The sequence below is a fragment of the Strongylocentrotus purpuratus genome, unplaced genomic scaffold, assembly GCF_000002235.5.
Source record: "Strongylocentrotus purpuratus isolate Spur 01 unplaced genomic scaffold, Spur_5.0 spur5_scaffold_19, whole genome shotgun sequence".
In the NCBI taxonomy this organism is placed as follows: Eukaryota; Metazoa; Echinodermata; class Echinoidea; order Camarodonta; family Strongylocentrotidae; genus Strongylocentrotus; species Strongylocentrotus purpuratus.
Window position 1 is genome coordinate 12,769,225 of NW_022145604.1, and position 116,997 is coordinate 12,886,221.

Below are 116,997 nucleotides of genomic sequence, written 5' to 3' on the forward strand. Positions count from 1 at the left end.
GTTGTTCCTTGACAACCTGAGAGGCTTGCTCTACATTGCAAAAAGTAAAGTTTGTAGACTGGATTCCAAGTATTATATTTCAATCATCATAATAACAGATGAAAATTCCGTAACGCAAGATTGCGCACAATACGCCCTCCAGTTTTTCGCATCTCATTATATGGAGAATGTGGAAGTGAAACGCGCCCATCGCACCCCCCGAACTTCCGTGCTCAAGCAGGTGACCAGCGCAACCCACGACCAAAGACCCATCCACGTAAAGCTGTTACGCTTCACCGATTGCGAGTCGATCCAGAAGAAGAGCCCGACATTATCAAATGTTCGAATCAGCGGCGTAAAGGTTGGAATCAACGAGGATGTTCACCCAGATACGAGAAATGATCACAAACGGCTGATGACCAAACTCCAAAGTCAGTCAGGCAATTAAGAGATGAAAATAAGTTTGCGTTTATCCCCCACTCCGTCCCGAGAGTGATTAAATATAAGGATGGCCCCGAAGATGCCCCGGGACCCCTAAAAACGCTTCGACCTTCAGATCTGAAAGATGGCAAAGAGGACACAGAAGAATTATAACATGCTGAAACAATAATTTGACGAAAAATATGAACTCATCAATCGTCAACTGAATTAGTATTTACTTTGTTAGAAAGAGAATGGAGTAGAGACGCCGAGAATAGTCGAAATCTAAAGTAGTTTTTGACTGTTTTTGACTATTTCTGTTTCATTTCTAGTCACATATAGCTACGATTGATGTACTTATGTCTATTTAAGGTCTACTATGCTTGTATATTAAAAGTTCCTCCATTTTTACTCTGTCAAATCAAATGACAGCAGAAGGACAATCCAAACAGGAAGGGATTATTCATTGTTTAGATGTTTACTTAGAATTTGTGTACTGTTTTATCTTTCTGTTCTTTAACTTTTTTCTTTTCACTTCTTTTTAACTTAATTTTTCTATATTCTATCTTAAAAATTAAGCAATTCTCAACTTATATTATACTGTCCTACTTTAAATCATCAAACACAGTATATGTTCATATGGAACTCACTGGTATAGGCCCACTAGTCATTGTTATACCAATACATGAATTCGAATATGATAAGTGACTCTATAGATATTAAGGTCGGGTCGATCAATGTACGAGGGCTTGGCAACCATTTAAAGAGACACTGTGTATTTAATTGGATACGGAATTCTGATCACCATGTGGTATTTTTTACAGGAATCTCATTCTGTTTCAGCTGTAAAAAAGAGATGGTGTCAGGAGTGGGGCTACAAAATAATATTCAGTCATGGTCGTTCAGATAGTGCAGGGGTTTGCATGTTTTTTAAACCTTCGGCGAATTTCGATTTTTTTTTTTTTTTTTTTTTTTTTTTTTTTTTTTTTTTTTTTTTTTTTAAATACGCACACAGATAGTAATGGTCGTATTCTTTTAGTTATAGTGAAGATTAATGATAGTGCGGTTACGCTTGTAAATTTTTACGGTCCAAATAGTAACGAGGGTATCTTTTTTTCGGAGTTACACGAATTGTTGTGTAATTATGGTGAAGAGCCATATATATTAGGGGGAAATTGTAATACTATTTTGAATCCAAAGCTGGATAAATTTCCAAGATTGATTCAAAACCACCTTAATTGTTATAATGCCATTCAAAATATTATATATGAATTTGAATTAGTTGATGTATGGAGGCATCTTCACCCTGCAGCATTAAAATACACTTGGATGTCTCACGATTGAAAAAGTGGAAGTCGTTTAGATTACTTCCCGATATCCCAGAGTTTGATTCAGTCAGTTAAAATAAAGTGAAATAACTTTTGGTTATAAGAGAGACCATTTATTTGTATGCCTTCATTTGACAAAATCTGTTAAAAGAAAGGTCCAGGATTTTGGAAACTCAACACCGCATTATTGGCAGACGCAGGTGTTGTTGACTCAATAAGAGATGAAATCAAAATAGTTTTGACTGAAAAGGCAGGTTCGAGCTTTAGCAAAATATGGGAATTTATGAAATTTAGAGTTCATTGTAAGTTTATCGAAAGTTCCGAAAAGAACAAAAAGAAAAGCAGAATGCGATTAGAAGAGTTAGAGAAAGAGATAAATAGGTTAACCAACAATGAAGAATGTTGTAATAATGAAACTTTACGTAGTGATTTATGTGACAAGAAAAATGAATATGAACATTTACATGATGAAATTGTTCGTGGTATTATTGTTAGAACTAAAGCTAAATAGGTTTCAGAAGATGAACGTAATACCAAATAGGTTTCAGAAGATGAACGTAATACCAAATATTTTTTTAATTTAGAAAAAAGGAATTTTTATCAAAAATGCATTTCCAGGCTTCAAACGGCATATGGACCTATAACAGATTTTTAAGATATTCTCGAAGAGGAAAGGTTGTTTTAATCATTATCTATATGCATCTAGTGATAAACAAGATTTTTATTGTGAATTCATTAAAAAAAAAGTTGTTTTACCTAATCTGGATATCAAAGACGACGATTTTTATTTTTAGGTGAACTCATTTTTATTATTATTCTAAACTAGTTATTATTAATTTTTATTATTTCAGAGAAAGAGAGCTATGAAACTATTACAACATTTAAAAATGAAAAGTCACCGGGATCAGATGTACTTCCCATAGAGTTTTATAAAACTTTCTGGTATGACATCAAAGACTTGTTATGTTCCGTTTACAATTCCTCTTTGCTTGATAACATTCTTCCTTTATCTACGCGAACAAGTATTATTGCTTTGTTGCCAAAAAGGGTAAAGATTTATTACTTCTCAAAAATTGGCGACCAATATCACTTCTTAACAGTGATTATAAGATTTTATCAAACATTCTCTCATTGCAAATGAAAAAGGTTGTAGGGCTCTTGATAGTAATGACAAATATGGTTTTATTAAAGGACGTTTTATTGGAGAGAACATACGATTATTTATTGATATACAAAGCAGTTGTAAACTAGAAAATATTGACGGTTTAGCTTTGAGTATTGACTTTGAAAAAGCTTTTGATATGATTGACTGGGATTTTATGTATGACGCTCTTCATGTATTTGGATTTGATCAGTATTTTATTAATTGGGTGAAATCACTGTATACAAATATACAAGGACGATTTATTAATAATGGATTCACGTCAGATTCTTTTGAGATAAAGCGTGGTGTGCGACAGGGATGTCCTTTGTCTCCATATCTTTTTATTATGGCAGTTGAAGTACTTGGCTGTTTCGTGAGACAAAATAAAGATATTCGTGGGTTAAAATTATTAATGAGGAGGTGAAGATTAGTCAATATGCAGATGACACGGTTATTTTTCTTGAACTTGATGAATTCGTAGATGCGTTAAAGTCTTAAATGATTTCAAAGAAGCTTCTGGTTTGAAAACTAATTTTGAAAAATTTAATATGATTAGACTAGGAAATTGTAAAGTTACTATGGCTATGTGTCAAGACATTTCTTTTATTTGGCCTTCAGATTATTTCACATAGTTAGGTATCAAAATTCCTTTGAATGGTAATTTGAGTTTTTATAATCTTAATTTCAAATCAAAATTTGAGGAAATTAAGACAACGTTGAATATATGGAATCATAGGTCTTTAACCTTGTATGGAAAAGTGACCATTATTAAATTTCTAGTTATACCAAAATTGATTTATTTACTTTGTGCTCTTCCTGATCCCCCTTTATTATTCTTTTCTGAACTTCAGAGAATACTCTTTAAATTTGTATTGAGTAATAAGAAGGATAGAATTAGACGCTCTTTGCTTTACAATGAATATAAAGAAGGAGGCCTTAAAATGCCTCATTCATTATCTTTTAACCGTGCAATGAAAGTTACTTGGATAAAGAGATACTTTGATGAAGAAAACAAAAGTAAATGGAAAATGTTTTTTTGCACATTCTCTGAGACGTATGGGAGGTGATATTTTTTTAGCGGTAATCTCCGCTCGGATCATTTAATGTTCAATAAATACGCAGATCCTTTCTGGAATGAAATATTGATTGCATGGAGTCACTACAAGTACTACAATCTTATGTCTTTCGATCAAATCCAAAGCCAAATGAATTTTCTGTCAGGTTCATTCATATTATATTATTCAGTTCTTTCCGCATTACCTAGTAGTTGAAAAGTATTCTAAAAAGGGAAGTTTTAAAAAAGAAGGTTCTTCTCTAAATTGTGTTGATACTTTATAAAACGAATTTCGTAAAACTAAACAGATATCAAAACTTACGAACAATATTTTCTCAAACAACTTTTCAGCAAATATCTCAGAAACAAATCAACAGGATAAATGGCAAAGGGATCTACAAAATAATTTAAACGATTCACTCATTTGGAAATTCCATTGTGAATTACTTTATAGGTCATCCATAGATAATAAAATGAGAAATTTTCAATTTAAAATTATTCATAGAAAAATTGCCACACAAAGTTTTCTTTAAAAGATAGGTATAGGTACTTCTTCAATGTGTACTTTCTGTGAAAATCATGAACAAACGTTGTCTCATTTTTTTGTAAATTGTGAAAAAGTACGATTTTTCTGGAATGTTATATTTGTATAGTTAAAAGAAAAGAACGTACGAAATGTTTTGTTCACAGATGAAGAATATTTGTTTGGTACTCTCATACTCAATAATTTTTATTTCGTCAATACAGTTATTAATTTTGCTAAATATTTTATATTCACTTGTAAAATGTAAAACGTTATTACACTATTTCCTTCTTTTCAACGAGCTCTCAAACATTTAGAAAATATGGAACGTATAATTGCTTTCAAGAAAAATCGTCTCGATCTTCATAATAAGAAATGGCAGATTTTTTGTTTACTTTTTTTATTTTTTTATTGCTGATGAGTTAACTATTACACTAATTTTTTATCATACATATTCTATGTCTATACGAACATGTTATTATAACTATTATTATTATCGTGTACTATTATTATCATGAATGAGATTTGTCTTCAATAAATACTTTGAAGACAAAATAAAGTTTAGAACGACAGAGAGGAGGAATATTTGTTCATGTATAGTAGTATTATCATGAATAATGAACGAATCGTCTTTTTCTTGAATGTTTTTTTTCAAGAAGTTTGATGTTTATGCTATATATCGTTTACTTTGATATGACCATGATAGATTCGTGTGACAACGTACGCATGCGTCCATCTTTCTCCTGTGAGCATAACGACCGCCAAAACGACATCAATTGGTCCAGCTTTTCAGCCGATGCTGTTTTTCGAAAGTACGCTGTAAACGTTATGAAATCAGCTAGTCTGTCCCCTAGCTCCGACTCCTCATCAAATAGATCCGTGAGATCCAACGTTATATCCAGCTTCCTTGTACTAACAGTATATCCTTTTTGCTCGGACACCTTGCGTATTTCTTCAATAAGTGATTTTCCGGTAATGCGGAAACTTGACGGGAGCCATCCAATCTGGAGGAAGGTTTCTTTTATCAGTTTGCATTCTGAAATAGAACGGATACACGTCAAGAAAACAAAACTGGAACGCGATCTCAAATATATATATTAAAAAAAAAACGATTGAGGCATTCAATTGAGAAAATTATAACGAAATCGAAAACATTTTCGAGAAAGTAATTGTAGGGAAAATCAATATATCCTACTGTATATCCCAGGTAAAACATGTTTGGTCTATACGTCATCCTCATGATTGGACTTTTGCGAAAGTTCTTGTAATCATCATCTTCTTGATACAGCATAACCGTTTTATTTTATGGTTGAACCAACGATATGAACTTCTTTCTTTTTTTTTTCTTTTTTTTTTTTTGGGGGGGGGGGGGGCTTTTCACTTCTTGTTGGAAAATGTAACCGTTCGTTCCTTTAGGGGAATGGAAAGAAAAACTAATACAAATTTGATAAGGATTGCTAATTCGATGATCGATTTGGCAATTGTCACACTAGGTATTTTCGTTTGGTGTGTTGCATGGGCACGATACCTTCATTATTTCTCTTTCGTATTGATTCGTTAAACGAAGGAGCCTACCTGACAATACAATGATCATGATGCCATTGTCTTTTAGCATTGACATCAGCCTGGTGAAGGTCGTCTCAATGTCACCTGTATGATACATCGAATTTATAGCACTGATTAGGTTGTACTTGCATTTCGCCAAAGGACTTTCAGAAAAGAACTGCGAGAGAGGACCAGTGAACCACCGAGAATCATGATTGGATTTATCATCTGAACTCCATGCAGCTGCGTTGGTTTTGAATGCTTCGAATAAGCTTTGATTTGGCTCTACAGCTACATTTCTTATTGACGTGAAGTGAGATCCAAGCCTCTTTAGAAAGTGAAGTTCATGATGGCCTGTAAAGGATGGGTGAAATTACGAAGAGCACTCATACCACATTTTTGCAGAAGAAAAGGGAATATAAACCAGTCAATGTTAATTGGATACGACATAGACTTTATGTCTGTTTTATATTTTCCTTCACATCCATCGCATATTATTAAAGTGACTCGGTAACATTGTTGAAGGTTGATGAAAAAAAATTGCTTAATTTTGTATAAAATGTACTATATTCCTTCTACTTTACTAACCCTCTGACATGCAAAAAATCCTGAACAAATTCTCAAACCACAAAGATATCTATGGTTTTCTTTGAAGGCGTCGATGTGAGGCATCCTCTAGCAGTGATTAACAGTAAATTCTCCCAACCATTTTTGAATTTTCCCTACCGTTTTTCCATGACAAAAATACATAAAACAGGCTATAAAAATCTGTCAACACTAAACTGCCTGGAATGGAATGTAGAGCCATTTTATTGCTTTGTGACGATTTACATTCAACCAAAATGTAATTAAATTGTCCTTGTCTTGATGATGAACAGGCTTTGACAAGTAGCAGAATGGAAGTAGAATAATATAGTTGGGAGAATTAAGGAATCGATCAGATCAGTTTTCCCCATTTGTACTATATGAATAATGATCCGTTTTCACTCAAATTTTCAGATTATCTTTAATTGTACATCAAGCATTGAAGTCACTTCCTTAGCACCACTATCTCTCATCTGAACAATGTTACAAAGTCCCTTTAATGGAACAGAAAAAGGACAAAGGCAAATGAAAAAGGGGAATGTACCTTCACCCACACCAACACCAAGAAGATTAAATTGATCGTCTGCTGGAAATGCGTCGATCATCATCTTCATCACGTTGTCGTCAAAATATTGAGACACTTCTTTGAGAACAACATCTTTCGAGGCGATTCGAGAGAAACCATTGCAATAAACATCTTGATATCGATCCTGATTATCAAACAGAATGGTTAAACCAGACATGATATATTAAGGCCTACAAATGTTTCCGCTGCTGAGGCGAGGGTATGTATGTTGATTTCTTTAGGTTTCCACTTTGAGGAATTCGATCCCGTTTCCTTTGAAGCTCTGATGACTAATAACTAGACGAGTAATTAGCTCGTGTAAACTTCACTAGTGTACAGATCAGTGGCGTACCCAGGATTTTTTCAAGGGGGGGGGGGGGGGGGTTAAAATCGGGCCCAAAATTTCCGCAACGACTCAGGAAAAGTTGAAAATCGCGCCGGCCAAAAAGTCGCTCACTGGGGGGGGGGGGGGGGTTAGCGGACACTTTTGTTTTTGGGGGGGGATCCAAAAAAAATCACACCGACTAAGCCAGCCGAAAAGTCGCTCAGTGGGGGGGGGGGGGTGGGGGGGGGGGGTAAGAGGACACTTTTTTCTGGTCTCGAAATTTGAAAATTTGACATTTTGTTCCGTTGGGGGAGGGGGTAAGGTCATCTTTTTTAGGTCAGCCATTGGCATAATTTTTTTTTTTTTTTAATTAAAAAAAAAATCAAAAGGGGGGGGGTTTCACAAAATCATACACAAAACATACACATAAAAAAAACACAAGGGGGGGGGGTTAACCCCAACCCCCCTGCGTACGCGCCTGATACAGATAATCAGACTTTGCCCGAGTGATGAAAATGACTTTCCCATGGTGGAGGACTAATACACCCCTTTTTCTGTTATTGTGTATAGTGCTTTTTTAGCTTTGCAAAACGTGAGTAAATCAGACTGGATGGTGTTTGCATTGAGTATAATTAATAAGGTCTGAAAGTGTCATAAAAATTTAGAATTATTTACTATCTTAAAAAATTGAAAATAAATGATGTTTTTGAAGCGAAATTTTAACTTAAAGCCCCACTGTCCTAATTGTAGCTACTTGCTCCCTCTATAGAGAAAACTTCCCCAATCGGTGCCTGTTGGTCCCCCATGATCCTCTATTTATTATGTTATTTCAGAGCTGAGTTGATGAGATAGCCACCTGTCAGTGACCTCGCTGTGTGGTCTAATCCCTCCTAGCCATACTAGTACTGACGGTCTTTAAGTAGCCAGAGATCGATCGTCGACGTTTGAAACAGTATTTAGTCTAGCGTCCTCATAACTATGTTCGCCATGGAACATTGGTGGTTTGTGTGCTTAGTAGAAGTCATTAGCGCGTAGATAAAAGCTGCCTTTCTCTGGCATTATACGCTATTTTCTGGTAAAAATATTAACCGGATAAATTCAGTATAACTAATAGTAACACGCTGAATGTCTTTTAGCAATGACATCAGCCTGGTGAAGGTCGTCTCAAGGTCACTGTATGATACATCAAATGTATAGAACTGATTAGGTTGTACTCACTGGCGTAGTTGGGGGGGGGGGTCGCCAGCCCCCCTTCTCCCCAATACAATTAAACCATGACTTATTATCAGTTCCATACAAGTGATTTATAAATGTTCGTGATATCACATGATTTTCAACAAAATGCGCGTTTTTTCATTCCTGTTGCAAACTGACACATTCCCAAATAGCCAGGAAGAGCATATAAATATAGTCACGAATGGGCCTTAGTGGCCACTAACACTAACAGTAACACTGTTAGAAAATTCCTTTCCAGAAGCTAATGCGACAAGCATTGCCGGGAGAAAACATGCTACCCACCACTTGGGTTGTGCATGCACAGATTTGCGAACGAACGTTCCATATAGGTACATTTATTCATTTATTTATTTATTTATTTCACATATTTATACAGTGGGTAGGAGAAAGCAATTTTACGTCATAGTAAATGTTACTATTTTAACTTATTAATTTTATACATGTCTGTAAGGGACCCCACTGGAAATAATCTCTCTTTCGCGGGTTATCCTGTTCAAGCTTACTAATTTTTGATCTGTTATTATTGTATATTGTTGTATGTTGGAAGCTTGTCAAATAAAAATCAAGTGCCTAAAAATGCGTCTAATGTGGTTCTAAAATTGCAAATGCTTCCTACTCCAGACCCACCCCCGCTGTGGAGTCAAGCTCAAGGAAGCTCAAGGAGTATGGGCATCAGTGGCGGACCATGACCCCCTCCCAGAGTAGGAAGCATTTGCAAGTTTAGAACCACATAAGACGCATTTTCAGGCACTTACCGGAGTCAACTAATATGACGTAATTATTGCTTTCTCCTACCCGCTCCAAGAGTAGGGATCTTTGGCAATTTGAGAACCACATTTGGCTCATTAATGTCCATCGGCACTTTCTGGAGAAAAAACCAAGGCCTTCTGATTGGTTAGAAGTTAGAGAAAAGTGATCTGTCACGTCGTGAGACGTTGAATATGCTTCGTTGCTGCACCATGCACAAAGGCGGTGGTCGGTACTTCACCAGTATACTTGCAAAACTTATCTCGAATGTATGAACTGTGTTATTATCAGGGGCGTCGCTAGACCTTTTCAGTGGTGGGGGGAGGGGGCGTAGAGCCACCAATTACCGACAAATGAATTAATGCCAACGTCCCAATGTCTACAAATTTAACCCCAGGGCCAGAACTTATAGTTATCTTTCAGTTTTTCCCCTCCCATGCGAAGCGCGGAAGTTTTGACTCTTCATCAAATTATTAGAGAAAGCAGACGATTCGTTGTACCGTTCTCAACTCCGTTCTTAATCCTTGTCTGAATTCAGTTGCTTTGATGTTTTCCTCAATTATTAGAGAAAGCAGACGATTCGTTGTATCGTGTCTTTTCTTTTCCTTTTCTTTTTTTCTTTTCTTTCCCTTTCACTCTCATTTCCCCCTTACCCTTTCTTCATTCAGCGGCGCAATTCTACCAAAAATATCCTGATAGGCACCTTCCTCAAGGACCCCATTTAGCGACGACCCTGGTTTTTCTCCCATTATTCTTTATTTAAAAAATGCAATTCCTCATGCTCTCGCACCTCTCTTCTATCGTTGTTTAATTCTCTTTCAGTTTTTTCCTTTCTCTCTTTCCCCCCTTTTCCCATCTCTTTTTTGGGGTTCTTCTTGTGCTTTTTTTTTTTTTTTTTTTTTTGCGGGGGGGGGGGGGGCTACACGCCTGGCATGAGAGACCTCATAATTATCATGCACACTGCATAACTGTGTGCCCCCCCCCCTCCCGCCCCTTTCCCGGTAAAAAAAAAACCTTCTGGTAATATCGTTCCCCTTTCTTTCTTTTCCCTTCTCATTATTCTCCTTTTCCCCCTTCTCTCTCCTCCGTCTTTTCCCATTTCTTCCTTTCCCACCTTTTCTCTCCTCTCGCTTCTCTTTCTTCCTTTCCTCCTTCTTGTTCTCATCTCCCCTTCATCTCTTCTCCCTCTTTTCTTCTTCTTTCTTTCTTCCCTATTCTTTCTTTTTTCCTCCTTTTACTCTGTTTCTCCCTTTTTCTTTTTCCCCCTTCCCCTTCCTCCTTTTTTCTACCGGGGGCATTTGCCCCCTGTGCCCCCCCCCCCTGAATCCGCCACTGATACATTTCATGTCTTTCCCCGTCCTTTATCCTTCTCCCTCCTGTATTTCATCCCTCTTCCCACCTCCCTCTTCGATCCTTTCTTCCTAATTTGTTCTTTATAAAAAAAAAAGTAGACGTTCAATTTTCTTCTTTTCTTTCTTCGTTTGTGCATGCGTAAAGAAATGAATTGTTCAATACTCATCCCTTAGTAGTATATATCATGGTTTCATACATATTCCATTTTACTCTCCGATTAGTAAACTACATTCATTTATTAAAGGTAATGCAAAGTTTGAGGACATTTTGAAAATTGGATGGATAGTATTTTTTTACAAATGTAATATATTAGGATCCTGCTGTGGATGTATTATAAGCACTAGAAAACTAGAAATTGAATGATACAAAATTTACAGGTGCTCCCGGTAGATTTAAAATAGCGCTTAAGGCCATTCCATGGTAGCTTGCGAGTTGCGACCATGAAAATCTCACTTTTATGCAGTTCTGATATATAGTTTCCAAACGGGAATATCAAATCGGTCGATTGTATAGTCAAGACACATTAATTGTTTTAAAGCTAAAGTAATATAAGTCTTGAGAGGGAGCTATATAATAAGAGGTTATTAATTGTTTACAATTTCATCACTTTAGACTCGATTTCAACCGCGACAATTAACGATCATTGAATATTGTAAAATCGCATATGCTTCCGATATGTTCATTTGAACCATTTTGTTGTACGCCTTTATGTTTGAACCAAATTCACGACCCCATACCGAAACGTTGTATTACCTTTAATTATTTTATTGTGTTTCTTGTTATATATTGATTTAATTCTTTAAAACGCCTGATCCGCAAGACTGCATGAAAGTAGTTTTATTTAATTTTCTATCTGTTTCAATTTTGATTATTTCAATTTAGACGATTTAAATTTCTATTCCTTAAATTCGATTATAAACGACTGATGTGGAAGACTAGTCAAGGCATCCTTTCGACAAAAGCCCCATCATCTGGTAGAGGCCCACTTGTTTCGAAAGAGTGCGTTTTCCGAAAGGGTGCCTTGTTAAAACCATGTACTTCGCATTCTTTCGAGACAAATATATCCCAGCTAGCTCTATTGAATGGATATTTCGTTTCAGCAACACATACATGTAGTCATCAATGCTATGTGTTTTGACGTGCATTACAGGGTTTTCAGAACTTGCAAGACTCTTCAGTCAATTTGAAGGCGGCAGACGTAGACTTAATAGGGACTTTTAGAATGAGTGGACGAGAACACGACGAACGCCAACTGACCATGCGTGTCAACGTACTCAACTGCCCATGTTGACTACAATTAGAAATCTTTAGATTGCACTCAACGATATACATGCATGTAGGAAGTATATAAACATGACAGACAAAGAAAGAGGACAAAATATACAGTTCCTCATTCTACTCTCAATAATAGGCCATTTTCGTAATGTAACCAAATTTAATGCATAGGTCTTTGTGAAGTGCCTCAATACAAATTATTGAATTCACCTGATAGGAATAATAGTATTTCAATAGTCAGAATGCAACTGCATATATTAAGTGTTGCTAGGTAGGTCAAGCCATAATGTTTGTCCAACCTAGCTGGCAACAACTATAATGTATGCAGTTAGGATTCTGTCTATTGAAATACTATTATTCCTATCAGGTGAAAGAAATAGTTTGTATTGAGGCACTTCACAAAGACCTGTGCATTAAATTTGGTTACATAACGAAAATGGCCTATTGCTACGTGGTAGAACATCCCTTCACTGTTATCAGGGCATGTCACCTCCCTGCTGTTATTATGTAAAAATGTGTAGAATAGGTGAACATGCATGTGACACCTGTTCTTCACATTTTTACATAATAGCAGGGAAGGGATGTTCCTTTGTCTACCTGAGGAACCAGGGCATGTCCCTGGAGGAACTGTATATTTTTTATGCGCACGCGGCATATACTAGTACCGTACTAGATTGAGGAAAATCAATGTTGACGCATTCTCGATCGCCGACTGAGACGGTGTGACGCATGCGCAGTGCCTTAAAATGACGTCACACGTTGCAGTCAAGGCTGTCAACGTGCAATTCTAAAAGTCCCTAGACTAATCAGAAGAAGAACAAAAACAAGTATCTTTCTAGCTCTTTCTCTCCATCTTGTGCGAGTGCGTACGCGGGTGCATAGGGTGCTATTAAATGCAGACCACTTTGTGCTGTTTTATTGAAACCGATGAGGGGCATTGAATAGTGTCCATCGAATTCGAGATTGAACATGGCTCGTCGCATAGCGGTGGTCGGTGCTGGAGCTTCGGGCCTCCCCTCCATTAAAACATGTCTCGACGAAGGGTTACAACCTGTATGCTACGAGCGTACGTCCCACTTGGGTAAGTCAAGGAACTGTTCAATTCCAGCACACATAGAATCTAGGAGCATCCCTATCCTGTCTGTGTAGTAAAGTAAAAGATGTGCTTTTGATTCTAAACATTTCAAACACCACTATACAAAACTCAACTGATTTCACTAAAAATCGGTACTTTAGTGACAATTGATGACACCTAAATAGCAGTAAAATACATTTTTTCAACTTACTGATGTTAAAAAGAATAATTTAAAAATTCAAATTGTAAGTTTAGTGTCAAATTTGCCGATCAGCCCAAGTCGGTCCTATTGTGTGCAGTCTATGAAATATTGTGCGGTGTGTATATTTGTGTAGGTCTAATATTAATAATACCTGCCTCACAGCAAGTATGAGTTGCTAAAGGTCAATACGCATTAGCATTGACTCGCGATGCTTTGCTGGAGTGCAATTCCAGGGAGCTCCGAACTCTTTGGATAATAGAGATGGATCTTCTTCTTCTTCTTCTTCAAAATTAGGCACTTATTATAAAGGAGGATTAGGGGCAATTGTCAGAAGGAAAATGGCACTAATAAGGAAGGATAAGGGGCACGCGTCAAAATAACGGGCAATTATAAGAATAAAAAAGAGGCACTTGTCAAAATATAAGGGACACCTCTCAGAATTGAAAAAGGGCAATTATAAGAGGCGAATAAGCTGTACTTCTTGTACCTGAAAAGGGGCACTCACCTGAGATGAATAGGGGCACTTGAGAGAATAAAAAGGGGCACTTATTAAAAAAACGATATTTGGCACTTGTTGTAGGAAAAGGGGCAACTATGAGATTTTAATAAAGGTATTTATAAGACGTAGGAGTAGGAGCATTTGTGAGAAGGTAAAAGGGCAATTACTAGAACAAAAAAGTAGGGGGCACTTATTACTAGAACGAAAAAGCAGGGGGCACGTGTCAAAATAAAAAAAGGAAACACTTATTAGAGGTGAGAAGGGGCACTCATCAAGGATAAATAAATGGCACTTATCTGAAGACGAAGGGGCACTTACTACAAAAGAAAAGGGCACCTGTTAAAGTAAAATGGGAACCTCTCAGATTTAAATAGGGCAATTATCAGAGGTAAAGGGACTCTCATCAGAGTTGGATAGAGGCACTTATAAGAATGTGGAACGGGCACCTACTTGAAATAATTTGAAGGGGGGGGGCTTATCGGAAGTAAAAGGGGGCATCTTTCCTATGAAAAAAGGGGCACTTTTTGGCCTGACTATAATTAAGGAATTTGTCATTTTCCAACAAACGCAAACAAAAATCATGTCGTTTCAGCAATATTTGTATATAGAATTATAAATAAACCATGTTTGAATTTTATTTGGGAAGGGAAACTGCCCCCAAAGCCCCCCCCCCCCCCCCCCCCCCCCCCCATTAGTACGCCAGTGATCATCAGCATTATCATCAATGGCAGTTGTTTTGTAGTAGATGTAGTAGTGGTCTCACGCTGATCCTTATTATCTAGCTGGTGAGCATTATTATGAGTTCGCTGCTAACGCCATCTTCTGCGACTCAAATCAAGTGTGTAGGGAATGTCAGGAACAAGACAGATTCTGGACTATATACCCCTTTCAAACTGACCTCAAACGGCCACTATGAATGCTACAGAAGAGAAATAGCAGATGAAAAGAAGAGAAATATGCGATTAAAATCTCATTCTATTGGTGTGACACCGATGAAACAGCCACTGTGAATTCGTTCTGGAGAAAACAGTGATTAAAATACCGGTAAATATAGTAACCAGCTGTGTTTCTTGACTTTTTGTTGAACATGCTGCATGCTAGCTAGATGGGCGCAGGCTTAATAATTACGTAATAATTCTTCACTTCCGGGAAGGAAATTCAATCGGTATTTTATCGGTGTGACTCCGATAGAAGCCAGTTTGAAAGCAGTATAGATGCTGCAGACTCCTAATAGATACCTTGAAATAGTCCAAGAGACCCTATTTCTTCTGCCATGTAAAAACATGGCGTCAATGCATGCATACCGTTCTAATGCCATTGCAGCTCTAGTTAATATTTTCCGTTTCTGTTTTCTCTCTCACCTTGATCAGGTGGTTTATGGTATTATTCTGATGATGATCCTCGATCTGATCCGCACGGACCTGCAGCTATCTACTACGGTCTTCATTCCAACGTATCCAAGGAAATGATGGCTTACTCAGACTTTCCAATGAAGAAGTCTCTACCGCCTTTCCCAAGGGTAGTCTTTTAGTGATTTATTCCACTGCTCACGTACAGTAGTTAACATCTAAGTTATAACTTTGTACATTTGATGTTTTTTGTTTCTGTCAGAACTCAAGAATTAGGGCCTTTGTTGAATACTTATAGATGTAAGCTTTGATATGTCACATTCTCAAGACTCATAAATTGGGACAAATACATTTTTCACATACCTCAAAAATTACAAAGCTTGGTAAGGGTGTGAATAATTTAGTTGTTAACTGGATATCTTAAAGCCCCACCGCACTAGTTTGGGCAGGAGGGATTAGACCTCCCTGCATGGTCACTGACAGGTGGTTATCTCATCAAATCAGCTCTCAATTAACATAAGAAAAAAGGGGACCATGGGGGATCAATGCATGGTCAACGACAAGGCAATGTTTGCTATATAGAGGGCTCAAGTAGCTACAAGTCGTGCAGTGGGGCTTTAACCCCATTTACCGCTTGAGCTTCGTCTACGTAATGGCCTGCGGCATAAATTTAGCAGGAAAATATTAGTTCTAGTCAAGCGGTCACATTGCGAAAGAAGTTGTCTAGAACTTAGAAGCGTTTGCGGAGATTTTGTTTTAGGCCTACATGTATATAACAATTGGTGTGTATCGTGTGGCTTGAGAATCAGCATAATAAAAAATGGGCCCAAATTTGATGGAGGTCATATGCACTGGGCACCGAACTAGCTATATGGGACTACACACACACATGTTGCATGAAAAGATCGGTCCAAACTATTCAGCGGTTTCTCGTCTTATTTTTAATACAAGGGTGTTTGAAAACTGAAAAGCAATCGTTTTTCATGGGAACCTTTTTTTAAACACCTTTATATTCATTTTTATTTGAGGGCCTTTGTATATTTGTACAACTTCAAGTGACGCCCCCCTAAAACATGTGCCCTTCCCTTCTCCCCGTTACGCAACGGCATGCAAAGAAAAGCTGTGACAAGAATACTAAGAATGGTGATTATTTTTTTTTATACTAATCCATCTCTTACATATTGTACATTCCAAACATTGTTTAGAATAATTATATTGCACATAACCCTCGGGTTATAATGATTACCGTAAGGATCAGTGTGATACAGATGCAACTGACATCATTACCTCAATATACATAACAAGTTTAAATCTTACCTAAATTTAGTTTTTTTATTACTCCTAAGGCAAGTGACATACAAGAGTATTACGAGCGGTATGCCAATCACTTCGATCTTCTCAAGCATATCCACTTCAATGTCGAAGTCGTGTCCATCGACCAGGCCGATGACTACAATAACACCGGTCAGTGGAAGGTAACAGTCCGCCCAATCTCTGGCGAGATAAGAAGCGAGGTGTTCGACGCTGTGATGGTGTGCACTGGCCTGTATCCTGCTGGTTACATGCCCGACTATCCTGGGTTAGATTCCTTCAAAGGAAAGATCATGCACAGCCGTCAAGTCAAACGAGGGTCTTGCTTCACAGACAAGAGGGTGCTTGTTGTAGGTAATTGTGAAAGGACGCAGATATTATTTGTTTACGCGGCCCAATAATTCAATAACCCATCAGTGCGACGTCATTACGGAAAGACGCCCAAGTGGCCGATAGTTCAATGTTTATGTGATCTCATTAGGCTACGCTAAGGACGTCGAATAATCCTCCAATGACCCAGATCCATGGCACCTCACCTGTTGCCTGAGGTTCTACGACCCTTTAATTCAATGGCCCAATGGTCGGTGCCTACAAATAGAGAAGAGATAATTACCTCACCATGTTCATATTGAAATCTATAAAGATTGACTGTAAAAAATTAGCCAAGAATAAACCCTAAACCGAAGTTGAAAACTGTTTCAGGTAATCTTAATTGGATTGTTGATACCCTTAATTATATGTTTTTGATTATGACTTTCAAGTTTTTAACCTTATTAACCTGATACTGTATTTGCCGGCGTTAAGGCTGCATCGCCGTATAGGCCGCACCCCCGATTTTGACATTTTTTGCTTTATTCATGCACACAGGTTCAGGGACCTCAGGAGGAGACATTTCCACCATTGTCAGTCATCATGCAAGTCAGGTAAGTGTGCGTGTGTGTAATTGGGATTTAACAGACATTTACGCCTGGGACTGATCTACAACCACACAAAGGCCTCCCACCTTCAGGGGCAGATTCGTCATCCCTTATTGTATCCCCCGGCAGTATGCCGGTGGGGTACAGCAGCGTTATACGCCGCCGCGTCATATTTTTGTCTGCGCTCTAACTGCCACATTCCTTGACAGATATTTTTCAAATTTTGTATGGAGGTGTATCGTGGTATAATCTCAACACCTATAACTTTTGGTGATGCTTCCCCCAGTGTTACGAAATATCATGAAGTGCCTCAAAAAAGTAAAAATCTTTGAGTGACCAGTTTTACCATACTCATTTTTCCCAATAGACTGTATAGTGTCATAAAAACCGTCTGGAAAGCGAATTCTGAAATTTAACATTCCAATCATAGATATCTTGATAATCAAACATGCGATCGGCTTGTAAAAGTCATGGGATTCCCGACGGATCTACAGGTTTATAATTATGATTGCAAAATGAGCTAAATCAAGAATTTTGTTTAGAATCTGAGGCAAAGATATAATTATTAAGCCTATATAATTAACCCTTTAAACACAGACATGAAATTATCTAGAGTGTTTAAAAATCAGTTTCATTTATACTTGACAAACCTGAACTCCTACAGGGTGTTCCTAAATGCTCCCAAAACAAGAACCCCTATACCAAATCTGTTAATCTTGATATCCTTATTTTTCATGTGAAAAGATTCTTCTTCTGAAATTAACAGTGAAATTGATTCCCTCATTTTTGGAAGTTTACTAGTCTGTTTAAGGGCCACCATAGGCACTGAGTAGGATACAGTAATTCTAGGGCTAGCAAGCATCCTCTCTCATCTCATCTCATCTGTCCCGTAGTCTGGCTGACCGTTGGGGCACCACTGTAAATTTTACGAACAGCTTCCTCCATTCCTCGCAGTTCTCAGCTTTCCGCCGTATGATGTTCCAGTCAAGGCCAATCCATTCTTTGATGTTGTCTTCCCATCGTTTCTTCTGTCTGCCTCTTCGTCTTCCTCCCTGTACTGTTTCCTGTAGGATAGTCTTGGCCAGTCCAGATGATCATGTGACGTGCCTGTACCACTTCAGTTTGCGTCTTTTTACTGAAATCAGGAGGTCTTCATACGGCCCGATGCCGTTTTCAATTTTGGTTTTCACTACCTCATTGGTTATATGGTTATGTGATTTCTGTACGAGATACCGAGTCTTCTCCAGTGTCTGCTGTTATGGTCCACGTTTCACATGCATACAAAATATGGACATGACCAGGGAGCGCATCAGTCTGATCTTGGAGCTGATGGCGATGTTTTTGTCTGTCCAGATGACTTTTAGTTTGGTCACTGCAGCTGTGGTCTGGGCTATCCTGGAGAGTACTTCAAGCTTGGATACCTCATCCGATACTACAGCTCCCAGATATTTAAAGCTACGGTCTGTCTCCAGTTTCTTGCCATTTACGGTAATGTCGGTGCTAATGCCATTGGTGTTATTTGTCATCAACCAGGTCTTTTCTGCACTGATCTGCATGCCATATGATGTGGAGGTCTTTTCAAGGTGATTTACCAAGTTGACTAGCTCTTGATCTTGTCCAGCTAGGCCGTCAATGTCGTCAGCAAAACACAAGTTTGTAATTATCTTGCCTCCGATGCTGACTGTTCCTTCATGGGTTTTAAGTGCGTCATCCATTATTCTCTCTAGAAAGATGTTGAAGAGAGTGGGGGAGAGTAGACATCCTTGACGTACTCCGATTGTGTTCGGAACCATTCTCCTATGTTGTTGTCAAGGTAGACTGCACTGGTTGCCTTGTCGTAGAGGCATTCTATCGTTCTGATCAGGTTGGCGTTGATGTTATACAGCCTCATGGTTGCCCATAAAGCTGCATGCCAAACTCTGTCGAAGGCCTTCTTGAAGTCCACAAAGACGTGGTAAAGGTTTTGCTGGTGTTGCAGGTACTTCTCACAGAGTATTGTAAGATTTAGAATTTGCTCAGTTGTGCTCCTTCCTGCTCTGAAACCTGTCTGTTCTTCTTTGATGATCTCCTCAGCTTGTGGCTTCAGTCTATTCAGGAGGATTCTTAGCATGACCTTACTTGGATGACTGATCAGGCTGATGGTACGGTAGTTTTGGCATAGTTGTAGGTTGCCCTTCTTGGGGAGAGTGATGATCAGGGACTGAGTCCAAGGTGATGGCCACTCTCCTGTCTGCCAGATCTTGTTGCAGATGATGAGTAACATATCTATCATGGCCTCTCCTCCTGCCTGGACCAGCTCCGATGAAATGTTGTCCACTCCTGCCGACTTGCCTTTCTTCAGAGATTTTACTGTGGCTTCAACTTCTTCCCGCAGGATAAGGTAGCTGTCATTGTTGGTGGAGGGACATCTAGCACCTTGGGATCTCTTAATATTGTGTGTGTATATAATTCGGAACAATACTCTGTCCGCCTCTTTCGAATATCTTGTTCTTCTGTGAGACATTTCCCTGTTTTGTCTTCGATGATAGTAGTTCTCCCTTGTTTTGAGCATGTCAGTTCTTTCACAAGCTGGTAGGCTTTCTTGCTGTTATTTTTTGCAGGTTTTCCTGAGGATCGCTATATACTGGGCAGTAGAAAAATTAGGAATATTTCAAGTGATTTTAATGTTTTTGTAGATACACCATGGATTTTATTCTAAGAGAAGCAACTCTGAAGGGTTTTTTGTTTTCATTCGATTGCCAGGTATACCTGAGCTTGCGACGAAGAGCATGGTTTATTCCACTATTTTTCCTCGAACAGAGATGGAAGGCTTGGATTCCCCCACGACTCCTTAACATTTATGCACATCTGATGTTTTTTCTTTTTATTTGATTTCCAGGTATACCTGAGCATGCGGAAAGGAGCGTGGTGTATTCCACGATTCTTTTACAACAATCAATTCGTCCAGGATTTCCTCGAACAGAGATGGAAGACTTGGATTCCCCCACGACTCTTTAAGAACTGGCTGTTAAACAAGCTGAACTACCACATGAATGGGGAGATGCTGGGTATACAGCACTTCAAACCCCCATTCTCTGTCCATGCAATGGTCGGTGAAGACCTGCCTGCTAGTATCATGGAAGGAAGAGTGAGAATCAGGAGTGGGATAGAAAGATTTGAAGGTTCGAGTGTCCATTTTGTAGATGGTGCGGTGATTGAAGACATTGACTGTGTCATCTTTGGCACAGGCTACAGGCTCAAGTTCCCTTTCTTCAAGGAGGAAGTCATACCAGGTGGGTTGGTTCAAATAATCAGATGTATTTTGCTTTAGGGGCATGAATGTCTTGCTTCCCAAACTCCTGTCCTCATGTTACCTTACTTCCTATGTCATGTTTCCCAAACTCCTGATGCCATGTTTCCCAAGCTCACGATGTCTGTCGTATTTCCCAAACTCCCGATGTCTGTCGTGTTTCCAAAACTCCTGATGTATTATTTTAGATAGATACGATAAGATAGAGCTGTTTCAGTACATGTTTCCAACTTAATTTCTTGTGCTTCTTCTTCTTTTAGATGGATACGATAAGATAGAGCTGTATCAGTACATGTTTCCAACTAAATTTTGCCACCCCACCCTATCCTTTGTGGGGATCTGTCTTCCCTACACCATGGGTGTCAACGGACTCTCTGAGATGCAGGCAAGGTACATCACAAAGGTCATCAAAGGAGAGGTCAAGCTACCTAGCCTCACGGACATGCAACAGGAGGTTATAACCAGAAAGGACCTGAACTACAAACAATTTCAAGATCACTGCCCATTCATAGTAAGTTCTGTCTGTGGTTTTTTGTTAAAACTCAACTAGCAACGATTAATAAAGATTTGTAAGCGCAGAGCAAGATTCAAATCCTGGAGGTTATAACAGGAGGTTATAACCAGAAAGGACCTGAACTACAAACAATTTTCAGATTACACCTCATGCATAGTAAGTCTGTCTGTGATTTTTTGTTTTAACTGAACAAGCAACGACTAATAATAATTTGTAAGCACAAAGCAAGATACGAACTCGGGACTTCTGGTATGATCAGGAGTCAAGAGCCTTCGCCAATTTACCATATAGTGCTCCACTAATGCACTGAAGAAGTTGAGCCTGTGAGAAGAGTCTTCATTCTTGTCATCTTTTCTTTGTACACCTCCACATATAGGTAGTGACGGATTCATTATGTTTTGGGGTTGTCCGTTCGTCAATTACTGCGATATATTTAGAACGATTTTTTTTTAGAACTCCAAAATGTTGCGCCAGTTCGCGCCATTACACGGCCATTTGATTCCAAAATTCACCCTGTTGGCGCCATTCGCGCCAATAGACGGCTACTTTGCGCCACTTGGTGATTAGTTTGTGCCAAAGGTCGCCAAATTGGTTTGAACTTGCCGCCGCTTGGCGCTACTTGCCGACTATATAAATACCGGCCATCGGCTACCTGGTTCAGACCCTCCTCAACTGCTGTATGAACAACATCTCTACTAAATATTTACAATTTTGATATGTCTGAGGCTTTTGATAATGTTGGAGTGATGATGCTGCTACATCAGAAGATGATGATGATGATGAGCAGTGGCGCAAACAAGGTGTAACTTGGCGCCAAGTGGCGCCATGTGGCGCCATTGCATTCCAGTGGATAGGCGCATTGTTTGGGCCCAGTGGCGTACGCAGGATTCTTTCAGGGGGGGGGGGGGGGTTTAAAATTGGGCCCAAAATTTTGCAACGACTCAGGAAAATTTGAAAATCGTGCCGGCCAAAAAGTCGCTCAGTGGGGGGGGGGGGGGGGGGGGGGGGGTAAGCGGACACTTTTTTTTTTTTTTTTTTTTTTTTTGGAGTCCAAAAAAAATTGCATTATCTCAAGAACCAATTGATGGATTCCTGCCAAACTTTGGTCATGTATGTATCTTGCAAAGCCGAATGAATTGAGTAGATTTTGGGGTCACGGATCAAAGGTCAAAGGTCACAGGTCACAGTGCTCATTATGTATTCAAAAATAAATCGTGATCGCATTATCCCAAGAACCAATTGATGAATTCCAGCCAAAGTTAGGTCATGTATGTATCTTGCAGAGCCAATGAATTGATCAGATTTTGGAGTCATTAGGTCAAAGGTCACAGGGCTCATTATGTATGCATAAATAGCTGGTGATCACATCATTAGAACCGATGGACAGATTACCATCAAACGCAGGACATGTATGTATCTTGCTGAGCCAATTAACTGATTAGATCGGGGTCATAAGGTCAAAGGTCTTGGGGCTCATCATATATGCAAAAATAGCTTGTGATCGCATTATTATTAGAACCGATGGACGAATTACCATCAAACTCAAGACATGTATGTATCTTAATTGCAAAGCCAATAAACTGATTAGATTTTAGGATCATGAGGTCAAAGATGAAAGGGTCTTACATGTAGGCCTATATGAAAAATAGCTTGTAATCACGATATTCTGAGAACCTGTTAATGGATTACAATTAAACTTGAATTTGAAAAATTGCTTTTGTTTGTTTGTTTGTGAAATCGCTCTGGCGGAGGCATCATTTTCGACTGCACGCAGTCGAAGTTCCATCTAGTTTTAAAAGAAATTTGTTAAACATTAAATAGGAATCTACCAAAGATGGGTATACCTTTATTATATATGCACTGTATATGCCTCAGTTCAAACGGGCCCAAATTACACAGATATACCTCATATTTGTTCTCGTTTGCCATTGAAATACCAACCCTTCTTTTTATTTCCGCTCTTCACAAAAGATACAACCATTACTTTGTTATTTTCCTCAGCTCAACCCAACCGCATACCGTGATCAGCTAGCCAAAGCGATCGGGGCGCTACCAAGTTTGACAAAGCTTCTCTTCACCGATCCTGTACTAGCTTACTACTTCTACTTCACACCGGCCTACCCACCCTCGCACAGGTTAGTTGGTCCCGGGGCCACGCCCGGTGCGAGACAGGCTCTTATTGACGGCAAAGAGAACCAGGTACATGGTATTACATTGACGTCAGTGCGTAAAGATGCGAGGGAAGGTTTACAAGCGTTTAAAGAAAGTCAGAGGTCCTTCATCAAGATCTATGTCACTATTGGCGCCATTTTGTCTCTACTTGTGTACATGTTTCTCCGCTAAAGAAGTGCCTGTATCATTACGAAAAGCTCTGGTTAAAACTATACCCCACCACTATAACACAGGAACCAATGTAAACCAGGTGGGGTATAGCTACCCCAATTTCGCCTCTCTCGTTTTGACAGAGCCACTAATACCCCACCACTATAACACAGGAACCTATGTAAGCCAGGTGGGGTATAGCTATACCCCAATTTTGATTCTCTCGTTTAAACTTGGACAGAGCCTTGCAGTTCTGTGTGAGAGATGGCAGCTGTACTCTTCATCATCTTACGTAATAGTGTAAACAAACTCTTACTGGGGCTCTGCCTGAAAGGAGATGAGAAGTAGGAAATATATATTTTACTTGTTTTAAGATATTTTCCTGTCCAAAAGTCATTTATAATTAAGATGAAGACCATAATGAAAGTTCAAACGAAGCAAAATGACCAAGAATTGGGGATATAACAACAAATTTAATTGTGAAAATTAGCACTCTTTCTCCCTTCCTCTCTCCCTCTATCATGCTTATATCTCTCCCTCCCTCTATCACCTGGCAAAGGTCTTGGCAGGGGGGTTACATTGTCTAGCGTTTACTTTAGGCTTAGCTCTAGGAGTAGTGAAAGTCAAATGGGGGTTTCAATTTTAAACAACGAGTTTTTGTCATATGATTGAAGAGAAATGTGAAAATTTTGGTACGGTGTCAAGGAGACGCATGCAGTCAAATGATATGTCACATACCTTACGCTGAAGATGTAGAACAAAGTTTGTGATTATATTTTTGTACTCTTATTCCTAATTCATACTCTTATTCATACTCTTATTCCTAATGTTGGTAAAATCATGGTTTTAAATTGAGAAAGTAGAATATATCCAAATTATACCAAGATATGAAAGCTTCTGCTGCATTTTCAACATATTAGAACTTGCCTTTATTTCATTGCTCCACAGTACAATATTACTTTGATACATCATTACATTCCGCCCAGATCTTTTAGCCCTCAAAATTCCGGATTTATTGTTCTTCGTAAGCCCAATACTAAATAGAGGGAAAGAATCTTGCTCATGTAGGGCATTTGCTGTTGAATGCTCTCCTTGGAATAGCAGATCGGTTGAAGTGTTTAAAATAATCTTGATAAACGTAACTTTGTATTTTGGAATATTATAAACTGTCATGTCATTTTGTATGTTCTATTTTTAATACTTATTTTTCTTTGTTTATGATGTAGCTGCTTTTATGGGATCATTTCTTTGTTTTGTTCTTGAGTCCGCCATGAGCATTTGATTTCAAGTAGATTAGGCACCTTATAAAAAAAAATAATAATCTCATTTATTATTATTTATCATTATTATGCAGTCTTGAGGTCTTGTATATGCATAAGGTAGATGTGTGTGTATGTGTGTGCATGCGCGTGGGTTGTGTGTGTGGGTTTTACACAGAATCCCCCAGTCTTGGGACCCATAACATCCTTTTTTATCTTTTTTTTTTTAATGCAGAGTTTGTTTATTTTTATAAAGTCAAAACATATTTTTTCATTTCATTTCATTTTATTCCATTCGTCATATAAAAACATACATAATTATAACATTGATATTTACAGATAAATAAAGAACATACAAATAACATAACGAAAGATAAAACACAATATGTGTAATAATATTTAATACATGTTTTATATGTTTATGGTTTGTACAAGTCATGAGGATCTATACATTCTAAAGCTAATTAATAGAAGGCTCATTACACATGTTTTTCACCTCATCTGTCTTGACATATTCCTCTTACTTAAAGGTAAAGACCAGTATTGGAAACGCCCCAATTTCAAAAAATGAAATGGAAGCTCTCATTACCAATCATGTGAAAGAATATGTTTTGACTAATACATGATCATAAAAAATTTGCCGGGAAACCGCCTACTAATTCATATATTTGGTAAATTTGTTTCTCTGTGGTCTCTCATGGTCTGTGAGAGATATAGGGTAGTCCCATATACATCTTTCTGTGTATAGTGCTTGTAACTTTACGAAGAATGGGCCAAATTTCTTATCATTTTGATGATTCCAGAACCTTGCAGATGCTAAATGCCAGATGATCAACCTTTTCTGATCGATTCCACAACGTTTCTTTCACAATGCAATCGCATGACCATTACTGGTCTTTACCTTTAACCTTCCTTTCTTTTTCCTTCATTCTTTTCTCACTTTTTGTTAATTCTTGCTCCTTACTCCTATTCCTCATTCATCCCTTCTTCCTTTCCATACTCATTGAATTTTGATATAGAGTTTTAATATGATATTTTTATATATATTATGTCATAGTCCTAAGACTATTTTGCTTTTAACTTGTAAATACATGTACTTTTCAATTGGATTCAACTAATATCGAGAGTTTATTACAAATTGTTTTGATATGAGCCTGCCATGACATTGTATAATAAATTTGAATTCCTACAAATGTCAATGAATTACAATGCTGTACAACATTTCCATTAATTTTTACTTCAATATAGGGCCTACCTCAATTATCAAAATGTATTAATGCATTACATTTTAATGGACATTTTTTTTTTACTCTTGTATGTTTTAAGTTGTAAATTCAATATGTTTCAGCCTTATGGCTGCTATTTTGAATGTTTCTAATAATAAGCCGCAATAAACCCTCTCAAAACACTACGCCCCGTGAAGCATTTGGACGTTTGTTATAGAACTTAAAGAGACTGAAACTTTTGGTCTCGTGAAGGTCTTGCTTGAATAGTTCTTTGAAGGACCAGTAGGCTGAATTTTTAGACAACCTGGAGATCTCAAGTAAATGCATGTTCTTATGGTATATGTATGCATTGTGCTCTGGGCTGACAGAACTTGGATAAGAAAAAACACTGGACACTTAAAATGGTGTCTGATATATATATATATATATATATATACATCATTCTGAATTTCTTTTACTGTTGTATCTTCCCATTATGCTGTATCGTGATATATCCAATTTCGTTGTTTGTTCTTTTCATATGTGCATGGGCGAGTGAAAGCTATTTTGTATTTGTACCATATGTTACTAGCGACATCTTAGATTTTAGCAATGTATACATGTATGATGAATGTATAATTTACAAGCTCCTACTGATGCTTGACTCAGATGACATAATAAAGAAAATTATATTTTAATATCAATTTATAATTATGATACCATAATACTTAGTAATGTGTGGGACACCAAGGCCCGTATTCTATTAACTTCTAAGACATTTCTCTTAGGTCTGAGAAAATGCCTCGGGTTGCCTCAATTTTGATTATCTTGTGAAATATATACTCATTGTTGAAGGTATGTATTGAATTGATTCTGTATTAGGAGAAGTGCATATTTTTTATATAAACACTGCAAGTATATTATGGTTTTAGGAACTATATATAAGTTACAAGGAAAGTGGTTATCATTAAATGTTACAAGTCATTGATAGTGAAAATACATAGCTGTTATTTGATATAATCGAAATATTAATAAAAGCATTTAAAAGATAAACTTCATAAAAATCCAATAGTTTCGTTAATGTATTGAGTGCATGTATTCATTTAAAGATTTAATAAAGTTTAGGTACATTTCCCAATTAAAGAAGAAATTGGAATTACAAAAATGATAGATCTAATTACTTCTGAGTGATAAGCTTTGGTTGATAATTTCCCAAACATGCCGAAGCAGATCAAACTAAGAAAAAAAAGTTGATGATTTGGATGAACAGTTAAAATATTTGGGCTCTGTTGGAAGATGATCAATCCATGATGATGATGGTGATGATGAAATACAAAATGGGGAGAGAGAGAAGAGATGCAGAGAAAAATGTGTGTTTATACAGTGTGAAGTGCCAGGATTGATAGTTAAGAGGGGGGTGCATGAGGCTTTAAAAATTAAAAAAAAAAGAGAGCGGAGGGGGGACAAATAGAATATGTTTGAGAAGATGCCCTCCTCTAGCCACTAACCCAGTCCTCTGCTCATAAACTTTTAATGCAGATTTTCTTTTTAAATTATTTTTTTAAACTTGATGAATTATTCTTGAAACTGATGGTTGGGATATCTTCATGGTATCCCCTTCAGTAGTTTGAAAACACCCAGTCGCGTAAAAGTGAAAGGCTGCACGAACTTTATCAATGGGCTGAATGGCATGGTTTCTATTCGCCCTTGGTGCGATGTCATCATGGATCATTCCTGTAATTTCTATTATTCCTTCCCTATCGAATCTGTACCTCCTTATAAGTTCAACATCGTTGGGTATCGTTGTACGTAGATTGATTGATTGATTGATTTTTATTCGACAAGCTTCCAACATACAACAATATACAATAATAACAGATCAAAAATAAGTCAGCTTGAACAGGATAACCCACGAAAGCTCGAGAGCTTATTTCCAGTGGGGTCCCTTACAGACATGTATTTAATTAATAAGTTAAAATAGTAATATTTACAGACAGATAAGAAAATTAAAAGAACTACTTATTATAGATAATAATAATAACAACATTAAACTGATGATAGAAATGATATTAAGTACAAGAAGAAAAAGAAGAAGGAGAAGGAAGAAAAAGAGGAGAAGGAAGAAGAGAAAATAAAGATGAATTTGTAGAATTTCTATAACGTACGAAAACATAAGTATATACAATATGAAAAAGTATGAACCGACAGAAGAATAAAAATTTCAATCATATAACATGTCATTCACTTCTCTTCTCTGACTGTCAAGTATTAGGTATTCCTTTAATTTCCTCTTAAAATGATCATAATTTCCTATTTCTTTTACACCATTGGGAAGGGAATTCCAATGTTTTATGGCATTGTAATAATACGAATTTCCAATACTACCTACTCTTTCTGGTAAGTTAAAGTTGAATCGGCTATTTCTTGTATTATAATCATGTACGTCAGTAACAAGATCGAAGTTGGATCGAATATAATGATTCGACCTAGTATGATATATTTTATGCACGTGATGCAATACGAGTTGTTTTGATCTTTGGTCGACTTCAAGAAAACCAGCTTTAGAAAGTTCGCTGTAGCCAACATGAGTTCTTGAACCAGAACAGTTGATAAATCTCACCATTTTGTTGTTCTGTATAATCTTCAACTTCTTTTGATCTGACTTGTTTATGTTACTATACCATGCAGGGTTAGCATAGTCAAATAAACATTGAATAAGAGCAAAACAGAGTGTACGTCTTGCTTTTAAATCCATACAACTTTGATATCTGTACAACAATTTCAGACGAGAATTTGCTTTTTTTACAACTGATTCTACTAAAGATAAAAATGAAATTGCGCCAGCCAACTCAATGCCTAAATACTTCACAGACTCCTTTCTCTTGATTGCTTGATTATTGCGTGTAACTTTGAATTCAAATGACTTTTTAGAACTACTTTTAGAACAAAATAAAATGCTTTCTGTTTTCAAGTGTAAAGAAAGCTTATTATCAGTCATCCAATCGACACACGTAGACAGCTGTTCACTGAGCTTTTCCTCAATTAGGATCAGGATTTGAATAGAGTAGTACGCTGTCATCTGCGTACAATAATAGTTTGAAGTCTTTTATACAAAATACACATCATTTATATAACTTGAAAATAGAATTGGGCCTAAAATGCTTCCCTGAGGAACACCGCATGTTATAGGCATTAGTTTGGAACGAATATCATGAATGGCCACTACTTGGTGTCGATTAGATAAGTAGGATCTGAAACAATCTAAACTTGCCTTATCAAAATCCATTAGTTGTAACTTCTTCAATAAGACGCAATGATTAACTGTATCAAAAGCTTTTTGCAGATCAAGGAGCACCATACCAACAAAGCGCCCTTGGGAAGTTTCTATATCTCCTCAAATAATCAGTCAAATGAATTAAACATGTTTCAGTCGAATAATCATGTCGAAAACCAGATTGAAATTCATAAATTATATCATTTTCTTTGAAGTATCTTTCAATTTAAACACAGACCGATTTTTCTAGAATCTTTGATGCTACGCTTAAAACACTAATAGGTCTATAGTTGCTAACATCAGTGTTATCTTTCTTTTTATAAAGTGGAGTCACTTTTGCTATTTTCATATCCTCTGGAAAAGTACTCGTCAAGATAGATAGGTTCATTAAGTAACTTAGAGGCTTAAATAAAACCTTCGCACCATCTTTTAGAAATTTAGCTGGAATCAAGTCTAACCCAGTACTTTTTGATACATTCAACTTACGTAACTCTTTGAAAACAAATTGTTCACTGATTGGTAATAACTCGAAGCTGTTTTCACGTACACCTTTTCTTTCGTAAAACTCACGAATACAATCATTGCCTGCGCTGAAAAAGTCTTTGGAAGGGGGAGTCTAATTTGGCAGCCACATTTGTGAAATGAGAATTGAATTCATCAGCGATGGCCATCTTATCATGACATAATTCCCCATCAATTTTAATGACAGATTCTTGTTCTTTTCGCTTCTTACTTTCAATCCTAAGCTTTTTAGATTCTGCCAAAGTTTTTTCGAATCTTGTTTATTTTCTTCTATCTTGTTTTGTAAGTAATCGAGTTAAGCCTTTTTCACCTCTCTTTGCTGGATCATATTTCTTAATACTCTGTATCTTTTATAGAGCGTCTCATCTTTTGCTCTTTTCCTCAATTTTTTGTATACTATATTTCTCTCTTGAATTAGGGAAAGAATATCTTTAGTCACCCAAGTTTCTGATCTTTGTTTTATTCTTATCCGTTTCAGTGGCGCTATCATATTCAAATTTGAGATAAAAACATGTTGAAATATTGACCATGCCTCATTTACATCTGTACAGTCAGTTATTCGTGACCAATCAACAACAGATAGTTGAAGATTGAAAGACTCTTCTGTATATTTTTTCATGGATCTGATATCATTAGTACTGTGATGACCTATAGCCAGTCTAATATTTTAAACTTAAACTTAGGGTAAAATTCTTAATTTCTGTGCGCATTAGAATACTCCTGTCTATTTAAGAATTTTGACTTGGACAAAATCTAAGATTTTATACCTAAACTCTGAAAAATCGGCTAAGACAAAGTCTTAAGTTAAGAAAATACCCTTAAGCAAATATCTTATATAGAATACGATTTTTGGCTAAGATTTTTTCTACTCCAAAATTTAAGAAAAAGTACATGCTTAAGAAGTTTGTTGAATACGGGCCCTAAAGTTGAGAAAGATAAACATCAAAGAAGGAACGCCGCACCGTGGCGAAGAAAATTTTACAAGAAGAGCGCCATCTGAAAGCCAACAACAACAACACTCACTTTCCTATCGTTCAAACCAAACGGATTTTGGGTGCAGAGTGCGGTGCACTAACCTAGGCTAGGCGAAATACCAAAAGGACACCAGTTTTTCACCATCGTAATATTACAAGGTAATCATGTTTATCATTCTTTTGACACTTTTCTTTGTATCTTTAAAATACAACATGGATCTAGATCTAAATAACGTAGCACAACGGTGACAGCACTGGTAGTGGTACAGTGCGATCAGAGCGCAGTCACCGCTTGCGAATTGCGCCAGGCGGGCTCGGCTCAGGGCTGGCCGATAACCTCAAGCCGCCGCGGCCGCGGCGCGGCACTCAATTTGCATTTCAAATTCCAGCGCTTTGTAGTTTGGAGACATGGGGAAATATAATATCGACTCATATAATATCTGTCAGATATTATCTAAGTTGTTATCATAATCGCCTTTATGGCTTTCATTTTTTAGTTAGACCTAGATCTAGGCTAGACAGAAATAATCGTCTGATATGGGTCATTTCTTTAATAAAAGTAAACTGACATTTGTCATGTTTGTTGACATTCCCCAATATTGGAGGTCTAGTGGAGCCAGACGTAGTCACAGTGGAACAACCGACGATATAGAGAGACAGAAGCTTTTGGTCTAGATCTAGGCCTACTTGAGTCTCCTTTTTCCCTTCAGAATATTGTTAAACGATTATCGTAGATCGCAGTAGGCGACTCAATACAAAATTACAATCGATACTATGACTGAGGTCCAATCAATGTCCAATTCCAACTTCAACTTCAAGACAGAAAAGTTCCAGACCAGAGTCACCAGACACATTCAAGAGCATGCGCATTGAGCGCTGTACATACAGTGAGTGATTTCAAGTTCGGTGTTGAAACTTGAAAGCTGGTGTTGGTGTTGTGAGAACACCAACAACAGCCGATTCCACCAGCCACAACACCGAACTTGAAATCAGGCTGGTGTTGGGATCGACCTCAGCCTCAGGCAATATGACGTATTTCCGCTAGTCTGTGTTGAGAGTTGGTGTTGAATGTCGTCTGCTGAACCGAGTATCGTGGTTGGTGTTGACGATTTACGTATTATTTTCCCATTCACCAACACCAGCTCCTAGGGATTGGGAAATTCATGATTTCAAGTTCGGTGTTGGTGTTGCAGTATACCGCAGCTAACTATGCGGACATCTGGCACGAATCTCACGATCATGCCAAGGTAAAATTCAATTGTACAGTCAAAACAGCTGTAAATCCTGGGAGCTACATAGACTCTATGTATTTCAAGAGAAATGATATTTTATCTATTGATGTTTTAATATGACTTTACATTTGATATTCGACATGGTGTTATTTATTGGAATTTCTGAATGGATGAGATCTATGCTTTTATCGCAAGGCTTTTCGCCTGTAGAGTAGGACGTCACTCGGCTTTGAGGCTGGTGTTGAGCTATCGATAACGCGCACATGTGATCGGTATCGTCCTTCTAAACTGACTGTCGGTGTTGGAACTTGGTTCAGCTGCCTTTCCAAGCTCTCAACACCAACACCGAACAACGTACTTGAAATCACTCAGTGAGTTTACGCGCTCCTATCGGCCGATCCGATCGATCCGCTCGAATGGCTTCAAATTTGAGTGAGAGAGGACCTACGTAACTTAAGCGCAACTTAAGTTCACTGGCAATGTCAAGACGTAATATTACGTCACGCCGAGGAGATTTTGACATGTCATGCTTTAAACATGTGACGCACTTCACACATAACTGACGCACACATGAAATTGTACACACCAATTGTGCACCTTGAATATGACGAAAATGAGAATTGTTCAAACTGAAAAAATTGTTACGTAAGACTTAAATTTAAAGGGATAGTTGGTTCTGTTGCAGAGGGCGCTACACAAAAATTATTTTTTTGTGAGATAATGAAAAACTGAGTGTCAAATTTGAAAGAACATACAATTTAAATGACAAAATCATCTTTGGTTGATCAAATTCGGTTCAGAGACGGCTGAAAAATCCATAAATATAACGATTTCTAATACTTGTGTACCACCACAAATATTAGATACTTTGAAAAAGCCATTGAAAAAACGAAATAGCGCCTTTTACGTTGTATTTCAGCCAATGCCAATGTTGGATTTTTTGTTGACATTTTCGTGTTGGTTATATTACAATTTAAATGACAAAATCATCTTTGGTTGATCAAATTCGGTTCAGAGACGGCTGAAAAATCCATAAATTTATATAACAATTTCTAATACTTGTGTACCACCACAAATATTAGATACTTTGAAAAAGCCATTGAAAAAACGAAATAGCGCCTTTTACGTTGTATTTCAGCCAATGCCAATGTTGGATTTTTTGTTGGCATTTTCGTGTTGGTTATATATTACGCACAACCAGCCGGCCCATGTATTGTTATTTTTAATTAAATAATTAAGTAACAGTCACCGTATTTTGAAAACAGAACTCAACTATCCCTTTAATTGAAATAGTCTATTTAACCTTGTAAGGATGCTGAAAAATCACAACAAATACAGGGTTGACTGAAATATCATAATTTGGGTATCGGATCAACAGAAAAATCACAAGCTTTTTCCTCGCACCTCGGATAGGACGTTAAATGGAGGCCCCGTGTAGAGAAGAATTTGGGCGACGTTCCCGGTTTTTAGTTTTTTGGGGGCGGTCGCTGTTTTGAGGGGGAAAAGGTGTTTTTTAAAAAGATATCCGACAGCCCGATCCTGGTTCTAGCACCTAAGGGCAATACAATTTTGTTCAGGCCCTACAGTGTACATTACATACCGTACTAAACTTATTTAATACAGTAAAGCACTTTGTACAAATGTTTGTTCTGGTATTGTAGGCCTACTCCATGTAAACTTCATGCACAAACAAGCATGTAGGCTTTTAGTACCATACTCAGTTTCATAATGTATTCCAAATTTATACAAGTTTACTAGATAATAGTTTGCTGCTTTATAAAGCAGCAGACTATTACCTTCATCTGTTTTACTAGAGTCAGAATGCGATAAACATACATTATTTATGCCTACATGTACATGTAGGTACAATTGTAGGTTTGTAGGACAGAAATTTTGGCTTTCCAAGTTTCCCTAGTGTACATGTACCTAACAAAACATAATGTATGCAATTTGCATTCTGACTATTGAAGTTCAATTTTTCGTAACAAATGAATGAAATATTCATACATGTACATGTAACTAGGAACTTTACAAAGGCGTGTAGATTACATTTGGGAACATTAAAGAGAAGATTGAGTTCTGGGAAGAGGTGAAAAATAATTTGTGAGCGTTATCATTCTTATAATGCAAGTGTGGAAGAACATCAGATAAGACATGTTCCCTGAAAAGCATGGCTCTTCAAATGCCTTCATATTCTAAATATGTCATGTACATGTAACATCGTATAACTCCAGGGTAGGATTTTTACGCCACGTGTTTGTGTAGTCCCATATACATCTTTCTGTGTACAGTGTTTGTAACTTTACCAAGACTTGATGATTCCAGAACGCTGCAATACACACAAATTCTTTTATGCTACATGTAGATGATCAACCTTTTCTGGTCGATTCCACACCGTTTCTTTCACAATGCAATCGCATGACCAGAACTCATCTTCATCTTTAAATGAAAATGGCCTCTTAAAAATGCTTTGTTTGGTAGGTAGTACGATAAGACACCACTCTGAGGTTGCATTTCTAGGAGATAATGAAGTATGAACAGATGGCGTATATACAGTATGCAAGATGGTATTACTAATTCACACCTTCAGCCGTTCCCAGAGCTGCCGCATCCGTCACATATACTGTTATATACGACGCATGCTGCATCCTCAGTTAGGTGGGACACCAATCGATAAGTTCATGATAATACCGGTAGGCATTAGCATTGTGCACTGATCCAATAACACCACTGCACTATCTATCCGGCTTTCTATTCGGTCAGCGGTGTTCTGAGAAGCAAAGCCTTTGTTTTGCTTCTATTGTCAACACAGTGTCTGCAGGTTCCAAGTTCCTTTGGAAACTCAAAACCGCAACCGCCCACTCACTGTATGTGCGATGTAGGGTGTTCAGATTTGCTTTGTAATTTAACAAAAGTAACAAAACACTAAGTTCTTTCATATTTGCATGGAACATGAGAGATTTGTGGAGCACACAATGTAAGATAAGGAAAGGTACACTTTATATGTGGGTTACATACATGTACTTATATCCCATTAGCAACTAAACTGCCTGAAACAGCCCTTCCGTTTTCAATGCGCTATAGTATCCTTCTATTTACGTAATCCTTACGATGTCTACAGTAGGATTCTGCATACAAAAATGTTTCATATTGTTCAGAACAAGGTCAAAATGAGAGCAATATTGCAACATCTTCCACTTAGTAATACAAAACCTCTAGTTACTAATGGGATATACATTTACATGTATATATTTATGTATTTTTCTTTTTGGATTGCCAATAATATGTATTCCTAAATTGTAAACACAGGGATATAACCCTAGTTACACATTCCTACCCGCAAATTTTAGTCCTCTACCTGGACTATTCCATATAAATATGAGATTCATATGCTAATTCTATAATTATTTATATTGAATACAACTGTTCATATCCACATTTAATTGTAATATACTGTACAATGTATATCATTTGAGTATCATGGCCCCCTCTTCTTGTTAATTTGCCAATATTTCACAACTCATGTTTATTTTAGCTCAGTTGTCTACTCAAGCTTTTGCTTATAACGGCGACCTTTTGCTTTCTTTCTTAATACACGCAATGGCCCAATGTATAAGTTTACTCTTACTCATGTATTATACATTTGTTTCTATATTTTGTATATTGTTTGCATACCTTATGTTTTATATAATTATCCATATTTGTTGTATAACTGATTTGTTTGATTGCAGAAAATAAAGTCTTTGAAATATTCAGTTTTATTAACTACACTGTAAATGTACAGGGGTACATGTACATGTACATTGTAGATGAAGTTTAGGAATGGGATATTGGTACCACGCATGTTTTCATTTAAAAACACATTAGGTGAGAAGTTGAGAACCATGGGTAGAAGAAGTGTGGGGGCAGTGCGAATGTCCCTCAGTTTGAAGGTGAAAACTCAATGCCATACTTCAGGTATTGTTGCCACTACTACATGTACATGTATACACTGTTTATCTTTTGTGAGCAGTTACCAGAAATTCATGCATCCTTTATTTTTGAAGCTCTTTTTGTTTAGTAGACCTAAAAATGAAAAACTCTGTTTACATGGATAGTACATGCAGGTGCTTACACATACAATGCTGATGATTGCAACAATCACCTTTACATTGTGTCCATTGTGTTTCTCAACAATGCTGTGTTGAAGAGATACTAGAGATGTGTAGCTGTGCATTCACAGGCATGGCCTTGACTTCTATACATGTAGTTGTATGCAAGATAAAGCCGGAACATTTTTTGTCATTGATTGTTTGTATGCTACATTTACACTATTGTACCAGTGTAGTCAAATGCTAGTTTTCAATCAGTAACTGCAGTGTAAAGATGTATCTATTAATAGAATTTTGAACTATTCTGAAATTAATTCAGCAGATCTCTGAATATAAGGTGTATGAAGGTGAAACGTACAATGTATGTACATTTTTTACTCATGAAGATTCAGTAAGCACAGTGTCCAAAACACTTCTCTGTTTAATTGCTGGAGCTCTTTTACATACATGTAGACCAGTTTTGGAAACTCCCCCCCCCCCCCCCCTCTCAAAAATGAAATGGAAGCTCTTATAATTACCAATCTTGTGAAAGAATATGTTTCAACTAATACGTGATGAAACAAATTTTGCCAGGAAACCACCTACTAATTGATATATTTGGTAAATTATTATATCTATCCGGACTAGATAAATATATCGCACACGTGTCGCATAGTCCCATATACATCTTTCTGTGTACAGTGCTTGTAACTTTACCAAGACTGGGCCAAATTTCTAATCATTTTGATGATTCCAGAACCTTGCAGTACACACCAATACTTGCTAGATAATCAACCTTTTCAGATCGATTCCACAACGTTTCTTTCACAATGCAATTGCATGCCCAGAACTGGTCTTTACCTTTAAGATTTCCTGCCAAAACGTGCACCCAATTTCTTTTGCAGTCAACGCGAAACAAGCTGGCAGTTTCTTTGAAAGTCAATGTTAAACACACAAGTAAACAATTTTTATGTACATGTATTCATTTTATTGATGAAGAATTGGAGATACACTGTTGCTCCAAATCTATTGCTTGAAGAAGCAAGTATTGTGTGTGATTTCAATTAATAAGCACAGATTAAAGTTGTACATGAGCAATTTTTTTTATTAGAGATTGCAGACAATGGTCTTAATTCCAACTCGATAACATGACTATGATTTCATTTTCCACTTCAGTTCAGATCAATTAACTGACTTTGCATTGCTTGGATCAGTGTATATCCTGTGTGAATTCAATCAGGCACATATCGATATGCTCCTACTACCAGTATATTATTAAAAGGCAAAACTAAAAAATTGTTAGAACTATATAAATCGAATCATTACTATCAAGATTATGATGATGACAACAGGCCTTAAATTTCAATATTTTTAGGGCAAGACCACTTTTCTGTAGGGCACATTCCTATACAGCACAAATAGGAAGAATTGGAAAGGGCACAACAATTCTCCAAGGCCAATGAGAGGGGAATTGAGGCCAATCAAAGGGGCATCCAAGGCCATAGCCATGGATTAATTTAAGCCCTGATGACAATGATGATGAGGATGATGACAATGATGATGAGGATGACGACAATGATGATGATGACGATGATGATGGTGATAATTATTATCACTTATATTATTAGTAGTGGTCATTGGTCATTGTCCAATATGCTTTAGAATTGAACAGGATTAGACACTTGTTCCCAGCATCAAATTTTGTGGTGAAACCTGTCGTTATTAATGTCAGCGACAGAGATTCAGACAATCGACTATCATGATTCACTTTTATTAGCCTGTGGCCGATTGGAACCATATACATGTAGGCCTGTTTTCATCAGCTCGAGATTGCCAAATATCCTGCCATTTGAACTATCCTGATCGCAATTTATCCAAATGTTGTGTTTTCATCAGCCTGAAGTTGCAATTAGCGGGATATGTGGTTGAGATAATCATCCCAAGATATGTTGGGCTAGTTTGCAAACTATCCCGCTATTTGCCGGTGCGTCTTCACCAGCCCAAAGACTCGCACTATGCACAAATGGTGAGCAAAATATCTTGAGCTACTTTCTCGAGCTCGAGTTTCAAGTTTCGAGGTCCAGTCTCGAGCTGATGAAGACGCGATTTGTAACTTCGGGATTATTTCCCAAATCAGAAATGCAGGCTATTTGGCAATCTCGAGCTGATGAAGTCAGGCCTTATGAGGACCTTGCTGCTCCAAACAATAGAGGGCTTCGAGATGGAAAGGAAAAAAATCCACATACTCAAAGTCATCAGAGGAAAAATGCAATCATGATACATTGAATATGGTTTAGAAACATTTTAAAGATCTCGTCTTGAACGGAATTACTATGAATTCATAAGTTATGATAAACAAAGTTAAAAAAACAATGTTGAGCGAGAATTCTCCCAATTCACACTAACTTGTTATGTGTGAACAGGCCTATTGTCAGAGTGGTTAGGAGGAATATTTTGCCAAGCATAATTTGTTATGAACTCTTCCATTCACCTGTAATAGTTATTAAATTATAGTTGTTGCTGGATCTGGTCATCTCAACTGCAAGTCAGCATTTAAAGTAAATATTTTGACTCAATCCATGCAATTGCATACTCCCTTAAATCTGTTAAATGTAAATGATCAACCTATTACTTAACTCTGTGTTGAGAGGTTTAAAAGACACAAGCACTTTCCGGATGAGTTTTAAGCTTTTAATAATGTTTGTCGTCACTTTGTCAGTTAAAACCCAACTCGCCCTGTTCTCTCTCAGTTTCACAATGTTTAGGAATTTGCAACATGTACATGTACACACAAGTATGATAATGAATTCTACATTTAAGCACTGTATCAGATATATCATGAACATCTTTTAAAGCGATCAGTCTTCAATGAAGGGTACAACCAAAGTACAAAGTAGGTAAACATCCATCTCTGTGGTAATGCTTACGCAAATGGCACAGCGATTAGTGACATTTCTCTCCCAGACCTCCTTCCGCTCTGTGTTAAGATTTCCTGCCAAAACGTATACCCAATTTCTTCTGCAGTCAACGCAAAACAAGCCAGCAGTTTCTTTGAAAGTCAATGTTTAACGCACTTGTAAACAATTTTTCTTACATATATTTGTTTCATGGATAAAGAATTGGAGATTCACTGTACTGACAAAGTTGCTCCAAATCTGTTAGAATTTCCAGAATCTAGATCATATTATTAGCACTTAATTTGAGCATGTTCTGATATAAAATTTCCAAACGGGAAAAGCAAATCGGTCGATTGTACTTCTGTATCTGTAGTCAAGAAACATTGTTTTAAAGCTAAAGTAATATCAGTCTTGAGAGGGAGCTCAGCTATATAACATAAAGAGTAAATTATTTACAATTTTATCACTTAGACTCGATTTATTAATTTATCAGGAGCACCGATAAATTTGGTATTTTACCGTAATTTCTCGAAATTCTTAGCGTATTAGAGCCCAATTTTGTCAAAGTTGCTCATTTTAACACTAGATTTCACAATGGTAAATTTTAAATTTCATAATCCAATCCTGTTGAAATATTACCAAAACTTTGTATTACCTTTAAAGATACTATGTCCCTTTTGCAGCCAACATCAAATTCTGTAGAACTTTTCAGGAATTATGAATATGTCATGTACATGTACAGTATGTCCTATCTTAAATTTAAATGTTAGCAGTGCCCTAATATTCACATTATGCAAGGAAACCCGTTTACTTGCTAGACTTCACTGTCAGACACTATTGAGTGACTGACTGGCTTTTTCATCTTTGGTAATAACATACCCTGTACATGTACATAAAATGAGCTGTAAAGGGTACATGAGCAACTGTCTACATCAATAACCCACTTCTTGTAATGGCCAAAATTAAATTGATTGAATCTTTGTGCAGCATAAAATGTACGACCATTCAGTACATACTCACTACTTTATACTGGCTCTATAGCTCGACAACTAATAGTCATTATTTTCCCACTTAAAGACATTTTCAAGCCCCCCTTTTTTTAGGGAAGTTCTAAATTAGTATTGTCTTTCAAATGCCGTTGGAATTTAACCTTTTCATTTGTTTGGCCTGCAAATGGGACATAGTACCTTTAAGGGGTGCAATGTTTACCACTGGATAGGGCTTACATTGTACATTGCAATGTTACCACTTCCTGAACCAATATTTGCAGGTAGGATTTCCTGGAATGTTTCCTGTTTAAACTCATTAAGGATCGGGATTACAGTACAAGAACATTTTAGTGGAACACTGTAAATTATCTCCTTCAGTGAACTTGAAGCACGCTCTGTATGTGTGTGGCATACAAGTACATGTGTACATGTGCATGACAGTGTAGCTCTGACAGAATTGTTTAAATAGATCTACATGTACATGTACATTTGTGGGTCGACATATTGTACACTTGTATGCAGGGGCGTACGCAGGATTTCTTTGAAGGGGGGGGGGGGGGGGGGGGGAAGGGTTTAAAATTTGAAAATCGCGCCAAAAATTTTGCAATGACTCAGTCCTCCAAAAAACACACATAAACAAATTTGAGGGGGGGGGGGGGGGAGGTTCGACCCCCCCCCCCCCCCCCCCCCCTGCGTAGGCACCTGCTTGTATGAAGGTTTCAGGATACTTTTTTTTCCTTCATATAATGTAAACAAATCAAAACGGATGTGTAGTTCTACAATGTTATAATGAATTTTAATCATGCTCCACTTGACATCCTCTTAGGGAAAAAATAATGCTCTACTGTTCAGTTCAGTACACACTGCCAATTCACGCTTTTTTTGTTAATGTACATGTTTTGCCTATTATGCATGTCGGTTTGCATGGCTAGAGTTCAAATTTCTTTGTTCTTGAAATAGGTAGAAGCCAAAATTGTCATTTTTATGAATTAATCATGGTATGAGCGAATAAAGCATACATGCCCTGAGTTTGACCGATGAGCTCCAGACTAGAAGAAGCAGGTGCAACCGTTAGTCTGAAATTGAGACCCTTGGGTCATTATTGAAATGATTTAAACAAAACCAACAACAATAACAAAAAAATGATGATGATGATGATAATAATAATAATAATAATAGCAGGTTCTTACATAGCACTCTTGTCTTTAATCCATTCTTTTCGAGAACAGCATTGATCAAAATGCACAACGTACATAATATATGTACCGGTATCTGCTGGATAATGGATGTTCGTATTTCATAATTGTTTAATGTGTGAAGGCTTTTCTACTGAATATTCATGTAGGCTGACAGTAAATCAAAACCTTCACAACTATAAATGTGATTAAAGATGAAGTTGAGTTGTGGTCAAGCGATTGCATTATGAAAGAAACGATGTAACATATACAGTAAGTATTGGTTTATAGTTTTATACTGCAAGAAATTTAGCCCAGTATTGGTAAAGTGACAAGCACTGTACACAGAAAGATGTACCGTTACAGTATAAATGGGACTACAGTCACTACACAACCATGTGGCATAAAAATCGGGTCTCATTTTAAAGCTGATTTACTTGTCATATATTTAGAATATCAAGGCATTTGAAGAGCCATGCTTTTCAGGGAATATTTTTTCTCTGATGCTCTTCCACACTTGCATATACATGTAAATAGCAATGATAACGCTCACAAATTATTGTTCACCTCTTCCCAGAACTCAACCTTCTCTTCAGTTTAATCACAGAAATTACACATACATACAAGCCGATAAGTGTTCTACATAACTATAAGGCCTGTTTTCATCAGCTCGAGTTTGCCAAATAACCCGCTATTTTACCTATGGCAATCACAAATTAACCAGTTAATTTGCGTCCTCATCAGCCCGCAGTTGCAATTAGCAGGATATTTGGTCAGGCAAATATCCAGAGAAAGCTTGGTCTTCTTTCCAAAATATCCCGCTATTTGTGAAGATGCACTTTTGAGCGTCAGGAATCAGGATAATATCCCAAGTCTGAAAATAGCGGGTTATTTGGCAAACTCGAGCTGATGAGGACAGGCCTATAATGAACATCGCAGACTGTGTCCTTGCCAATGGCACATCCCATTATCAGGAATCCGTGCTCCATGTTTGATTAATACAACACATTCTAGACTTTGTAAACATAATCACCTATAGATTGGATAATGTTTTGTTGAAGGTAAACAGTGACTAATTTTTTGTTCCCACATGCTCCACCCTTTAAAGGTACTATGTCCCATTTGCAGGCCCAAAAAATGAAAAAGTTAAATTCCAACTGCGTTTGAAAGATAATACTAATTTAGAACTTCCCTAAAAAAGGTGGGGCTTGAAAATGTCTTCAAGTGGGAAAATAACGACTATTAGTTGTCAAATCGACTTTAGGGCTATAGAGCCCAAAAGTAATAGTCTTGATTTTCAGACAATTCTACCGAATGGTCATACTTTTTATGCTGCGCAAAGATTCAATCAGTTTAATCTTGGCCATCACAAGAAGTAGGTTATTGCTGTAAACAAATGCTCATGTACCCTTTGCAACTCTTTTCATGTATGTTATTACCAAAGAAAAAAAAAGCCAGTCAGTCATTCAATAGTGTCTGACAGTGAAGTCTAGCAAGTAAACGGGTTTCCTTGCATAATTTGAATATGAGGACACTGCTTACGTTTAAATTTCACAGATAGGACATACATGACATATTCATAATTCCTGCAAAGTTCTACTGCATTTGAGGTTGGCTGCAAAAGGGACATAGTACCTTTAATGTGCAATTACCTGTAGTTGTGGTGAAATGGCTGGGTCACCGAATCCAATACCAATTTATAATACAGTTAGCAATTGAATAATAATCCTTGTTAAAATGTCATGGTTTCTTTTTGGGTGTGTGTGTTTTGTAACTCAAATATGAATATTATTCAGAGGTCTAAGCTGAGTTCCATTTCGATGTTTAGAGCTGGTGTTAGTGTTTATCAAACACTAACACCAGCCCTAAACACCCAATTTGAAATCAACCACTATGAGAAAACTTGATATTTAAATGTACACATGTGCATGTGCATACACATGTAGCTACTGCCAATATTGTCCAATTCTTGCCAAAGTTTTCCCAAAGATTATTTGATTAAACAGCTGTTTGAAAGTTGGCCGAGTCAGAAAACCTGTCAGAAAATTATATGCTATTTTGTTAGGGTAAGGGTGTGAGAGGGGGTTCTATCATCTTCTTTTCTCATCCTTTCCCTGTTCCTCCCTTTCCTTGTCTCTCTTGTTGTCTTTTCCCTGTCCTTTTGCCTTTCTCCTCTCTCATTTGATAGAAGGGGGAGGGGGCACATGCCCTGTGCCCCCTATAGCCACAAGTGTAGCTACATGTACAGGATTGGCATGAGTGTGCCACTTGCTGGCATGCTGCTAGGCCTGCTGGCTGCTGTGTGGCATGCTACTTTGACGGCTGCCTTGCTGCAAGGCTCGGCCGGTGCCTGCTTGACTGACTGCTCCTGCATAATTCAGGTGTACATATCATGGGCTACCAGTCATGTGATCTGCCCTTGTCCGTTCCTCGGTGACGGGTCGTGATGATAATGTCTCTATCTCCTTCAGTGGCTCTCAATTGGCAACAATCTATTCCCGTCCTTTACGTGCTACTACTGTAGTTGAACCCCATTGTCACACGCAAATGATTTACAAAATGTATTACAAAGAGACTGTTTCAGAAAATCTCTTTAAATGAATAATTAATTTGTTTCACACAGTTAGCACCTTTGTCATTGTGTATTGCGCGTCAGTGAGCAGTTGCTATGGAAACAAAGGTTTCATTTTGTCCTCCCCCTCCCCCTCCCTCTCCCTCTCCACCTCTCCACCCCCTCCCCCTTCCACATCCCCTTATAAAACCAAATTTACAGAAATGTCAATTGATGAGACTCTCCTTAAAATACATAATGCAGATGATTAATTTCTTGTTTACCACAGGCATTCTAATTGCTCTCAGTATTGCTAATTCCTTGAGAGTTCAGCCATAACTCTGACAGCGTATCGGGTGTGTTCGGTGGAGAGAAGGGGTCAGTCGGAAGCTAACACACTTTTCAATCTAGGTAAGTGGAGTGTGTATTCTAGCAGCGTTGTTGGAATTCAGCGCAGCATTCCCGAGATTCCACGGAATCGAAAAGCGAATGTTTCCTCGACTCCGCCAAATTGGAGTGTATTTTCAGCTGGGAGTGGGGTTGGTTTGATAGGTTCACAAGGCATAAGTGATCAATAGAAGGAGGCAGTGCCATTGATTAGGAGAGTTTGGCCAACCCTGTATAAGTACATGTAGGTCACAATATGGCGAATACTGCATTGCGTTGGGCAAGCATAAAACAAGAGAATAGACACTATGTCGTGACTAACTGAAACCAAAATTGGCCAAACTCTGTGTATAAATGGCCCTGGAAGTAGTACAGTGTTTTAAAGCATAACAAGCTTGGTTATATTGATACTGTAGCTATAGAACTTCATACTTAATAATACACAGTTGTATTGCTTGTAGTGCATGTCCCCCTATTGTAGCACCATATTTTGACCAACTGAAACCAAATTGGCCAAACTCTCTGTATAAATGGCTCTGGAAGTAGTACAGTGTTATAAACATACAGTAATATGTAGCTATAGAACTTCAAACTTAATGCACAGTTGTATTGCTTGTAGTGCATGTCCCCGTATCGTAGACACCTACATGTATATTGTGACCAATTGAAACCAAAATTGGCCAAACTCTGTGTATAGAAGATGGCTCTGAAAGTAGTACAGTGTTTTAAAGCATACAAGCTTGGTTATATTGATACTGTAGCTACATGTATTGTACATGTATTGGAACTTCATACAAATAATACACAGTTGTATTGCGTGTAGTACCTGGCCCCCTATGGTAATATTCATGAGCTCCCACATGCAGTCAGAGCATAATATGAGGATAAATAGAGTTTGTGAATTGAACCGGTGTAAAATAGTGCGCTGACCCTGTTGCTTTCACACTCATAGTACTATTTACACTACCATGGAGAGGACAGATACATTGAAAGGGGGTGTAGCATGGCAAATACTGGTTAACGCTATCTACGATTTCTTTCGGACAACTGCACGTAAACGAAAGGACTTGATTAACGGTCAGCACGCGCTAGCGTTCGCGAAACAGACCGAAGTTCTCCTCACGCTTTGGTTTCATGTATTTTTCCAAATAGCAGGATATTTTGCAAACTAGCCCAAGATATCTTGGGAGGGTTATTTGGCAATCTCGAGCTCATGAAGACAGGCCTAAGGTGCAGAAATGTTTGAATTTTAAGTACAAATGATCTGCTGTATTTGCTCGAACTAGCTCTGTCCATCTCTCCTCCAAGAACAAACTTTAGAATATTTTCTTTTTCACCGATCTTTTACTGTAAGTGGGAACTCGTCTATCGAGATGATAATAGAATGAACCATGTGATTCTAACCGCCCACACCACGCCGTCTTCTATTATAGTGAAATAGTAGAATCGAGCTCCGAGTGAAATCAGGTTTTTGTATTGGTCCGCACCGTCCGCTAGCTATGACTTCCACTCGGGGGAGGGGTTAGTTCAAATAGACCACCGATATAAAATAAAGTCAAAGAATAAAAGCGCTGGGACACGATGTAATATTTAAGGTGTCATATATGTTTATTTACCAATCACTGACCTGTATCAACTATTCTTCTAACAGTATTTATTATCAAACAATGTAATGAAAATAGTATCAATAATCCATAAGATCCCTGTCTTATCTTCAACATATATCAATATCAAAATACACCTTAAGCTAAAATATACTTTAAAAGCCTTAACTTGTTGATCTAAATAAATGGGACATTAAGGGTTGGGAAGAGGGAGGTTAGTTAGAAATTGTTAGTACTGTGGCCACTTACATACAGCGCGGTAAATTTATGTGAAACTAGGGCATCGTTTATGCACCCTTCAATGATACCAATCATTTAATGCGCGTTGATAAATCAAAATAAATAATAGTGTCCGCAGTCTATTGGACATTGTTTATGAAAGAAATGATCAATTGATAGATCAACCAACAAAATAATGACAAAGTCTTAAACTTTAAATCAAACCAATCGGGTTTGGTTGGCATAGTGAGACATGCTCCAGCCATGTTTAGACAATAAATCAACAAAGTACAATATAGAGCTAAATATCATGTTATTCAGAGGAATAGCAATTTATAAAAATTAAAACAACTTCATTCTCCCAAGTTTTTTTGTTGTCATTAACTATAACATAACAAGCCCTATCTCCCATTAGTGAATTCAGGTTGTATCTTATATGTAGGCACAATTTCTGATCCAAAAAAGAAGGCTAACTGTTCTCTTACTATGGGAAAAAGATGACTTTATCGGAATCATCGATATCAACATCACGCTCACAACAATCTCAACTGGTGAAAACAAAACAAACACAAACTTCAAAAGCAGCATCATCAGCAGTCCATACAACATCATACAATTGTATTTATTCCCAACAATTGGTTGGACAATTTGACTTTGATAATATGTTAACCGATTGACGAGAACATCTTTTTGACTGCCTCGGTGGACAGTCCTCCTCTTCAACAGAGGCGGTCTCTTGCTCGTCACCTGAAGGGACAGGAGAGGGGTCAACTTCTATAGGGGCATTATTTCTTACATTATCCTCAGTCGCAATATCATCTGTATTTGCAGAAGTAACAGAATCATCATCTCTAATTTCAGAACCTGTGCAATCTGGAATTGACTGGCCTAATTGAAATTAAAAATCAGCACTATTGTCCAGTACACTTGACTCTGAAAGATAAGCCTATCCGGTGGGCGCTAGCACCTTTGTGACCGTCTCGGAGGACAGTCATCGTCTTCAATTGAGGCGGCCTCTTGCTGCTCACATGGACGGGTAGGGGACGGAGTAACACTACCTTTCACTTCATCGTCATTATCACTGTTTTCAACATCATTAACAAAAACAACATCAACAAATATATCACCACACAGTCTTCATTATTTAGTTCAGGTTGCTAAATAATACCTAAACTCGGGATCAAGTCATCTCCCTTATCATTTTGCCATGGGACAGTCCTTGCAATTACTTCATAATCTATGATGGGGCCTGGGTTAGTTATTTCCAACTTTTTAACAAAATTTTTTTAAAAATCTAAATCCAAACATTTTCTCACATTTAACAGTTGTATATGCTGAAGTAAAAAAAATGGCAAATTAAATATATTCTCTATCAAATTTTCCCTTATCCAACATCTCTACCAAAATTCATATCTAACAATTTTTCACAATAAAAATACTTTTAGTTTTACTCTCAAAAGATATAATTCCTGGAAAGAAAATGTTCTATATATCCAATTGAATTAAATTTGTGATATCAGTTTTGATACACAATTTTTCACAACAAGAATACTTTTAGTTTTACTCTCAAAAGATATAATTCCTGGAAAGAAAATGTTCTATATCCCATTGAATTAAATGTGTGATATCAGTTTTGATATACAATTTTTCACAACAAGAATGCTTTTAGTTTTACTCTCAAAAGATATAATTCCTGGAAAGAAAATGTTCTACATGTATATCCCATTGAATTAAATGTGTGATATCAGCAACTAGCAGGCTAGAAATTTAAGCACAAAAGGCAAAGCAAAAGTGGACCACTTTAAAACATCCGATCAGACTTCCAACTACACATAAACAAAATATAGGACTGGACGCTCCTACAAAGGTAGCATCTCAATATTTTCCTCGAGAAAATGCTAACAAAACTATTTAAAAAAAAACTCATCCATGCGCAACATTATCTTTCTTTTAGACTAACCGCAACATGATGATCTCTGATACTAAACTACTTTAAAACAGCCTACTCCTACCTTATCTGCATCATGCCTATTTGCGACTTATTTCGTTGCAGAAACTAAAGCCAGCAATGAGCTCTTGATAAGGGGAATACGTGGAAGTTCTTTGAACTCCACCCTAGCTGGAACTTAAATGCTACATCTATTTTAATGAAAATCTTCTCGCACATCTTTATTTGGTCCACTATTCTAAGCCTTCTTATACGTTCTGTCTCAATACCTACGGTTACCTCGATCACAACAATACCCGAAATCTCTAATTTGGTAGTAGCAAACTATCATGTGTTCACTAAAAATACTTATTCCTACCAACTTAAAATATGAATAAGTCGGAGCGAGTGCCCTCCTGAACTCCTCAAAACATAACTAATTTGCGCAACTTCTAACAATTGGTCCTTCTCCCTGACACAATTAAAAATCCCTGATCTTTGAAAATACTATGATGAATTACTCGGGTTTAAATAAAGCTTACACGTCACTAACAGAAAGGAAAGAAAGAATTATATCATTGTAATTTAAAACTTTTGGAATTGCCATAATGTTACTACAACATATTTTAATTACCTTAGATAAATCAAAAGCAAAAAAAAGGGGATAGTCAGTGCAGTAATCATGGATCAACAGAATCTAGCCGAATGAGGACAGTTTAGATCTTGATTTTTGCTCTGCTTTGAAATACAGAACTTTTTATATTCTTCAACGTATACATCTCAACTATTGTGTCATCTTTTTCTTTTTCATCTTCACCTCCACACTCACACAACTGACAACAAAGTCTATTGACCGGAGGCATGCCAAACATATTCACGAAAACCAACACAAAAAGGAAAAGGCAACTTATTCTGCTCATGGCTACGACCTACGTAAACCTGATTGCTATGAGAAAATTATTTGCAATAAATCAGGATAAAACCAAATGATATATCATTAATTTCCGAACCAATCAACTATTCCTCTGCACACATGAAATATAATAACACAAATCAAATAATAACAATTAGGGAATATTATCCAAACTTCATGCCCAAGCGTTGAACTTGACCAGGAAAATCATACCAGTCTTTCTGGAAACATGTAATTATTATTATTAAAAAAAAAGTTTCTTATGAATTTGGAGAGCTTTTAAAATCGTGCTGATAACGCGAAAATAAGGTTGTGAGTTCCGTTATTGCACGTAAAGCAAGGGTACTACTAGCGAAAGCACAGTGAGCATTACCGGTGCTCTCGCCGGTTAAAGAATCTTTACCAAAGTTTAAGTGGGACACTTCCCCAATCTTTTCTAAAAATTCTCTGAGACTGCCCTCAGTAGTTGAAGGACTCAATCCCTTCACCAGAATAACACAATCTCCCTTAATAGAAGCCATTGTTTAAAGAAGTAAGGAGGGGGGAAAATATGAAAGAAAAATAAAGAAGTAGAAGAGGAATAGATCTTAGGAAAGACAACTATATGATTATTAAAGCTACAGCAGAAACAAAAACAGTCTAGTTCTTATCTGCGATATTGACTACGGTATATGTAAACAAACAAAAAATAGTGACTTAACAAAATCGTATAAACCAACGCTAAGCGGAAAATATCAAACTTTTCCAATCACTAGCGAGCATACACTTCAGCAACACATACACTCACGTCCAATCACACAAAATATTCAACCATTCGTCAGATAATGTGGTGATATCAGATGATCAGAATGTAATTTCTTCCCAAATAAATAGAGAACAAGGTTAGCATCTAATTAGAAAATGATTTGCAATATATCATAATGGGATAAGAACCAAATGATATATCATTGATTTCCTAACCAATTAACTATTCCTCTGCACACATGAAATATAATAACACAATTCAAATAATATAATAATATAATAATAATAATAATATATTTCGTTCGCGAAACAGACCGAGGTTCTCCTCACCCTTTGGTTTCGCGTATTTTTCCAAGTAGCAGGATATTTTGCAAACTAGCTCAACATATCTTGGGAGGGTTATTTGGCAATCTCGAGCTGATGAGGACAGGCCTAAGGTGCAGAAATGATTGAATTTTAAGTACAAATGATCTGCTGTATTTTTCTTGAACTAGCTCTGTCTATCTCTCCTCCAAGAACAAACTTTAGAATATTTTCTTTTTCACTGATCTTTTACTGTAAGTGGGAACTCGTCTATCGAGATGATAATAGAATGAACCATGTGATGATATGCTTACTGTTCCTTTTCAATTTATTGTAATTGTAAGGGTGAATCCGTGGGCTGTGACTTGTCTGTGACCCCTTTCAAACTGGACTAAATTTGATTACACATGTCAGCATCGTCTTGTTCTTGTGCAGTAGGTGGTAGACCTACAACTTTGAAGGACTACATGTAGAGTTTTTGTCATTCTTACATTCGCATTGGCTTTTGCACTTGGAGAGAAATAGCTTTTCCTCTCTCCTTTTTTTGTTGGTCTTCTTCTCCTTCTACTTTTTCTCCTTCTTCTTCTCTTCTTTTTCTTTTTTTTTCCCTCTTTCACTATCTCTTCCAGTTCCACTTCCTCCTCTTTCTCCTCCTCCGCCTCCTCCTCCTCCTCCTCCTCCTCCTCCTCCTCCTCCGCCTCCTCCTCCGCCTCCTCCTCCTCCTCCTCCTCCTCCTCCTCTTCCTCCTCCTCCTCCTCCTCCTCCTCCTCCTCCTCCTCCTCCTCCTCCTCCGCCTCCTCCTCCTCCGCCTCCTCCTCCTCCTCCTCCTCCTCCTCCTCTTCCTCCGCCTCCTCCTCCGCCTCCTCCTCCTCCTCCTCCTCCTCCTCCTCCTCCTCCTCCTCCTCCTCCTCCTCCTCCGCCTCCTCCTCCTCCTCCTCCTCCTCCTCCTCCTCCTTCTCCTCCTTCTTCTTGTTCTTTCTCTTTTTCCTCTTCTTCTGCTTCTTCTTGCTCTCCTAGTCTCCTTCTTCCCTGTCTCCTTCTTCTCTATTTCTTCTTCTCTTTATCCTTCTTTTTTATAACTTGTTTCATTTCTTCCTTTTTTTTCCCCCTCCACTCTTCCCCACTGTACATGAATATACATGTACTTGTACATGTACAGTATGTACACTTTATTGTACACTATATCTTATCAGTGTAGTAAACTGACCTGAAATGGCTGTAAAATCTATGGTATATGTATTCTGTTTGTCATTTGGTAGTGATCAAATACAAACTAAAACCTCTTTAAACAGTAGGAAAAAATGTAGCACAATTGGCTTTAAAATTCTCTTGACTATTTCACAGATTTGCAGTAAATAAACTCTTGCCAAAAGATAAACAATCACAACTTTATCACTTGTATGCTATACATTCACTCTACAATGTACAATGAATGTAAACATGTCTGTGATTGAGGTCACATCAAGGTTTACTTACTTTGTCAATTTGCTTTTTGATAAAAATGTTTGTATTTTCAACAAGGAATAGGGTAATTGAGCCATGTCCTGGACATCTTAATTTTCCTGTGTTCAATGATTGAGAGGCCTTTGCCGTTTATGTGTACAGGTCCATGAAAGCATTTAAGATTTCAAGATATTTAACAAAACAAACAAATCTGTACATAGGGCCTCAATGTGCATGTATAAATGTGCTATTTGGTCATTTTCAACACAATTTTTCTTAATCTATTTTTTTTTCAGACTCAAATTGAGGTAAAATTCACTATATACATGTACACACGAAAGTTACAGAATTGCCAGTCTACATGTAGGTTTCCTCAGATTCCCCCCCCCCCCATTTTTTTTTTTTGTTGTTGTTGAAGAAATGTTTGTTATTGATGAACTAATTGTATTGTATTGTACTCTCTTAAAAAAAAAGAGTGAATTTTCACTCTATTTTCACTTTCTTGGGAGTGACGTCCGTGATCAGTTGTTTAGGAGTGAAAATCGATTGATTTTAGAGTGCTCTCTAAGAAGAAAAGAGTGAATGTTCACTCTATTTTCACTACATTTTCACTCTCCAGAGGAGTGACGTCCGTGATCACTCGATTTTTTTTTTAGAGAGTATCATGATTAAGATGTGAAGTAGGAAAAGATAAATTCAAAGTATTTAAAACCAACAGCTCAGATTAAAATGCCTTTTATTATATTCATTGTAACATTATTGCACAATGTTTTACTGTAGATTGTATGAATACACGTACATGTACATGTATAATCCCGCATGCAGCAGCATATGCACTGTATACCGGTAGGTCCAGAAGTTGAGGCTGAAGTATCCGCATTTTGTAACCATACACATGTACACCTGTACATGTATATTTAGAGCTACTGTAATGTATTCATACAGAAGGACTTGGTTACACCTTGCACCTACCACAAACCAAATACCTTCTCAAGCAGTGAGTAAGAAGAAGAACATTGCTTGAACTTGTAATGAATGGCTCAATCTGATCATGGACCTACTATGATCTGATTGAGTCATGCCCTAGTGTACGATGTGAAATAGAATTCACCGAACCACAAAGTCATCCAAAAGTGTTGTTCTTATTAAATAGCTCATTCACACTGCAACCAAAAAACATCAATTTTTCTCACATTCCAGTGTTTTCGCGGGTAGATGCATAGCAAAAATAAAAAAATTAAAAAATCTTTTTTTCTCTTTTGTAATTTTTCTTTCTTCGAAATCCACCTGTAGAGTGTGGTTTTTTTTCAACAGCAACCAAATTTTCACCGATTCTTTTGCATTGTAAAAGCAAACCTCGGAAGATACCGATTTTTGGTCACGTCACTATCCTCGCTTCCATGCTAACGATGTGCACGACTCACCAACAAAATTGGTACGAGCAAACTTCAACGTTTTTTTCCAGTTAGTGTAAATGATAGACCACAAAATCAATGATTTTTCAACGTGGTGTTTGGGATGTGTAAACAGGTCTTCAGTTTGCCCTCTGGCCTCCTTGCTTCAGAGATTTGATCTCTCTGGAGATGGCATGAGTTTTGGAATCAAGACGGATGGATTCAAGATCAAACCCAAACTGTGGTTTTTTCTTTTATGAATAATATTCCAGGAATCCCGATCTATGAGTAAGTCATTTGCCATAATCTGAGAAGGAAATTTAGTTGTGTACCTCACTGCGAATCACATGCAGCTACACTGAAGTGAAAGGGGACAAACTTATTGTACATACTGCATAGCTGCGGACCTTTCCTATTTTGGAGGAATGATTCCTATTTTTTGGTCTTCAAGCTATTGTTATGAACCCTAGCCTAGGTTCCTCTCTTTTTTTGAAATACTCTGTATGAAAAGTATGCAAAATAGAATGTATTTCTAATTTTGCCTTGAGAGATTCTATTTTTGTATGTGAAAGGTTGGCAGCTTTGCATTATGTAGGCCTATGTTCACTCTTATCTAATCGTAAAGCCCCACTGCGCTACTTATAGCTACTTGCGCCCTCTATATAGCAAACAATGCCTAATCGGTGCCCGTTGACCCCCCATGATCCCCTTTTTCTCAGAATGTTAATTGAGAGCTGATTTGATCAGATAACCACCTGTCAGTGACCTTGCAGGGCGGGCTAATCCCCCCTGGCAAAACTAGTACAGACCGGCTTTAAATGGCCAGACATTTGCAAATATAATCTTGAACATTAGATGCACCTTGTGTATACAGTGCATGGAAATAAGGGCAGGGCAGGGCAGTCATGTTAATTTATACGGTTGATGTACTGTTTACACGCTCCCGAGTCACCTCACACCTGTATGAGTAGTGAAAGGAACACGCCCACCCATTAGTCAAACATTAAACATCTTCTCTCCTTTGCATTTGTATTGTAATGTGCAATGTTTGCACAAAGCAATATTCCAAGTTTCCAACACTTTATTACCGACATGTACATTATAATGTGATACAATCTTCTGACAACAGAGGTTTAGGGCATAATTTCATTGCACTGCATATATCATGCACATATCATATAACATATATCATACACACAAAACAAACACATGCCAATCCAACCATATTAACAATCGTATCCTACTAGGAACCCATAACACCTGGGTGGAGAGTGGCAAATTGAAATAAATATCTTGTACATTTTACTTCCTCTCATTTATTTAAAAAGGCCGTTCGGTGACAACCCCAACATTTTCCTGTCACGCGCCTCTAGGTATGCTGTTTAAGCACGTTCAGTTGAAATGAAGCAGTCTTTGTACACTATTCGGAAAAGAAGAATGCAACCCTAAAACAAAGCCATCTGCTCGCATCTATTTATAAAATGACGATGATATGGAATTACGGCCCAGAGCACTTTCTAAGACATTGCACGTGTCTTGTTGGAAACTAGTGCATGTAGGAGGAGTGACTTCTGTTGATATTTAGTCTGGAGAAGTTCGTCCGTCGTTGAAATGGACCATGATGGTGGAAATGGGATATAGGCCTATAGCAGGGTGTTCACCTCGTAGGGTCGTTGCTATAAAACTTCAAGAAGGCCTGTCTTCATTAGCAGAAGTTTGCCAAATAATAATATGGATATTTATATAGCGCTGGTATCCGCCAGGCTCTGACGCTCATGGCGCTGTACATATTACTATCACAAAAATATAACTTTCTTAACTAAAATAAAGTAAACTAAAACAACACAAATTATTACGTTATATTGACATGATTAAATAGCACTGTTTAGAAAGAGATGGGTTTTTAGAGCAACTTTGAAGTCATGAAGGGCAGTTAAATTATGAATACTAAGTGGCAGCTTATTCCAAAGGGACAGCTAGACCAGAATGAGAACGCAATTTTGAGCTTAGGGATAATATCCCGAGTCTGAAAACACCGGGTTATTTGGCTAACTCGAGCTGATGAAGACAGGCTTAAGAAGAAAGTTTGTCCACGTCGTGACCTTGGTGACTTGTTCACGAATCTTGACATTTAACTTGAGATGAGACGTAGTTCACTGTCCGAGAGGGACGCCTGTAGACACCAATTGAAAGACAACATGTCAACAATAGCTTGACCTTAATTTTAAAGACTGATCTGTGTTTATTTGTCTATCTTGTTCTATCCTTTAATTTCAACATTCTCTTGTTTCATCTCAATTTTACTTGAACTTCTTATTGTTATGGTCTCCATCTTCAAACCGTCCCTTGCATTGTATGGGATGTCAAATTTCTTTCAACATTTTGTTCTATAAAGGCTAAGCTCTTCTGATTTGTTTTGTAATCTGCTAATGATACATGTACAAATGTACCTACCTCTGTATATTTCCTTTCTTATTCTCCTTCTCTTTCCAGCTTTTTGGGGGTGTTTTCTTGGTGTTCTGTGTTCACCTGTTTAAATACTTGTATTTTCTCCTTCTCTTTGTTTGTTTGTTTGTTGTTGTTGTTTTCTTCCTGCTATTCTCGTTTGTTTCTCACAAAGGCATCATTCAGACTGTCTGCCCATTGTTGTTGGTAAACTAGATGTACAAACGTATCTATGACATTTTCCTCGTCTATCTCCCTCTTTCTCTATCTGTCACTCCTGATAGTTAAACATTCAGTGATTCAGATTCGATAAAACATCTGCCTTGCTTTAGGGTCCCCATACCTATATGAATGTTGTCAAACCGAGATCATATCTCATATGGACACTGCAAGAACAATCAAACCTGCATTATGATTCACTCTCCTTGCCTACTGATATTTCTTTCTTTCTTTTTTTTTCTTCAGTAATTCGATCTTGATCTGGACTATCAATCATTGTAATTGGTCCGTCAAGTCATACCTTTTTCCGAGAGGAAAGGGGGTGTCGGTTTTGTGAAGGGAAAGGAAAAGTTTTGGTTTGCGGCAAGGTCCTCTATATTTGAGGTGAGGTCAGCCCTAAGGAGTCTGGGGAGGGGGGGGGGGGGGTTCACAGGGGAAGGGTTATTTTGTGAGTCATCAAGAATTCAACAGAATGGGGAAAGTCCTTTCTTCCCCCCTTGTTTCTTTTTTTTTGAGGATATTTGAGAGATGAGATGAAGGAGGGGGAGTTGAAGGGGTAGATTGTTCTATTGTATTTTCGCAGTAGTGAGATTTGTTGCAGTCACTTTTTAAAAGTTTATAAAATAGTTTTTAATAGCTTTCCAGAGCTTTGTCACTCTTTGCTCCTGTGTACTTTCCAGAAGAAAAAGTATGGTGCAGGGCTTGACACTATAGGGGCCAAAGCACGTGGGCCCTGGAGATTTAAAGATAAAGTTGAGTTCTGGTCATGCAATTGCATTGTGAAAAAACCGATGTGGAATCGATCAGAAAAGGGTGATCATCTAGCATGTAAGTATTGGTGTGTACTGCAAGGTTCTGGAATCATCAAAATGATAAGAAATTTTGCCCAGTCTTCGTAAAGTTACCATGCCATGCCATGCTTTTCAGGGAACTTTTTTTTTATCTGATGTTCTTCCACACTTGCATAATAACAATAAAAACTCTTACAAATTATCTTTCACCTCTCCCCAGAACTCAACCTTCTCTTTAACTCCAGACCAGACCCCCAAATCCTGAAAACTTGACATACTGTAGGCCCATTGCACATAACCCTTACATACATGTACATTCAATCAGAACCCTTTGTGAAGAATATGAGTGATGAGCAAAAGCTGCAAAGATGTCTTCTCCTCTCTCATGGCTTCCCCTTCCTTATGACTTCCCCTTCCTTTCTCTTCTTCTTCTTCTCATCTTCTCATCACTGCCTTCTTCCTTTCATCATAATGAGGATGAAAGGATGATGATGGGTGGCTGGAAGGCATCATCAGAATCAACCTGACAGCTCAGGAAGGGAGGAAGATCAATCACTTATAGCTTCATCAGACCCCAGACTTAGGGATGAAATTCTGTGTAAGGAAACTACGTTTAAGGAGCGTACATGTATACACACGATGGATAAAAACATAAAGAAACGTCATGCGAAGCATTAATTTTGATGAGATCAGTTGACATGACAGCTGGGCCCTGCTGCATAAAACTTACCATTGATGGTAACTTTGCCATCAATGGCAACTACCATGGTAACATGGCTCAGCAGCCAATCAGTTCCGCCCAGTTATACGATTTTTGTATACTCTGACGTACTGTACATACTAGAACTGAACCCTGATTTGTTATCAAGTTTTCTTTCAAACCGATGCTCCTTTCACTAGATATACCGGTACAACACTTATTTTATACAAGGTTCGCACTACATGTAGAAGCAAGGTTCATTACTTGTCGTATAGCTACATGATTCTTGTATAGTGATACAATGACTTCTGCTAGTATGAACACAGGGTTTAATATATACAACAAGCAATACTATAATTACTACGAGAATAGCCTGCAGGAAACCATTTACTGTCAGCTTGGAAGGCTTTTCCATTCCCCATTGAACCAGACATGTTAGATGAGCATAAACCATTCTTCCCCCTATCATCTTGGATTTAAAATAAGGAATTCCTTCTCGAGACTCTCAACATTAATTAATTGCCTGTTGAGAGCCAGAAGGGCGTTAAATCTATGTTACAATACATACGATGTAAATGCACATGTACAGTATACATTAAAGCCCCACTGCACTACTTATAGCTACTTGCGCCCTCTTAGCAAACAATGCCTAATCGGTGCCTGTTGGTCCCCCATGTTCCCCTTTTTCTTATGTTTTTTTAGAGCTGATTTGATGAGATAACCACCTGTTAATGACCATGCAGGGAGGTCTAATCCCCCTGGCCAAACTAGTGCAGACAGGCTTTAAAGTTAAAGGTAATGCCCTTCTGACTTTGCACTCTGCAGATGAAATTATCTTGGGAACAAGGAGTACCATCTGTATGACTCTTGAGTCTTTGTTTATTAATAAATTATTAGCTGAGAGCCAAAAAAGCCTTACTTTATGTGTTAAAGTGAATGTCAAGTGTATCAGTTAACAACCCTCTGGCTCTCCCTCTGCAAATGAAATTATCTTGTATTTATTTATTTATTTATTTGGTATTATTTCAACAAGTTAGAATTGTATTGTAGAACCTTAAAGGTAAAGACCAGTATTGGCAACGCCCCAATTTCAAAAAATGAAATGGAAGCTCTCATTACCAATCATGTGAAAGAATATGTTTTGACTAATACATGATGATAAAAAATTTGCCGGGAAACCGCCTACTAATTCATATATTTGGTAAATTTATTTCTCTCATGGTCTGGTGAGAGAGATAGGGTAGTCCCATATACATCTTTCTGTGTATAGTGCTTGTAACTTTACGAAGAATGGGCCAAATTTCTTATCATTTTGATGATTCCAGAACCTTGCAGATGCTAGATGCTAGATGATCAACCTTTTCTGATCGATTCCACAACGTTTCTTTCACAATGCAATCGCATGACCATTACTGGTCTTTACCTTTAACTCGGCTAAAGCCAAGGATGTTTGTTCTAGTAATCTAGATCCCTTGTAAATTACATTGAGCCAACGTCCTTCTGGCTCTCTGCAGTCTAAAGAGATCATCTGCATCTTGTAAAAAGGAGCGCCTTCCTTTCATGGTCGTAAATTGTCTCATAAGAACTGTGCGTACAATTATGCATGTATTGAGTTACACGTATTGAGTTATGTAATGCCCCTTTGGGCTTTCAGGATATGAAATTCTTTTATAATGTGTATGGCCAAGAGTAACTTCTTGGTATGGCACTGTATGCCCTTGTACCTGCCATTTTTGGATAGGTTTATTATGATTTGCTAGCTCTTTGTCCTTCCTTGGTATTTAGGCTGTAGTGCAGTGACTGAAAGTAATTTAGAAAGCAAAGACCAAAGAAAATGACTGAACCTTTCCTTTCTACTGCATAATGCATATTGTGTATGATTTATGAAAAAAAAGAAAGATGAAGAAAAAGAAAAGCATATATTTGCTTTAAAAACCTGAGATATTTTTTGTCAAATTTTCTGTAATGAATAAAATTGAATATCCCACTCAACAGCCTTTACTGGCCTTTGCATGAGTTTTCAAGTTTTCAAAAACCAATGTACACGTAGATGTTTTGTACATATTTATTAAACGGTTTTAACCGTATCTATAGATGCAGCTTTCTATTTGCGTGACTATTCATGGAGCACTTTTTATCAATCAAAACATTCCTTTACTTGGTTACAAAATGATTTCTGACTCACTGCATTTTTATGAATTTTAGAAGCATTCCAGGCTTCCAAACGGCAGTCGTATTATTAGATTACGTTTAGAGAATGTAGCCACATCACTCTGTTCCAGTTTATGTTCGTTGATTCTATCAAAGGCCGCTGATTGGCTAAATCTGTTTGTTCGATTGTCAGGAATTGGCTTGCCTCGACTCGACTCGGAGTGATGTCATTTTGATTTCCCATTCAAGGCACTTCCCCCGTACTTTGACCAGTAAGTAGACCAGTAAGTAGGCCTGTTTTCATCAGCTTGAGTTTGCCAAATAACTAGCTATTTTAACGGTTGCGATTGCAAATAAGCCAGTTGATGTGTCTTCATCAGCCTGCAGTTGCAATTAGCGGGATATTTGGTCGAGAAAATATCCTGAGAAATCTTGGTCTTGTTTCCGAAATATCCCGCTAATTGGGAAATAGGGGGCTAATTTGCGCCTGTCCGAGCTAGGTTTGTGATGATCGTATTAATAATAATAAATAATAATAATAATATTATTATAAAGGCAATAAAGCGCAATTTTTTAATTTCTCAAGGCACTATACAAAACAAAATACACAAAGCTCTGGTCTGGTGAAGAGTGAAGACGCAATTTCGAGCTTGGGATAATATCCAGAGTCTGAAAATAGCGGGTTATTAATATTTGGCAAAACTCTGGCTGATGGAGACAGGCCTAGTTTGTATGTGGTTTGAGGATCGTAAGCCCAGTCAGAGAGTTGCTCCCTTCCTGCTTTTTGACAGCTCCTGTCTCTTCATTGTTAACTTTCTTTCCTCTTTCTTTTCTTCCTCGTTCTTTCTCTCTTTTCCCCTTTTTACACATGTAGCATTCTCTTCCTCCTTCCCTTCTCTCCCTCTCTCTTTCTATCCCCTCTCTCTCTCCCCTCTCTGTCTCTCCCTCTCCCTCTCTCTTTCTCTTCCTCTCTCTTTCTCTTCCCTCTCTTTCTCTCCCTCCCTATTCCCCCTCTCTCTCCCTTAAATTACTTTAAAAATTACAAAAACTTGGCAAGGGTATGAATAATTTAGCTGTTGACTGTATTTTCATTTACGAATGTGCAAAATAAATAATTAGCAGGATTGCAGGTGAAGTATGTGAAAGGTCTTTTGGTACATCAGTCAAATTGTGAATGCGAGAGGGATGTTCAAATCCAACAATTGTGTCTGAATCCTTGTATGATCAATGGTCGATGATTGAAATCAATGTATTTTTAAAATACACTATCATTCTGAAATACTTACATTATAGTATTCTTGCAGGCTTTTATGTCGGCAGGTGATTTTATTAATGTTCAAAGTCTATTTTTGTTCCTGTTGTTGTTGTTGTTTTGTGTTTTAATAAATAAATAAATAAATAATTTTAAAAAATAGGGCCTACTTAAATTGTTGTCCATACACATGCATAGATTGATCTGCAATGGATGTAAGTAGGTTACTATATTCCATTGTTATACAAGTACAATGTGTGGTTATTCTACACCGAATGCAGATTTTTTTTCTTCTTGAGGCTAGTAATCGGACAGAAACTAATTGCATCTAAACCAGGCTAGCCGAAACTGGATGAGGAACGAGCGATCGCTGCGTATGGATTGTATTTCATGGTTGGTTGCTTGAAATGATGGTAACACTCTGGGACAGTATAGCCTGTCTTAATCAGCTCAAGTTTGCCAAATAACCCCTTATTCAACTATCCCGATGGCAAATTAACCAGTTGATTTGCGCCTTCATCATCAGCCTGCAGTTGAAATTAGTGGGATATTTGGTTGAGAAAATATCCCAAGAAATCTTGGTCATGTTTCCAAAATATTCCGCTATTTGGGAAATAGCAGGCTATAATTTGCGCCCTCCCGAGCTAGTTTGTATTGAGCGTATCGGTCTGGTGAAGACGCAATTTCGAGCTTCGCGATAATATCCCGAGTCTGAAAATAGCGGGTTATTTGGCAAACTGGAGCTGATGAGGACAGGTCTAGAGACAGTTATACGGACGGCCCATCCTGTTGATTGGTTGTTTGGCTGCGAGGTGTCCATCTGATTTGTTCCGTCTCAGCCCAGGCGTAAAACCCTCCATATTTATAGATGGATTTAATGCACTGGCAGATCCAGGAGGGAACAGGGTGCTCTCCCCCCCCCCCCCCAACCTTATCCCCAACCCTTCCCCCAACCCTTTCCCCTACCCTTCCCCCAACCCTTATCCCCCAAACCCCAAAAAGGAGTGGAGAAAAGGAGGAAGAAGAGGGCCGCTGATCTTTTTTTTCTTGCCACAGAATTTGTGGACGTTCTCCCCCCCCCCCCCCCCACTCCCCTAACCAGAGAATCATGGACCCGCCACTGTAATACTGATTGTGAAAATTGCTTGGTCTCCGCCTGGTTTACCCTGCCATGATTGGAAAGCCTAGTGGTATACAGCACCAGCTTGGTGAGAGCGATCTCTTTGTTTCAGAGCTTTGTGACCATCAATCATAAAATGCTTTTCTTCCTCCGAGATTGAAGCTTGAATTAGCAAGGGGTAGGCAAAATTCTAGCCATCATAAAATAATATTCACTTTCATAGTTCATACATGTGTAGTCACACTCTATTCAGTACTTTCACTATTTGTTTAACTTTCCTTCTGTTTTCTTTTTTTCTGTCCACCTCCTTTTTTGATATTTCACACAGGTATATTCCTTTTTTTTTCTTATTAGGGGGGGGGGGGCATGAAATAAGTCAAAAGAAATATAGGCATAAACTGACAACAATCATGAATATATTGAGGGCCAAACCACACTTATTGCCCGTCTTGCACTCAGCAGACAAAAACATAGCATACTATATGATGATAATAATAATGGCTTCTTATATATTAACACTAATATTTGTCGCGCGATATCACCCCCCCCCCCCCCCTCATGTAACTAGCTCTCGGGCACTTCAGGTACCCATTTACACCAGGGTGGAGAGTGGCAACTATAGATTAACATCATGCCGAAGGATGTTAGTACTGAACCCTGTACCTTGAGATCTACTGTCTGGTGACCACATCACCTCTATGGCACTCACTTGTTTTTAAAGCCCCACTGCACTACTTAATCCCCCATGATCCCCTTTTTCTTATGTTAATTGAGAACTGAGTTGATGAGATAACTACATGTCAGTGACCATGCAGGAAGCTCTAATCCCCTCTTGCCAAACTAGTACTGCCGGGCTTTAAATACTCTTGAGGAAGAACTAGGAATCCATTTTATATTTTTTGTGATATCAAAGTGAGGGGATGAAGAAGGAACTTGGGATGAAAAGGATACATCTGAACTGTACCGGTATGTACATGGAAATCATGGCATATGAATAAAATCATATGTAGAGTTGAAAAGTTCACCATCCACTTTGTTCACTAGGTGGTCCTTGATAGACCATTCTCGTATATCCTGCATGTGGGTCGCATTCAGACAAAGTTGATATTGTGTTCAAGCGATTTTTTGAAGCTAGAATCACAAACGTGAATCACAAATCGAAACACGGTTACTGCGGGAGAGCGTTCAAGTGATTTTTCATCAACGCTGATTCTAGCTCGTTTCAAGCCCAGCCACTGCTCATCACACTATGCAGTTTGACCCAGGAAGTATAGGTCAACTTTGCTGCATGCTTTTTGAATTTGTTTGCGGTCGACTCAGGCCACGATAATAACATCATACTGTAGAATCATGATTGAGATCTCCATTTGTTCAAGCCATTTTTAGCGATCGTGTCTCTGCAGAATCACGATACAAAACGCATCTTTTTCAGCGTTTCATGTTTGCGTTTTTAAACACGTTTATTTATATGACCGATGAAAAATCACTTGAAAACGTGTTATCTGAACGCACACTCACACGAAGTATAGTTGAAGAGAGATCCCCGTTTTGGCCCCCTAGCTACTGTCACGCTGTCCATCGATTCCGCTCAAAGACATACTCTTCGCCTGACTCATTCAGCCTCTTTGGTCGGCACTGTCAAGCACACTTCAAATCCTAGCTTGCCCTGTTCATACTTCATGCTGAGAACTTGTTGTAAGGAATAGGGTCATCAGTTGATATCATGGATCTAGAGAAAATAGGCACATTCGCACACATAACGAAGAAACTAAGTCCGATTGAAATTTCACATTGGATTTCCACTCATTTCCACTGACCTTGTAGATATGAAGCACTCCCTTGACCTTCATTAGATCTGAGAGGGCACAGCAAATTATTATGATTACCGGCAGGCATTGATTTTTTATAAATGCCTTTTGAGTCCTGATCAGAATTTGAGTTATTAGAGATTCTTAAATAGTTTAGATGGAAAAAATGAATTTCTGGGTGTCCTTTATTCAAATCTTACGATACATCATTTATTTTATTTTTTTCACTTTAACACTCTTGTTAAAAGTTGTATGAACTATGAATGAGGCATAATTAAAATCTACTGTATATAGATTGTTTAGAAAATCACTATTATCAATGTTCTTTGCCACATATTTTTTCACATGCATACATCCCTAATAAATTTTGGCCCCATCTCTACCCCCCCCCCCAACACACACCCAAAATTCAAACATGAATACACCCTTGCCATTCTTGCACTCGCAGACAAAATAGCAAACTACGTAATAACAATAACAACAACAACAATAATTATTATAGAATCTCAACCCCATCCCCCCCCCCCCCCAAAAAAAGTTAGCAGGTGGACCGCTGCGTGTGAACAAAGCCAATGATGGCCAATTTAAAACATGGATGCACCCTTGCAGCTCATTATGGTCTTTCCTCACCATTATTCCCTTGATGTTTCATCTTTTGAAAGGGGGTATAGAATGGATGCATCTGATCCTTATCAGAACACAGACGCCTATCTTCCTGCCATAGCTAACTGTTGACTGTCTATCTAACCCTACGACCCCTTTCATATGAAGGGGTCCGTACAGGTTTAATCCGGACTCGGTCCGGCCCAAACCCGAAAGTGATAGAAAAAGGTACATCAGCATCAATTTGGTATGTGCTCTGTGAGGAGCTTGACTCGCTTGGAGAGGAGGGTTGAACCCAGACTTAATCCAGACTGAAAATTCTTCATGCATGAATGGTACTATCTGCATAATTCAATGGGAATTAACAAGATTTATTGAACATTTTTCATCTGTAGATTCAGCTCATATTAAATCAAATTATTGTTTCTGTCCCCACTGAAATGTATAGGTGGGTGTGGCATTTAAAGTAATTCATATAGAAAATTAAAAACAAACAAAAAACATTCAAAATTTATTTCACCTTGTCCAGTCATCTTCTGAATCTGAGATCTTGCCAATAATCTAAGTGTGTAATACAATTCAGATTTAAGTTAATTCAAGGAAGATATGACAATTAATAATTGTCATACATAGTATTAAATACATACAGATTTTGTTGCTTCATTGTATCCAAGTTTAAAAGAGCATTTTACCTGTACCTGTAAATCTGTCTTTAACTCTATTTTCCATCGTGAAGATGGAAGCTGTACGTCAACAATAAAGAGTATTTCCAGAGACCTTTTCCACTACTATTCCGTCCATGTAATACACTCCTTATTGGCTAGGCAGGAAACGTTGCTATGATTAAAGCGTTAAAAGGTTTGCCAAGTGTGAACATGTTGATTGCCGAGATAAGGCATACACAAGCAAGTTCTGGGCCGAAGCATGCCAAGTTTCATCCCAAAATAGAGCTTCCAGACTTGTTAGGAAATGTAGAAATACGAATTGCTGCCGTTTTAAATGTTAGGCACTTCTGTATGAGGACATCCACTTTGAGGTTCTTAACAAGGAAAATCCTAAGTCTGTATCAACCAATGCTAGTTGTACAGTTGCTTACAATGTACATGTACTGGTATGCAGCTTTTAATTTGCGTTTGGCCAACAAACATTCTATGATGTGCACATTATTTTTTTTTTTTTTTTTTTTTAATTTCCACTTTTTCATATCAATACAAAGAAATACAAATAAATATAATGAATAACATGTAAGTTTGACAAAGTTTGTTTCTAGTTAAAATAAAAGTTTCATACTGTTACAAAAGGAAAAAGCAGGAGACCACATTTGGATAATAACAATGAACATTAGCTGTATTTAAACTGCGAGCAAATATCTTCAATTATCCCCACATTCTGGTGTATCGTCGGCAGTTGCTAAGCAGCTACTCTCAAACACGACAAAAAAACAAAAACAAAAAACCCACCTCTGTAGTGTGGTTTTCATCGGTGAATGATTCCAGATTTGTGGCACGTGACTCTCCTAGCTTCTGTGCAATCTCACACGGAACAACGCCAATCTCAACTTAAACAATTCTTGTTTCTTATTTTGAATCAGATCATGCCCTAACTTTCACTAACCTAGCTGTTAGTCTCATTTTCTGCTTCTATTTAAACCAACTTGATATCAGGGTGGACTTCCCCTTTAATGTAAGTAGTACTTGATACCAATGGATAGGCTCCAGTTTATAATTCAACCACAATAAATAAAAAAAGGGGTTAATAAATAAACTTTACAGGGCCTCGTTTATGGGATTGGGACTTGATTCATGTCGATTAAGGAAGTACAAGTAAATGGCAAGCTATTACAGAATTTAGAGAAACCATTCAAGATAAAATGAAGGATGATGTGGATCACAAAATCTAAATATTTCTGTTAATTATCTGATAATTTCTTTTTGATCAGCAGACCTCAAGATAATATTTGCTCATTAATTAGGGCCAAGGTACTAAAGTTTTCAGCACCTTTATCTTCCGGGTACAAGAGTAGGGTTAGAAGTAGGAGGTTTTGGAACTAAGAATCGACCCTCTGCTGGGTCTCGTTATTCATTAGAAGTTGAGTGAGTCATTAAAACGAAGTTCAGAGTCGAGTCAAGAGGGTCTGTAGTGTTTTCTGCCAGTAGGATCTTTAAACCTGAATTGTATGGCATGATTAGAGGAGAATAAAACGTAAAGGTTTCCGAGATTGATCCAGAATTCCAGATAATGACTGTCAGGGATGATCAAGACATTCTGGCATGATATTGTCATCAAAGAATTGAAGAGGAAGGGTGACCCAAAAAGATCAAGTGCCCCCTTCCTCCTGAAATATGTGAAATATAAATCAAAGTTTGAAGGCACAAATTTTATCATCATTTTGTTTTTCTCTTAAAATCTCTCAAAATCTGGCATTTTGAAAGGCATTCTGAAAGTATTTATCTGAGTTTTTGGATTAATTGTAGATAAATCAAATTTTAAAGACACAAATTTCGTCCCTGTTTTCACGAAGTGACGGTAGAGCGCGCAACTAAAAGAAAGTTAGTTTTGAATAAATCGCTTTCAAAGTTTCAAACCATAATCTCAACCTCTTTAATGTATCAAAGGCAAATAAATTTTATATCCTTGGATAGAAAATATCTTAATGTTTAGTTCTATGTTTAAATATTTCCATAATTTCTTATATTTTGGGGGGAAATGAGCTGTAAACATTACCGTCACTTCGTGAAAACACGAAATTCAAGGACGCGCTGTGATTTTGTTTTCACGAAGTGACGGTACGTAGCCGCGCGCGTAAAACATATGGGATTTTTCTCTCGTGGATGGAATTCCCGAAATGGACACTAAATACGGCAAAACGTTTTGTTTAATTGATGTACAGATAAAATAATTCAAACTGTGAGAAAGAGTACATTTTCCTCTTTCTGTAGCTGATTTTTCATTTCTCTGTGTGAACTGTTAACACAACCGTCATTTCGTGAAAACACAAATTGCATAGAACGCTTTGATTTTGTTTTCACGAAGTGACGGTACGTAGCCGCGCGCGTAAAACGTATGGGACTTTTCCCTTGTGGATGGAATTCTCGAAATGGACACTAAAAACGGCATTATGTTTTATTTAATTGATGTACAGATAAAATAATGCGAACTGAGAGATAGAGTACATTTTCCTCGTTTGGTAGCTATTTTTTTTTTATTGATAAGAATAAACTGAATGTCTCTGTATGAACTTTTAACTTAACCGTCATTTCGTGAAAACACAAATCACGCAGAACGCTTGTATTTTGTTTTCACGAAGTGACGGCTCGTAGCCGAGCGCGTATAAAACATATGGGATTTTTATTGTGTGAAGCAATTTCATGAGATAGACACTGAAATACGGCAAAATTACTTGTTTAATATATGTATGGATAAAATAAGAGCACCTTTTCTTCTTTGTATAATTATGATGTTAGATGTATGATGTCAGTTTTTGTTCACGAAGCTACGGCTCACAATAAATTAACTATCAATAGCACAGATGGATATTGGCACTAAGTGCTTTTAAAATGATTAATAAGCTATTCTCTTTAATCTTAGGCTAAAAATGGATATGTATTTAATATTATTTGAGGTTTAATTATCAGGTACATTGTATGTATAGGGACTAAAGATTGCACTAAAGTTATACTTTCCACTTAAGAACACGTTCAAGTAGTCTCCCCCCCCCCCCCCTCTCTCTCTCTCTCCCTCTCTCTCTGTCTCTCTTTACCCCCTCCATCTCCCCTTAATATCACACAAATTCTGCCATTTCTTGTTGAAATTCATGCGAGTGATATCAGGGCTTTTGCTACTCTATTACTATGAGGAATTTCTAAAATTTTAGAGAGGGGCCTAGCTAAATATATTTTTTCAGATAGGAAATAAAGCAAATATGTTAAGAAATATTTTTGAATGAAGGAAAAAGATTAAGTATTGATAATTGACCATAATCTGTAGTTAACTACTCAACTCTGCAATATAAACACAGAAAATGAATTTTGACTGAGCAGTTTTAATTCAAACATTTGGAACCAGAACAGCAAGTGGAAAATGGAGCATAAATTCAAAAATATTATATAATTCATACCAAACATATCATCATCAATTATCATCAATACTGTGTTGCATTTTAAAATGTACATTTAGGGTTTTGTGGAAAAGACTCATCAGTTACATACATCCACGGAATACGAAGGTTATTTCATTCATTATACAGTACTTGTAAATATGCTAAAATGTCTTTATCTAATTCTTTATTTACGACTTGGTTATCATGTTTATTCAGCAATCGTAGCGAGTAAATGCCACATGTGACATACAAAATGCTCGACAAACATGTACTACATGTATCATGAAGTTTTTCAATGGGAAAAATGACTAATATAATCATCATCGTTACTTTTTTGTTCATCACTGTTTTTCATAAATATCTTGTGAGTAGAGTATCAGAACCAAGTCAGTTTACACAATCTCTTTCTAAGGTATTTCAATGAAATTTAGTACACAGTCTCAAACGCTACAAAGTTTACCAATGCTTAAAGGTTGTCTTCACCCAGGTAAACACGTAATCTCTGACTAAACTATTATCAGCTAAACAATGCATGATAAACATGGAAATATCAATTTGACTAAACAATTTCATTTCTCATCAAACAGATACAATTCAAAACAGCAACATTATATTGTATGATCATTATAGGATAGTTTGAAGTACCAAATACAATTATGATGAGAATGACTATAGAAGTAATAAATTAAAACATTAAATGTGAACTAGTAACATTGTGTTTTGAGAGAAAAACCAATTGTTGAAATGTAACTTATATTCATGTTCTAATGAAGGCATCAACCCCTGTGAATACAAACATTTAAAGAAAATGGATAAACAAATTCTTCAATACAAAGATACAATATGAGGATTCATGGAACTGGAATCGAAAACTCTAATATGCATTACTGATCGAGGTAGGTATACCTGATAAATAGCAGTTCTGAGCTATACATTTGAATATTAAAGATTTATGTTTGCAGGAGTTCATTACAATACTGTAACAGAAAACTGACACCTGTACGACCATTCAGTTAATTGTTTCAGAACTCATGGAAAATGTTACCAGTTTGCTTTAAATCAATTCATTGATTTTATAATCAATCCATTTCATTGTAATTACTAGTACACACAATTACAATTATGAGTGGAGTTTGCTTCATTTATGATATTCAAAATGTTTAAAATCAAACAGTATAAAAGAGAGATTGAGGTATTGAAACATTGAAGCATTGCCAAAACTATCAATGTAATTGGTTCTAGTTTCTCAAGCATGCCCTTCAACACAAGTCCTTCAAGTTTCTTCACACATAATGTCATCCAAGCGATAGTGGTTGAAGCAGAGAAGATCCTTGATCTAGACTGCTTGAAAGTAAAAGGAAATAAGAGAAAGAAAAATCATAATAAAAAAAGTCCAAGTCAAAATCAATATAAAATCATTATCAGAATTTCAATTATGAAAGGGAAACTTTACAGTGCATTATGATTGGGCAAAATTATTATGTGTAGTTTTGGTACCCAATTTTAGAGAGTCTCTTAATAACTTAAATACTTTATGTGGTATCACCTTAGTATTGGAATTTTTTTATAAGGATTTAAAAAAAAATAATGCTGACCTCGATAGGACCACTCATTCCCTTAACTAAGAGACCTAAGCATTAAAAACAATTAAGAATATCTTAAATTTTAACTATTGGGAAAAAATCAAGAAGGAAAAAAGATACCTTTTGACTCGCTCACAAGCATAGACAATGGGTCGTCATCAGAATCGCAATCGGAGCCGTCAGGAGACTTTAAGGGTCACCATGCCAAGTCACACATGCAGCTCTGACTGTGTTCGGTGAATTGCTTCAACGGTTCCATACCGCTCCCACTCTTAGGTCACTATGCCGAGTCACATCTGCAGCTCTGTGTTCAGTGAATTATCAAGGACCCATCTTACCAGCATGTCGGTCCCTGTATCCAATCTAATTTTGTTGAATGAAAGAAATAATTACAAGTTATTTTCTTTCATTTTTTTGCAAGCAGAGGTAAGGAAATGAATCCAATATTATCTTTTGTACATCAAATTAATTAATAGGCATAACTGACCCCAAACAGAAGTTTTCAATTGCCCCCATTACCCCAAAATAGAATTTTCCAATTGCCCCTACCAAACAACAACTACCCCTATGCACATAAGCAGTGAGTGTGCTTTAGTACTTTGCTGCTAAAGTGTGATTTTCTTGAACAGATCATGAAACTATTCTCACCTGGATTTGTGTCTGGCCTGTGGCATTCTTGAAAAGTAGATGTACTTTCCCAGTGCTTCCTTCATATAAGAGCAAATTGTATCTACTGCATCTGAAACTAAGTGAAAGCAAAAACATCATCATAATTTCATTACCACTGAAGTGTAGGTAGTGAGACATGTACATCATCTGGTATGGTGCTTGCTTGGAAAATTCTTTAAAACACGAAGTGGAGTTGGGCAACATTTGTTGGTATCAAGAACAATTGTTTAAAATAATTTTTGTATAGGGTGAGGGACCAAGGGTACTAAAGTAAAGTGCTGCCTTTGAATATAACAGACACAGAGTACAGATAACGAGAGAAACTAAGCTAAACATGTGGACATTGTTCCCCAAAAGGTAGACTACTCATGATTACTTCAGTCTCAAAAAAAAAGTATTCCTTTTTCGGATGGTGCCATTTATTCATTTTCAGGGCAGGACCGTATCTAATTTTCAATTTTTAATTAAATGTTCATCCATGTCCTTCTTTGCTTGAAAGGCAAATCATTGAATTCCCTAACACTAACAGTTAACCAGGAGGGGCTACATCCCAGGTCATCTCAGCTCAGCATGATGATAATTTTCATAACTCCCTTTGCCCTTGGCCATGTTGATGTTGGCCTTGGGCTTGGAGCCCTGAAATTTCTTAAACCCCAGGCACGCGCACCTTACAAGAAAGGTCTCAGTCTTGTCGAGATCCTGATCTACTCACCTCTAGATTCTAGATTGATGAGTAGTGGCTGACATAACCTGATAATTATAAAATGATGATCTAGAGTAACTACATTTCTAGGCTCTAAATCAAATCTATAATTAGCTAAATAGTAAATTACTGAAAAAATAAAAGTAAAACTCTAGTCTCTAGAGTCTAGATGATCTAGATCTACTCTCTAACTTTCTGTAAAACTTTGTTCAAATTTATAACTTAATCAGATATAAAAAGAACCTTATAGCATTAATATTTGGTGTGGAGCAAAATAAGAAAGACTCTCCACTTAAGTTATTTAGTCTAGATGCATATTTGTTAAGTCTAAGTTGATCTTTTTAGTTTTGGATCACATGATACTTCACTCCTTTATTCACTTACATGAAAATAAGTATATGGGGCGAAATGTGGAACGGCGGTGTATTTTTCACACATTTCTGTGCTCATGGACATATTTATGGCTTACAAAGAATCAGAATGAATCAAAAGAGCGTACCACATTAATTTACCCTAAAAAAATGTTTAAAAACTCACCTTTTCATGGTCTGTGACTGTTCCAAACTGCGAAATTTTCACTACCGTCACTTCGTGAAAATATTAAAAGCAGGAAAAGAGCAAACGATGTTTTCACGAATTGACGGCTGTTAAGCGCGTACTTGGCCGTCACTTCGTGAAAACAGAAAATCCTTTAGCTATGCATTTTCTTGTTTACGTCATCGTCATAGCGACATAATTAGACATTATTATGATCTGAAATTTTGTGAGGTTCAAGATGTTAGTGAATGATGTCCAAAAATGCAAAAAAATCAAAAGTGAAAATGTATGCGATTTTCCTCACTACCGTCACTTCGTGAAAACAGGGACGATTTTATCATTTTGTTTTTCTCTTAAAATCTTTAAAAATCTGGCATTCTGAAAGTATTTATCCGAGTTTTTGGATTAATTGTAGATAAATCAAATTTTAAAGACACAAATTTTATCACCATTTTGTTTTTTCTCTCAAAATCTGGCATTCTGAAAGTATTTATCTGAGTTTTATGGATTAATTGTAGATAAATTTATCTGAATTTATTTAGCATGCAATCAATGGGGTTTGATATGTAGTTCGCAAATGTTAATTTTGAAATTGATTGTGATATCTATGGCTTTGCTAATAGAAAAGACATGATGGCGAAGATGGTATTCTGTTTTGGTGTAGCCCATACAGTATTCATGCTTGTATATGTTGTCAGATGATTGTATGAGGATCAGGATATCATTCGATTATTCATTTGTTTGTGTGTTTGTTTATTCATTTCATTTTCCCCCAAAAACAAAGCAAAAGCAAATAAAAATACAAGTTTATATACTAGGGCAGAGAATGTTCAGTTTATACTAATAACTTTAAATGAAATAGGAGTACAAAGGAAAAGCCCATGGTAGCCTTGTTTAAACAAGTTCCCCTTATCTGACTTTATCTGCATCGACAATGTAGCATTGGTGATGTTGTGAACCAGCGTTACTCCTATTTATTTTTAAACCGTGACATATGTTATTTCTGTATTTGGTTTGCCTGATAGAGAATATGCAACATTGGATGTTTGTTCAAACAAAGGATTGAATTAATTTTTAGCCTTCTTGTAACATTATCTGCTTGTATATGATGAGCATGCATGCGGCTTGAGATGACATTGATATTGACTCAACCTACATGACATCTGCTGTCGTGTCTTCTCCAATGACAAACCACATTCTAATTAAATTCAGATACACTGTGAGTTATCATGTTGGGGAGCGTGGCGTAGTTCCTGGAAACTGGGTGGAGGGGGGGGGGGGGGGGGGGGGGGGTGGGGGAGGCACCCATTACCTATAAAAAAAAAGGCTGCATCCATTTGCCTTCCCTGAATTCTCAATGGATTCACTGAAAACAGATGTCTTGTACTGAAGTGTCTTACACATAATATTAGAAAAGAAGATGCATAAATGTGTTTACTATGTACATACAGTACACAAGTATGTGATAACTGATTGAAAGATAAAAGTTTATATTGCCAAGTTGGCCAGTTTATTACTGTAGGGTCTTGAATTCCTTTTTCCAATTCCATGTTGACTTTACCATAAATGGGCATCATCGGTTTAATGTTCATGTCATCTCTATTGTAGAGATTTCGATCAAGAGATTGTAATTATATAATTTTAAAAAATTAAGTTGCAGAAAGAAATTCTCACATTTACTAATTCAATGAAAATCATTAAAAGCATTCAACTCACAGCATTTTACTGTGAACAAAAGGAGTTTCAACAAAAATATATAAACACTTTTTTTAAAGAATTTAAATGGGCAACTTTTCTTACAATGGTGGCAGGTGGCCTCTTCTTTTGTGCTCTACTTTTTGATGTGATTTATAATCAAATGTACGGTATGTACCATACTTATATAGTGAGCGTGGTGCACCATACATACACATGAGAGAGTCAACAGTGCTGGAGAAAATTTGTTTTTATTAATAAATAGGTGACCTAAATATGCAATCACTGCCATCTATTTTGAGAAGCTTGCTTCCTGAGATACACATCGCCGTTGGTGATTGCTAACAGGATAATACAGTTTGCTTAGAGCCAAAAGGGCATTCACCTTTAAGTACACATGTGTGTGTGTGTGTGTATGTGAGTGAGGGAGTGAGTAAGTTAAGGCCCTTCTGGCTCTCAGCAGGTGATAGCATTCTACTTGCAGCAAGGCTACAAACTTGATAGTGGAGGGACAAACTGCATACCTACATGTACATGTACAGAATCTAAATATATTTCCTCTTTTGTTGAAATTTACTTCCATTATTAATGTTGCCGGTCGTTATTTTTTCAGTAGTAGAAGTAGTTCTAGAAGTAGTAGTAGTAGTATGAATTAATAGTAGTTCTAGCAGGCAGTAGTAGTAGTAGTATTATTAGTAGTATTGTTCATTGGTTTTAATATGATTTTGTTGTACGTAAAACAGGGGGAAAAATACATGGGGCTCGGGGCGAATTAGCCCCAGAAATGCCCAAAAGAGCCCCCCAAAATTGCATAGAGTTCAATGCAAAGCAAATTAAAGAGTGTTATTCTCATGCAAGCAAGCTTGAAAAGTAGCCCCCGAAATGTTTAAAGTATTTTTTTCCCTGACCTAAAATTAGTAGTGTATGGAGTAGTAATAATATATATTTTCATTACAAGAGCTCCTTGGAAAAGTGAGATTTCCCTGTACTTATCATATATATACTCCCCCCCCGCCCCCACCCCCACAAGAGCTTCCAAGGGCTACCGGTACTCTGTAAAAGTCTGTATTCATTCATCTGTGTATTTGGTATCTTTTTTATTAGTGAGAACTGTGGGAGAGTGTAAAAATCCTGATAAGAAGTGTAAGCCGAGTTACGTGTAAGAAACATGTTTTGTGAATTATAACCAGATATTAGTCGAAGACAGGAAAAGCTTGATATCTTCATCGAAGGAGACACATCTTCAAGTATAACAGTTTTCATCCTTAATGATAGTGGCATGTTAACCAACCGCATCTGCCTCGCATATTTATTATTCCATCCTAAAGTTCAAGCCAGGACCCTAGCTGTAAATAATGAAATTATAACGCTAATACGCAGCTCTGATAGTTGACATTCCCAATTCATTTCAGATTCCTGTGGAGTGGTTGAAGCCGAATGTATAAACCGTTTGTAAACTGTTTGTCAGAGATACACTGTACTTGTCCTCAGATCAAAAGCGGCTTAATCCCAGCCCTAATTTGTTCCAGAATTATCAGGGAGCCCTTGACGAACAAATTACATTGCCTTCTTCTCGCGCCATCGCCACCGTCCCGCCTGCCAGGAAATCACTAACGCATTCTTGCCTGCGTGTGCGGTCCGGGGCAAATTGGCAACAGGCGCAAACTCACTCGCTGCCGAGGAAGCGTGATTTCCTGCCAAATTAGGATTCTGTGCCGTTTTTTTGTTTATAATCGTTTGACCATTGGTGTCGCGTGACTCAATTAGCCGTGGACGAATTGTCATTTCTCATGGGGAATGGACTAAGTTTTATGATGTGCAGTCTCTTCTTTTTTATTATTATTTTCATGAATTTTTTTGTTTTCTGTGGTCTATTAGCGTTGATGGATTCGCTGTAACATTTTTGGAGATACGCAGGGTCAAGAAGATTAGCTCCGGGCCTATCTCGCGATCGAACGCGTAAATGAAGATTGGCGTGTGTCCTTATCACAAGCTTTTGAGGCACGGAGTTGTATCTTTACTTCTTCTAAAGCGAGCCCTGGATATCATTTAACGAAACCCTTCCTGTCACAATGACCGCATGAAAGTTGAGAGAGAGAACTTCATGTACTTTCCTTTAAAATCTTCAATCAAGCACCCTACTGTGTGTGCTATAGCTATGTGATCCATAATTGGAGCCTATATATGGAAGCATCCCTGTATGTTCTCACAACTTGTAGGATCTTACATCATTTTTTCCTTTGTTTTGTTTTAAAAGGATATATTCAACAACGCAAAGTGAATTTAAATTTGGACTGAAATTTGTTGTATCTTAAAACTTCTGTAAAATTAAAAAATGTGAATGATTATCATTTTAGTTAAAGAAATGGAGAAAAAAAAAGAGGATTGATTTTGATTTTGGCACAAAAGTCTCTCCCTCCAAAAAAATGAAGAGAGAATCGTAAGATTCTTTAAGTGCCTTGTATACATATTGATGTTGTATCGTATTGACTGTTCATCATGCATGTAGAATATATGAAATTTCATGTAGACCTCTGAAATCCACAGACTTTGACAAAAGCTTCAGTCTCCTATAATCCTATTAAAATTTTAGTCTTCTGCCAAGATGGATTGCAGAATAAATTGCTGACATGCCATATCAGAACATGTTGTCCAGTTTGATTTAAACAGCTGTCATATTTCTCTGACTGATGTAGTCCCATCCAATTACAAGTTTTTTAGTCATACAGCGTTATAGTAAAGCATGCAGGTACCGTCCTCTCTTTAGCTGCATTTCCATCAGCCCTAACCAGAGCTGCCAACCATTGCGTTTTACGTTTTTCCCAGAATTATTCCTTTTTCTTCCCTCAAAATTACGGTAGTATGGTTTTTCTTCATAAAATAGTTTTTTTTTTTTTTTTTTTTTAATGAACTTTTTGCACATACCACTTCAATAGACGAAATTACAAAAAAAAAAATTTTTTAAAGTGAAAGGCGTTAATATTCTCAAAAAGAATGAAACGCCGAGAATAACAAAAACAAAAAACTACCTAATTGTAAATAAACTACTAGAGGTCCTATAAATATCAGCATGAGGAATGGACATTTCTGCATTGGAAGTGTGCTGCGTGTGGTTGTAAGTTTCGTTTTATAAAATCCTTTTTTTTTTTGCCATCATGGTTACTTTTTTTTTGTTTGCACAAGGTTGGCAGCTCTGCCTATTAAACATGCTTGAGCTAGAGTATTATAATAATCAGTGCTTCTCAAGATAATCTTAGAATAATGCGATCGTAAAGAATTAAGATAAGGGCAGTTTAAAAGCTTTTTTGTAAGACCTATACAGTAGATAAAAATCATGTTTGGATTACATATAATGTCATTGTTATGTTCAATCATTGCACAAGGGTATTGAAATTGCCTTTAGTTTATTTTCTTTTTAAAGTCCTGTATTCATGTTGTTTGGAATTCCCAGTACCCATTAGCTCTGAGTCCAGAAATCCCTGCAATCTCAAGGAATTAGCTTGAGCTTGAGATTCCTCAAAGTTTGCAGACCATTTTGAAATCTTGGGCTAATGATGACAGGCCCTCGTGAAGCTATTTAGTACCGGGAATTAGAATGAGATACCTAAGGATTTCCAGCATCATTAGAACGGAATATGTTGGATTGCGGCAGGAGATTGGAAGCCCCAATCGGCTCTAGTACACTTCAGAGATCTATTTCACGAGGCTTAGGGAGTCTCAAATCGTTCAAATTGCATGTCAGCTTTTACGCATACTGCTATTTTTTTCTGCGCCAGCTATATGCCTCTTCTCTGACTTTTTGAAAATAAATTCCTTTCTTAATTTTCTTTATATTTTTCATGATAATTATAGAATCTTTGCATCAAATATCTCGGCTTCCAGAATAAGGACTCTGTGATTGATACATGTTGGAGTGGCTTCAGTTTAGTAATTTGTATTTCATCAAACTATTGTCACATAGATATTATCAACAAAAAAATCTCTTGCATAGCAGTTCAATGTAAAAAAAGTGCCTCACCAAAATATGGGAAGTGCATAACAGCATAGAAGACTTTTGCTGTAGTCACGCAAGTTTTTCAGATAATTGAAAAGTTTTTTTGTTAATTTTTTTTTTTTTTTTTGGGGGGGGGGGGGGCAGTACCCTTAAGTATTTGAAACAAAAATATGAAATGTCAAAGTTTGTTTATGATGTATATGAATCCATTAGGTATATATAGTGATAGAAAAATCATATTCATATGAGGCAGACAGGCAAGCAAGAGGAATATCCCTGTCACCGGATAGATACCTGATGCATGATCTCATCTCCTAAAATAGATCCTCGTCCTCATTCCTCCCTGGTGCCCCCCCCCCTCTCTCTCTGTCTGTCTCTCTCTCTCTCTCTCTCCCTCTGTGACCGTACCACCACCCCTTCTGTCTGTCTGCTTGGTTCAGACTCACTCTTTCTGTCTTGGTCTCTCTTTTTCCAGTCTATTGTCTCCTGTCTTTTAATATACGCATGTATCTTTTTCTCCTTCTTCTCATGTACCTCCTTCTGTCCTTTCTGTCTTTCTGCCTCTATCTTCCTCTCATAACTATCTCCATCTCTCTCTCTCTCTCTCTCTGTCTCTCTCCCTCTCTCTCTCTCTCTCTCTCTCTCTCTCTCTGTCTCTCTCTGTCTCTCTGTCTCTCTCTGTCTCTCTGTCTCTCTCTGTCTCTCTCTCTCTCTCTACTTTATCATTTTCTTTCCTCCCATTTCGCCTATTCTGTAAATTAAGACATGCATGTCAGATGATATTACTGACTGGTACTATTTTTGGGGTTAGGGGAGTCCCCCCCCCCCTCTGGAAAAAAAGGAAAGAGAGAGATATAGACATTTAAAAAAAAGCAGATCCCCCCCCCCCCCACTCCCCAAACCAAAACAAAACAAAATTGAACTGAATGTTACAGGACTTCGATTTGTGGTGTACATGTGTATGTTTAATAGGGACTTTTAGATTTGCAAAACGAGAACGTGGATTGCTATGATCGACGTCCTTTTAATGCACTGCCTTGAGTGGACGTCAAACGTATCAGTCCACGCAAATCTAAAAGTTCCTAATAGTGAATGTGCTGAAACCTCAATTATTAAGCACATACTACTGCATGTGCAAGGTTTGCTGATAAGGGTTCACATACAGACTGATGTAGCTTTAATTATAGCTCATTGATCACTTCAAGGAATCCCTCATGCGGCTATTTAAACAGTGACTGTCATAGCCATGAGCTCACAATGAATGACGATGCATGCGTGTGCGCATTCCTATCAATGAGCCGTGCGTCCGTCCGTGTGTGTGTGTGTGCATCCATCCCTGCGTCTGTCAACGTCTGACTGTTGACTGCCGTGGGAGAGGAAACAACCAAATTGAATCTCGTCATTACTGGCTTACTCAGCAGCTGGGGACAGAGCTCGCCGTATTATCCTATCCTCGGCTTCGTCATTCATTCATTCCTCTCCCTCGACTCTCGAGAGCTACTGCATGCAACACACGGTTTTGAATTCTACTTCTAGTTTTACACAGCCAACTTTTGCATTGAGGAATCTCTCCCGAGTTGGATATATTAAATGCTTGGAAGCTCTTTGTGTCTCTCCTCAGAAAAGACATGTTTGTGAATTCTATTTTTGCCTCTAGCAAAATCTCCAGAGCTGGATAAAATACTTCTAGTATTATGTAGGACACTCTTTGGAATTCTCTTTTAGGAGATAAATGATGTAACTATTGTGATATCTCTTGCACAGCTGAATGCTATAGTTCTTGAATATATATTATTGATCTAAACTATTGGATGAATATATTTTGGAAAGCTTTCAGTGTGTATGGATGGTTTTCATGAGAATTCATATCTTGTTTGTGCTATAGCGAATGCCTGGAAATTCCTATTTTTCTGCTTGCAACTGGTGGATTATTATTGAGATGGAATAATACTGTATGCATCAATGGATATGAAGGTTTGTACTGCTGTAATGTTATTGTTCAAGGAATTTGTCATTGACAGTCTGCATTTGGAGATATATTTGTGTAAGATGAACTGTTTTTAAATATTCTTAAGTAACAATAAATGTTGTGGCCTAAATGTTTCTATGCTGATGGGCAAAACTGTTTCAAACAAAAGAGTCTATTAGTCGGTGTGCCAAAATCTAAATTTGCCCTTATTTATGTTGGCCTATTTCTTTGTTTCCTGAGTTTCCTGTTTCCTTGTTTTTTTAAACACGAGCCATTACTTTTATTATTATAATTTTTTTATTTATTTATTTATTTTTTTTTTGGGGGGGGGGTGGAGAGTATTTCTTCAGTAGTTAAATGTATCTTAATATCTCAAACTCTTCATTGGATCGCTTTTAATCATAGCACCCCTCCCCCAAAAAGTATTCATCAGTATTAATCGGTATCAGGGAATTTTTCATGCAGTTGATGCACTATTAGGACACATCAAATATATATAGGGCTTACACAAAGAAAAAAGAATTGCTGGAAATGACATTTGGCAAAAAAGTATTTTATTTATCTTTACTTTACCTTTAACTCATGTTTCATAAATTGGTAGAGAGTAACTTATATGTTGTTTTTGCCCTTTGTCCATCTTTGGGTTGAATGGAGTAACATTGGCCAAATTGATTATGGATGTATGCTAGTCAGAAACCCTAACCACAGAATGTCTGTCTCTGGTTAGTTGGCATCTTGCTAGGAGACACAAGTATGTCTGAGTTTAAGGTCACCATGAGTTCTTCCGAGGAGAAAGAAAGTTCAAATTATGCCAGAAAACCCCCCCCCCCCCCCCCTGGACCTGGAGAGAGAGATAGAGAAATTTAAAAAGAAGATTGCACTTTAGAAACTGCAACTACAAGTACCGTATGCCTAATAGATTTCATTGACAGATTTGATTAGAAAATGTATGCACAATATACATCTACCTGTACGGATGTATATGACAAGCTAATGTGATAATAGAGAAGTAAAGATAATGTCTGATTTTAAATCTGTCAGAGCCTGACAATACTTTGTTGATACTTTCCAATTTGTATTGAAAACACCTTCATTGTTAAACAAACAAAAAAACCTTTTAATGCTGAATGATTCTTATTTACTCTATGTGTATCAACAATATCCATGTTCTGGTAGAATACTTTTACCCCGCCATTCATTGAAAAAGCAAACTAACAGACAAGCACACAAACATGGAGATTCCCTTGAAAGTTTATGGGAGCCTTTTCAGTTTTAAGGAAAAAGGGGGGAAATATTTAATGATACACGTTAAATTAATTGAAAACGCCTTTATTGTTAAACAAACAAACAAACCTTTGATGCCGAATGATTCTAATTAACTCTATTATCAACAATATCCATGTTCTGGTAGAATAATTTTCCAGATTATCCGTCCCCCACCATTCATTGAAAAGGTAAACTCACAAACAAGCACACAAACATGGAGATTCCCTTGGATGACATGTTTATAAATGGGAACCTTTCAGTTCGAAGGAAAAAGGAGGAAATATTTAATGATACACGTTCCATTTCCTCAGACATCCTTTATGTTACAGGAGTCTCCTTGTGATGATGTTTGGCATATTCATATGCAGCATGTACAACAATACACACGGGACATCTTGGAGATCCTAGATGGCCTTCACATCTAGACCTAATCCCTACATCCCTATTGTCATCAAATTGATTTTCATTGGAGCGTTTGTAAGCAGATCAATAACACCTCCCTTCATAGGCTGATGATAGGCATTGTAGCGCTTGTTTGCAACATCCTTTCATACATACATTGTGCATTGTAGGCCTACAATTGCTCATGAGTATATGAAGGAGTGTCTATTTATATCAAACATTGCCTGCATGCTGTCATGTTTCAAGTGTAATTTGTTGCTGTGGGAGGTACAAAGAGGTAAAAATAGTTTATTCTGAGACACTCTGTCGGTATTTGTCACAAGTTATACGTCCTGTGAAGTGTTTCGAATTTTGTATAGCGCTCATATCTGTTTAGACTTGACACTCCTGGCGCTCCTGATTCAATAAAATAAACAATTGTGTAAAAATGATAAAAATGAACCCATGCATGCACACATGTACGTTGTATTTTTAGATTTTTCAATTTGGCATCTCCAAATAAAAAACATTTTAATCTTTGCTCTTAAAAATGAGTTTCAATCTGAAGAAAGAGGAACTGAAAAGGATTTGAGGAAAGATTTTCTACATGATGTATGATTGTAAATATCCTTTGTACAGTGAACTACATACGATCAGTACCGGTATGTATAAGGCACATCTGGCAAATTTGTTTACATTAAAAATCAAAGGTCAAAAGTAGGATGCATCATGCCTAACATTTTTTCTTCTTCAAATTTTCAAATTTACAGTCTTCATTTTTCTTTTCCATCGTTGTTCTCCTCACAGAATGAAGCAGTCAAACACAGACCAACCTGATCTGTAGGCACACCCCTACCAAGGCATCGCCTGGTCCTGGCCACACCCCTTTCCATTACCCCTCCTCATCACATCCCCATCCGCTGATTAGAGATGGATCCTATGGTTACCCAGTCCTCAGACTCATCATTCTGGGAGGATTATTACGACCGCTCCGACATGCAGACACCGGTAGATCTAATGAACTCCTCAGGGGGACCCATCATCCCCTCCTCGTTCTACCCCACGGTGCCTGCGCCGGAGTGCGGGGCGATGAACTACCGGTATAACGTCCCTACGGCAGTGGTGTGTGGTATCAGCTTCATCTTCGGAATCATCTTCAATTTCTTTGGTAAGGATAGACTAATTTTTTAAAGATGGTTACAGGGAAAAAGATATGAACTAAACATTTCTGGGGCTACTTTTCAAGCTACTTAAGTTTGTTTTGCATTGAACTTTAGCCAATTTTGGGAGGTTCTGTATGACTTTCGGGGGCTAATTTGCCCTGAGCCCCTGTGTAATTTTTTTCCCTGGATGGTTAAGACCTACATGTAAACTATAGTTGAATGCAAGTAATTATTAATACCTCGGTCACTGCTGAACAGACTCCGATCCGATTCCAAACCAACCAATTTTCGAACATTTGGTTTGATCTATTGGCCAAAGCTTTATAGTTTGTCTTGGGGATAGCCTTTTTGGCTATCCACAATAAATGATTGATTTTGAGTTTGGGCCTATGTATTCAACACAACACAACATGTTTTTACACCTCCCTGATCAGGAAAACACTTGAGTAATTTCTGATCAGCATTTTACAATGAACATACATGTATATTGGTATTTACCTTTGAAATTAATCACAGACAGGAATAGAAATAACAGAGAAATAATTGCATGATTGTAATCTCTCGATCATTATCCAAATATGAATGTACATGTAAATTAAAATGTAATCAGACAATAAAAGTTTAAAGCCTTTCTGCACTAGTTTGGCCCGAAGGGATTAGACCTACCTGCGTGGTCACTGGCAGGTGGTTATCTTATCAAATCAACTCTCAATAAACATAGGAAAAAGGGGACCATGAGCATCAACGGGTACCACTTATAGGCATGGTTGGCTATATAGAGGGCGCAAGAAGCTATAGGTAGTGCAGTCCCGCTTTAACGCTTTATCAGTCAACGGTCTATATTGATTGTTCCAAACCAAAAGGAACAAAGTACATGTTATGTATCTGTTTGAGTTTGAACCTTTTCATTGCTCCGATCTGATCAGATCCTGCATGTCTGGTGAAATTATTTTCCCCTTCCTGCACGCTACCTGTCTGTCCTACTTTGTAAAACACATCGGATTATGAGTCACTCTCCCTACATTAGACCCTGGACATCATCAAAGTTTGTTCTGGGTACAATGGTTAGGTTCACACGACTTTCTGTTAACTTTAAAGATATAGACCAGTTCTGGTCATGCGATTGCATTGTGAAAGAAACGTTGTGGAATCGATCAGAAAAGGTTGATCATCTAGCATATAAGTAATGGTGTGTACTGCAAGGTTCTGGAATCATCAAAATGATAAGAAATTTGGCCCAGTCATCGTAAAAAAAGATGTATATGGGAAAGATGTATATGGGACTACCCACACGTGCGCGACACGTGCGTTTATCTCTCACGTACCAATAGATTAGTAGGCAGTTTCCCCGGCAACATTTTTATCATGTATTAGTCAAAACATACTCTTTCACATGGTTGGCTTCCATTTCATTTTTTGAAACTGGGGCGTTTCCAATACTGGTCTTTACCTTTAAACTGAATACTCTCCTGGCTTGTAGTGTGAAACTCTCATTACTCGTTGCTTCAGTCCTCTGTGGACCCTCCTCGTTGTTAGTGGATCGTTATTTATAACTTTGAGGGTTCATAAACTGTTAATTTAAGGCTACAACAGTCCCACATGAACATAGCTATTGTTTAATTCTGCTTTCAATGCCTCATTAGAAGGGTGGGGGGGGGGGGGGGCTCACCTTCTAGTTGCAGCTGCCCTCAGTCTCTTGTGTGTGATAGCTTTCTTTATTTACACTGTAGTAACTACTTGGAAGTGTCTGAATTCATACATTTTAGGAAGAGTAACAGGGTATTGCTTGAAACCAGGTTCATTTATGCATATCTTCTCATTATAGGCCATTAAAAAAAATATACATGTTTAGCGTTCCCTTCATTTTTGGAGGCCGCCTCCTATTTTTTTTTTTTTTTTTTTTTTTTTTTTGAAATTTTGAATTTTTTTTTTTTTTTTTTTTTTTTTTTTTTTTATTATTTTTTTTTTAAAGAAAAAAAACATGAAAAACACTGCTAAAATGGATCTATTTCTGATTTTAAAAAAATTAAAAAAATAAAATGTCGGCGGCCATCTTGAAAAATAGCCCGACTGTCGGAAAATTTACCGAGCAGCCATTTTGAGCGGCCATTTTGAAAGAAAGAAAAACAAAAAAAAAGGGCCGCCTCCTTCCTTTTTTTTCGAAAAAACAGGACGCTAAACATGTTTTTTTTTTTTTTTGGCCATATATTGATACATGCCTCTCTGATATTTAATATTAAACTTCCCCTCTCTTTCTCTCTCTCTCTCTCTCCATTACTCTCTCTTTCTCTCTCTTACTCTCTTTACCTGTCTCTTCTTCTCATTCTCTGTCTACTGCCATTGAATTGTAAAGCTCGATTTTGCTCTGTAAAGCCTTGGAGAAAATTACCCCTTTTATGAGCCCCTCCCCCCCCCCCCCCCCCCTCCCTCCCCCTCTTAAAAAATAAAAATGGAATTTGTTTTTAACGTTTTACCAGTTACTATCTCAACTGAATTGCCGAAGCTTCAGATTTTTAATCACAACCAAAAGGTGTGCTTCAAAACAGTCCTGCAATAGTAGAGAAATCGAACCCCCCTCCCCCCCCCCCTCCCCCCAAAAAAATAAATAAATTAATAAATAAAGAAATTAGAGAATTTTTTTTTGAAAAGAATAACTTTGATTAGATCCAGTTGAACAGTATTACACAATGTATATCTTGTAAATTAATCTGACCAGGCACGGCTCTGTCAGATAGATTTAATGATGAAGGCTGTAGTAGATGGAGTAATTGCTCACACCATCCCAGCTGCCCTGTTATCGTGCCATTATCAAATACCATTAGAGCACTTGCTCCAATCAATTCTAGCTGTGTGTTTAAAGCCCACCATTAATTGCATCCAGGAGATAAATGGAAATTAAATGCCAGATGCAGAATCTGTAATGTACTTTTGCAACCATTACATGTATGTACAACTGTAGACGTATAGATTACAGCTTAGTATTAATTATTGATTGTTGCGATGGAAAATGAAGGACCAGGGATTTTGGTCCAGTCTTCCATGATATCATTATCAAGTTGATATTGAAAGCAGAAAAATGAGAAAAACAGATAGGTCAAAGGTTGAAGAAAATATGAAAAGCGTTCCCGATGTAAATTTGATCAATGATGACTTTCAAACATCATAATCCACACACATGTCTTTATATCCCTTATTATATTTTCCTCATATTTTCCTCATTTTAACGAGAGTACTTTTTCCATCCTTAATTTTTTTACATTAAACCTAATTGATACCAATTATTTATTTAATTTCCCCTTGTCTTTCACAAAGGGACACACATATGCTATGTTTCTACAAATGACTTAGAACTTTGCAACCCCTGTATATTAAAGCGGCTGCTATCGGCTCGAGGGTTACGCTGTCAGAATTGAGAGCACCCCCTCCCGTCTGGGGGGTTCAAGCACATGCCAGTGTCAGTCACTCTGATATCCGCAGGTTGTTTTTCTTTCTTCCACACACGCCCCCAGACACGCCCCCAGGTGGGTGTGAGGGTGTACATGTACATGTACATGAACATGTATTTGTGCCAAGATGGTTCTTCTCTGCAGGCATACAGGTGTATGAAGGGAAATCCAACCTTGATAGCAAACTTTTCTAGAGGAAAGCAGAAATATCAGGGAAGTAGACTGTCGAAAGCAGGAATGAAATTAGACCAAAAAATGAGAAAGTAGAGTAGTGCCCCAAGGGAGAGGGCACTTAGGAGAAAAACAGAAATTAATGATATATGTGTATGTGATAAACAGGATCGTCGACCACGTCACAATGTACTGTCCTGACCATACTGCCAATTTGAGTTCCGCATAGAGACTTTATAGAAATTAATCTTGTATTTCAAACATTCATAACTTTCTTAATATTGGTCTGATTTATTTCACATTTTTGGTATTTTGTTAAACCTATTTTTCTGCTTCCATACAAATAACTTATTACAGGCTTTGATCGCCCTACAGCACTGCCCCAGGAAGTTGAACAATTCAATATTTCTTGTCATTGGTGTTCAAAATGTATTGATGTACATTTTAGTTTGGTGTGCAGGCTTGCACAGTACACAGCCTGTATCGGCTGTAAGATGTACAATCTTCCCTCTTTGATATCGTTTGGTCAGAGCCAGAAGGGAGCTAACTCTGTGTAAAACAATACAAGTAACATCCGTCTGGCTCCAAACAGACATTATTCTCCTACATGTACATGTACAATGTAGATCCAATGCTATCAATATTATCAGTGGTTTGGGTGTGGTTAAACATATTTTTGTTCACTGTAGGTTTATTCATCCATGTTGTATGTAGTCAAAACTTCTCTTGTTCGTCACATCATGCCTTCCCTTTCTCATTGAAGATCGTCCAATATTCATTGCCACCATGGTATACATAGTATGCTCCTCGTTTGCTTCTGCCAGTTGTATTCCCTGCTCATTCCCCTATTCTCTCCCTGGTGTCTGGATTCCCAGTTGTTCCCCAGTGTTGTTTCTTCCCCGTTCCGCTCCCTGGCAATGCTCCTCCCTGGGGACCGGTTCATGATGGAATCTGTAAGATTTGTCAAGTTGATGTCAGGGCACACCTGTGTCACCCATCCCTCCTGAGCCCCTCTCCCTCCTCCCATCTTCTCACACCATCTTCACACCATCATCTCAGGGTTTAGGCCAGGGAGATGGATGGAATACCGGCCTGTTCAGACGAGAGGGAACTCTGCAAAAATCGTTGACGGAAACGTTGTATAATCGTCATGGACATATCGCAATAGGTGCAAAGTGCAAACACATCGGATAACAACATCTTTATATGGATGGTATACCAGCCTGTTCAGACGAGAGGGAACTCTACAAAACTTGTAGACAGAAAGCGTTGTATAAAATCGTCATGTACATGTAGCAAAAGGTGCAAACACACCGGATAACAACATCTTAATGTGTGTTAGGAAACATGGTACTGTAATTAAGGAACTAGTTTTTAAGAGGTCAGTTCACATGGCAACTGGCCAATCATCATATCAGAGAACACTCACCATAAGCCCTGGCAAGTCATACGGTTTCCATACGATACAACGTTTAGGTATTAGATGCGTACCCCGATTCATAAATCCAGTTTTTTCATTCAAAACGATGCTCAAACACCCATTTCACTACTGGTATATAAAGTTTTTCTAATACAAACATTCAGAATAGAATCAAAACATTACTTTATGCAGGGTAAATGTAGCTATTTAGGTCCGGATTTACATGTAGGGCCTGTGTGCAGAGTGTGCACAAGCCTTGTCCAAAAAATATTGTAATTTCTGGAGTCCAGATGAAAATTTGGAGCGCCCATGTCTCCCGCGGGAGGGGGGGGGGGCTGTCACTTTTGATCCCTGCTTTATCATAACTTTGCAGTTTTTCGTACAGCTCTACAAGGAATCTTGCTAGTCTGAAGGGGGCAAGAAGGAGAGGGAGGAGAATGGAATAAAGATGCAGTTTACACCATCAGTTGGGGGGTATAGATGGATGGGAAAGTGGTCCCTAGATAGAACATGATAGTGTGATGGTGTATCTAAATTGTAAATGTAGGTCAGCTACATTGCTGGGATAGTGTTCTTTCAGTAGCTTGCGTTACATTGTATCTGCATTTAGTCACAAGAGATGAAGGTATTTCGTCTATGGAGAGCCGGAAGGGGGGAAGGTTGAGTTCTGGGAAGAGGTGAAAAATAATTTGTGATCATTATCATTGTATAATTATGCAAGTGTGGAAAAGCATGTCTCTTCAAATGCCTTAATATACGAAATATGGCATTTAACATAAAAATCAGGACAGACTTTTATGCCACATGTTCGTCCAGTCCAATATATATTGTTCTGTGTACAGTGCTTGTTACTTTACCAAGACTGGGCCAAATTTATTATGATTTTGAATTTGTTGATGATTCCAGAACCTTGCAGTACACACCAACACTTATGCTAGATGGCCAACCTTTTCTGATCGATTCCACAACGTTTCTTTCACAATGCAATCGCATGACCACAACTCAACTTTATCTTTAACTCTGTGCTGAAGACGAAATTACTCTGTCACAATTATCTTTTTTTAAACTACCAGTAATTTAAAACTTCAAAATTTGTGTTTTCCCTTTTTTTCTCTTTTTTTTTGCTTTATTTTATTTTTATTTTATTTTTGGTGGTCTTTGCATGTCCTTTTCCATCCTTTCAAATCTGATGTACTATCCATATTTTTAAAATTGTAATCCTTATAATACTAACAATTTTAGTGCTGAATTTTAATGATTGTATACTATGAAAGAGTAAAAATTGTAGACATATTGATACATTAGATAGAAGCAGTAAGACTAAGAATAGATTTTAGTACTAGTAGGAGAAAGTTGTAATGGTACATGTAGTAGAAGTAGATATACACTGTAGTAGAAGAAGTACCACGTGTACTGTACTACTATTACCCTGTTATGGCAGATTTGAATTGTTGCCACATATTTTTAGATTTAAGTAAGCATATTATTGCCATCCTCATTAAATGATGAATATAAAACTCTTCCTATCCCTCCTCTTTCTCTGTGTTCATACATGTAGAGTGCGTTGACATTTATGTCCAATCTAATTTCAACTCCCGCAGAAGACGTGCAAATTGAGTCGACCCTTTCAGTCTACGCTCCTTATTACATCACCCTTGGGGGTGTATTACATGTACATGTGGACTAGGATTCTTGCAATTTATAAGCCCCCACCCTCCCCCCCCCCCCCCCCCTGTTCAGACTACCAATAATATCAATTATACAATGAGTGATTATATTTTCCAAGTCTGAACATTTATAACAAAACCTGCATATAGAAACAGACTTGAGGGATAAATCCTGTTCACACCAGAGGATAATTATACAAAACTTGTGTAAGGAAACGTGAAAAGAATCATCATTTTAATAGAGGAAAGGGTATACATGAAAAGAGTACCATATAGAGAAACATCAAGAGGTCCGTTGACATCACAGTTGGCCAATCATCAGTGCGCACTGATTGCCATGCACACTATAGAATAAATGAATAAGTCTCACCAAGTTACAAAGTTTTCATGATTATAATATAATGCTCAGACTATAGACGGCTCTGATTCTTTCTCAAGTTTCATCTAAAACGATGTGTTATAGCAATGTTCACACTAGAATTTGTTTGGTTGTATATACATCATGTAGTTAATTTTTAGCTATGTGGTTTACGTAGTAGAGCTATACATGAATGATGAAAGTTTGGTTGTCTGAAGGGGGGGGGGGTGGGATCTATAAGAGTTTCATCTGAAACGATGTGTTATTTATGTAATGTTCACACTATAATTTTTGTTTGTTATATATGCATGTAGTTTTTTTTGGGGGGGGGTTGTATAGTTAATTTTTAGCTATGTGGTTTACACAGTAGAGCTATCCATGAATGATGAAAGTTTGGTAGTCTGAAGGAGGGGGGGGGCATCTATAAGACTGAGTGCGTTGACATGACTCTAGAGAGGGGGACGTACATCTCACTTTATTGAGAAGAGAAAAAGACTGGTGTGAAAAACACTTGAAAGATAGCTTGACCTGCATCCATTATTGATGGGAGGTCGATCGACATCCCTGATGGAACTCTTGTTTATTCTCTTCTTCTTCCCATTCACAGCATTGAATAATAAATAGAGTGTTCAGGGTGCATCTCCTTTGAATCCATCTTGTTTTCTTCAAACGCAGTGAATGAATCCAATTTGATATTGTTGACATTGTAGTAACTGATTTAAAGATATAGACCGGTAGTGGTAAAATTGCGGTACAAGAGTTTTGTGTGCAAAATATCCATTCAATATTGTTTAAATATTGCCTTCAGAGGTTAAGATGGCACCACTCCAACCTAAATTCACAAAAAAAGCAGAGATTATGCCCAAATATTCAATGTTGAAGTGAATTCGCGATATCTATTCAGATAATTTAACAATATATATCCATTTGCAGACGGTTTCCCAGAAAAATTTGTATCATCACGTAATAGTCAGAACATATTCTTTCACATGATTGATAATAAGAGTTTCCATTTCATTTTTTGAGGGGGGCGTTTCCAAAACTGGTCTATACCTTAAGCCCTTTAGTAGGTAGACCATTTATGTAGTGAGATCAAATTTAATGCATAAATCTGCCTCGTTACAATTTATTTCATTCACATGTTACAAATATTTGTATTTCAAATGCAAGTTGCATACATAGCTGTTGCTAGGTAGGACAAAAATATGGCTTTCCCTACCTAACAACATATAATGTTGCGGTTTGCATTCTGACTACTGATAAACAATTATTTGTAAAAGGTGCATTAAATAATTTGTATCGAGGCGCTATAACTCTGGTTACATTATGAAAATGGCCTATTAAAAGAATGATAAACTCACAAAATAGTTTTTACCAGACCTCAAACCTTCTCCTTACTGAAGGGTGCTACCTGTTTTTTTAATAGATTCTCTAGTGTGTTTGAGCCGAGCCAAATTAATTCAATTTGAAATTGATTACCTTGTAAGGCCTGTCCTTATCAGACCAAAGTTGCAAAATAACCTGCTATTTTCAGACTCTGGATATTGTCTGAAGCTCGAAATTGCTTGTTCACCAGACCGATACGCTCATCACACCGATACGCTCATCACAAATTAGATGAAGACAGGCGCAAATTAAGCAGCTATTACCCAAATTGCCGGCTATTTTGGAAACAAGACCAAGATTTCTCTGGATATTTTCTCGACCAAATAGCCCGCTAATTGCAACTGCGTGCTGATGAAGACGCAAATTGGCTGGCTAATTTGAGATCGGGCTAGTTAAAATAGCGGGTTATTGTGCAACTTTGGTCTGATGAGGACACGCCTGTAGTGACTGATTGCAACCCATCAATCAGTGGTTGGATCCGTGGATACAACTTCACACAATAAGATGCGGCCAATTTGTAATTGTTTAGCTCAAATTGGCCATTGTCATGTTGAAATTGCTTTAATTGTGAGCAGGGGGGCCAATTTGCTGTGGTGTAAGGTGTATTCAGAATTTGAAACCCATCAAACAATTGAAATTGTTTTGGAAAAGAAAAAAGTGTATTCATGTATACATGTACATGTATGTATTAGGAAACCTAGCTGGTAACTCTATACCAGGAGACCTTTTCATATTGATTACCAGTATTCCAAAGCCAAGGGGAGATGGTTTCAGTGAAGTCTATTTTTTGAGTTGCTCGTCTGTCTCTTTCTCTCTTTTTCAATGTTTTTGCTACATTATAGCTCTGAAAGGGTCTTTGTACTTTTTGTACTTCTCTCCATCTCCCTCCCCCTCTTTCTCTCTATCTATCCCCATCCTCTCTCCTTTTCTCATTTGCTTATTGCTATTCACCCCCCTTTTCTCTTTCTCTCTCTCTCTCTCTTTCCTTCTCTCTCTCTCCCTCTTTTCTCTCTCTTTCCTTCTCTCTCTCCCTTTCTCTCTTTCTCTCCCCTTCTCTCTCTCTCTCTCTCCCCCCTTCTCTCTCTCTCTCTCCCCTTCTCTCTCTCTCCCCTTCTCTCTCTCTCCCCTTCTCTCTTTCCTTCTCTCGCTCCCCTTCTCTCTGTCACTTTTTCTTCTTCTAAACATCTTTCCCTGCCTTGTCTATTTGCTTCCATGTCTTTTACTTTCTATTCCTGTCCATTTCTGCCTTTGCATATTTTTTTTCCCATGGTTATGGTTTTAATAAGTCTATATATATATATATATATATATATATATATATATATATATATAAAGGCTATTTTAATTATCCCGATCCTAAATTATCCAGCTGATTTGCGTCTCCATTAGCCTGCAGTTGCAATTACATACATGCCAACTGTTCAGATTAAAGAGGAACATTCCTCTTTTTGGGAGAAGATAATTATCATTTTAATGCAGGTGTTCCTCTTCCTGTACAAATTTGTCTGTAGTATTGAATAGGAGAGTTAGGATTGTTCCTCTTTTTTTTTTAAATAGCATAATTTGTACAGATTTCTGATTTTCAAATGTTGGCATGTATGCAATTAGCGGGATATTTGGTCGAGATAATCATAGAAAGATATCTTGTGCTAGTTTGCAAAATATCCTGCTATTTGTCCGGTGCGTCTTCACAAGCCCGAAGACTCGCACTATGCATAAACGCTGAGCAAAATATCTGGAGCTCGAGTCTAGAGCTGATGAGGACGCGATTTGTAACTTCAAGCTTATTTTCCCAAATCCGAAATAGCGGGCTATTTGGCAATCTCGAGCTAATGATGACATACCTTAGTTTAGAGAACTTTGCCTTGAAGCCAAGCACATTACCTCCAGCCCATAATCAGAAGTATCCCTTAAGGTTTAGTCCTTGTTCTGGTTTACAAGGCAATTTCTTCTGAAACGAACAATCAAATTACCTCTCCATTATAAACAGGGCGATGGCAATTTTCTCGTGTTACATGGGTCCCTAATTGAATGAAAGATACTCTGGTCTACTTGATAAGAGTGTTCTATTCTGGTGAAAACCCAGGAGGCATGTTGCCCTTATTTCACATTAGATGCGTAATGGGCATCTAAAAGGATGCCTCGAGTTCTCTCTAGCACCATTCAAGATTCCATGATACTGGATCGGAAATTTGTGTGAAATTAAAAGATATCCCAAGGGAATAAGGTTGTATTGCTGCCTGTCATATACCCATACATGTATCACTTCTGAGTTCTGACTTAAAAAATGTACATGGCTGAACATTTCATAGTGGAGAGATCACGTCATAAACTCTTGAGAGAAAAATAAGATTGATCCTCGAAGTATAATTATGTATTTTTAAGCTTCTTCAGTGAACATGTACATTTTGGTGACTGAATTCTTTATGAAACTTTCCTATACAGTTTCCATAACTATTCAGAAGGGTGAACTCCAAACTTTTACTGTGAGTAGTTGAGACATGTTTGCACTTTAATAGTTAGCTTTCCATGATACAACATAAAACTATCATGTGTACAAGTTACTACCGAATGCTAACACACATGTATACGGAAAGGGCTTTGCCTGTTTCTAGCTTTTAGGACACATTTGGGACACATTTGGAGAGAGAGAGAGCACAACATAAGGTTCCACAACACATGGTCCTGTGAGAGTTGCGCTGCGGCAAAATTACTAACTACATGTACATGTATACAGACCAAATCCAATTGCAACTCAACTTTAAACCTAACATGTCATCTGTTTATACAGCCAGAAGGATGTTAACTCTCTGTTTCAGTATAAGAGTTAAACCCCCCCCCCCCCCCCCCCCCCCCCCCCCCCCCCCCCCCCCGTCTGACTTCAAACAAACAATATCTTTGACGAAATATGTTGTTATTTAACGAATTGCATGTCCTAAATAAAGTTCTCATCTAGCTCAGGGGTGATCTAGCTAAAGATTTTGCACACATCAAAATCTTATTCCGCCAGCTGTCACGTACCCACTTTCATATATATGCCCTCCTACCCGTGGCGGCTGATACAGTAGGATATTACACTCTTCTATTTTTACAAAGTTAATAAGTCTCTTCTTGTTCTCCAGTCCTCGCAAATTATTGTCAAGCACATACCTTCATGTATACCCTCGGCATGCTTCCGCATAGTACACAACATTATAAACAATATACCTCCCACCATTTCCCCTTTCCCTTCCCCGCTCCCCCTTCCCCCTTCCCCCTTCCCCCTTCCCCCTTCCCCCTTCCCTTCCTCCTCTTCCCTTCCTCCTCTTCCCCTTCCCCCTCTTCCTTTCCGATTAGCCTTGGCATCTGTCCATCCCACATCCATATGTGGTGGTGTTGCTATGCCAGGCATGCGTGATGTGAGGCTTATCATTGTCTCTCTCATCTCCTGTTGGTAATAGAGTGAGAAAGACAACTCAATGAATTAGAATCGGTCGCAGGTCGATTCACGACATGAAATGTCAATGTCAGTGGTAATTGTATAGAGGAAGGGGGAGGGGGCTGAGAAAAGGGTGCAGAGTATTATAATTTGTACATTGTACTCATTGTAGACCTATACAGTAGATACATATACAGGAAGCATTCTCATCGGGCATACCTACATGTACATGTATACCAAATATGAATGAAGATATTATAAAGCAGTGAATATCTATTTGTTTCTTTTCTTCAACTTCATTGGAAATTTCTTTACTGGATCTTTGATAGTATGATAAGATTCTTCTACAAATGCCTTGGTTCGGTGTCAATATCCTCCACTAACAAAATTCTTTTACTTTGAAACTGGACCAAACACTTTGTCTTACCGTAACCTTAATCTCAAATTGAACACTAACCCTAATGCTAAACCTACGTACATATATAATACTGACAGAATATCACCACATCAATGGTCGCCATAGCGAATGTCAGGGCCCCGTCTTACAAAGCGTTACGATTGATTCAAATCAATCCTAAGTCCTCCAATCAATCGCAAGTTTGGCAGTCTCCTATCTCTTATGTACCTGTACATAGTTGCGATTGATATCAATCGCAAATAAATAAGTTGCGATTGATATCAACTCTTTGTAAGACGGGTTCGAGGTCATCAAAAATGTGATAACGTCCTTGTGTCTCTGCACCTAATGCTGAGGATGGCTAGCCTAGAGGGAGACTTGCGATTGGCAATGTACATACTGTGAATGATTTACACTGAAGCATGTGCTGACAAGTGAAGTGATGACACCCGTGTTGTCTTTGAATGCCAGCTCGATGATAAGCGTAGGAACCTCATACGTGGTAGCTCAGTAATGCAGATCATATGTTACAAGATTGTAACAAGATATTTAAGGAATGGCTGGAAGGGGAAATGATCTGGTGGAAATGAAAAGTGTTATCCTGCGGGTTTATGATTGTAAGTTATAGCCTGGGAAAGTTTTTGATATATCTGGACAATCACTGTAGATTAAAAAAGAAGATTTTTTTCTAGGTAAGAAATGTTTGTCTACACATTGAACAAAGGAATCAATTGTGGCAGATCTGGTTCTTTAAGGGGGTATCTCACTGATCGGCGAATGCTTTCGAACGTTGCGAATTTTGGCAGTTGGCGACTATTAGCGACTGTAAGCAAATGTTAGCAACAGTTTTGGGGAAGATTAGCAACTATTTGCCAATCCTTTGCCACTGTTTGTGAATGTTTGGGATCTTTTACGAACCCTGGCAAAACCCCAAATTCTCTACATTCGCAAGCATTCACCGCTCAGTGAGATACCCTCGTAAAACTTAAACCTGTGGTAGCATTTCCTGATTATCAAGAATTTATTATTCTCTATTTTATTTTCAGGTTACCGATGTTTCAAGGTTGTCATGTTCCTAGTGGGTTTCATCCTGGCTTCCTTAGACATCACCCTGTGGTAGCATTTCCTAATTATTAACAACTTATCATCCTCTTTATTTTCAGGTTACCGATGTTTCAAGGCTGTCATGTTCCTGGTGGGTTTCATCCTGGCGTCCGTCATCTCGTTCCTGATCTGCCAGGAGCAGAGCTCTCTAGCGACCGGAGCCAACGCCGGCATCGCCCTGGCCATCGGCCTCCTCTGCGGCCTCATCACCATGCTCATCCAGATCGTCGGCCTCTTCATGACCGGCGTCCACATGGGCCTCTTCTCGGCCATCATCGTCCTCATCATCGTCGAACAGTTCGTCCACCTGGACGTCCTCCTCATCCCCATCGGCATCACCTTCATCCTGGGCATCGTCTTCGGGCTCATCACCCTCAAATTCCAGAGAACTTTTGTGATCCTCGCCACCTCGCTCATCGGCGGGGCGATCGTCGCCACGTGCACAGACTATTACCTTGAGCTGTTCCGGATGGTGAACTACGTTTACGATCGGTTCAGGTTGCAGGTCTCGTTGGAGCCATGTTGGTATAGCTGGCTTATACTGGCATTGTGGCCGTTTGTATCGCTAGTCGGGATTATCATCCAATTTAAAGTCACAGCTAAAGGATTTAATCATAAACAAGGTAGGTGGAAACTACTTCAAATTATTTTCTTATCTCCAACAGCTCAATGTTCTGTATGGAAAGTGAAATTGGGTAATTTCTATTATCTGATTCGAACCAGAAGGGCCAGAACTCTTTGTCAAATTATATTAGTTCATGCCTTTCTGGCTTTAAACAGGGGAAATATTTATTCCTTTTTTTTCTTCTGTCATATTTCTTTTTGTGTATCCGTGTGCATTCCAGAGCCCTACACATGTATTTAAAGCTTGTCTGCACTAGTTTATAGGAGGGCTTAGACCACCCTGCAAGGTCACTGGACAGGTGGTTATGGTTATCTCATCAACTCAGCTCTCAACTAACATAAGAAAAAGAGAATCATGGGGGACCAATGGTCGCCAATTAGGCATTGTTTTCTGTATAGAGGAAGCAAGTACAGTGTCGCTTAAGTTGTCTATTAAACCTAAACTGTTCTTTGCTTCAATGGATGTGTTTTTGGTGCAGAGGGGTATTCTAAGGTGTCTTTAAAAATCCTCACGAAGAGTTACTGTCGTTTTGCTTGAGAGGCATAGATTTTTAGCCTGTGGTTTTATTCAGGGTGAACGACTTGTGCCCCAAAAGATAAAGTGAAAGGCTACTGTAAGGTAGCATAAGGCACACATGTCTTTAATGCACCTACAGGAAGCCCGAGTGAGAACTCTACCGAAATGAAACTCGAAGGCCACTGATCCTCGATTCCATAACTACCCTAAGAAACGGCTTCCTCCTCGGCAAACCACAAGCCGCCGACGTCAACGCCAAGCAGTGCAGAAGATGGACGGGGAGGAGTGACACCGCCCTCGTGTGGTAGCGAAGCGGAAGCGGCAAGCGATGTTATCTCGGCCCATGGTGGTGCAAGATTGGCCACGGTCAGGCGGTGAATGCATAAAACAAGAGCTCTGCGGTAGATTGTGTGGGCAGATTGAAAAGGTTTGACAACTTAATAATCAAGACTCTTGCTGTATATTCATGTACCCTGTATTAAAGAGAAGTTCAGAAAAGTTGTAGAAAATCCGAGAACAGTTTGTGGGAAAAGTACGGTAATGAATTCTCTAAATCGTGAAGATCACCATGGCCTTTAAGTATCTTTGCTATTTTGCTTTGTGACTTAATTTCCATTTGATTTTTTGTGGTACAGGAACCTATCCAAGATTATCCATAATGCTCTCACTCATGCTCCCACACCCACCCACCCTTTTCTCACCCCCCCCCTTCTCTCCCCCCCCCCCCCCCCCCCTCTCCTTCTCTCCCCCCCCCCCCCCCCCTTTCCTTCTCTCTCCCCCCTTTCCTTCTCTCTCCCCCCTTTCCTTCTCTCTCCCCCCTCTCCTTCTCTCTCCCCCTCTCCTTCTCTCCCCCCTCTCCTTCTCTCTCCCCCTCTCCTTCTCTCCCCCTCTCCTTCTCTCTCCCCCTCTCCTTCTCTCTCCCCCTCTCCTTCTCTCCCCCTCTCCTTCTCTCCCCCTCTCCTTCTCTCCCCCTCTCCTTCTCTCTCCCCCTCTCCTTCTCTCTCCCCCTCTCCTTCTCTCTCCCCCTCTCCTTCTCTCCCCCCTCTCCTTCTCTCTCACCCTCTCCTTCTCTCCCATCTATCCTGATATCTTCTATGAGGTTTATTTTCCTGAACACTTTCAAATCGTTCAGATATTTACCCTTATTATAATCAATCTCGCCATGCACATGTCCATACATTTGTACAGTGTACAGTATGTACATTTTTACAAAGTACAGTGTACATTGAATTTAAATTGTGCACACCGAGTGTGTTTTCACTATTAAAGCCACCATGAATATACTGTACCCTACTCCGTGCACGAATCCATTGTTCACAAAATTGACAGGAATATATCTGTCTGATCTAACTCAGCTTATAAAGCAATATGAGGATTGGAGAATTATTGGGATTTAAAGCCATCCAAATCGACCTTCGGATAGTAATTGGATGTTATGAAGCATATCAATACCAAAATAGAACTACAATTGCATCCTACTGTATTTCCATGCCTTTCAACATTGTACAATGTACCTGTATTTTGTATTTTTATAATACAAGTCATTTGTCTGAATAAAATGGGACTTTGTTTAGTCTCATTACAAATTTGTTTTCAACAGAAATTATTTAATCTCTTCTCTACCCCAGACTCGAAGAAAGGTTTTTTTAAAAAAATACAAGCAATATTACAAACGTATTAATGATTTAGTATCGTTATTTTAGGATATCCTCAAACAATGAAAGAGTATGAAATCATTGAAGAGGAATATTACAAATGTCTTACAATTATAATAATTATAATGAGTGGAGAATGTGCATACATTGTGTGCAGGTAAGCCCGAATCTAATGACCGGGGTAATAATATATATCTGTAAAGCGCTTTGAGAGGGCCTGCGTTCCTAAAAAGCGCTATACGAACAAACTATTGTTATTATTGTTATTTTGGGATATCCTCAAACAATATTTTTTTTCTTTTCTTTCAACAAAAAAAAGAGCACTTCAAGTTTAATGCACAAGCGCACCACAAGATAATTTTGCCCGTTTTGTTTCTCTATAGTTTTTCTTTTAACAGCCCCCCAAAACAGAAAGTGAACCTGTCAGCTGCTATTGACTGGCTTGACATAACTCACCCACCTCGTCATTCAAACAATGAATTGTCATTTTAGGCTGCGTTCATGCTTAAATTTTGAAGGCAGAATGAGCGATCTGAAACGCTCATCGTAAACGCTCATCGTGATCGCAGTTCCACGATGTAGTGTTCATGCTTACTTCTCTGGCTCCCCCAGGCAATTCTCAGTGTGTGGCCTTAATTGGTCTTCCAGCTGGATTCGCAAACCTTCACTGTGCATGCTACGTAGACCCACTAGAGGTCAGTGCGTTGACCCCATTTAAACGCGTTTACAAATTGTAAACGCATCTTTTTGTGAGTTTACGATCGGCGATCGTGATCGCCGTTTTTCGGTGATTCTACAAAAGTGAGCTAAGACGCAACCGTGTTTAAAACTAAACGCGTAACAGATGCCTGATTCTGGCCGTCAAAATCAAGCATGAACGCGCCCTTAGTCTGGTCTATTTATGGGCTAGATTGCGGATAGTAGATCTGTCATTGACCAGGGTCTGTCCTGGGGTGTTGAGAGAGGTCTAGAACAGATAGACCTGGTCTTGTTTGTTTATCCATAGTAATGACCCAAGGCACACTTATAACAGCCCAAATTGGCTTCAATATCACTGGAAGTCTCCAATTTAGGCTCATTTACACCAGGGAAAAAATACTTTAAAAATTGGGGGGCTGGCTTGCATGAAAATAACACTCTTTAATTTGTTTTGCATTGAACTTTATGCAAATGTTGGGGGGCTCTTTCATGACTTTCGGGGGCTCTTTTTGGCATTTCGGGGGGCTAATTTGCCCGAGCCCCCTTTTTCACTGATTTACACTCAGGGAAAAAAATATTTTCAAAATTTTGGGGGCTACTTTTCAAGCTTGCTTGCTTGAAAATAACACTTTTTAATTTGTTTTGCATTGAACTCCATACAAATTTTGGAGGGCTCTTTTATGACTTTCGGGGCCCCAAGCCCCCATGTATTTCTTTCCTGTTTATACTGCAGAAAACCGAGTTTGACAAACCATCGTGTGTGTTTTTTATTTTAGCTACAATTGCATTATTGCAGTACTGGTAATCTAAATTATAAAAATATTGGTGTTTAGTGTTTACTAATTCTGTTGTTTGTTTTTTGTTTTTTAATTTTATAAGCAGTGTACTTTAACTTGTTGCTGCACTGCACACAAATAGCTTGGAAGTGTTAATTAAGAGCCACATGAGCAAAAAACAGAATAAATCACCGGAATGTTTAAAAAAAAACAGAGTTTTAGCTGGCAGTGTTAATGCCCCTTGTATAGTACATGTACACTGTAGGTCCAATACCAGTAAACCTTGGCTTAGTCAGATCATGGACGTCCTATGGTCAGATCATGGACATCCATGGTCAGATATACTAGAGATGTATTAATATGATATGACACATGTGCACTTGCATTTTGGCTTTTGCGGTCATTTTGGGATGTACGTCTAGGCAAGGATCGAGAGCTCCGCAGACTTGCCGTCCAGGTGTTTCGGAAGTGAAGTACAAATTTAATACTAGTGGTCATGAATTTGATTGAGATCTGATTGAGGGAGTTTCACTACTTGAACCTTTTAAAGGTGATACATGTACATGTACGTGGTTTTTACGGTATCACAATGATGACCACTGGCAAAAAAAAAGATGTAATGTTTGATTTTTTGGGGTTGCTGTTGCTTTTGTTTTTGTTTTCTTTGATATGTATTAAACTATTATTTGTCAAGGTGATGCAGTAATGCCTTCTTTGGGGGGGGGGGAGGGGAGGGGGGGTTTACTGACCTCAGCAACCACTTGAAAATAAAAAGAGTTCAAAAAATAGGCTTGTCGTCAAACTTAACTGAACAGATAGCCTTTCCGCAAGTACATGTACATGAACATACTAGTGTACATACCTGAAAATACTTATCCTCATGATCCACCCATCACAATACATTATTATTTCACGTAATAATTATTCTCTGGTCTATAGATAGCTCCTACATGTATATGCTCACCACCGAGAGCAATATTCCATACCCAGCCTGTCTGCAGCGCTGAACTTTATTAGCTGATGGTACTGTAGACATGTCTATACCAATCTCGTCTAGCTAATCAAAGGAAATTAGAGAGATTGGACAGTTTCAGGAATGCTAATACTGTTTGTTACTGTATGTTGCCATTGAATACAGCAATGATTCTACAATAGGCACCATTGTTGAAAGTATATAGTACTAATTGAAAATGACTACCGGTACTAAATAGTATTGCACACAAACTGTAAATGGAGTTAGAAATAGCTGATGCTTTATATTGCATAGAACAATTTCCCACAGATATCTTCTGTAGCGCTGAACTTTATTAGCTTACATTGTATGTAAGCGACTAAGCGTAGTGTCTATACTCGTCCTGTCTCATTTATCAAAGGAAATTGGAAATATTGGACAGTTGCAATTGCTCGAATGTAGTTTGTCAGATGAGCATTCACTTTTAAAAGGAAAAAAAAGAGCAAAATTTCTGATGTACCTTTACATGTACATGTTCTTTACACTGACGAATAGTGTGTTATGTAAATCTGAAAGAAAAAAAAACAAAGACAATTTTTTTAATTTACTTTCTACTGAAGATGTAGAACAAGTGACAAATAGTAACCCTTTTCTTTCATAACTGAATTGCATCATGTAAAAGGAAGTTTACTGTGTGTTCAGAGTCTAAACTGTTTACTTTCAGCTTGTTGTACAACCCAAGTTATCGGGTTCCATCTTAGAATTTTTGGAACGAACAAAAGCTTGTGTTTCTTCTTGAAAATCAAGAGATACATGAATTGTAAGATTTTGTGATGTAATACTGCCCGACTTGAGATTGAAAATAAATTTGCAGAATAGAAATACGGTACTCTTTTTATCATGGATGTTTATATCTTGGGAGGCGCCATGAAGGTTTGTTGTTATTGTTAACTAAAGGGTTTATAATTAGACTCAGATTAGGATCATGTTTCTTTGGCATTTCATTGTAAGAATGTCACTCTTTGTCATTAAAAAATGTAAAATAAATTTTCAGGGCTGTAGTGCTGCAGATTGTCTTCAACCCTTTTAAAGTTATTTGCAAGCTAATATCAGTCGCATCTACACTCCCATGATAGTCAATACTTGGTTTGTTCTATTTTTAAAGTCCTAGTTTGGTACCACTTGATATGGAATGAGGCTAAAGAAAATATCCAGATGACAAAAATATCTGCCGATTGATTTTGCTTTAATACTACTTTTTTTTAAACTGAACATGATACATAAACCACCATCTCCAGTTTGGCTTTCAGTTCATAGCTTTCAAATATAAATAGATTTCAATTTACTCTGTTTACAAAAAACTTCCTCCCTCTTTGACATTTCAATTCTTGAGAGCCAGAAGGGTGTTAACTCTATGCTTCAGTATACAAGTTAATGCCCTTTTGGATCTCAACTGGTAAGGATAATATCATTGTCGTATTAAAGTCTGTAGGAGGAAAAGATGGTTAACCACTAGAGTCTAATCCAGGAAATAGGATTGCTACCGTTACCAATTCCGGAATTGGATTTCCTTTCTGGGATATTGACACATTTATATATATCTGTTTATTTTTATTTGATCAGTTGGCCTGAAGCAATTTTAAATACTCTGCATTATTTGCAGGTTCTGTTTTTATTTTTTGTTATTTGTTTTTGGTCATGTAGGCTTGGTTTCTCAAAAACGGGGCATTGTCATTTTATTCTTCTTCTTCTTTTGCAAATATACTACAAACAGGTTAGCATGCTCGATAAACAACATACATGTACATGTACATATATAGCTATAGTGAGAAGGATCGTGTAGGGTTAAGAGTAGACAACAAAAATATGTGGAACCAAGATATTACTTGGCAAGCTTACCTAGTAATATTTTGTCCAACATATTTTTCATTTCTCTTGAGCTGTATTGGAATTCAGTCATGTACACAGTACATCTAAACTTTCTGGTGTTATTGTATTCAAATGACTTGGATATGAACCTCTCTCATCATGTCTGGAATGTAGGCTAGAATCTTCAAGATAATTTTTTTTTTTTTTTTTTTTAAACTTTGTTTGTCTGGTGACCTTGTGTCAAGCAAGCAAGAATTAAATCCCTCTATTTTGAGACCAAGCAATACGACTTAATCGAATTACAGACATTTTTTCCCCGCCTCTCCCGACTTCCAAAAGGAGACAGAGACCCGCTATGATTGTGCACTTCTTCTCCTTCAAGACCAATTTCCATCTCCGAGTCTGATGGGAATTATGAATGATCGCCATCTACAATTATCTCGCCTCGACCACACCGCGGAGCCGAGGACGAAAGCTTTCAGAGTAATCAGGCGCAAATTGCATGTCTAATTGCTTTGTCTCCGACAAATAGGTGCTAATTTTGACAAGTTTTCGGTCAGGTCGAGGGAAGTCGTTGATTCCTCCCTCTCTCAACTCTGAAGGAGATAGGACGTGGCTATAAATACAGCATCTGCCGAGGACGATCACGATCGACGGTGGCAAATCAGACGTATCTCGCAGTGAGATTTCTCTTAAAGTCTCAGGCTGTCTGCGGAGATTACAGAGAAGGAAATGATTGCACATATTGGAGTGGATTTGGGGATATATATGGTAGCGTGAATCACATCACGGCTCAGTTTATCTTTCGCATTCTCGTCTTATTCTCGGGCTATTTTTGCTGATCTGTAATTGGACGTGTCTGGTAGCACATTGACCTCTTCCTAATCATATTCCATATATGGATGTAGTCTCTCTCTCTCTCTTTCAGACTAGGATTAGTATCATAATGATATTTAAATGGTATGTCTTTTTGGCATCAGGGTCATTTGTTTCGAGGGCAGTCACTCTTGAAATAAAGGAAGAAATTAGTTCAGTGTCATGATCGCATAAAGAATAATTATTTTCTCTCTCCTTTTGTAACTCATAATTTGATTTGGACAACTTTTTTTTTCCATCATAATTTGATTTTGGAAAACATGTTGATTTTTAGAGCTTTTAGCACACTATCAGGAGAGGCCTATTATACTGCATGTAAATTCCTTGATGTTTAAATCATGGCAGATAATAATAATAATAATAGCTCACATTTATAATGCGCCTAATACCTTGTTTCTAGGCGCGGAACATATTATTACCCGGTCATCGGATTCAGGCTTACCCGCACACAATGTATGCACATTCTCCACTCCCTGGGGAGTATTCCAGCCAGTCGCCATTTTACAAGTGCCATTGCTAATCAAACCACATTAGCTTTCGCATCCTACCGGGTACCCATTTAACACCTGGGTGGAGAGTGGCAAATGTAGATCAATGTCTTGCCACAGGACATTAGTGCCGCGACAGGACTTGAACCGCGGACCTTGTGATCCACAGTCCGGTGACATATCCACTCGACCACGACACCTGATGAAGACGAAAAGGGCCTAGATGCAGGGAGTGTATAAATCAAAGGGATACTGGCAACTTGATGTGATAAGACAATACTCATGCTCAACATGTAGTTGGACATTAATTAGTTTTTGTTTTTTATATTGTCTGTTTGAAGCGAGTAGGGCATTAACTCTGTGTAAACTAATATGAGTCAACATGTCTCCAAACAGGCAATATTGAATATACACCTATTTAGTTATGATAGAATTAAGCATGAATTGTAATAAAATGTCTAAATGTATGGCAAAATTGAAATACTTGCATATTATTCTATTTTGGGTATATACTGTATGCCTTGAAGATGAAAGCTTTCGTCTAAAAACCCTGACCTAAAGCTTACAGGCATGTCTTAGAAAGGTTTGTGAACCAAATCTCATTAAAACTTTACCAGGTAATACACCACATAAATACCTTTATGATGTACAACAAAATATTAATCCCTTGTCAGACAATGATTTAAGCCATCCTAGTGAAATCGTTCAACAATTTATACAGCATTGTTTATTTACATTCCATAAAAGCTATCACCTCATCTCTCAGAAACACCATTGACTTTAATGGGTTTGAAGAGTGGGAGACAAATCCCAAATGGATAGAGAGATACTATATTTCAAGCCTATCCCAGGGTTATGTATTATGGGATGCTAACTGACTTCTTCAAACTATTGTCTTTTATAAATTGTTTCTCTATTTGATAATGTTATCCACATATCCCTTTCACTAGTATACATCGATTCTTTATTTAACGTTTTTATATACGATGTTAGTTTGTAGTTGTAGTTGTATGCCCTTTTCGCTATACAATGATTTTTATTTTTATATAACAACGTTTTAAAATTGTATACAACATGTTGGTACGTATGTTATGTGTATGCCCCTTTCGCTATACAATCATTCTTAAAAGGACTCGGTAACATTGCCTCAAATTCTGAACCAAAATCCTGGATTTAATTAGCTCATACTGCAATCATAATTACTTACAGTGTATAAACCTTTAGGTCAGTCAGGAATCCCAAGACTTTTACAAGCCGATCTTGATCCTGTCTGATTATCAAGATATTTATGATTGGAAATCGAAGTTTCATATTTCATTTTTCATAACACGAGGAACAGTCTATTGGGGAAAATGAGTATAGTAAAACTGGTCGATCAAAGATTTTTACTTTTTTAAGGTACTTCATTTTGAAGCGCAGTTTTGTTAGGGCTTTAATATTACACCATATCACAGACACTAATAACACATAATGTACATGTAGGGCTATGCATCTCAGATTTAACATTGTTAAACGATGCCTTTAAGCTATGTTTCTATATATTTGAGTTTCATACTGTACATGAAATGTACATATTTCCTCGTGTCTGAGCGGCCTAATAAATTGGCCCGCTGAAAAGTAGAAGCAGATGATGCACTTGACTGGCAACTATTTGCCTCCAGGGGCATTCTTCAAATACAGGCAGCCCATGCGTGAAATAGCTGTGCCTTAATAATTCAAAAACTATTGTTTTGTTGTGGTTTGGGCTGTTATCGTGTTACCCTGCCTACTTACATTGTAAACTTGTCAAATTTGGCCATTCAGGTTTTGGCAGCACAATATTTCATTCATTAACACAATATGTCCATTGATCCATTCTGTGCAGTATTTTATGGTTGATTGAAATTGAGAGCACTCATTAAACCTGTGTTTAGATGCAATAAAAGTTTTTCTATACTTCATATTTTCTTCTTTAATAATACATGTACATTCATTAGGTTTTTAGCAAAATTGGTATTTTGTTTAATGGCATGCTTCTGTCCGAGAGTTTTGTAGAACTAGATGTGGAACAGATTCTGTTGTACATAAGAGCACCATTGTTTTTAAATATGATAGGAAGTATAAAAGCATCAAGATGATAAAGAGTAAAAACAAACTTAAGTATAGTTAGTACAATGTTTTCATTTTTGAATGTTTTTTATGTTGTAATTACCCAAGGCAAGTATTTTAATCTTGCATGGGAGATAAAACTTGTATCTCTTTGATCTCACGATTATTTAAGTGAAATCTGAATTGTTTCTTTCTTATTTCTTACTGTATCCACAATGTACATGTACATGTACCTGTATTTCACTTTATGAATAATTTCATGTTTTTCTGCATTTTTTATCTCTTTTAATCTGTAGTAAGTGGTCATACGAAGACGAGAAGAGTTGAGCTCCAAAAACTGAGACAACGGGAAGCAAGGGAAGAAGTTCGAGCGCAAAAATACTGTGACCTTTACAGGGCAAGAAGCAGAAACGCTGATATAGTCACTCAGGTATGAACAGGTCCATTCATAATTTCACAATGGTGTCATTCACACTTATGATACATAAGGCCTGTCTTCACTATCTCGAGATTGCCAAATATCCAGCTATTTGAACTATCCTGATCGCAAACTATCCAGCTAATTTGCGTCTTCATCAGACCGAAGTAGCAATTAGAAGGATATTTGGTCAGGATTGTCATCCCAAGATATCTTGGGATAGTTTGCAAAATATCCCACTATTTGGCAAAATATCCAGCTATTTGTCCCATGCGTCTTCCCTCGACCAAAGATTCGCTGAGCAAAATATCTTGAGCTAATTTCTCAAGGTCGAGTTTCAAGTTTCGAAGTCGAATCTCGAGATAGTGAAGACGCGATTTGTTACTTGGGGATTATTTCCCAAATCAGAAATAGCTGGCTATTTGGCAATCTCAAGATGATGAAGACGCGCCTATAGTGTACAGTATGTGAAAACATACATATTGGGAGAACGTTATAGTAGATCATTCTATGTCCTACGTATGAAAAGGGCCATTCATTTCACGATGGTGTCTTTCACACTCATGAGACATAGTGTAGAGTAGTATGCTTAACCTGACATATTGGGGAATTTTAGTAGATTATCCTATCCTATGCATGATCAAGGCCATTAATTTCACAATGGTGTCACACTCACAAACATATGCACACTTGTTGAATAAGAAACATAGGGGCATTAGTGTTAATTTCCATGGGGAGGGCGGAGGGGTCGATGAGTGAAGGAGATTTACGAAATGGTGTCCTCGGTCAAGCTTGTTATAAATTATGAGATAAATTGACCATTAAAGTATGTTGTAAATGCTGATCAATATGCTTGCAGTAGACACCAATGTACATGTACCTGTCTGTGGAAGGTGGGGTAAGAATAGGCCTGTCCTCATCAGCTCGAGATTGCCAAATAGCCCGCTATTTCTGATTTGGGAAATAATCCTGAAGTTACAAATCACGTCTTGACCTCGAAACTAGAAACTTGAGCTCAAGAAATTAGCACAAGATATTTTGCTCAGCGTTCTCCCGTAGTCCGAGTCTTTGGGCTTGCATGAAGCTCAACAGACAAATAGCCCAAGATATCTTGGGATGATTATCTCGACCAAATATCCCTCTAAGTGCAACTTCGGGCTGATGAAGATGCAAATTAACTGGATAATTTGCTATCGGAATATTTCAAATAGCGGGGTATTTGGCAATCTCAAGCTGATAAGGACAGGTCTTATGAGGCAGTGACTGTGTCTCATGTGAAAACTGCTTGACAAAGAATGAGAGACAACCACTCTTTTGCAAACAATGGCCAATTTGAAGAGTCATTTTGTCCCGGAGGAAAAGAGAGCATCGGAAAGCCACCGACCTGACCTGAGTCACCTTGCCCAAATCAAGCCGGATTCTTGCGTGAGCTGTAGGCCGGTAAATCCCCACAGTGATGCAGATGTGGGGATGAGTATGCAGAAAAGCCGATGTGATTTGAGCTGTTTTACCTTCACCTCATCGGCAGGATAAAGATAAACCTTGCACTGTCTGAGGCTTTGCTGATAGGGGCATTGAGTGAGGGGGACATTGGGTCGTTGTTCGATGACCTGACAATTAATCCAGGCTTTATTTCATCAAAGATATATGCAGGGAAAAAAATACTTAAACAATTTCTTTGGCTACTTTTCAAGCTTGCTTGCATGAAAATAACACTTTAATTTGTTTTGCATTGAACTCTATGCAAATTTTGGGGGCTCTTTTATGACTTTCGGGGGCGCTTGGGGTTGCAAATGGGTTTTAGATGTAGGGTTAGGGTTTTGTTTACGATAGTGCAAGTCACAGGGTTAAATTTAGCGAATTGATTAGCTATCTATACCTAACTGCGATTCATTGTGAGATAAAAGATGAACCCTTGCACTGTCATTATAGGATGAACTCCCCTTTATATAGATTGATTGAGTGAGTGGGACATTTGGTTGTTGATTTATGACCTGACTTTTGATCTGGGCTTTAATTTGTCAAAGATATAGGTTTGGGGTTTGCGATCAGGTTATAGGTTAGATGTAGGATTAGGGGTTTGTGTATTGTAAGTCTCTAAAGTTAGGAATTTGGTTTATACCTAGTTACCTACTTAATACCTTCAGCTCACCATAACATCAAGATCAATCTTGCACTGTCTGTTGATAATAAGCTTGTACTAATAGATGGATCGAGTTAGTGGGACATTGGGTCGTTCTTCTGTGACTTCACATTTTCTCTGGGCTTTTTAACAAAGATGCATGTAGGTCTATTAAACAAGGTTAGTGTTGCAATCAGGAGTTTAGGTTAGATTTAAAGTTACGGTGAGCTATTTTGTCTGTTCCGAGGTTGAATTTTAGGAATTTGTTTTGTATAGGAAATCCACCATGGAGCAATTTTTGGCATTGCATTCGTTGTGGAACCAGATGCTTTTAATAGCTATTGTCAAGCAATTGTAAGAAATTTGAAATCATCTCAAAGTTGTTCTTGTTGATTTGTTTTTAAAAGGTCTTGTCAAGCAATTGTTAGATTGTGGGGATCCTAGCACAAGACCCCTAACATACACTGATAGAAAGCAAACTAAATTACGTCTGGTTCCTTCTCTATTGGAGCAGGCCATGTTGTATTAATTGATGTATGAAAACACAATATTTCAAGATATTTTAGTATAGAATACCTCTATGGATTCACTAAAAAACGTCTTTAAAATGAATCCTTCTGAGGTAGATCATGCCTATTAATACAGATGCCTTCTGTTTGCCTTGTTACTCATTAGGTAGCTCAAAAGAAAGCTTCCAGTGAAACAAGATATATATTTAGTTTGTAAACCTGGATATCTCCGCTGGATTGCTGTGTCTTAGAAGATGATGCAAGGATGGAAACTGTTAGATAAGATAATCTTTAAGAGCTCGGAGATCTTCCTGAATAGCAGGGATTGCAGCAGGCTGGGAATAGCTTTGTTTTATTAAACCGAGACTACATGTATGACTCATCTCTTTCGCTTTACACGTCATCGGGAATAAAGGATGTAGTTTACTGTTTCGGAAAGGAACCCCTTTAGTTTTAAAGTCATGGATGCTGTTGATGGTTCTACAAATATGCACCGTCTTGAGAGACCCTTGTGAAATGTTTAAGGTCGAGGTGACTCTAGTTCTGTTTCCTTAGGGATGCATCCCTCCCCCACCCCCAAAGAAAATGGACTTCTGTGGTGGCTGAGACCCATTACATTAAACTGATATTTGAAAGCTTTTGCCAAGATTGATAAACTTGCAAACACCAGTTTCAGATTTCAGGCTGTGCAAGCTTGTGTGAGCTCACTATAGATCAACAAAATTCATTAGGCCATTATACCCATTCTGAGCAAACTTTCTACATGTACATGTAGATGTAGGCCTATTCCTTTTACATAGCATACCCTTGAACCTTTCCTTTTACTGCATTTTGTATAAAAAAAATCATGGTTGAATTACAAAATGTGTGTACCGGTATGAACATGTGTGTACGGTTGGTTGGCTGTTGGCTTCCCTATGCAAACAACAACAACAGGGTGTTGTGAGCACGATTTTAATTTGACAGAAAGGTTTACGACAGGCATCTGGCTTCTATCCTATTTTTCTTAGTCATTAAACAACCCTGAATTACTATCCAGGGTAACCAATTAAAAGATCGCATGATGACCTCTTGGTGGCGCTTTACACTGTCAATTCTCGTTGCAGCACTATGAGATTCATGACGGTATCCATACTAAAACTTTTTGAGTTCCCCACATAAAAATCCTTTCGTAAGGTGGAATGAAAAATGATAATTGAAACCTTCAAATAGTTCGGTCTGAACTATTTACATAAATCATGTATGTATTTGATAATGAGCAGAAACAAATTGCCTTGCTTATCAATTTTGGTTTGTTTTGTTTAAAATCATAGTATCTTTTTGATATGTTTTTCCAACTGGACATTGAAAAACAATGAAATTCACTGATTTATTTTGATTAATCATAATTTTGGAAGAAAAGGGGTCTGGACGTTTTGTCATGCTACACTTAATATAACAATAAAGTATCGAAATAGCTTTTTTTCTTCACGTTCTTGATTATTCAGATGATTTTTCACCATTGATTTTATTTACACAGAATGGTCATTTAGACTTTGTCAGAGAGTTGCTTTTTCACATGAGCAGGAATTGTGAAGGAGTGGGCCTCTTTAACTATCTCATAATACATTATAGGAGGGTGGGGTTAGCGGAGGGAGAAAGTGTGAGCTTTTTTCACGTTCTTGATTATTCAGATGATATTTCACCATTGATTTTATTTACATGTGAAAGGTCATGTAGATTTTGTCAGAGAGTTTCTATTTCACATGAGCAGTAATTGTGAAGGAATGGGCCTCTTTAACTATCTCATAATACATTATTGGAGGGTGGAGTTAGCGGTGGGAGAAAGTGTGAGTCATTCAGAAACATATAATCCTTGGCACCCATTGGAACTTGTATCTTGTTATTTCAGACGATCCTTGTGGTCTTGATTTTGCCTTCAGTATTCTGCATAATCAGGTTGTGAAATGCGTAAGGATATGTGTCGTTTTCGCAGTATCTGTAACATCATATCCTTTTGGCTGTTCGAATTATATATTTGCTGAAAGACAAAAGCTGAAGAAGTATATCTGTTTGCCGCATCGTCGCTTGGGAGCAAGAAGGTGAAATGGTTTGACTCAATGACTTAAAGCCCCACTGTCCTACTTGTAGCTACATGTACTTGCTCCCTCTATATAGAAAACTTCCCCAATTAGTGCCTGTTCGTCCCCCATGATCCTCTTTTTCTTATGTTAGTTGAGAGCTGAGTTAATGAGATAGCCACCTGTCAGTGACCTCGCTGTATGGTCTAATCCCTTCTGGCCAAGTAGTATTGACGATCTTTAAAAGGATTGGGGTATCTTTGCCTCAGATTCTAAACAAAATCCTTGATTTAGCTCATGCTGCAATCATGATTATACACCTTTCAGTTCAGTCAGGAATCCTGTGACATTTAAAAGCCGGATCGCCTGTCTGATTATCAAGATATTTATGATGGGAATTAGAATTGTTAATGTGTGCCAACCATACAGGGTGGGTGGAGGGAGGGGGAAGGGAATTAAGAGAAAAGGGGATAAGTTTAAAGGTAAAGACCAGTATTGGCAACGCCCCAATTTCAAAAAATGAAATGGAAGCTCTCATTACCAATCATGTGAAAGAATATGTTTTGACTAATACATGATGATAAAAAATTTGCCGGGAAACCGCCTACTAATTCATATATTTGGTAAATTTATTTCTCTCATGGTCTGGTGAGAGAGATAGGGTAGTCCCATATACATCTTTCTTCGTATAGTGCTTGTAACTTTACGAAGAATGAGCCAAATTTCTTATCATTTTGATGATTCCAGAACCTTGCAGATGCTAGATGCTAGATGATCGACCTTTTCTGATCGATTCCACAACGTTTCTTTCACAATGCAATCGCATGACCATTACTGGTCTTTACCTTTAATAAGAGGGAGCAAAGAAAATGAGGGGCAAAGGGGTGAGGGGTGGTTGAAAATGAGATGATGTATGAATTGTGAGAGAAAGAGAAAGAGAGAAGTTATAGGAGAGAAAAGAAGAGAAAGAGAGAGAAGGGGTCAAAAATGAGATGGAATAAAGAGAGAGAGAAGCAGATAAAAGGAGAGGGAGAGAGGTAGGACAAGCAGGGTAATAGTTTTGTAGTAGGTCCATGGTTAGAGGGAGCTGAAATTTAGAATTCATATCACACAGATTAAAGCTGGAGGCTTGTTTTCAAGGACCGCAGCTGAAGTGTGTAAATCCCGAATATGATCTCCATAAGATGATTACTTCCCCCCACTAACGTATGATCAGCTGAGCAGTTAGCTCAGATCATCAAAGGGATTGGGAGTAAAGAGGGCAATTTTCAGATTAGACTTTCAGAGAGGGTGTAAGCAAAACGCATGAAGGAAATTGATGGTGAATCTGTCAGAAACATACTGATAGTAATAGCAGACACTTTAAAAATTCACTTTAAAGGAATGTTCAGTGAGTTTTTAGAAGAAAATTAATATTTTGATGTCAACTTTTCAGAGATACATGTACATAAGTTGATGCGTGTTGCGCAAACTGACGTATCTCCTCTACATTGTATGTGTGTATGTATGGACTTTGGAGCACCTTCAATCTTGATGATTAATTTTCAAATTTCTATTGTGAATGAATGATATGTGTAAACATTTTACAGTCCATGTGCCTGAGCATTGAGAATTAACTGAACAAAATTATTCTCTCTTTCTCTCTGTCTCTTTCTCCTCCCTCCCTCCCTCTCTCCCTCGTTCCCCCTCTCATTCCTTTCCTCTTTCCCTCCTCCCTTCACTCCTACATTGTACCTACCCTCTCTTCTCCCCCTCCCTTCTCCGCTCCCTTCTCCCTCCCCTCCCCTCCCCTTTCCCTCTCTTCTCCCCTCCCCTTTTCCCTCCTCTCCCTCTCTCCATCTCCCTTTCTCATTCTCTCCCACCATCCCTCTCTCCCCTTCTCTTTCTTTGTTCCCTAAATCTGCCCCCCCCCCCCCTCTTTCCTTCCTTTCCCCCACCACAGAGCTATCTACAGAGTATCCATGATCACCTCTCCCCTGAGATGCAGCGTATAGCTTCCATCCAACACATCCCATCGGAGCCCGCCATCCCCTTCAGCGACTCGTCCGACATCAACACGGATACCATGACGACCCTCCAAACCACCATGGATGAAATCCCTTCCAAGACTATAGACTCCATGGAGGGAATGACCATTGTTCAGGAGGGGGAGATTGTAGAGGTATAACGAGAAATGTCCATCCCTTTAGCTAGTTTTTGATGATCATCCTCTCATCCCCTTCTCACAATCCATCCATCACGATCGTTGCTATGACAACCCTTCAAACTAGCATGGGAGAGATGCCTTCCAAGACAATAGACCCCATCGAGGGGATGACTAAGGTTGAGGTGGGGGAGATTGTGGAAGAATAATGAGAAAGTCCCATCCTATAGGCTGTGTACTTAGTATCCATGATGACACTCTCGGCCCCTTCTTGCAATCCATCATCGTCATCGTTGCTATGGCAACCCTTCCAACCGGCAACGTTGACATCTCTTCTTGACCCCTCCGAGGGTCTGACTCAGGTGGAGGAAGGGAGGGGAGATGGTGGAAGTGAAACAAGAAATCCTGATTGATTAACGAAGAGCGATGGTTTCATTTTAAAAAGTTTTCCCTAAGGGAATGGAGTCCAGTATAACCTACGTGACATCATGTGGGAAATAACGAAAGAGAACATCGGGAGATGCAATGGACGACATCTTCTGGTAACGTGGTGCTTTGGATTCATGGAGACAATCGTGCTGGATTTCAAGATTTTCAAATGCTCTTCATCAACATCCAACATAGCAAGTCTTCGCGGGGGGTCGCACTCAGAGCGAAAATTTCCGCATAGCGTCCAAACCGATGACGGTATTCAGCTGTATTAGCATCGGTAGTCGAGCTAGTACAGGGTGGCGAGCTCATTTAAATACCCCGTAGTCAGCACTTGCGTCGCCGTGTGAAAACTCCCTATCGATGGCGGTGGAGGTCGTTGGTGCCAAGTCCCAAGTTCACTTCAGCGGCAGAGCAATTCAATGGGGTGATCGTGACAGACGTGAATGTCATTGATAAGGAGGTTTAAATGCCATGACGGAGATCATTCAACCAATGATAAGCTTAATTATGATATAAACCTCCATATACCAACCTTGTGTACTTAAGACAAGCAAAGAAATATGATTGATCAGACAGCACATGGAGTGTAAATTCACATTAAATAGAAACATTTTATACAGGGGTGTTACTGTGCAGGATGTGAATGTGGTTGTGAGTTTGAGTGTTAAATACAGTTTGCTATAAATGATTACATCGTCTGTTCAGAGCGAGAAGGGCATTAACCCTGTATTAAAGTATATGGTATAACGCCCTTCTGGCTCCAAACAGATGACATACTGTGTGTCACAACATGAGGCTGGCATCTCATGTAAAGATACAAACTGTATATAGTTTAATAAAACATTCAATGTTAAATTTGGGAGTGCTATACACAAGAAAAAAAGTACTTTCAACTTCACGGTGCAAATATGTAAAAAGAAAAGCATGCATTTCGTTTCTTCACGATGTTCTATTGTTTTCTAAAAAAATGAAATCTTAAATTTTAGCAAGGTCCACTAAAACTAATTAGTGAAAAGTCTGCTAAGGGCACATTGAGTTGTAAATATTTTTGCTGTTCACATGCTGAAAAATGAGGTGTATTTTCTGTATTTTCATTTGAATTTGTGGAGACTTTTTCACTACAGACAATTAGTTACATGGTTTTAGAAACAAAGCTTTACACTACAAAGTATTCAATGTCCGCTTGCACTTAGAAGTACAAGTATTCAGTTGCCTTAGATATTTGAAAGCTGAAAATCTGTCCATTATTTTGTGATGTGTGATAACGCTTTTAATTTTGCATACCGGTAAGTGGGATGAAAAACATTGTGAATCGAAGAGATGATATTAAACAGATCAGTTCCACTAATTTATGAGAGAAATTATCATCTTGCGCTGAAATGTCGTAGCTGCCTTAGAATAGCTGTATTCAGATCTTTGTGGAAAAGAAGAAATATATGTAACATCTTGATTTATTTTAGCTAGAAATTACTACAAAAGCCTGCCTAGTGAAGTGATTTTGTATTGCAATGTGAAAATGTTCAGGTACGATTTCTGCCAGATTAACTATTACGCATTATATTTTATCAAAGACAAATCTATTTGTGTGACACAAGAATTCCCACAAATCGTATTGTTTAAAGTGACGATTGTGTTGTTTAAAGTGATTGTTATTGAATGCTTTTAGCTTGTGAGCTAATATTGAAATATGACTTTGTTTGAGCCGTGCAATGACTAGTATTCTTCTCTTTCTGTTTTTTTTATCAATGTGGTATATAATTGATATAGTAGCACTCACACATACATGTAAGTCATGTATGCTTATCATATTATATTCACAAAGTTATCATATTGGTTTAGCTCGTATTGGCGTTGAAAATGTTCAACTGCCATAGCTTTATGTTGTATTCTTATTACCGTATGCCGTTTGTTACCGTTTTGTCGTGAAGTCTTGTTTTGATTTATTTGGTATTTTTGTTTTTATTCGGTATGCCTCCTCACAAGTGCACTTTTACTTAACCTGGAATCCGGACCACGATTTCAATTTAGCGCCGATCGTTTATAGGATAGAGTAGACTTTAGACTTCTATGCATCCAGGTTGAAACTGTATTGTCTGTTTTTTTTACATGTATTTGTTGTATTGCCCAGAATACTATTAGGGTTCCGTAACACGCAGATCCCTAAAATGCTAACTCCAGGCCCCAAACCTTTTCAATGTCAATGGGCCTTATGCGCACAGAGCACAAATACTTACTCGAGAAAAAAGGTTATTGTGGAGCACTGGGAATTTACTAGACGTAAAAGCACTAGACGTAAAAGCACTTGATTTCTTTTTTAGAGCAGGCGTAGAAAAATATAATTTTCAGACTTGGATGACAGTTAAATAGCTTTAAGTTTGTAGCAAACAATATTCTATTCTGAATGTATTTCAAGAGACCAGAAATTAATTTTCACATTTTTACATGTTGATGGCTAATCCAGGTTAATGTTAACAATTATGAACCAAGTGTATGAACACAACATCATTGCTAAATCTAGGGTAGACGAAAAAAGATTGATTCAGGAACATTGTTTTCCTATAATGAACTGCAACAGAAAGCAAACAAGCAAAGACCTAACACATGTGGGTGTGTCGCATTGAAATAATTGATACTTCTAATGTTAGACAGTGTCTAAAAGACTAAATGAAGGGCTGATATTTTTGTATTTTTTTGTATGCATTTTTTTATAACATTTCCTTTAGTTTTCTTGCCATCATCTAAAACTAAATATTTGTAAAAGTTTCCTGCTCTAAATCCTACATTTATCTTCAAAATTGTTGGTTATCTCTGGCAGTTGGATTGGATAGCTTCCACATTAAGAAATAGCTTTTTTTTAATGTATTTCTCATTTATCATTCATGTAATAATATTCTTGTATCACTATACCATTAAAGGTATAGACCAGTTTTGGAAACGCCCCCCTCTCAAGAAATGAAATGGAAGCTCTTATTACCAATCATGTGAAAGAAAATTTTTTGTCTAATAGGTGATGATACAAATTTTGCTGGGAAACCACCTACTAATTGATATATTTGGTAAATAATCATATCAATCCGGCCTGGGTAGATATCGCAAATGCACTTCAACATTGAACATTTGGGCATGTATTTCTGCTTTTTTGCGAATTAAGATTGAAGTATTGCCATCTAAATCTCTGAAGGCAATATTTAAACATTATTGAATGGATATTGAAGTTGAACCGCAATTTCACCACTACCGATCTTTATCTTTAATCCATGGTTAGAACAAGAGATTTTTAATTTTTTGGTGAAATAGATGCAACACCCGGCAAATAATTGCCCTACTTTGTATCTGAAGGAAGATGGGCTGTCTACATTCATGAGGAAGGTTCCTAACCTTTACATTATAATCACTTGATCACATTGTGCCTGGCTGTATGAGCGCATCCATCGGATGAGGGTTCAATCTTACCGTCCTTCGGGGCAACGGTTGGGTCTGGGACCGGCGGCTTACTTCCTTCTTCTCATATGACACAACGTGAATCACGCCCATGCACAGAGAGAGAGAGGGAAGGCCTGTCCTCATCAGCTCCAGTTTGCCAAATAACCCGCTACTTTAACTATCCCGATCGCA

General features: G+C 37.8%; 2 protein-coding genes and 1 long non-coding RNA gene across 7 annotated transcripts; 2 read left to right on the top strand and 1 right to left on the bottom strand.

Annotated features, from left to right (window-relative positions):
* The first annotated feature begins 12,865 nt into the window (after window positions 1-12,865).
* Window positions 12,866-24,025, top strand: LOC579836 (dimethylaniline monooxygenase [N-oxide-forming] 2). The gene is made up of 7 exons (XM_030990329.1): window positions 12,866-13,160; window positions 15,226-15,374; window positions 16,551-16,869; window positions 17,383-17,438; window positions 20,311-20,704; window positions 20,982-21,232; window positions 23,237-24,025. Exons 1-7 carry the CDS (start codon window positions 13,049-13,051, stop codon window positions 23,576-23,578), a joined length of 1,623 nt encoding a protein of 540 aa, XP_030846189.1. The 5' UTR covers window positions 12,866-13,048; the 3' UTR covers window positions 23,579-24,025.
* A 19,995-nt stretch (window positions 24,026-44,020) lies between these two features.
* On the top strand, window positions 44,021-116,088 carry LOC575804 (transmembrane protein 198). 4 transcript variants are annotated; one of them, XM_030990331.1, is made up of 6 exons: window positions 44,021-44,116; window positions 59,139-59,217; window positions 81,432-81,792; window positions 95,214-95,777; window positions 105,995-106,128; window positions 112,750-116,088. In XM_030990331.1, the coding sequence occupies exons 3-6, from the start codon at window positions 81,555-81,557 to the stop codon at window positions 112,972-112,974; spliced, it is 1,161 nt and encodes a 386-aa protein (XP_030846191.1). In that variant the 5' UTR covers window positions 44,021-44,116; window positions 59,139-59,217; window positions 81,432-81,554; the 3' UTR covers window positions 112,975-116,088. The 4 variants fall into 4 exon arrangements, with proteins under 4 accessions (XP_030846191.1, XP_030846190.1, XP_030846192.1 ...); XM_030990330.1 differs by lacking the exon at window positions 44,021-44,116 and having other exon boundaries at window positions 58,256-59,217; XM_030990332.1 differs by lacking the exons at window positions 44,021-44,116; window positions 59,139-59,217 and adding an exon at window positions 78,859-78,982.
* On the bottom strand, window positions 67,751-71,487 carry LOC115926044. Of its 2 annotated transcripts, none has more exons than XR_004064944.1 (4): window positions 71,320-71,487; window positions 70,059-70,155; window positions 69,531-69,773; window positions 67,751-69,171 (listed from the first exon to the last, which is right to left on the bottom strand). It is a non-coding gene; the product is annotated as an uncharacterized LOC115926044 (long non-coding RNA). The 2 variants fall into 2 exon arrangements; XR_004064943.1 differs by having other exon boundaries at window positions 67,751-69,168; window positions 71,320-71,486.
* Window positions 116,089-116,997: the final 909 nt, after the last annotated feature.

Coding starts and splice junctions, on each gene's coding strand:
- LOC579836 (XM_030990329.1), top strand. CDS start 13,049: ATGGCTCGTCGCATAGCGGTGGTCGGTGCTGGAGCTTCGGGCCTCCCC. Junction 16,870..17,382: donor CAAGAGGGTGCTTGTTGTAG/GTAATTGTGAAA, acceptor TCATGCACACAG/GTTCAGGGACCTCAGGAGGA. Junction 21,233..23,236: donor AAGATCACTGCCCATTCATA/GTAAGTTCTGTC, acceptor TATTTTCCTCAG/CTCAACCCAACCGCATACCG.
- LOC575804 (XM_030990331.1), top strand. CDS start 81,555: ATGGATCCTATGGTTACCCAGTCCTCAGACTCATCATTCTGGGAGGAT. Junction 81,793..95,213: donor AATCATCTTCAATTTCTTTG/GTAAGGATAGAC, acceptor CTTTATTTTCAG/GTTACCGATGTTTCAAGGCT. Junction 106,129..112,749: donor ACGCTGATATAGTCACTCAG/GTATGAACAGGT, acceptor CCCCCACCACAG/AGCTATCTACAGAGTATCCA.